The sequence below is a fragment of the Rhipicephalus sanguineus genome, chromosome 2 (genome assembly GCF_013339695.2).
Source record: "Rhipicephalus sanguineus isolate Rsan-2018 chromosome 2, BIME_Rsan_1.4, whole genome shotgun sequence".
Taxonomy (NCBI): Eukaryota; Metazoa; Arthropoda; class Arachnida; order Ixodida; family Ixodidae; genus Rhipicephalus; species Rhipicephalus sanguineus.
The window spans coordinates 111969879-112098559 of NC_051177.1; the positions used below are offsets into that span (position 1 = coordinate 111969879).

The 128681-nt window shown below is 47.9% G+C and overlaps 1 protein-coding gene across 1 annotated transcript; it reads right to left on the reverse strand.

Moving 5' to 3' along the window:
- Positions 1-33421: 33421 nt before the first annotated feature.
- LOC119381804 (vesicular glutamate transporter 1-like) lies at positions 33422-112519 on the reverse strand. Its single transcript, XM_049412902.1, has 12 exons — positions 112407-112519; positions 110612-110726; positions 105892-105979; positions 94685-94762; positions 93649-93782; positions 91631-91762; positions 88093-88222; positions 66152-66250; positions 65385-65515; positions 63163-63263; positions 37442-37580; positions 33422-33529 (listed from the first exon to the last, which is right to left on the reverse strand). Exons 3-12 carry the CDS (start codon positions 105911-105913, stop codon positions 33422-33424), a joined length of 1074 nt encoding a protein of 357 aa, XP_049268859.1. The 5' UTR covers positions 105914-105979; positions 110612-110726; positions 112407-112519.
- Between the last annotated feature and the right edge of the window lie 16162 nt (positions 112520-128681).

The window sequence follows — 128681 nt, forward strand, 5'->3', positions numbered from 1 at the left end:
AAAACACTCGAATCTAGAAAATTTCGGCGCACCCGGTGGCTGCCATGGTTCACGGGCAATAACCTCCTGGCGAGAGGCAAAAGATCACACGGTTCAACTGCCGGCTCATTCATGCGTGATTCAGAGCTGGAAAGTGAATGGTGCGCCATGTGTCCATAATGGCAGAAGAGCCAAGTCGATGGAGGGCAGGCAGCCTGCAGCCGCGGTTCGAGTCTATCCTCGCCAGTGTATTCTTGATGGCGTGTGCTATTTGACAGCCTCCAGACTCGACCAGCACTCGATAGAAGGCGCTCGAACAGTGCAATTGCCTGCCCGCAATTGTAAAGCCCATTGAGCATTCCGCACCAATCACCCCTCTTCTCCGCCTTTTTTTTCTTTTTTCTTTTTTTTTTGCCTGTCGCGTTTTTTTTTTCTTAATGGCTGAGCGCAAGCACTTGAGGTACTGCAAGCATAGGTCGGCAAACTCACTCCTGAGTCGACTCATTCAGACTCAGATAGAGCCGTGAGTCTGAGTCTGAGTGAGTCAGTTTGAGTAATATTTTCGTGAGTCTCAGTCCGAGTGAGTCCAGTTTGAGAAAAATTTCAGTGAGTCTGAGTCTGAGTGGGTCCGAATGAGAAAAATTTTGGTGAGTCGGAGTCCGAGTGAGCTCTAAGGGCAAAATATATTTCATGAGTGAGTCTGAGTGAGCTCCACATTTTTTGCCGGCCTACGACTGCAAGCAAACAAAATGATGACCTGTCCACAGTGAAGGAATTCTGCGGTTGCACTGAGTATGGAAACGAATAAATCGCCGAACTCTACTCGTCTTTTTTCGTTTTGTCATTCTATACTAGAGAGCATATCGCTTCGATCATTTTCTGCGCAAACACGCAACAACCGAACATCAGGTGGACATGGCTTTGCGAGTAAGCGATACTTCGTTGCTATTCGAGCGATTACAGCAGTGTTTAAGTGTTTACCGGATGATAATCTGCCATAACAGCCACATAATCCGCTTTTCCTGCGTAGCATACGATAAATCTTTGAGTTGATCATAATCAAACACTAATAATATGTCTCTCTACTAGTGGGCATTCCTGTAGATGCAGTATTTAATAATGATATCTAGGGTTCAACGTCCCAAAACCACGATATGATTATGAGTGACGCCGTAGTGGAGGGCTCCGGAATGGAGGGCTCCGGGCGCCTCCATCGAAAATGCAGCCGCCGCGGCCGGGATTCGATCCCGCGACCTTCTGGTCAGCAGTCGAACAATAACGTTCAACTAGTAAAGACAGCTGAATAAGTCATGATAAAGTAAGACACTAGCGAGACAGGAACATGATGGAAAATTATGCTGACGGCATAAATGAGTAAATTCGTTCGAGGTAGTCTACGCATTCAGCAAATGCAACAGGAAGTTAGGCAAATTATTAAAACTGACTGATGCAAGAAGAGGGAGACGTTAACTTGAAAATAGCGTTTGCCCGAGCTCAGTGATTGACCATACCAAGGATTTCCACTAATGAACACTCAAAAGGTCATCGAGTGTGAAGTGCGCACAACGCAATATCGCGCTGATAATTAGGCTTCTTCATTTATAGTTTTATCGCTCAGTGACGCTTGAGTAACTTCCACTTCGCTCTCTGAATATAGTCACTTCGATCGCGTTTGTATCCGTGCACTGAGTTACTCAGTCAGCTCCCACTCCATCTATCAAGCATTCAAGCGTTACTGTATAGGCCCGTTAAAGCGTGAGAGTTCCTGCGCGTTCGTTGCCTGCCAGTCCGAGAATTCAATCTCGCCACCCACGCTCGTTGCCGTGACTACGGAGAAAGCGGCGCACCGAATAGCAAACATATATAGGCTCACGGCACTGTTATTCCTTACTGCCGACGTTGTTCAGCGAATATTGAATGATTATCTCGTTCGTCATTTTTCCACTTCGCTTACATTAGCCGCATCGTCGATTTAGTTAGGTCAAATTACGTTAAGCGAGGCTAGCTGTCCAGAATACTGAGGGCTTGCGCCGTATAATGCGCCACGGTTGACGTATTTTCGCTGCGAGGCGGCTGTCCAGCGTATCGGCCCAAGTGGGCAGAGCGTAAATATACGAGGGCTCGTCCTATCTTTTTTTTTTATTTCGTTCTTTTTTTATATATACGAGCGGTATAGTTCGTGGAAATGTTAACGAGAGCGAAGGGCCGCCATAACGTCGCGTTGCTATTGTGTCAGTCACGTGGTATACGTACTCCACACACATTGGGAAGGCCACTTCACAAAGTATATATTCGAAGTAGCGCTCTTCGAGAACTGACGTTGTAGCGATGAAAGTTCTGAACGTATTTGATCAAGAACACTGCCGGATCGCTCGCTGCCAGGTAAAGGCCACTGGTGCGGTGTGCTCGCCTGCTGATACTTTTTTATATATACGCTGGTATTTATAGTTCTGCCATTGTTAATACTCTGAGGCCTCCTCACAGTCATCTCTGGCAGCCCGCTTGAAACAGGTAGGAAGCTCTGTATACAGCAGAGCTGACACCTATAGTTTCTGTTTACACACACGCACATGCACACATGCACGCACACAAATGGGGATGTCATTTCGTTTGGCTCCCATAGGAATGCCGTCACTGTGGCCGGGAATCGAACCTCTGTCCTCGAGCTTAGCTGCGCAACACTTGGACACTGCTAAAATGCCACGGTGGGTGTGTCGTCATCAGTGTCGTCGAGTGCAGTTTTAGGGAATAGCGGTCTTCGGGGTTGAAGTCATTCGGAGTTGACCCATACGTAAATGTTGAGCGTAATTTAACGTTAATTTATGTTGTTTGCCTGAAATAATTATATGGCTTCAGTAGAAGCTGATAATTCCATACCCCGCCACTACAACTCATAAGGCTTAACAAGCAGAGCTCGCCCTGTGCTCTGCGTATTCCGGAATTCGGTTTGATGATCAAGCGCTTCACAGTAAAAAAAAAAAAAAAAAGGAACATTACGTCGCCCGCCGATGTCAATTTTATTAAATGAAGGAACCACCCACAGCACATTTGTGTGAGCCATAAACAGTATTCGTTTCATGTTTCATGGTAACGTAAGCCTTCATCCCGTCGAACGATGTTTACCGTATTGCATTACCATTATTTCGCGGTGCAGGGCGGTGGCACTGCGACCAACACACGAATGAAGTCGGCCAGTACACTGGCAGCAAGATTTTAATGAGCGCATGTTCTTAGCTCTAAATGATGTCTATCGAATTCGCTTACAGAAAAAAACACTTCGTTGATTAAAATGTAAGCTATACGCAGTAAAATGAAAATAACAAAAAAGGTAAAAGGAAGGGAAATGTCAGGACATGAAGGAATATACATATACTTCGCCACTATCATGAACGCAGGAAATGAATGGTGAATATGTCCTTTTAGGTAGGACATATTATTCACCAAAAACGCGCCATGTCTTTAAAGTTTCCGCCGACGGAATTCTCGTCCAACTGAACTTACTACGGCAGTTGCTGAATATGTACAGGTTTACCGGCTACAATGACTTTTCAGAGGTTTTTTTCACGAACCCCACGTTTTATTACAGTTGAAAATGTTCAAACAGCCGTACGGTTTTCCGTACAAAATTTTTTTTGCTAATGTATCGTTAGTTCTTGATTACGTTTTTTTTTTTTCTCGCCACGCTTTTATCACATAAGTTTCCGGCACAGCCGGCATTTATGTTCACCGTAGCCTGTATATAATATAATAATTCCTACGGATGGATGGATACAACTTTATTGATTGTCCGGAAAGGTTTAAAGCGACCCGGGCTTAGGTCTCCCACGGGGGAACGTCAAGGCCTTGCCTCAACGCCGCGTCGCGGGCTTGCTGGACTGCCCACATTTGGATGCCGAGGTCTGAGCTGTGCAGAGCGGCGGCCCACCTCGACAACAGGGTCTCCGGTATCGCTTCATTTTTTTTAGGGGCGAAGCTCCTTAAGGCGGCACCCGTTCGTCCCTCGTAGTCGTAGTCGTAGTCGTAGTAGTCGTAGTGCGTAACCAGTCTTACGCTTTGACCTTCAAGGTGGTGCCGGTGGGAGATTTTTCCTGTGCGTTGTTGAACAATAAAAAATTCGCAGCGTGCGCGTTAACTAAAAGCCGAATTCTTCTGTCTCTCATTCCCCATTAGCAGCCATTGGCATGTTCCAGTAGGAAACGTTAGTAGAAGTAGAAGTGTAAGTGTTAGCTAAAAACCGACTTCTTCTGTCTCTCATTCCCATTAGCAGCCATTGTTTACCTCCAAGGTAGTGCCTGGTGAGATTTCTCCTGTGCGTGATTAAACAATAAAAATTTTGTTCAAAACGCCGTTGATTGATGAAATAAACCAACGAAAGACGCCAGATGATTTGTAAAAGCAAAACGAAAGAACGCCAGATGCTTCTAAAGCAAAACGAAAAGACGCCAGCTGCTTAACGAAAGACGCCAGATGTTTTCTAAAGCAATGGTTTTCTAAACAATGAAAATTCACAGCGTACATGTAAAATTAAAGTGAGCTGCAAGTCGTCATAACTCATCGAAACTTTAGTATAAACGCGCCCGATCTCACGTCGGTGATGATGTACTGCGCAGAATTCACGGAAGATTCACGGTTTACCGATGAACCTCCGCAGCTTCGCCCACTCATCATCATTCACTCCGTGGATATGCTGTAATTTTTTTTAGTCATCATCCAATCATCATAGCTGGCCGCTCCTTGTGATAACGTTGGCGGAGCATCACTCGACCGCAGACTAACCGCGAAAAGGAATAGCATGAACAAATGGAATCTGTACGTTATGCTATACCAGACCGTACTTACTGCATATATAGCGACCAATAAAGACTAAAGATGCCAGAGCAAGAGAGAGATGCATTAGAGCCAGTGACCACTTAATGACGTTAGCTGGCCTTGGGCATTCAGTCCCGATGCGGTGTAGAGGTACAGCTGATTCATCATGTCAGAGAGTGGATGGAGTGCTCAGAGGAACGAAAGAAAGATAATACGATCATCTTCCGTGACAATTACAACTATACGAGGCGCTGCCCGACGCGCTTATCGACCGACAGAGCCAGCCGGTATTCGAGGAAAACGCGATACAATTTTTTTTTGTTTGTACTGACCTATTCTTCGCTTCAATGCTCCGAAGGATTAAGAGAAGCAATGTTTGTAGCTAAGGAAATTGCGCCACAAGCGGAATTCCGGCATCCCGACTAATACGCCGCTATTTCCGCGCTGTCTAGACAGCGAGGACGCTGGCTCAGACAGTCGTCTTTACTCCTTTTTTCATTGCTGTTGATGTTTTTTTGTGTTTTTTTTTTGCATTGGCTTCGATATGGACGCCTTGCAACGTCTACCAGCAACAGTAAATATAAGCTGCATAGTGCCTCTTTAAAACTTTCGCTTTTGTTCTGCACACGCGCGACACAAAAGGCAGACTTATACGCATGAAATACAACCAGAGTATTCCGGAAGCTTTCGCAAGCTTTCGACAGTGTTTCGTGCGTTGTTTACCTGTTTTATGAAGATAACAATCTTGATAATTCTGTTGTTCATGTTATCCTAATCAAAATTATGGTAGTCGCACTAGTGGTGCCAAGCCTGAAGGAAGAGCGCAGCTGGGTGGCCTTCCTTGTTTCTCGTTATTTTTAGATGCGAAGTATCTTATGGCGGGGTTCAATCCGGTGATGGTGTGCGGCGTGACCACCCTTACTGCGCATTCGCATACCCTCTCAACTCCCCCTCTCCCCTCTCCACTTTCCCTCTCCCCTCAACCGCTCCCATCCTCGCTCCACTTTCCGTCTCCCCTTCCCCCTCGCCACTTTACCTCCCCTCTCCCCTCCCCCTTTCCACTCTTCCTCTGAAACGCGGGCTAGACATGCCGAAATTCTCTCCTGCGCTACGCCGCGATGAGCACCAGCGCATGCGCGTCCCCTCCCCCTCTCTCTCCTACGCTGCCCCCCTCTCGCACGTCTGTCGGCCGCGTTCCCCGCTCGCCCTGTGAGAATTAACGGCCAGGCTAGAAGACAAGACGCGCGTAGTGTTCCTCTTCGCGTTCCGCGACGCGATGTCGGTAGCATGCCCAACGAACGCCAACGGAACACGATCGCGCAAGTGCTCCGGCTTCGCATCGCCTCATGGTCCCCTTTAGCGGGAGATGGTGTAATTTTTCTTTATTTTTTCTTTATTTTTTCTCTTTCTTTCTCTCTGTTTCTTGTATCTCTTTTTGTATCTGTTTGCTTGTATGTCTCTCTTTCTATTTCTTTCTTTCTCTCTCGATCTGTTTATTTCTCTTTCTCGCTTTTTCTGTCTTTATTTTTCTTTCTCCCCTTTCTTTCTATCTTTCTCTGCTTCTTTCTCTCTGTGTCTTTGTTTCTCTTTATTTCTTTATTTCTCTGTCTGTCTTGTTCCCTGTTTTTTTCTATCTCTTTTTCGTGTCTCTTCCTTTCCATGTCTTTCTCTCTCTTTCTATGTCTTTTTCTGTGTTTTTGTCTTTTTATGCCTTTATTCATTTTATCTTTCTCTATTTCGCTCTTTCTTTCTATCTTTCTCTCTCTCTCTTTCATGTGTTTCCCGAGCGCCACTTCGCCTAGCATAGTTTTCATTTAACGCTCGCACCTGCTGTACTCAGTAGTGGGGCTTGCCCAATTCCTGTGCCGCATAACCACCTGTGGAGTTTTTGACGACGGAGCACAAGTTACCGACAGCTGAAACACCTTCGCTGTTAAAAAGCCACAGTTTCGCCGCAATGGCGAAGCAATGAATTCGATAGCAAGAAATTGCAATGTCACACGAAGAACGAGAAGAAGCTTGATACTTGCAGCGCGCCGCTGAAGCACAAAGAAGAACGCCCTAAAAGAACGCACAGGCATGCACAGGGCAAGCGTGAACTTACAACTGTCACAGTTGTTACGTCTATGTGCTTGAGCAATGCGCTGCAAGTGAAACTGCAAGGGAAAATATCCACGAGACCCTATCCACCCAGCTATCTTTATCACTGAACTATACAATCGAATGTCTATACATCGAACGCTTTGATAAATAAACGGACGGTATAACCAATGATCGTTTCCGTGTCAGTTATGATTGCGAGCGTTACGGCGCGCTGCGTTTATAACGTGGTGACCTGTATAACAAAATATTCTGAAGATCCCCAGCACTTCACTACAAAGTTGTTTCATGTCACGCGACAGCTGCATTGAAGTAATGGGTTAAACAAATCGCTCCAGGATAGCTCGAAGCAATTTTTCTTTTTTTAAGTCCAAGCCTACTTCTCAGATGAACTTAAGGAAATATTTTCACTCATTAGAGCATTTTGTCATGCTTTCTTTGGCAGAATCACGGTAGTTCATTACTCTTTCGAGCGATATAATCAAGTTCCGTTTAAGAGATATTATTAAGACGACAGATATTGAAAGCGCGCCTTAACAGTGCTACACGGCCAACCGCAATTGTTTTAGAACTGCAGATTTTTCTTTAGTTTCTTCTTCCCAAGAAGCCTGTCAGTTATCTGTTACATGTGTTTAAAGTGCGGAGCACTTTAGGCACCCGGCTTGGCGTCCATCCATGCATCTCATGTCGCGTGATCACGATCAAAAGAGGCCATAAGAAGGCTAGCAATGCTCAAAACCGGGTTAAAATAAACGAACAAGGTCTAAAATAATATAATTAACAGAAATAATCAAAAGTAATCGCCATAATTAACTTAAAACCGCTAAACACACTTCAGAAATAAGCGGCCGACTCCGGTGCCGCGCAAGACGGCGCCACCACCTCGCCTAGAGTTACTGTATATGCTACCTTTAAGTAGCAGAGTTGCGCATATGTCCGGCTAGCAACCACAGTTATGCGGTGAAGTCGCACTCCGTTTTTGCAGGCGACATGCTTACCGTGTCGCCGATTAACCTGTCTGGCGTGTCGAAGACCGGCGATAAAACATTGGCTGTCGATGACTAGTGTTAATTCAGTTCGCTGCAGCGGCGGCGTCCACAAATGCAAAAATTGGCCCCAGCGTCAGCTTCTCCACAACGCATGGTTGCTAGCGGCGCTTGGAAGACAGATGCGCAACTCCGCTACCTAGCCTCACCGAGCGAGCGAATGCCCCTCCCCCTGTGAGGTGGCGCCCTGCGCTTCGCCGGCGCCGCCGGTACTGCGCCGCTACATCTCGTGCGGGAAACAGCCTGACGGAACTCGCTGCAGACGACGCGTATCTCAATTGCCGTAACAAGCACCAAGTCGATAAAGCGCAGGAAAAAAGTAGCGCACATTGCGCACGCCAAGTTTGCAAATGTCCCTAACAAGATCCTAGTCGTGCCTGGGACACGCTACACACTTACCTCAAACATTGACGTCATCGACGCTTTGGTAAACGGAACAGTTGGAACTCCACGAACGGGAATCGATGGGTGCCCGTGCTGCGCACTCCCTCAGGCTTCACAGTTGTGGAGCTGCCATGCGTTTTACAGCGAAAGCTGTTATGAGATCATTTCACCGGCCGTTTTTGGTGCCGTAGTTGTCCGCCGCCGCCGCCGCTGCCGCCGCTGCCGCCGCCGCCGCCGCCGCCGGTGTCCGTAACCAGTATCGCTCGAAATAAGAAAAAAAACTAAATAAGAAAAAAATTCCAGGATGGAACGAGGTTCGAACCTGGGCCCTCTGCGTGGGAGCCCAGTATTCAACCTCTGAGCCATGCCGGTGCTTGAAACTGCTTTGCAAAAAGGTCCTATACAGGCTTCATGTCGGGAAGGAACCACATTAGCATATGCAATATAGCGCGGTAGAAGAGTAAAATAAGCACCAAGCGTCGCACAACGCGAATTCTGTAACCAGGCGTCACACAATGCGAATTGCGCAACGAGTAGGTGGTTGAATGCTTCCAACCCATTACAAAGGACTCTGCCATAATTCTTCGTCGTCATCAGGCACAGCATCAACAAAGTGCGCATAATGCCTTACATGCGTTTAGCAGGTACCTCGGCTCTCCGCAGAATGACGAAAAATGGCACAGTGCCTGCTGCCCTACTTCTCAAACATTACAATGATTTATAGCGTAGTGGGTTCCTCGCAAGTGCACTTGTATTGGTTGCCAAGGAAGCCCATAAGCGCATGATCCATTTCCTCGGGGTCTCAGTAAAATTACAATGATTTAGAGCGTAGTGGGTTCCTCGCAAGTGCACTTGTATTGGTTGCCAAAGAAGCCCATAAGCGCATGATCCATTTCCTCGGTGTCTCACTAAAGTTACAATGATTTATAGCGTAGTGGGTTCCTCGCAAGTGCACTTGTATTGGTTGCCAAGGAAGCCCATAAGAGCATGATCCATTTCCTCGGGCTCTCAGTAAAGTTCTCCCCCCCCCCCGTCTCTCTCCCACGTCAGCGTATGTTCTACAGCGTGACGGGAGCGGGAAAGAGCAACCGGGCGTCACCCAATGCAAATTACATAACTGATGGGCCGTTTAAAGCTTCCAACCCATTACAAAGGGCTGAGCCATAATTCTTCATCGTCATCAGTCGTCGCGTCAACAAAGTGCAAACAATGCCTTACAGACGTGTAGCTGGTGCCTCGCTTCTCCGCAGAATGACAAATAATGCCTTAGTAGGTGCTTCACAACTTCACAAAAATTGTGATTTATGTCGTAGTGGGTACCTTTCTAGTGTACTTCTATTGTAGCCCCAAATGATCTTACAACGTGCTCTAGAAACGCCGCTCTTCCAGCTTTCGCTGTGACTGTGCTGCGGTTTCAGCGCAGGCCTGGCGTTTTTTTTTTAGGGGCGAAGCTCCTTAAGGCGGCACCCGTTCGTCCCTCGTAGTCGTAGTCGTAGTAGTCGTAGTGCGTAACCAGTCTTACGCTTTGACCTCCAAGGTGGTGCCGGTGGGAGATTTTTCCTGTGCGTTGTTGAACAATAAAAAATTCGCAGCGTGCGCGTTAACTAAAAGCCGAATTCTTCTGTCTCTCATTCCCCATTAGCAGCCATTGGCATGTTCCAGTAGGAAACGTTAGTAGAAGTGTAAGTGTTAGCTAAAAGCCGACTTCTTCTGTCTCTCATTCCCATTAGCAGCCATTGTTTACCTCCAAGGTAGTGCCTGGTGAGATTTCTCCTGTGCGTGATTAAACAATAAAAATTTTGTTCAAAACGCCGTTGATTGATGAAATAAACCAACGAAAGACGCCAGATGTTTTGTAAAAGCAAAACGAAAGAACGCCAGATGTTTCTAAAGCAAAACGAAAAGACGCCAGCTGCTTAACGAAAGACGCCAGATGTTTTCTAAAGCAATGGTTTTCTAAACAATGAAAATTCACAGCGTACATGTAAAATTAAAGTGAGCTGCAAGTCGTCATAACTCATCGAACCTTTAGTATAAACGCGCCCGATCTCACGTCGGTGATGATGTACTGGGCAGAATTCACGGAAGATTCACGGTTTACCGATGAACCTTCGCAGCTTCGCCCACTCATCATCATTCACTCCGTGGATATGCTGTGATTTTTTGTACGCTTGTTTTTGTGCACGCCAAATCAAGGCCATGAATTAATAGTACTTTTAAAGCATTTTCCAATCCCACCTTTTTGTCATCACTTCTTATAAGTCGACAAGCTTTCAGCACTGAGTCCAATCTTCCAAAGGCGTTATTTCTTCTCATTCGTGCTTAGCATTGTTTTTATTTTGTGTTCTTTGAATATTTGAGTTGAAGCACATCTGAAATTTCCAAGTTTTCGAACACGCCTACATATTTCGCAATCCCTAACCAACCTCTAGCGCTTGTCTGGTCTTCTTGTTCCTTCTTGTGTTGTTGACTTATTGCGCTCCTTATTCAACGATGAATGCCTAACCAAGCGAAATTAAACGATAGAGTGGCGTCCGCACTTCTTTCAAGAACCTCAAAAGAGGGTACCGCGCTTACCGCCTGTTCAGTTATCAGGGAAATTTCGCAACGAGGCCTCATTTCTGGCGCACGTACAGTTCGACAAAGAAGTTGGCGTTCTGCTTGCGACGTTCGTTCAGAAAAAAAGTTAAAAAGAAAAAACGAATATCTTCGTCGTCTGAGAACATCGCCGTTAGAGAAGCAAGCTTCTGACGAAGACGTGGACTGTGTTACGTAAACCATTTGGAACTACTCTAAGAGTTGGGGCACATAGGGCAAACAAGAGAGATTTCGGTAATGCGTTGGTTTACTCTACTTGGTTTGGGTTCCGTACTAGTTAAGAGCACTCAAAGCAAATACGACTCGTCTCTCACCAGTATGTACACTACAAACGGATCGAACAAAAGCGTCGTATGTTTTATTCGAGGAGAGGTACAAAAACTGCACTATTTTGCGAATTTTGTTATCACTCACTGAGCGTCGGTAAGTGCCAAGTCTTCGGCCAAAGTTGTGTAGACAAATGCATTCAGTATGCATTTGAAAGCGTATACGCTTACACTCGCTGAAGTTCGGCACACGATGTTTGAAAGGACTAATGCACTTTGAATGATCGAGATATAGAGGGGGAACGAGATTTATACAACATAGGCCCGTGTTCACGACTATTTTTTATCATTGCGATAACAATTATATGGACACTTTCGACGGGTTTCTGGCGTAGCCGTCGCCGTCATGTTCCGTATAAAGTCCGAAATCCGTAACATCGGCCCGCGCATCGTATGTTCCCTCCGCGAGTAAAAGCGCGCGAGCGGGGGCGACTAACGCGGATGAAGCCGAGATGAAATGAGTCGGCCGTTTGCGCCGCATGCAATAACATCAACCCGCGCGGGAGGCCTACTTATGTGAGTCTCCTTAAAGATACACGCTAACTCTCCTTTGGGTCTCACTACTCTCCGATGAGGCTATAATGATCTTCAAAGAGAGTTCACGTGTCTCTTTAAAGTGAGTCATATATGTGGCAAGTCAGAACGCACAAAAAAAGAGTCAAAGGACTTTTCTTTTTTTCTTGTAGCGTAGCCCAGAACTGCGTGACATCCTCTGTCTGCGTGATGAAACACTGCTCGGCGCTGCGTGCAGTGCTAGCGCTTCTAAGAATTTTGCGAAATGCTGGCCTTAGTGAGACGTCAAGTTTAATTTAAGAGCGGTTGAATGGATACATACTAAAACAACACTTTCTCTCTCTCTCTCTTTTTCACCACGAGGCTTTATGTCAGATACTCGAATTCCACGCACGCCAAGCCACTGATAAGCCGTCCAACAGAAATTTGCCTTCGAAAAAAAAAATACAGAGAAGCTATTTTGTAGGAGGGTTTGCTGGGTGCGTTAATATTCCATCCTCCATTATTAATGTAAGCAGCCCGAAAGAAACCTAATACGACGCAACGATGACTCAATAGGTGTAACATAGATTTAATATACGCAACCAGAAGCCCCGTACAAAACCTTCCTGGCGTGCCACTTGTCTCAAGAACTTATCTCTATAGTTAGAGGAAAAGGTAAAGAAAGATCGGAAGAGATATTGCGAGAACCGCAGGAAATTGCCTTGCATAGAGTGTTACACCGTGCTATGTTCGTAGCGCCTTTGGTTTTCATTTGCATAGCCTCGAGAAAATATGTGATACGACAGTACAACCAATAAATATCAACAAGCTTATAATCAACACTGTTACCCGCTTTGCACTTCTTCAAAGCGTCGTCAATTAAGGAGAGAAACGGCACGGTGTGCGCTTTCTAGTAATGGGTAGCCGACGCCTGTGCTCATGCATACATAACACGCACTGCGCTTCAGCAACACGGGAGGTAGAGGTTCGTAGCCTGAGCCGCAAACGCGTGCGTCCCGCTGGCCTCTGTCTCGCAGGCGCTGCTCTCGCTCCACCAAAGCACGACATTCGCCCGTCGAAATCGCGTCCTTTCTGCAACGCATATTGCAGCAGTTTTGTTAGTCGGTGCTCTCGCAATTGAAGCAGTCGGCGGCGGAGAAATCCCGTTGGTGCACGTGGAGGATGCACTACTCCGATGAGCCGACGCACGCTAACACGAAGCCAAAGGCAAAGAACGTAACTACGTCAAGGGTGCCTCGGCGACGCCAGCGCGGCCACTCTACCTCTCTGGTATCGAGACGCTTTAACCATGACCTCAGAAGAAGATAAGCATCTCGGAAGGGAGTACCGTTCAAGGACACTTACCGTGTTGTCCCAACGGACATCGGCGCAGCACGTGCAGACACGTGGGCAAACATGGAGCAATGCAAATAGGCGTAAGCGTACGGGCGGTTCATGATGGAGGCTTAGGTTAACTTCCGTCTGCTCTGTGCACACGTATACTTCCGTGACGCAAGTTCCGTTTCCCTTTTGCCTTCATTTCGTTGTAACTTTTATTTTTTTCCCCTACGCTCCTCTGCTTGTCCTTTTCGGAGTAGTGTTACGGAACTCCTTCGAAGGGACGGCCTTGCTTCCTGAGATAAGCAAGTCACAAAGAGCCTACGCTAACGAATTTGCAGAAGCCTCAAGTACTGCAGAAAGAAAAGGGGCGTACAAAAAATAAAAGAAAGAAGAAAAGATTATAGTTGTGAACAAAGCGGGAGAATGCAGCGACGTGTACTGCTCGAGCTTGTGCAAGCGCCGAGATCGGTCGCGCGTGTGGCTTCCGCTTTCGTCTTTCGAGGTCTCATCTCACGACTCGGCAGTGTTTCGTCATATCCACTTCCTCTTTCGATTTGCATATCGCGCCGCGAACAGTGATAGTGGTGGAGCGCTTCGTCACTATCAGCCTATTTACTAATGTCCACTGCACAAGACGAAGGCATATCTCTCATCCAAGCGAGTTCCAGTTATCCCGGTGTTGCGTCAGCCCCGGAATTAAATTTCCTAATTTCATCTAACCCATACGCGCGCGTGCAGAAAATTACGGTTGTAATACGAGCGTTCTACCCATTGCACATTGCTTGCAAAATGCAAAAAGAAAGACGCGAAAAATTTTACTCCCATATTTAACAAAACCATTTCAAATGAACTTATTAATAAAGCTAGCATCACAAAATGCGAAGTCTGTTCTTTCGTGATTAAATTTATAAGGATCTTGAACCATCCCTTGGCTTGGTGAAACACACACACACACACACACACACACACACACACACACACACACACACACACACACACACACACACACACACACACACACACACACACACACACCAGGGGCTTAGCCAAGGGCGGGGGGTGTTGGGGGGGTTCCAACCCCCCAACCCCCGAAAATTTTCAATTTTGCTTGCGTATATATACACGCACACATACAAACGCACATGCGAACATACATAAGGTATGGTTGAACCCCCCCCCCCCGAAAACGTTTCTGGCTACGCCCCTGACACACACACACACGCACGCACACATTCTACGAAAAGCAAACACTGCTGTGAAAGGTTCAGCCAAATTTTGCACTCGTGTGCGCCACGTAGAGGCTCGCGAAGAAGCGGATCGCGATGTTGATCGCATAAACGTTGGACGTAACACATACAGCTACAGGAACTTATTTTCCTTCTTCGCTCGGACAGTCCATATGCACGCACTGCGTATTTCATTATTAGGCCCACGCCGGGCTGGGAATCACTTGAGCATTCATCGTCCGGCGCGGTAGTACAGTGGTTACCGGGCTTGGCTGCTGACCCGAGCGGCGCGGGTACGAACCCGGCTGCGGCGATCGCAATTCGGCGGAGGCGCAATGTGAGAGGCCCGCGTGCCGTGCAATGTTACTTCACATTAAAGAACAAAAGATGGTCCAAATTATACAGACCACCCCACGGCGCCTTTCGTAGCCTGAGTCGCTTTGGGACGTTAAGCCCAGTAAACCAACCAACCAAACAAACAAATATTTATCGCCAACAATACTAACAAAAGTACATAAATTAGGAACGTAATCACCATCAAGTGGGAGACAAGAGGGGGGGGGGGGTCTTACCATATTTGCCCTCGCCCACTAGCTGAGAAAGTTCACGAACACATTAAGATGAGCCGCTCGGTACTACACACAAGCAGTAGTGGTTTGAGGGCAGGAAAGACGCTCATTTCCGCTATAAGTAGGAAAACACGGTGCAGCGTCGTTTGGGGGAGAGGGAAGGAGAGGCCACCTTCTCGATAGATGAGTTCCCAACACACCGAGCGCCAAGCCACTGTGCCCCCGTCTCCTTCAGAAAGAGCGTAGGATGCCCGGCGGCCCTGGGAATCGAACCCAGTGCCTCTCGCATTGGGAGCAGACGCTCTAACCAGTTGACTGCGATACTACGCTGACCCCGGCGCTACGCTACGAACTGCCAACCCTCTTGTACTCTCCCCTTCTGCCTTAATTGATCTGAGTCGTGCTCCTGGTAGGGAAGCAGAAATACCACATTTCCCTCTATGCAACCTGATCTATCTATCTATCTATCTATCTATCTATCTATCTATCTATCTATCTATCTATCTATCTATCTATCTATCTATCTATCTATCTATCTATCTATCTATCTATCTATCTATCTATCTATCTATCTATCTATCTATCTATCTATCTATCTATCTATCTATCTATCTATCTATGTAAGTCATCGCCTTAGAAACATATCAGTCCCATAGAGATCCATTTGTTCAGAGAGTTACTTCACTGCGACTGGCCGCTTGCATTGTATGTTTAGAAAAAAAAATAACTGTGATAAAGCTATAATATGTCCCGTTGAAAGTTGAGCTACGCTGCATTTTCAAACAAATAGTTGATTGCTTCAAATAAAGAAGGGGTGGGACGATTTAGGGTATTGTGTACTCACTCTACTATGGGATAGCAGCGGTAAGCTGTACGTTGTACCAATTCAGACCCGTACAATCAACAATGAGTATTTCGAGCGCAGCGTCTGCGTAATAATGTGAAACCCTGCCGTATTTCGAAAAAAAAAAGAGGTTGACGATTCAGAGTACCGCGTACTCGACTAGGACAGCTGTCCCTGACCATGTCGGTTTAAAGAGTACCAGCATAGAAGCAGTGTGTGTGCTTAAATAAAGAAAAGTTGGCAATTCCTAAAAAGAAGTTTTAGTGTACAAGTTACTTGTCGAACGAACAGTCAAAACGACAACAAGCACACAAATAGAATGTGTACGTTTCACGACTATATACCAACACAATGCATAACCAAGGCCACTAGATAAAAGAAAAAGCCGATAACACAAAACAAAAAAAAGTGCCGCCTGTTGCGTCACGCTGAAACACACGGGCACAAGCGGGAACGCTGTGTTGACAGTTCCGTCCGCGTTAGCGCTAGTAGACGTACAGCCAAGCATATTTAGAACAAAAAAGAGAAAAGAAAAAAAAACAGGGTTGTGACATACGCGAGACGCTGTATCCCGCCATATATGGGAATGCCGAGGAGCCGCTGCGTTTCATGGTGTCTTTGAACGACAATAATGGATGTGAACATCGGGTACGACGAATTTCCGTACGGCATTGAATGGCTTTAAACGTACTTATGATAAAATAAGGTATCGTCGTTTCCGAAGAAAATAGTGCATCCAGACTAGTGTTGATCACATGATCCCAAATAATAACTGCCAAGAGTTCGAGCCTCTTCAGGAAAACCCGCAACACAAGGACACTCTTGCATTCTTTAAATCACCTTCGTGCGACCCGTCTTGTGGCGCCACAGCGGCAATAAGTTCATCGATCTTTCATGGGCCGCACTATTCTTATAATTATCGAGCGGCCGTTGTATAGCACTGCTCGTTAATGAGCCTACGCTTTTGAAAGGCAACGCTAAACCTGAAGAAATCTGTTTGCATACCGAAAATCGGGCTCGTTCACTTGACTAACATTTAGTCCAAAACGGGTCAGATGGAAGTTTGAAGAGATGAGAAAAATCGAGAACACGGGGCGCCCCTTAGAGCCATAGTTTCGACCAGCAAACTTCAACGGCGTACCTTAGAGCGGGTAGGTATGTGCACTCACTATTATGGGATAATCGACTGCTACAAAGACGTATGTGTTTAGAACAAAATGTGAACGAGTCAACATGGGAGGACCATAGAGTTACCGTAAGCCAAATGAAAGTCGAACTCTCAATTATATGCAGCAGTATTCTAGGTCCTGTAGCCTCCGAGTTAACTCAAGTAATCTTCGAGATGTTTCATTGCCCATTCTCATTTATAACTAAAGAACAGTAGGAAAGAAAACATAATTTCAATATTATTTGCTGTAACGCCAGGTGTTTAACTAAGTAGGCCTAACTTTTACAAACTCTAGTCACAAACCCGAACTCGTGTTGAAAATTGTTGTGGCTGTCAGCACGCTTACCCTCAGTGTTGCCCGTCGAAGCGCTCGTATTTGAAGGCTGCCTTCACACGCGCGCCTTGAGCGTGTGCGCACGGCCGTGGTAAATGTACGAGGGCTGAGACCCTCAATGTGCGGCCGACGCCGTCGTTAGCCACGCGACGGAGGCGGGCCTCTTGTGCTCGGAGAGCAAGTCGGAGCTCTTACTGCTTCGCCCTCCCCACCGCCGTAGGAATGTCTCCTCCCCCACCTGCCATCCACGTCTATGTCAACGTTGTGGCCGTACCGCACGTTGACCGCATCCGCATTTTAGGACTATTCGTTCAATCGAATCAACGCAACACCATCACACTAGAACTCCTCAATATCACCGTTACTCAAATGACCCGCCTCATCGCTCGCGTGTCGGCTCGAAAGCAAGGAATGAAAGAAAAAAATCACAGCATATCCACGGAGTGAATGATGATGAGTGGGCGAAGCTGCGGAGGTTCATCGGTAAACCGTGAATCTTCTGTGAATTCTGCCCAGTACATCATCACCGACGTGAGATCGGGCGCGTTTATACTAAAGGTTCGATGAGTTATGACGACTTGCAGCTCACTTTAATTTTACATGTACGCTGTGAATTTTCATTGTTTAGAAAACCATTGCTTTAGAAAACACCTTGCGTCTTTCGTTAAGCAGCTGGCGTCTTTTTCGTTTTGCTTTAGAAACATCTGGCGTTCTTTCGTTTTGTTTTTACAAAACATCTGGCGTCTTTCGTTGGTTTATTTCATCAATCAACGGCGTTTTGAACAAAATTTTTATTGTTTAATCACGCACAGGAGAAATCTCACCAGGCACTACCTTGGAGGTAAACAATGGCTGCTAATGGGAATGAGAGACAGAAGAAGTCGGCTTTTAGCTAACACTTACACTTCTACAGAGACAGAAGAATTCGGCTTTTAGTTAACGCGCACGCTGCGAATTTTTTATTGTTCAACAACGCACAGGAGAAATCTCCCACCGGCACCACCTTGGAGGTCAAAGGGTAAGACTTGTTACTCACTACTACGAGCACGACGAGGGACGAACGGGTGCCGCCTTAAGGAGCTTCGCCCCTAAAAAATCACAGCATATCCACGGAGTGAATGATGATGAGTGGGCGAAGCTGCGGAGGTTCATCGGTAAACCGTGAATCTTCCGTGAATTCTGCCCAGTACATCATCACCGACGTGAGATCGGGCGCGTTTATACTAAAGGTTCGATGAGAGTTATGACGACTTGCAGCTCACTTTAATTTTACATGTACGCTGTGAATTTTCATTGTTTAGAAAACCATTGCTTTAGAAAACATCTGGCGTCTTTCGTTAAGCAGCTGGCGTCTTTTCGTTTTGCTTTAGAAACATCTGGCGTTCTTTCGTTTTGCTTTTACAAAACATCTGGCGTCTTTCGTTGGTTTATTTCATCAATCAACGGCGTTTTGAACAAAATTTTTATTGTTTAATCACGCACAGGAGAAATCTCACCAGGCACTACCTTGGAGGTAAATAATGGCTGCTAATGGGAATGAGAGACAGAAGAAGTCGGCTTTTAGCTAACACTTACACTTCTACTTCTACTAACGTTTCCTGCTGGAACATGCCAATGGCTGCTAATGGGGAATGAGAGACAGAAGAATTCGGCTTTTAGTTAACGCGCACGCTGCGAATTTTTTATTGTTCAACAACGCACAGGAAAAATCTCCCACCGGCACCACCTTGGAGGTCAAGATCTGGTACTAGCGTTACGACTGGTTATGCACTACGACTACGACAACTACGAGGGACGAACGGGTGCCGCCTTAAGGAGCTTCGCCCCTAAAAAGTTCCGTCAACGGGCGTCGAACGAACGGCCGCTCGGTTCGCAACTACAGATGCCGGCCACGCTATCCACCGCGCCACGGTCGCAGACTCTAGAAGCTTTACAAACGCGCCTTTTATATCTACCACTCTCCCGGTCGGCGGGTAGGTGTTGCCCTCTGGGAGCGGTAAATTAAAGGAATTCGTCATTACTGTGGCCTCCGCGATTAGTACCTGCAACGCGTTACACGTCCGTCCCATTCGGCGCGTTCTCAAAAGAAGTTCAATTTTTTCAATGCCTTAACACACGAGGTGGCGATCTTGCCCCAAGCGTCGTAAAAGTGTCGGCCTCGCTCATAGCATCACGCTAATCCAAACCAAAAATACCTCTGCGACGCGCGCCTGCCTCAGCTGGCTGTAACACTGCGTTCCCCGCTTACGCGCTCGCCCCTAGAAAAAATCACAGCATATCCACGGGGTGAATGATGATGAGTGGGGCGAAGCTACGGAGGGAATCATCTGTAAACCGTGAAACTCTTCCGTGAAATGCGCCCAGTACATAATATAAGAGTGTGAAACATCCTGTATATATTAAACATCAAACTTTTATTGTACTGTTGGTTTACGTGGTTCCTTCATTATCACTTGTGATCGGTGAAATGCAAGGAAGAAGTCCGCGACCACATTCCCCGCTCGCCCTGTGCGAATTAAAGGCAAGGCTAGAGGGAAGACAGGACGCGCGTTCCACGACGCGAGGTCGGTAGCATGCCCAACGAAAGCCAACGGAACGCGATCGTGCAAGTGCTCCGGCTTCGCATCGCCTCATGGTTCCATTTAGCGTCCCAAAACCAAACATATTGCTCAAGGTGTGCCTTGCGTTTTTCGTAGAAATAATTTCTTTATCATGTACATTAAGACGAAAAGTTGAAAGCTCACTAGAGTGTATCGCCCGCAAAGTATGTCTTTTAGTGTGATTTAACTCTCGTACGGCAGGGTCCTCGCGCCGTTGCCGGTCCACCTCGCCCGTTGACGATCGGGCGAGGTGGCTACATATAACTACTACTACTACACTTTAAGAAAAACATCTGGCGTTCTTTCGTTCTGCTTTTACAAAACATCTGGCGTCTTTCGTTGGTTTATTTCATCAATCAACGGCGTTTTGAACAAAATTTTTATTGTTTAATCACGCACAGGAGAAATCTCACCAGGCACTAACTTGGAGGTAAACAATGGCTGCTAATGGCAATGAGAGACAGAAGAAGTCGGCTTTTAGCTAACACTTACACTTCTACTTCTACTAACGTTTCCTACTGGAACATGCCAATGGCTGCTAATGGGGAATGAGAGACAGAAGAATTCGGCTTTTAGTTAACGCGCACGCTGCGAATTTTTTATTGTTCAACAACGCACAGGAGAAATCTCCCACCGGCACCACCTTGGAGGTCAAAGCGTAAGACTTGTTACTCACTACTACGACCACGACGATTACGAGGGACGAACGGGTGCCGCAGGAGCTTCGTATTAATTGTTTCTTTGTTGCAGGACCCTTTGCCGCCAGAACCTCAGTTTTTTTTCCAGCAAGTACCCGCGCGAGGGCGGCACGCGGGTTGCGACCATGCCGCCACCGAAGGAACACTTCTTCAACGTTCGTACTCCGCCGGGGACGTCGGTGGACGAAGTAATCGATGCCTTGGAAGGCCTGGTCGGCATTCAGGAAATATACAGTGTCCAGCACCATGGAGGCTTTGACTTTCAAGTCGGCGTCAACTCTGTTGCAGCAGTCCAAATTTTATTAGAAATCGGCGGTCTCCGCCTCGGAACCAGAACAGTCCCACTAGTACCGGTGGCACGACAGGTGGCAAGTGTCACTTGTCTGTACCTGCCCTGTTACGTGCCAGACAACGAGGTCGTCGCAGGCCTGAAGTCTTACGGAACCACGTTGAGAATCGAGGAGGCCCGATACAAAGACCGTCCCAGCATCCGCACAGGAACAAGGTACATTAAAATGGACATGCGACTGGAAAACCCACTTCCGAATTTCGCGCGAGTGGGGGGTCATCGTGCGACTTTCGAGTACCGCGGCGTACGTCGTCTTTGCCGCCGCTGCAACCAGGAGGGCCACTTCAAGGCGCAATGCGACACCCCGCACTGCGCCAGGTGCGGCGTCTTCGGGCACCGCACAGATACCTGCACCGAACCGTGCCGACGCTGTGGCGGCGCTCACGCGAGCGTCGACTGTACCGCGAGGAAGTCGTACAGCATGGCGGCGGCAATGGACGTTGACGAATTCCCGGCACTCGGTACGGCGACCGCTGCAGGCCAAACGCAAAGGCGTATGACTACTCTGCGCCCGGCGAAACGACCGAAGCCAAACGAGGACGGCCCGGAACCGCAAGTTATCCCAGAAAAAACGCTCGCGCAAGCTGCGGCCATTACGGCACCAACGGCACCGGCGCAGCAGCAGGAAGGCAGACAGACAGATGCGCCGACGCTAGCGAGCATGCGCAGCGGCGAGAGGCAGGAGGAGGAAGGCAGCCATGGCCATGCTGAGCCCAACCAAGCTGCCGCCGCCACCGAGGCAGAGAGGGCCGCAGACAGCGGCGAGGGAGAGAAGCGCGGTGTACACGGCGCACTAAGCGCAAGCGGCGACGACGAAGGAGAAGACGACGCCGCCAGCGCAGTCAGTTGGGCCAGCGTTGACGAAACGGCCGCCGAGGAGAGCGGCCACGAGGACGGTCAAGACGTCGGGAAGGAAGACCGCCCCGAGGCGCGCAAAGGGTCACAGGGAGAGCGGAAGCTGAGCCTTAAGGGGAGGACCGGGCCGGCAGCCAGTACCGCTGCGCACAGCCCTTGGTGGAACAAGACAGGAGACGACGACGTGCCGCGCGGCCGGGAGGCCCCGCAGCCCGCAAACGACCAGTCCGTCAGCGGCTCAGTCGAGCAAGAGAAGTCCAGAAAAGCGCCAGGAGAAGGAGACGCGCCGAAACCCACCGAACCGTCCATTTCCAGTCGGAAGCAACCGCGACCCGAGCCGGCGCCGCAACATGGCGGCGCCGCGCAACAGCATAGCCGGGAGGGAGCTCAACATGGCGTCCAACATGGCGAAGCAGGAGGGAAGACAAGCCGAGGAGAGGAGACGGCGGCGGCTGTGTTGGAGGCCCAGAAACCTGCAGGAACACCGTCGTCAGACGAGCTTGAGCCCGGTGAGCTCGTTATCGACGAGAGCGCACCGACATCTCCAGAATCCCCGAAGCGTACTCAGCAGCAACCGTTGTCGATGCCGGCAGGCGTCGGCCGAGGGCGGAACAGCCGGAGCCGAGAGACTGAGGCCGCCCGCGGTGGAACTCTCTTCCAGTCGCTCAGGCCCTCGGGCCCGGGCGCGCACAAGGCTGACGGGGAGCGCCCTCAACGCAGCGTCAAAAAGGTGCGACGTGACTCCGCGGGGCGCCTGCGAAGCCGCACATCGGGCAGTGAGCACGAGGAGGTGACGTCAAAACAGCGTCCAAGCCAGCGGCCGGCGGCCGACGACCTGGACACAGACAGCGACTTCTTCTGATAGGTGGGTGCGTTCCATGTTTTCCCCCAACGCCCTGTGTCTTCAAGGCTGTCCTCGCCAACGAGGCGCCGTAGACTGTCTGAACATCTCCAGCAATATGCCTATGAAACTTTCGAATAATTGTCACGCGGGGTTTTCGCCCCGGCAGAAATGTTAGGTCGCGCAATGTCTGTGAACGTCTCCAGGACGTGCAAGAGGCGAGTGGTAACAAGGTTAAGCGCTGTCAATGCACTATGCATCATAGTCTGTGAACATGTGTCCGCCCCCCCCTTTTTTTTCCTTTTTTTTTAATAGTACTGATGTCTTGTGCGGTTCAGATGCCGAACAAATGTACTGTACCTCATTTTCCGCGCCGTGAGTGTGCCGCTGTTTCACGTCGGTTTAGTGCCGACAAAGTTCTTACCGGGTGACGCGGTGCGCGTGGCATCTTACATCTGTCCTGTCAAGGCGTGCAACGTGTTTATTGCACTTTGGTATTTATTACCATTAGATACGCCATTATTTAGTTATCAAGGAGCATGAAGGGCTTCATGCGCCCACCTTTCCGAGAATGTGTCCTGTGATATGAGTGCACAGCTGAGCAATGCTACCGCAAGCGATCTGTCAGGATTGGCACGGTAGCGTGCCCGCGATACCAAGCAACGTGAAGTCCGCGCCAAATGGGCGCCAGGTTGTTTTTTTTTCTTTTTAATCAGAAACAATTTGTCACACAGGGCATTGCTCAGTCGTGCACAAAGATCAATCAATGGAATTATTCTTGTGTCGCGTGAAAGTGAAAATGTCATGTATCCCACGTGTCATATGCGCCGGAGCGGTCACCCGCCTTTTAGGTGGTGACGATAGGCAGTTGGCCGATTCTGCTGGGCACAAGTTTGTGCATTTCGCAGTGCAAGCTGTATTTGACTGCGCCATAAGGTTAACGTCATGTTAGCAGTGATGGAGTGGACGAGTTCCCGATACCGGGCACGTGTTTTTATTTGTTTGTTTGATTCATCTTGAGGGACTTATGATAGCGATATATTCGCCCGGGAACGACATATATCAAGTTGGGCATACAGCTCGAGAAACCTGGCAAGAGTAGATGGCCACAGTTTTTTTTTTTTTTTTTTCATCTACGGGGATCAAATAGTAGTGAAGTGCAAGCGCAATATGCGCGTTTCTGTCCTTATGTCCACAGTTGGGCTGCCATACAGTGAAGTGGCATACTGCCCAAACATGAGTGTCTGATGCATTATGTCCGGTTTTTACTTTCTGAGAATAGGGTATTCTCGCCAGTATAATGGTATCTCATGCACGACGGCCCCACAAGAAGCGTGACTAGTCTCCCCTACCAGGTGTTTACGGGGGCCTACCGTAAACTGTGAGTGAGATGCTTGTTGCATTTCGTTTGCCTAGGTTCCACTCGTAGTCCAACCAATTCGTGTTCTCGCATCGCTTAGTGAAGAAGCTGTCACTCGGCAATCTTGTTGTGTTTACATGGTTTCTAGAATAGCATAGGCACATAAATTAGGGGCAGCAGGAAAAAAAAACCGCCCCGTCCATTTCTGTTGCTCGATAAATGTAAATGTCTCTAAAAATAGTCACATGGAATGTCCGGGGCTTGCGCACCCCACAGAAACAAAAGTTGGTAGCTAGAACAGCCAGAAAGTTGCAGTGCGACATTTTATGCCTGCAGGAGACGAGCATAGATACCTTAAGCAAAGCCAGGGAACTCGAAAAGCAGTTCTCAGCCCGCGGGTTTTTCTCATTTCCCACACACCTAGCGTGTGGCACAGCCATAATAGTCTTCAATTGGTCTCTCCTTAACGGGGGCCATTTCACCTTCGACCCAGATGGTCGAATGGTAGCGTTCGACTTTGAGTTTCAGGCGGAGCAGTTTAGACTCATTAGCATATACGCGCCGGTAAAAAGTCATGCCATGGCAGGCTTTTACAGGCAACTGAACCCGATGCTCCTGGAAAGGAAGCACTTAATCTTAATAGGGGACTTCAATTGCGTTTTGAATAATTTAAGTGATAGAATAGGCCCGGGTAGAGAAAAAAAAGACAAGTATAGTCTAGAACTAAGGAAAATAGTAGAACAATTCAACCTCGCAGACGCTTATGTACTGCGCCACGGGCAGACCTTCCAGCATACGTGGTCGCGTACCGGTACGCAGGCGCGCCTGGACCGCGCATATGTGACACCGTCACTACACTCAGCAGTCGTGGACTGTCAGGCGGTTGATCCACCCTCGTACGCTCTGGGCATCTCTGACCACAGGCCGGTGGTAGTGACTTTAGAGGTTAAAGACAGGTCGCCATACCGCCATCCGTGGCGAGTCGACAATAGACTCTTTAGTGACGAGACGGCGAGGGCCAGTCTACGCAACCGTCTGTCAGCCTCTATAGGCGGCCATAGTTGGGACGCTCTCAAGCAGGCGTGGCGTGACATCTGTACCGACGAGGGAAAAAAGTTGAAACATCGTTACTCTGGTCTGGTGAGAGCAACGCTTCAGCGCATCCGGATAGTCGAAAGAGGGGAACCTACCTCTCTACTTATGAAGACCTACGCTAATGACTTAAAGTTAAGATTAGCACGACTAAGGACGCTGACGTCCACCACGGCTAGCTCTTACCAGGCCAGACATCTACCCAGTTCTCACCCAGAGGTGCTTAATTATGTCAACAGTACCCGAGTCGGTCGGATGGAAGACCGTGGCAACCTGAGCAAACAGGACATACCTAGGTTTTGTGCACATTTTGAAAGCATGGGGATGAGTGAATTACATCTCGACTTGGATTCGCTCTTAAATCATCCGTTTCTAAGCAATCTCCCACAGCTCTCCCCCGAGGAATATTGCAGTTTAGTTGCCCCCATAACCCTGGAAGAATTAACGATAGCAATGCGTCACCTCCACAGAGGTTCCGCACCGGGAAACGATGGTTTAACTGTTGAATTTTACAGTGCATTCTGGGATGTCATAGGACCCACCCTGTGTGAGGTCTTTAATGTATTCACGAGTAGGCACACGCTGCCACAGTCATTTAAGAGCGGCAGGATCATCCTGCTTCCAAAGACGCAAGAACGTCTCGAGGACCCCCGTAACTGGCGTCCGATTACTTTACCAGGTACAGATTACAAAATATTAACCACCGTTTTAACCCTGCGTCTACAGGGAGTCATGCCCTCGCTTATCACGTCTTGGCAGTCGTGCTCAGTGGTGGGCCGTAATGTCCAGACCCTGAACATGGTCAACAGGGATATCATAGATTACACGAGACAGAGACAAGCGAGGGGATGGCTCACCTCCCTGGACCAGGCACAGGCCTTTGATAGGGTAGAGCATAAGTTTATATTCGCCACCCTGCTGGCATTCGGTTTTCCTAGACAATTTGTATATCTCATAATGGAACTGTACAATGACATAAATAGTGACCTGTCCATAAATAATGAAACCGTAGCCTCTTTTCCAGTGACGAGAGGCGTGAGACAGGGATGTCCCCTTTCCCCCCTGTTGTTCGCGCTGACGATAGAACCCTTCCTGATCCAAGTAGAAAAACACCCAAGTGTCCTTGGGTTGCAGACTCCAGGCAGCGGTACAGTTAAAGTAGCAGCTTACGCAGATGATATAACGATATACCATAGAGACGAGGACAGCCTCGCTACCGTCCTCAAGGTTTTTTCTCTGTACGCTGAGCTCTCCGGAGCAAAACTTAATTTACACAAGTGTAAATCCTTATGTCTTCATAGGTCTCCGTTAACAAGTCTTCACGGCATCGCTGTGGTAGATAGCGTGTGCATTCTAGGGATCAGCTACAGGGCCAGTGGTGCGACCAGCGAGAGCTGGGAGGAGGAGGTGAAGGAGCTAAAACAGCAGATCACCAGGGCCCTAGAGTTTAACTTCCCGTATTATGTACGCCGGTACTTACTCATGGGCGTCTTTACAGGTCGCCTCTGGTTCTTGTCAAATTCATTAGTTATGCCCTATCAGGTCGCACGTAAGGTAAAGTCTCAGTTTATAAAGTTTTTCTGGAACTCAAAGACCCCTATGGTCAAATACGAACAGTTAGGCTTGCCTCGCGAGAGGGGCGGATGGAATATCCCTTCGGCCGTCGTCTTGGCAGACACCTACGCTCTGAAAACGACCCTCAGGGTTTTGCAGTTACCTGAGGAGCACCCCGCCAGGAAACTGGCAACGTACTTCCTAGGAGTCCAGAGCCGTCTGTTTTTACAGACGCAGCCATCGGGGCCGAAGGCGATAAACCCGACGCCCTTCTACGGGCATGTAATCGGAATATACAAGCGCATTGCCCAACTGAACCTGGACACTCCTCTCCTGGAGTGCCGAAATACAGAACTAGCACAGGAGTTATTGGTCAATTCTGGTTGCGAGGCTAAAAACCCCGGGTTCCCGTGGGTCTTGCTGACCCCCAGCTGGCTGCCAGGCAGCATTCAGGATGTGGTGTGGCGTTTCGGGTGGTCCGTCTTGCCTACGGCGGACCGGATGTACAAGTGGCATTACGTTCGTTCGGAGCAGTGCGTGCACTGCAAGAAACACGAAAATAACAAACACGCGTTGATAACGTGCCGCGTTGCCAAGATTTTCTGGTCCCTCGTGGACAAGGCGTACCACCCGTTGGGTATAGAAAGGTTCGTTAAAAGAGACAGGTGCCCCAACGGCGCACTGGCACGACTAGTGTTGGCCGCCGGGATGTTTACACTGTGGGAAAACAGGGGATTAGCAGTCAAGCAGACAAAGGCTCGCCAAAATCAGTGGCCGCTGCTGATGCGAATGTACAATATTGTTTTGGATCACTTGGACACAGAATTTTTCCTCTTGGGCGAGGAAGAATTCTTGAAACGCTGGTCATGTGCATTTGTTAAAATTGTCAACAACAGAGTTACGCTCACTTGTGGCCCCATACAGGGTCTACGAACAACATAAATCCCACTGCCATGTCTTGTGGTGTGATGAGTGCTAAAACATTGACTGTGACAATGTGAAATATTGTGTGTGACTTTATTGTGGAACCTGTGCCGATGTAACCCAGTGTCAAATCGATTGTGGAACCGTACTCTGTGTGGAACCAGTGCCTTGTACTTATAGAGGAAAAATAAAAATTCCCTTTTCGCCCCTAAAAGACCTGCTCCAGCTTATCCACGGCTTCGTCATCTCTCGTATCACGTACGCGCTACCCTACCTTCGCCTACTGGGATGCGAGAGGGACAGAGTCGACCGACTCCTCCGCAAAGTGTACAAGACGGCTCTTGGCCTCGTCCGCACGACTTATACGTCGCATGTCCTCAGCCTTGGCACCCACAACACCGTCGACGAACTCATCGAGGCGCACCGTATAGCATGGATCCAGCGACTTCGCGGCAGCAAGGCCGGCCGCTGGATACTCGCTCGCATCGGCCTCATCGCCTCGCCATCGCGCGCAGACCCGGCCTCAATACCTCCGCCTTTACGTCGACGTTTTAGGGGCGAAGCTCCTTAAGGCGGCACCCGTTCGTCCCTCGTCGTGCTCGTAGTAGTGAGTAACAAGTCTTACCCTTTGACCTCCAAGGTGGTGCCGGTGGGAGATTTCTCCTGTGCGTTGTTGAACAATAAAAAATTCGCAGCGTGCGCGTTAACTAAAAGCCGAATTCTTCTGTCTCTGTAGAAGTGTAAGTGTTAGCTAAAAGCCGACTTCTTCTGTCTCTCATTCCCATTAGCAGCCATTGTTTACCTCCAAGGTAGTGCCTGGTGAGATTTCTCCTGTGCGTGATTAAACAATAAAAATTTTGTTCAAAACGCCGTTGATTGATGAAATAAACCAACGAAAGACGCCAGATGTTTTGTAAAAACAAAACGAAAGAACGCCAGATGTTTCTAAAGCAAAACGAAAAAGACGCCAGCTGCTTAACGAAAGACGCAAGGTGTTTTCTAAAGCAATGGTTTTCTAAACAATGAAAATTCACAGCGTACATGTAAAATTAAAGTGAGCTGCAAGTCGTCATAACTCATCGAACCTTTAGTATAAACGCGCCCGATCTCACGTCGGTGATGATGTACTGGGCAGAATTCACGGAAGATTCACGGTTTACCGATGAACCTCCGCAGCTTCGCCCACTCATCATCATTCACTCCGTGGATATGCTGTGATTTTTTTCATCAAGCCAATGCCGAAAAATATGCTTGCTGAACACCACGACGGCAGATGACGAGCACGAGCCCAAGCTTTACGCGACGCCTACGCCTCGCGGCCCGATGCGGCCGTGGACGCAGCACGCTACCCCTCTCAACCAAGCGCGTACGCACTCAGCGTAATGGCTACTCGCACCCCCTCGACACCAACGCAGTCTTACGAGTAGCCGGCTCCGTCCGTGCCCTCCACCCCGCCGAAGCCGAGGAAGCGGCCATAGCTTTCGCGGTGTCCTCCGGGTTCACCACGATTCTCAGTGACCCGAAAACCGCGATCTCCCATTTCGCTCGCGGTACCGTTCCTCCCGGTACCTTAAAGGCCGAACCATATAGAGCGTTTTTGCCGGCGTTTTCCCGGCGTTTCGTACGCCGGCGTCCCTCGACGTCGACGCTACCGGTGACGGTGGCCGAAACGTCCACCTCTGGACGGCCCAGACATCACGGGCGGCAGCGTCGACGCCGGAAGCAGTTCGATGGACGCAGAACCAATCAGCGTGCGGCTGGCAGCGACTTCCGCTACGTAACGGCGTCATCGCTGCTGCCAAGATGGCTGCCGCCCGCCTCGGATCTAAAGCCCGAACCATATAGAGCGCTTTTGCCGGCGTTTCCTGGCGTTGCGTCCCTCGGCGTCGTCGCATCAACGCCGTCAGAGAGGGCGGCAAACCATATGAAGAGCGTTAGCCGTTAGCTCAGCGTCACACACAGTGTGACCAGAGGGAATGAACCTGACACCTCGTAAAGCAGTGTACAGTTTCCGTCAATGGACCAACAAGATATATTCCTGATTATAGCTTTTATGTCTCATTAGCAGTTCTGTGGTGCAGAAAACGAGTCACAACGCCACCGAAAAGTATTTTTTTTTATTTGGCTTGTAGCGCCAGCTATTGGCATTAAGAGGAAGCACAAACTTGTAATATATGGCCTCTGAGCTTGAAGCTGCCGTACATCTTTGAGGCCACGTATTCGGCCAATACACTCATTCCTGCTAAGCCTACCGATGAACTTGAGTACGGCGTTCGGAAAGACTTCAAAGATATCACGATCGATTTGCTGTCGAAGCTTCTAGGGAACAAGCTAAGTCAAATACAAGCATCAGTTGAGAACTTAAGGGCAACACAGTGCACAGCGACGACTTATTAGATCCGAGGCGGGCGGCAGCCATTTTGGCAGCAGCGACGACGCCGTTACGTAGCGGAAGTCGCTGCCAGCCGCACGCTGATTGGTCCTACGTACACCGAACTGCTTCCGGCGTCGACGCTGCCGCCCGTGATGTCTGGACCGTCCAGAGGTGGACGTTTCGGCCACCGTCACCGGTAGCGTCGACGTCGAGGGACGCCGGCGTACGAAACGCCGGGAAAACGCCGGCAAAAGCGCTCTATATGGTTCGGCCTTAATAAGTCGTCGCCGTGCACTGTGTGGCCCTTAAGTTTTCAACTGATGCTTGTATTTGACTTAGCTTGTTCCCTAGAAGCTTCGACAGCAAAGCGATCGTGATATCTTTGAAGTCTTTCCGAGTACCGTACTCAAGTTCATCGGTAGGCTTAGCAGGAATGAGTGTATTGGCCGAATACGTGGCCTCAAAGATGTACGGCAGCTTCAAGCTCAGAGGCCATATATTACAAGTTTGTGCTTCTTCTTAATGCCAATAGCTGGCGCTACAAGTCAAATAAAAAAAAATACTTTTCGGTGGTGTTGTGTCACTGTGACTCGTTTTCTGCACCACAGAACTGCTAATGAGACATAAAAGCTATAATCAGGAATATATCTTGTTGGTCCATTGACGGAAACTGTACACTGCTTTACGAGGTGTCAGGTTCATTCCCTCTGGTCACACTGTGTGACGCTGAGCTAACGCTCTTCATATGGTTTGCCGCCCTCTCTGACGGCGTTGATGCGACGACGCCGAGGGACGCAACGCCAGGAAACGCCGGCAAAAACGCTCCATATGGTTCAGGCTTCGAACCATATAGAGCGTTTTTGCCGGCGTTTTCCCGGCGTTTCGTACGCCGGCGTCCCTCGACGTCGACGCTACCGGTGACGGTGGCCGAAACGTCCACCTCTGGACGGTCCAGACATCACGGGCGGCAGCGTCGACGCCGGAAGCAGTTCGATGGATGCAGGACCAATCAGCGTGCGGCTGGCAGCGACTTCCGCTACGTAACGACGTCGTCGATGCTGCCAAAATTGCTGCCGCCCGCCTTGGATCTAATAAGTCGTCGCCGTGCACTGTGTGGCTCTTAAGTTCTCAACTGATGCTTGTATTTGACTTAGCTTGTTCCCTAGAAGCTTCGACAGCAAAGTGCTCGTGATATCTTTGAACTCTTTCCGAGAGCCGTACTCAAGTTCATCGGTAGGCTTAGCAGGAATGAGTGTATTGGCCGAATACGTGGCCTCAAAGATGTGCAGCCGCTTCAAGCTCAGAGGCCATATATTACGAGTTTGTGGTTCTTCTTAATGCCAATAGCTGGCGCTACAAGTCAAATAAAAAAAAATTTCGGTGGCACTGTGACTCGTTTTTTTTTTGCACCACAGAACTGCAAATGAGACATAAAAGCTATAATCAGGAGTATATCTTGTTGGTCCATTGACAGAAACTGTACACTGCTTTACGAGGTGTCAGGTTCATTCCCTCTGGTCACGCTGTGCGACGCTGAGTTAACGCTCTTCATATGGTTTGCCGCCCTCTCTGACGGCGTTGATGCGACGACGCCGAGGGACGCAACGTCAGAAAACGCTGGCAAATACGCTGTATGTGGTTCGGCCGGTTTCTTCAGTCCCCCGCCCACTTCGAAGACGAGGATCCACCTGCCACATCTCTCATCTGGGTCCCGGCGCACGCGGGTATCCCGGGAAACGAGGCCGCCCACCGGCAAGCTCGAGAATTCGTCAACCGAGTGGTGGGCCGCGCCACGGACCTCGAGGACCTCGGCGAGCCCCTGACCTCCTATCACGAAATAGCCCAGCACTATCGCCTCGGGCGTCGAACGAAACCCCCGCCGCATCCCAAACTCACGAAACCTCAAGAGATCGCGTGGCGTCGCCTCCAAACGAATTCCTTCCCGTGCCCACAGGTGTAAGCACACATTTATCCCGATCTGTTCAGTACACTGCTCGCAGTGTGGCTCCGTCGCCTCCCTCTCCCACATATTATGTGACTGCAGCGAGGATCCACCCCCGCCTGATCTCCTGGCCACTCCCTCTCCCGAGGCGTGGGAACGTGTACTTCGCAGTACGAGCCTCGAAGTACAGCTCCGGGCCATACAACGAGCCTAGGAGGTGGCGGCGAGGCACGGCCTGACCGCCATCCCTCTGTGAAAATATTTTCACTTCAATAAAGTTGCTTCTCTCTCTCTCTCTCTCTCTCCTACGCACGAAGCACACTACACACATCCTGTCACGAGTGTGCATTTTAGGCGCAATCACGCTGTGATAGAGTAGAAGAGCGAAACAGAAACTGAGCGATCGCCGGAGAAGACGACAAAGAGCGCACGTAATGGTCGCGGGAAGCGCCTGGCGGCTTATGCTCTTAAAAGGGTCATGAATCACTTTTCCAAGTAATGATATAATGACCTCAGTATCGGAGCTTACTGCCTCCCGAATCGATTGCCGCAAAAATTTCTCGAATCCGTCAAGAATCGGCGGAGTTACGGGGGTTTGGCGCACGCTGCCAGCGCTTTCTCTCTTTTTTCGTGCCGACGAGCGCACTGAAAGCTAGACAGGGAGGGATGGCACGGGGGAAAGACGTTACGTCAGCGCGCGTCATGAAACGCGATCGCTCTCCCGCTGTGATTCGCTTGCGCCAGTGCGGCTACCGTGTACTGAGGAGTGCGGCGCCGGCAAGTGGCGGCACTCCGCGGCAAGGAGCGCATCTGATCCGAATGCCGCTCTCGATTTACGTCGGATGTCGGCCAATAAGCATGCTATGTCTCTTGCGACGTCAACGTGCAGACGCCCCGCCCACCGACGAGAGTAAGAACCGGGCTCTGTTTGAAAAGAGGGCGCCTGAGGAAACGGCAACTTCGCGCTCCGCTTGTGGCCTTTACGCGGCGCGCACGACTGCAATATTTGGCAGAGCAGTTCATAGCCGTGTCACCTTTCCGCAGGATGTGTTTTTTCAACAAGCCCAAGGGGTGCTTCATGACCCCTTTAAGGCCAAAGGCTTATATGCCTCATAAAACGCGAAAATTGACCGGCGTCCCGCGTCAGCGGCGTCAACACGAGTGATGCAGAAAATCATCACCATGTGATGACGTCACCATATGGCGGCTTCATGACGTCACCGATCGTCAAAATTTGTGACGTTATAGTGACGTCACTGGACGTCACAACACGGGATGTCACATGGCAATGTCATCATGTGACAGCAACGCTTGGTTAAAGGGGGGCCGGTCGCTGAGCCAGTGCAAGACCAGGTGAGGTGCCTCCGAGGTTCAAGGCACTAAAAGCAAGCAAGCGTTCGAGGGTAGGCGGCTCTCGGCTGGACGTCCGGTCTGGGGAGCTAGGTGGCGTCCTCTTGGCGCTGTACGGTTCCTGTACTCCTGCTGGGTGATTGGCCCAGGGACCAGACGACGTGCCGCTGTTCCGGCGGCCGTTCATAGCAGCTGATCCAGTCTCAGTGTGCAGTGAGCTCGGAGGAAGAAGTATAGGCCGTGGGCCGTTGTTCTTGTCGCCGTTACAGGTCGCTGACCCGACTCCAGTGTGCTGCCGGAACGAGCGTAGTAGCTGAAGCTACTCTATTGCTGAGCAACCAGGCTGGTCCGTACTGCTGCTGCTGCTGCTGCTGCAACAGAAAGCCGTGCTATGGCGTGGGCCGACACACGTTGACGACTTCAATGAGCCAGACAACGCGTCGTCTCAGAGATATCGGCGTCGGCGTCCCAACGGTCCCAACGGACGACAAGCCGAGCGAAACACGGCGAGGGACATTCTCATTCTTAGAGACGTTTAATGCAGCTAATATTTCATTAAGGGCTGCATATCTTATGTGTAAATATAATTGTTTGTGCGAGTGCAATCGTGGCTCGATTGTGTTCCTTGGCGAGCGGTCTTGGGCTCTCACTACAACACTTTCGTTCCATCACACACACGCGGTCAAATCATCGGCGAAAACAGATTCGATATGGGAACCTATAGATTTAAGAGCGCAGCTGTTTAATGTGATGTGAGGGTGGGGAAGAGAGTAAGGAGGAGGTGAGAGAGTAAAGCATAGCACGGAGAGAATGAGGAAGAGAGAAAGAAAAGGAAAAAGGACAGAAAGAGAGGTGGAGAGAGATATAAAGAGAGAGGAAGATATAGAAAAAAAGGAAGCGATAAATAGAGAGGGAGAAAGAAATAAGGGCAATGAGCAGAAAGACGGAAAGAGTGAGAAAGACAAAGAAATACATAAAGAGAGAAAGAAAAAAATTGAAATAGAGACAATAGAGGCATAGAATAAACAGAGATGAAAGAAAAAGAAAGAAAGAGATGAAAAAATAGAAAAATAAAGAGAAACAAAGAAGGCCGCCCGGCTCTGCACTCCCTTCAGGCTTGGAACCACTAGTGCGAAGCATGACGTAATAACTAGTCATGTGACAAAAATCAAGTTACATATAGTCACGTGGCTGAAATCACGTAACGTGCAGTCACGTGATTGTATACAAACCACGTAACACTCACGTGACTAAAATCACGCGACATGACGTAACTAGCCACGTGACTAGAATCATGTAAGATCATGTACCTAGTCGCGTGACTGAAAATGACGTAACATCACGCAATATCTAGTCACGCCACTAAAAATCCTGTAACATTTTGTCACGCGACTAAAAATCGCGCAACATCGCGTAATAGCTAGTCATGTGGCATGTTCCCACCATAAACCACGTGACATGATCCCACTAAAAACCGTGTAACAATTAGTCACGTGACACGTCTAGCCAAGTCTAGGCATGCTTAGTACTACTAGCAAAAAGTTAGCCTCTCAGAAAAAACTTGGCAATACTGGCAAAGCTTAGCTATGTCGAACATTAGCTCCGCTGATGGTTCCAGCCTTGAACCTGCGCATTTATTTCTCTATATGAACGCTTTACTTGCAGATACTCTTTCAGAGTTGAGCCGTGCGAGAAGATTTTCATAAACAGCGCTGTCGAAGACCACCAGACGAAATGGGGCACACGCGTTTCTTTGTGTCTGATTTCGGCTTAGGCCTCAGGACTGCGTGCAGGAGGAACTGTGCTGGTAGTCTGCATAACAGTGACAAGACGGTCGAGTTGGAGCTCATCGATACTAGCAGCGTGCAATAAGACAAAAACGCAGAAAAGAAATGCTTGGGACAAAAACCTCGAAGTCTACCTGAAAAGCCCAAGCCCTTTAAGGCGACTGCGGTTACCCCAGACGACTGTGTGTGCTCTGTGCTTTCGAATTTTTTCTCGCCCACTAGACAACCAAGCAGAGCCATCTCTGCTATGTTTCTACAAGTGTGGAGTCTTAAAGAAGATTCTTTTTTAAACGAAAATTATTGAACCCTGGCCACAACCACCGATGGAACGGAAGGTCATTCGTGCTATACTGAAGATTTTTGAGGGACGCAGTCCTCAGCAAATGATTATAGCTCTGCTGTGCATGTGTATACAGCGCAGAATCTCCCTCTTCTTCTTTCTATTTCCCGCATTCGTAACATCGGCTTAGGGAAGCACACCGGACGCTCGTCTGGTTGACATCTCCACCTTATCCCTTCTTGCGTTTTCCTTCTTCTCCACCTCTCTCTGGAAAGTCTAAACGTGCTCCTTCAGCGTTATAGATCCTGCATTATGCAGAGCAACTTATTCGACGACGAGCTAATTGCATTGCTGCATTTTAACGCCGTGAGTGCGAGGAAATGTACATAAAAATACATAATGTATTATGTGGAACGCTTTCTGGAACGCTTCAAATTACCGACACGATGTTTGTAGACATTCGTGTATTCTCACGATTTCCACGGTGTAGCGATGTGACCGTAGCGTTAGTTCTCTCTATAACAGTGTTTGCAATAAACTCTGTGACCATCGCTATATCGAAAACCCCACAGGGTTTTCTAGTAGAGGAAACTAAGGAACTGACATTGTTCCTCTGCCTTTGGAACGACGGTTAGTAAGAAACATCTTAAAGGGGCCCTGCAACACCTTTCTTAGTTATATTGGAATAGTCTCATTATTGACGTATGGCTCTTCACGAGTCATATGCCGCAAATATTTTTCGAATCCGTCAGGTATAAGTGGTGTTACCAAATTATAGAGATCACGTTCCGCAGCTTTCTCCCTCAACTCAACGCCGCGAGCGCGCGGAAAGCTGCGCGGGGCATGAAGGGAGGGAGGGCGGAGGTGCGAGGAGGCGCCGAAGAGTTGTTTTCTTCATTTTTTTCTCTCTGGCGTCTCGGCGCAACCACGTGGTCTGTGGCGCCACTTCCGGTCGGCTCGCGCGGTCGTCGTCGAGCGGCGGAGCTCATCGCACCGTATCGCGCGTGCTTGAAAACTGCCAGTCGGTTTGGTAATGTTGGGTGTGCACCTCGAACTGCCGTAGTGTTTTCATCGCTCTGCCAACCATGGACGCAAACTTGCGTGCGCGTTTGGAACGAATGACAGCTGAGATGAGTTTCGACCCACACTCCGATACACCGCCTCGTCGCACTGCTCGCGCTTGAATCGTATTGAACACGGCAAAGCTGCGTGCACCCTTCTCCCAGTGGCGGTACTTCGATGCTGTTTGCTCTTCGAATGCGGGCGCACAGCGAGTGCGATCTGACAACAAGGAACTAAAGACTAGAAGAAAGGATCGTGGGGCATCGGGCCGGCGCGGACCCATCCCCCGGCTGTCTGCAGCTACCGTGAAAATGCGAGTCTGCTTGGTTGCTGTGTCGCGGTTTCTCGGGAACCTGAGACTACGGGGAGGATACGCCGAGGTACGGCTCGATGACATACTGAACAGACAGCGAACGGGACTCTCGCCATACAGCGAACACAGGTATCCTAAGCTAGCCGGCGCCAGCATTGTTATCGGAGAAATGCTGCACCGCTGCCTCGGTCGGTCGTGAGAACGTGCCGACGATGCAGTTTCCAGCTGACGAGGCAGAACTCGAACGGCTGCCACTATCAACGGCAACCGGCGATGGTCAAAAGCACAGAAATATTCACGATTTCGGCACTGCACATGGTGAAGAAAACGCAACCACGCAACTACGAGCAGACGAGCTGTCGGTGAGACCGGAAGTGCTAATATTAATGTTTGTTCGGTGTTTTAACGGCATAACACAATATAAACATACATATTATCTACTAATTGAACTCAAAATTAACAACGAAGGTAATAATGAGGGTGTTATCGTGACTATAACATCAGCCAATGGTGGAACTGCCGACAATCGCGTCATATATTGCGGACTAATACATCATTTGTCGAGAGAAGAGGGAGCGACTTTCAGCTGATTTTGAGAATTTATTGTTAATTCCAGGCCGCTCGCTTCGCTATAATATTTGGCTCGCGTGTTCTCGGGAGCGTCGACTACCGATTGACAGCGCTTTTTGACCCTGCTCAAAAAGTGTTGCAGGGCCCCTTTAAGCTAACTACTACATTTTTCACTCTTGGTGTGCCTTTGTTGGCCTGAATTTCGAGGCGATCGTAGTGTAATTTACGTTGCGAACCCAACTGCTACGTCTACGCCACACCGCGGACGCACCAGCTCCAATTCCTCGGTCGTCACCCTTTCGTTCCCCTCTGACTTTCTCACAGCTAGCCTCAGCAGCGACGCTCCTTTCCGGTCCTCCTCACTCTCTACCCGGCAGCGGCTTGCGACTGAGAGAGAGAAGCCCGCGGCGCTGCACGAAAAAAGGGCCGACCTCTTGGGACCGCGCTGCGCGCACTTCCCTGGAATGATGACCAAATAAACTCCGTTATTTGTCCTGAACGCATTGCAATCCGGCTACCACGGACATAGAATTGAAACTGCCCGCATGCCTAATCGCTGCACCAATTGCTGCATCTATGATACGATAGGTTGTCAAACATTACCCGTCTCCAATGTCCGAAAGGCTGTTTGAAGCCAGACGGTTGGAGTTTAGGCAACTCTAAAGGATCGAAGTATGGTTTTCGCACTCTTGGCTCGTGGGTGGCAGCCTCCACGATCCAAGAGGAAAAAAAAGAGTGAATTTACTCGTTTTTATAACCACTATTTTTGGTGATTACTGACTTGTCGCGCATACGACTCTCTTTAAAGATACACGTTAACTCGCAGATATTTATACTCTCTTCGGAATGCTGCGGGAAGTGCGACTTTCAAGAGAGCTATTTATTCGACAAGTCAGGAGTAGGAACAGGTGCTCCTTTTTTTTTTCCTTGGAGTGAAGTGTGTCCCTACAGTTTCGCCAACTTCACGAGCAGTCCTGACTCTATAGTACACCCAGAAAGTATACCGTGAGGTATACTTTCTGGCCTTGCGGTGGAGCGGAAATCGGCATGGTACCTTATGTCTTTCCCCGGCAGCTGACTCGGTGAAGCGCCGACGCAAGCGGTCCTACATAGTTTGCCTTCAGGACACCATGCAGCCGCGGTTTAGAGTCATGACACACCTTCTAGACTCCTAGCAATTTTCTACGCAGCCTTCCACGTCGCCGGTTCACCAGCACGCCGGTTTCTATCAAATGATAATCCTCAGTTTCCATAACAACATTAATTTTGGGGGTTTTACGTCCCAAAATCACGATTCCGGAAATTCTCACCACCACCTATAGGGCTCTTTAACGCACACCTAAATCTAAGTGCGCGAAACTCTAGTATTCCGCCGCAATCGAAATGCAGCGGCCGGGATTCGATCCCGTGACCTTCGTGGTCAGCACTGGAGCACCATAACCACTAGACCACGGTGGCGGCTTCCTTAGTGCCCCTCACCAGTCTCTGGAAATACAAAAAGTGAGCGCAATATTCTCTCCTGGCGTTTCTCATCGCTCTGGCGCACTTCGTGACGCAGAACAGTGATTCCCGTGACGTCTATATAGTACATCCTCTCGATTGGTCCATACACGCGAAATATCAGGTGTGAATTGTCTCCTGCACTGCTTTGCCATACAGCCGCCCATCCGTTCTTCCTTGCCTCGCATGACTATCGTGCGCGATCAACCGATTTCACTTCGTTTTCTGTGTTTCCGACTGCGCAAGCGGAGATAACAGCGTGTAGCCGACAAGCGCGAAATCTAGGGCCAACGCTTAGTGCTGAAATGGTACACGTCCGTTTAAGAAATAAGTGGCGAGGGGGAGATATGGCGTGTAGGAAGGGTAGCGAAGGTGAGTAGGAAACCACTCCCCCGTCTTTGAGCGCGGTTTGGCGAGAGTACCAGGGTACCTTTAAACTCGCGGAAATGTGCACAGCGCGTATACTATAGATATGCAGAAGACAGTGCTTATCTCTGAGGTGGCCGCTGCAGTCGCTGGTGTATGGATGGGCACACTATAACGTGTTTTCCTTTCGTTTTTTTATCTCTTTTCTTTAATTTCCAGGGTTCTCTCTGTCTCTCTCTCCCTCTTTTCCAAAAAAAAGCGCCAGAAAGAATATTACACCATCTCCCACTCAAGGGAACCATGAGGGGATGCGAAGGAGCATTGGGGGCGCGCACCAAGTTTCCGTTACGTTCACTCGGCGTTTCCGTTAGTGTGTGGTTTGTATTTAGTGTTTGTCTTATCATTACGTTGTGTTTGTGCGCTGCTTTCCGTTAGCGTCAACTGAACGAGTGGCGCCGACGTTGACGTTACAACTCATCTGAACGGGAGCGAAGCGAGAATGACGGAAGCAGACCGAGCGCACGCGCTTATATACACATGAAATGGGGGATGGAGAGGAGAGAGTGGGTTACAGGCTGTATTTGGCTGCGGCGCGGCTGCATCGCATGGGAGGAGAGGCTGCGCCGCGGCTACAGCGCGGCGGAGGAGAGTGGGAGATAGAGTAGGCGCATGCGCAGTGGAGTGCGGACGCCACCACCGCCACCGGACACAGCCCTGAGCAAAAGATGCTTCGCATCTAAAACACGTAGCCTGCTGCTAGCACCAACAAATCTCTAAAGCATAATTCGGGGAATCCATTTGGAGTGATAAGCTGAAATAATTCAGTGTACATGGGTAGTGAGATGTAGCGTGAACAACTTAATTCCATCGCGACAAAGGGGACGCATTCCGCGCAAGGTTATTCGTTCGCAGTTAATTCCTAATGATGAGCAGTGGGAGACCTTGATGCTCAGCACTGATCCAGAGGAACAGCTCTGGGCAATCCAACGGGCCGAGGACGCCGCCAGGGCCCGAGGGCTGCTGGCTGACGCCTAGGCGTGGGACACGCGCCACCGAGGCCTCCGGATTCTTACAATAAAGGTTCCATTCTCCTCCTCCTCTGTGTCATCTTCCTGGCGACATGCTTAGTTAAGGGCAGCCCGCGTGTTTGAAGAACCGTAGTTCACGCATAAAACGCTACCACCTTTTGAAAATAGGAGCGGCACTATTCGACGTCGGCGCTAACACGAGGGACGCAAAACATCATCATCACGTGATGATCTCACCATATGACGTCATAATTGCGTCACAGAGCGCCGATTATTGGTCACGTTCCAAGAACAGTAGGGGGCTTTCGTCTCGTCGTCCTGACAAACCGTACGAGCAACACGAAAATCAAACACGGCCGCAAGGACCTGAGGGTGCGGTTTTTGTTTTTGTTCTTCTTGCAGGGCCCTCCGTACACCGCCGTCGTTTGCACTGCCCGCGTAAACAACGCAGCTAGAGAGCCATTACAGAAACAAAATACGCAACTCAAGGAGGCAGAAAAAATGAAACAAGTAACAAGGCCGAGGGGAACGTTTCGAACGGGTTGCCCTTTTAGCCTTCGGTCCTGCGTGATGGCGCTGTCCTTTGGGAGAGAGCCAGAGCGTTCGCTTAAAAACCTTCGAGCGAGGGAAAGGTCATACGTCGCTGCTGGTATAAACGTATGTTCGGGCAAGGAGCCGGCGGCACGCGACCTCTCGAGCCGCCTTCCCTGGCTTCAGCTCTCACCGCGGCTTGATAAGACCCAGTGCTCTTCGAATGCGTGTCAGTTCCGAAATGCCGAATGCCACGTTATTACCACGTAATGTGCATATATGTACCGAGCTTTCTGTGACTATATTTGTATGTGTGTGCAAACGTGCTGAACATCAATTGTACGTGTTACCTCCGCGTCATTTCATGTGTTTGTTTATGTCCATGTTACCGAATTATGTTTTGTCCTTCTCGTGAACGTATTTCTAGCAAGAAAACGTCATGTTAAATTGTTATTGATGTTAACCGTCTGCGATACAACAAATATTTCTAAACACACTCTTTTGGACTTTTTTTTTTTGGAAGTCACACACATTTATGCTCGGGACGGCTCACTGTTCTCCCATAGTAGAGGAGATATAGTACTCTAGTTCGTCAACCATTTATCCAAACATTTTCGCTTCCTTGAGAGGCATGATGCTTTTGTTAACACGCTTATTCTTGCTGGGCCTTGGTAGTTCAGAGTGTATTATTATTGCAGTCTGCCTAAGATTGCGTCTAGCGCTTGTATAAGCTATACTGAATGAATTCATTAGCGTTCAGTGCATAAGCGCCTCTAGTGCTTGCGTCTATTAATTGGTTCAATGAACGTTCCCTTGCATCCACAAGATGTGGATAATAATGAAGTTTCAAACAGCTGTCCCACAATGGAGCGCATAGAACTCCCAAGCGTCTACCACGCGGCAATGACTTGCATCGCACCCACTTTCAATCTCTGTTCTCTCTCGCTCTTTCTCTCTCTCTCTCTCTTTCTCTCTCTCTCTCTCTCTCTCTCTCTCTCTCTCTATATATATATATATATATATATATATATATATATATATATATATATATATATATATATATATATATATAGTGAAGAGTGAGAGCGGCACTGGCGCTCGGCGGCTTCCGCGAGAGTTCGGGGGGGGAGGAAGAGAAAGACGAGGGGGAATAGAACAGCTTGGCCCAGGAACGGGTGTTGTCTCTATCTCGTCCTTTACAATGGCGCAGCCGACAGGACTCCACAGGTGCTCCACAGGCTCTACGAGGCGGGGTTCCGCTTGAACCGCGACAAGTGTCAGTTCGGTCTGTCTAAGATAGCCTACCTTGGACATAATATTTCTCCTGACGGTATACAGCCACTCCCGGAGCGCATCGCGGCAGTGTCGGACTATCCCACACCAACCAGCTTGAAGCAGGTTCAATCATTTATGGGCATGGCGTCGTACTTGCGGAGGTTTATACCCCACTTCGCTTCGGATTGCAGCTCCCCTGAGCGATCTCCTCAAGAAGGGCGTCCAATTTTAATGGGGCGATGCGCAAGACACCGCTTTTCGTACGATAAAGCAGAAGCTCACTGTCTGTCCAGTACTGAGTCACTTTAATGATGACTGGACCACTGAAGTCCACACCGATGCTAGCCAAGTCGGTCTAGGGGCAGTGCTCGTTCAACGCGATTTAGACGGCGTCGAGCACATCGTCGCTTATGCCAGCCGGAAGCTATCCGATACCGAGCGCCACTATCACTCCAATGAGCTGGAATGTCTGGCGGTGGTGTGGAGCGTGGACGACAAATTTCGGCACTATCTGTTTGGACGCAGGTTCACCGTGGTAACAGATAATGCTGCTTTAACATGGATGTTTTCCAAGCAGCAGCTCAAGCACAAATTTGCCCGGTGGATTATTACGCTCCAAGAGTACGATTTTGACGTGCGTCATCGCGCTGGGGTCTTGAACAATATCGCCGATGCCTTGTCACGCAACCCTCTCACCCGTGTGGACGGAAGTAGGCAGAATCACATCTACTTCGCTCAAGCAAACATGCCCAAAGCCCAACAAGAGGACAAGGAATTGGCCCCAATCATTGCGTCTGTAACGGGTACAAAAACAAACCCGATGTTTGTAATACGCAATGGTGTGCTCTGCCGTCGTCAGTGGCACAAAGACCTCTCGGAACAACGCTACCTTCTGGCCGTTCCGAAATGTTTGCGTACCGAAATACTACGGGCCATTCATGACGACCCCGAAGGAGGGCACATCGGGCAACGAGCCACGCTCCGCAAGCTACAAGAACGCTTCTGGTGGCCGAAAATGCAAAGCAATGTGCGCTCTTACGTCGCCAGTTGCGAAGCGTGTCAACAGTTTAAGCGACTGCCAGGGTGCCAGCCAGGACTGTTGACACCTGTTGAGGTACCCGATCAGATATTTCACACGGTAGGCATCGACTACATAGGGCCGCTCCCCATCACATCTGCTGGAAACCGCTGTATTCTTGCGGCTGTGGATTATCTTTCCAAATACGTGGAAGTGGCAGCCGTACCATCCCTTGCCGCTGACCATCTAGTCGGTTTCCTGAAACGAAGGTTTGAATGGAGGCATGGCTTGCCAAAGAAGTTGATATCTGATCGCGCAACAACATTCCGTAGCCGGCAACTACAAAAGTACCTCTCTAAGGCGGGGGTGCAGACATCGACTGGCTCGACGCCGTACGAAATCGTATATAGGAAGCTGCCACAACTGAAAGCTGTCCTCAAGCTAGACGCTCCTGTTAGCATCACACGCCATGACAGCCGTACGGACGCCTGCCAGAAGATCAGAGCTGCGGCGAGGAAAAGAGCCACACAAGACCAAGAGAAACAAAAGTGCAATTATTACCGCCGCCGGCGACCTGCCCCGACGTACAACATCGGAGACGAGGTGTGGGTTCAAAGGGGCGCCAGCTGTGTGGGCAAGAAGCTACTCGCGAAGTTCGAGGGGCCCTTCACAATCACCGAACGCCTGGGAGAGAACACGTGGCGCGCGTTAGAACCGCGGATCCAAACTTTGCAGTCGACCGGCGGAAGAGAAATAACTTCGCAGTGCACGTGTCGCGTTTCAAGAAAAGATTGCCGCCGTTTGGACTGAACTGTTGTTTCTTTTTTGTTTGCCAGGTCCGCAGCGTGGCCGAGTGTGAAGAGCAAGAGCGGCACTGGGGCTCGGCGGCTTCCGCGAGAGTTCGGGGGGGGGGGGGGGGGGAGAGGAAGAGAAAGACGAGAGGAGAATAGAACAGCTTGGCCCAGGCACGGGCGTTGTCTCTATCTCGTCCTTTACAATATATATATATATATATTATATATATATATATATATATATATATATATATATATATATATATATATATATATATATATATATATATATTCACACTTATAAATAGTGTCTGTCACAGGCAGTACATTCATTCTGACGAAGGCTGGCCCACCAGCCGAAACGTTAATAAAACTACATTTCGTACGTGAGTCCTTCTTCTCACTCATCTATCTATCTATATATATATATATATATATATATATATATATATATATATATATATATATATATATATATATATATATATATATATATATATATATATATATATATATATATATTGTCCACTTTACTACCCTATAGGAGGGGAAGGGAATTAGGAATAAATAGTCGCATGGTTGAGACAGCGACGACACAAGTTGGTAATGCCAGCTGTTCTCATCGCGGTGCTACTTCGAGGTAGATGCCTGCGCGCCCAACTTACAAGTAAGGCCCATCTATAGTAACAAAACAAAAAAAAATCGCCGACCATTACGACACTCTCTGATGCAAAATTAGAGCGCAGTGGGGTTCGGGCGTCAGCGTCGAGGAGCCTGTGTTCGAGCAGTCCGTTCAGCAAAGCGGATGACGTGGCACATCCGCCGGTTCCGTCAAAACTGCGCCAACGAGCAAAGTTCCGCCTACTGCGCCTTGGAAAGACTGAACGGGCGAAAGTCTAAGGAGGCCACACTTGCATGAGTGCAAAAAGGATCGGAAATATGTACGTACCCTGACCGGAAGTTACAGCACCGCGAGCTCCCGCGCTAGAGTGCACTGCCTGCGTTCCGCACGCTTCGCTCGCTCTCTTTCATCATCCCGTGTGCCAATCGGTCGCTCGTGGCAGAAGCCATAGCAAGTAATCTTTTGAATTGACATATTGAGTGGCTTCAGCGCGAAACGAACAAGGACAGAGGCAAAGAAGGGACACAAACACCCTTCTTTGCCTCTGTCCTCGTTCGTTTCGCACTGAACCACTCAACAGGTTTAACCACATCCAACTCGCCGTAATGTCGGTTCTTTTGAATTCACATCGACCTCGCATTGCTTAGACGCATTTACAGGTGACATTCTATTAGCCTATGGGCCGTATAGGCATTGTACGAAGTTATACACATATTAAGAATAATAAAGTGAGCTTCGCTCAATGATAACGTGATTGGGAAGCCTATACGAAGAGGCCTACCTATATGGTTTTTCGTGGTTGTCGCTGATACGTAGTTCAACTATTGCCGTAGATTCTATGACTCCAACTGTGGCGTGTGCGGTTAATTGCAAGGTTCAGCTTGAAAACACTGCTGTCATTTAAAGGCAGAGTGATTACTAGAGGCTGGATTTTTAGGCATTAAAAAAGCTCCTTTTAGGCGCCATAAATAAGCAGGCAAAACAACGTTTTAGGCTTCCAAAATCGTAAATATAGGCACAATAAATTACGACATAAATGCAAATAATTACAAACGAAGACGTGCGCGACCTCTGTCTACGACAAAAAAACAAAAATGTTGTTGCTTAAAAGGGCAATAAGGCGCCAACCATAGCCGTGCAATTATGCTTTGTTTCGCACGGTTCCCAGAACACGGTCTCTCCCGTGTTATGCAAGGTGAATCAAGTGTCCACTGTCGAATAAACGCACTTCTGGGTGTCTTTTCGGCATGACTGAGAAGTGCAGAGCAGGATCAGATATCCAGATCGCTAAAAGACCAGAGAGAGGCATTTCTCCTAATGGCCGAGTCGAATCGCATATAGCCCCTGCCAGTGAACCACTGGCGTAGCCAGGGGGGTGGGGGTCTTCAGGGGTTCAAGCCCCCCCCCCCCCCCGAAGCATTTCAGTTTTGCATGTGTATATATGCACGCACACATACAAAGGCACGCACGTATGGTTGAACCCCCCAACCCCTCGGAATAGCATTTGTGCCTACGCTACTGCAGTGAACACCTTACTTCCCCTCGGAACCCATAGATTCCGACGGCCACAACGGCACGTCACATTTGGCGCCCAACGGCTCGGGCTGAGCTAAGAAGACGTTCATATTTTCTATGTGGGGACGTCGCTCTCTACGTGCTCCTTTGGCTGAAGTAAATTACAAACAAAACAAAAGCCGCGTGCACATTCCATTTCTCTTTTTTTTTTTTTTCCCCTCTTCACTCTCATTTCTACTGACGACTCTCCCCTGGTCGCCGGCGTGTCCCACTTCACTGCTGCTAGCGGCTGTTTGTGGGAGTTGGTTGAACTAGAGGACTACCAACTCCATAGTTCCGAACAGTCAGTGTTGCGCGGTAGCATGAATAACGGTCTCAAGCTGCACCCAGGAGCGAAACTTGACGCTAAATAGTGCTCATATGAGCGCCAATTTCGAAAATTGGCATTTATAGGCATTTTTAAGCATTTAGGCGCAAACGCCAAAAATAGGCATTTATAGGCGCTATAAAAACACTATAAAAGCACTTAGCCTCTAATTCATGCTCATATATGAAAGTGGCGCGATAGGAGCGCAAGGAACGGAATAGGCATTTGCCTAAAATCCTGTCTCTAGTGATGACCGCCCCCGATTTATTATCGATGCAGAGATAGTGGCGCGGGAACCACACGCATGCGTCATTAAACCGTCTGTCACTCTTTCGGACGAAGAGCTTCGATTCCTGTATCTGAATGGCATGCGTAGCGAGTTATTCTCAATAGGCTCGTGCATTTGCTGTCGATTTTATTTTCTTTATTTATTTTTCTCACTAATTTGCGTATTACGTGTCTTTTCCATATTTCACTTTCAGTTATTCCTAAGTAGCCTAGAAAATGCGTGATGCAATATATCGAACAACGACGACAACAACAACGCTCTACAACAACATTTTTTCGCTAGTAAACATGTCCTATTAACAGCCACAGCGCACATAGGCATGGGCACTAGGGGGCGGGGGGTAGCACCCCTCCCACCCTAGTCATCTGAGCGGGCGCCAAGTCTGCCCCAAAGCTTTACTCAGTCGTACGTGTACCGTCATTGTTTAAAGCGCAATGTTATGGCCATGCAGGTTGTTGACGATATTGACGGCCGAGAGCCCCTGTTGTTGCATTCCAAGATCTGTTTACTTCTCATTTTCACCCCCGGAAAGTCGGGGACCAAAGGCAGGCCGCTGTGGGACGGACGTCATCGCATCATTTGCTTTTTTTTTTGCATCCACTGCGAACTGTGAAGCTTGTTTGATATTGAACTCGACCACCGGGGTAGTGGGGGAGAGGGGACGCAGCAGTGAGACTTCGCCCCCCCCCCTCACCCCCTAATGGGGGACCCTGCACGCACCTATGAGAGCGCGAATGTTTAAACGAGCTGCACTTAATAAAAGTGAACTTCCATATCGGATACGCGCTGCGCACTTTAGGGTGCAGGCGAGACGAGAAGAGTTGACGAACGCACCGCCGCGTCTTCCATTTCTCATTCGACATTCGAGTTCTACTCCGAGGGATGGCCTTCGGCTCAAAACTTTTTCGAAAAAGCTGTCCCCGCGGTAATCAACCAACACCCCCCCCCCCCCCCCCCCTCTCGGACCAGTTCGCCGCGCAGAATCCATCGCAATTGAGCTAATTGCTCGCGCAGGCTCATTAGCGCGCAAGAAACGCAGCCCGGAGGGCTGTCTGCTTCGTATATGCGCGCATACGATAAGACGATATTGATGGTGCGCAGTGCGCGTCACGTCCTCGCGGCGCCTCACCGCTTCCCAGCTTTTTTTTTCTTTTTTTTTAATACGTGGCCAACGCATCGTTGCTTCCACGCCCATCCCCCGTTCGTAAACAGACGCCATCTCTCTGATACCTTCGATACTTTCTCCTTCGATCCGTATACCATCTATCTATACGGTGTGAGGACTTTCGCGTAGGCGTCGCATCGTCGCTGGGCTGACGACGATGAGAGTTCCGAATCCAATTCCTTGACGACTTCGACCGGGACCGCGAGTCATCAATGCTCTTCGTTGGCTGCTGCGCGTGGCCCAATGGCGACGGCCGCAATATGTCTCCTCCTGCCTTCATTTCTCGTCGCTATACGCCACCAACGCCAGACACACGTAGAGGCTATATACAGGGAACGACCACCATTCGCTGCTCTATAGTCGCGAGCCTTATTTCCCAAGGCCACGAAGGCCAGTAAACGGAGGAGACTGAGTGGGGAGCAGGGCGAAATGGATCATGGGAGTAAACAGGACAAAATTCGTCGAATATGTTTGTATCGATATCGGGGCGTTCTTGTTTTGCTCGCGTAAAGCCTGCGGGTGTTTGCGTCGATGGTCAAAAGACCGGAGGTTCGTAAACATACCGTCACGGCTTTCCTCCAACAATAACGCGCGTAGAAAATGAGAAAAACCGAATATAAATGAGTGCACGCTCAGTCCTATTCCTATATACTGTTCGTGGTCGCCTTCCACATTCGTCAATAACGTCAATATACAGGTCAATGACGCCGGCAGCAAAAAAGACAAAAAAGCACGACTGAAACAGGGAAGGGACAAAACGTTTCCCACAGTCTTAGGTTTACAGTGCAGACGAAAATAACGACGACGCAAAAGGCAGAGACAACAGCAGACTACGAACTGAAAGTTTTTTGTTAACGCGTACACGTATGTGTTCGCTTAGAGCTGTAAACATCCCTTCCAGACGAGTCGGTTTCATTCAACGTAGGCTAGATAACGCATCATTACCGCTGTAGTAAACGGAGCCGGTTCTCGTTACATTTTTAGAAACCTAATATTAATCGCTTCCCGAAACTGCGCAACATATTTCTGATGACGCGGTTCCGTTGAAATATCAGACAATCTAAATAATTCCTCACAATGGTAGCTTAAAATACAATACGCCGACCATCAAGTGTAACTTACTGCTATTGTCAGGTATTATTTTATTATTCAGGAATCACCTCGCCTGAGTACACGTGAATAAACTGATATTATTGCGTGTCAATTATAGTTTGGACATTTCTAGCGCATATTTTAATTCTTTAGAAAGTTACAGATCATTTACTGACTATAGATGCCTTGAAAACTTGAGGAATGCGCCCATAGATGAAGAACTGAAACATTTAAGAACAAGGCTTGTATGCGCGAAAATTATCATGGTGAGATGCATTATTTTATTTTATTACTTTCTATTGCTTCTTGGTCTCCTTCTTCTTGAATGAAGTAGAAGGCGGTTGATTGTTCTCTAGAGATGCGCCCTTCCTATTGGGCGAACAGGTGCGCCAATCAGCGCGCGCTTCCTTCTTCAGGTGTGCATCAGCTGCGCGGCTCGTGCCTGAAGTGGGCGGGGCTTCTTACTCATTTGCGCATGTTTTTTTTTTTTTTTTTTGCTTCATGTGCAGAGGACACAGGAAGCCCTAATTGACCTTGCGTGACCTTGTGGTGAGCTTCACACACACACACACACGCACACACAAAAAAAAGAGCTTCGCCCTAAAAGACAATCTTTCACGCATGTCAGTGCCATCATCATCGTTTCGTTGCACTGCTCTAAATACTGACTGTTTGATACACGCAACGTAGCATCCTTGTCTGAAACAGACATGTCACCAACGCTGCTCCACCGAGAATGCGAGAAGACATCGCGAGAAGACACGCGGCCAGCAGAGGACCATCTCCTGCGGTTGCGACCATCGGTCTCAATGACAGGCGTTCCTGTTGTAGAGTTTACTTAAGAGCCAATAAACTGTCAGGATAATTAATGAAAATTAATTGAATGAGTCCAGATGGTTTTCTTGTGAGCAGGTTAGAGAGCCTTCATGTGCGCGACTCCATGCTCCACAGGCACGGAAGCGTTCACACGAAGGCTCCCTAGAGCAGGTGGGATCGTTGCGGCGCCTGGCGGAGCAGATCTCAACCACGCGCTTCGTGCTACGTGGCCTCCGAGATCCATTTAGGCAGTGCGACGAAGCACGAAGTTGACCCAAGGGCACATGTATACGCCGAGGTGCTAGTGCCACTGCGAGACACCTTAGTCAAGAGTTAGGGCCGCCTCCAAACTATTTTGGTCGCGAATGCGAGCAGATAGCCAGCGTCGCGTTTCTTTCACGTCTCATTTGTGACTGCGTTCACTCGGCCCGAGGACTCGGGACCGAGCAAGCGCAGCGCACTCGATGATGATGATAACATACGGTGACGACGACGATATCAATAGACAAACGTATGATGGTAGTGATGATGATATACAGATGAGGAGGATGTGCATAATAAACACGTACGCTATGTATCTATGAAACGGCGCGTAATCAAGCGGGACCTCAGAGTGACACATTTATGACGCCGAAGTCGTACTAAGGTAAGCCGTAACAATTCTTATAGGAAAAAAAAAATAAATAAGACTTTTAGAATTATGGATGTATTACACGATCCACTTGTGTCGCGGATCCCAATACAGATGATCCATGAAGGAGAATCAAAAAGAAGGAAATTGGGGGTATCTACGGACAATCTTCTTACCGTGTACAGCGCGACTCTCGTTGGGTACGTCTCGAATAACACTCCACGGATCACGCTCCCTGCTAAAACACCGCCGAAATCCTCTATTCGAAGGAGACGTGTGATCTTTGGAGCTAAGAAAGGGAAAAGAAATGGCCAGAATAGCGCGATGACTACGGTTTTCGTTTCTTCGCCGGTAAATATCCAGTTTCGGTTCCATTTCCATTCCCGGTATTGCGATCGCAAACCATCGCCTCTTATATTTTAAGGCGCAGAGCACTCAGGGATATTGACGTTCGGCCTCCATACTGCCGTGACGCCCATGCCGCAAAGTGAGAATGACGAAACGTTAATACATATGCGCGTTACTTTCTGTTTTGCCCCCTCGTGTTTTCGTGATACGAGGAGTATAGGAGATAAAAAGCGCGAACAGTTGGGAGGTAATGTAAGTGGTTTCTTCTAAGCATTTAACATAATCTTTTTTTTTTTTTCAGCTTTCTTCTGTCCTCGTCCTACTTCTTATAAAGTATTGATCTCTCCTCTCCCATTACATTTCATTGTAGGATGTAGGGGGGGAATGATTTACCGGGAAAAACTACTCTCTTACATTAAGAGTTCTGTTTGTCTTTATAAATTGTACGCAACTTAAAAGCCTGCCCATACCATTTTCGCGAGGGCTCTTCGCGTTACATCTTAATGCTGACGCGCATAGAGACAGCATTCGGAGTACTCAAACCATCGCACCACTAATCTCTAGGGAGCACGCATTTACAGGAAGGGCAAAAATTTTTACGCGATCACTCGAAAGCGGCCGAGTTTTTGGTGACTAATACCATATATAAGGTTGCTATCCTTATTTACACGACAGGTTTTTCCCCCGTCGATGTGTGCGAAATCAACCGCCGCTGTAGCTTAATGCGTAGGTGTAGCGCTAATAAGCTCGAGGCCGTGGGTTCGATTCCTGGCCGCGACGGCCGCGTTTTGATGGGCGCGAAATGCAAATAACATCCGTGTGCCCAGATTTAGGTTCATGTTAAAGGACCCCAGGTGGTCAAAATTAAGCCGGACTGCCCCATTACGTCGTATCTCATAATCATGTCGTGGTTTCGGCACGTCAAATTTCACCATTTATAATTATTATCATGTCTGTAGTTAACGGGCATACAACCTTCAGCTGTGTCTGCCTCTCTTTCTCTCTCTCTCTATCATGATATATATATATATATATATATATATATATATATATATATATATATATATATATATATATATATTTATGTGTGTGTGTGTGTGTGTGTGTGTGTGTGTGTGTGTGTGTGTGTGTGTGTGTGTGTGTGTGTGTGTGTGTGTGTGTGTGTGTGTGTGTGTGTAGCTATGTGGTACTAATATGTATACACTAATAGCGTAGCGCGCTATTAGTACGTAGCTGAAAATAACGCGGTCAGATGTCGCTTAAACACGGATACATCTGCCTCATTGATCATTTCATAATTAGGTGAGTACTTCTCGAGCTACAAAACTTATTATAATTAAATAAATCTCACTAACAAAAAGATTACTGGCAGCTACTCCATGAGCATGGGAACAATATGTACTGGACTCTCCTCGTGTAACACGGTTCCTCTTATGATACTCAAAATCTGGGTGTTCGATGGCTGGGACAGCCGTATAAAGCAGCCGTATACGTCTAAAAACGGAACGTCCTCCAACCGCGCGTTCGTCGCGATATGTCGCAACTGACGTGTACTGAACGTCGGGTCACAACGTTCGAGCGATGTCCGGGCCAATGCTCCAGCGGCGTGCATCGCAATAATGCGGGCGGATTCGGTTACGACACCCGCGCGCGCACTGCACTGCAACCGCTTGCAACACTCGTGGAGTGAAAATATACGACCATGTATAATACATAAAACCGAGCGCGTTGCGGTTGTCGCGACGTGCCTGCAGCGGAGCACGCGCACAGCTGTACCATCCTTGCAAGGACCACTTTGACAGAAGCGAGGCCTGCGTATAGGCCCTTCTTATTCGAATGGCCGGAGAAACGGAATCCCAGCGCGTCTTGAAATCTGCCCCCGGCTCATTGCATCACTCTTGTCCTTGAACTGAAGAGCGGGGAACTCGCGCGAGGCTCGTCAATTAGTGAAATGAGACTTCACTAATAGGCTGCGCTGGCAGCGCTCGCGTGTCGGTGTTACATTCTAAGAAAGAAAAGAGTCATTTGACTCTTTTCTTGTGAATACCGAGTTGTCACGTATACGACTCGCTTTAAGGAGACGCGGGAACTCTCTTTGGAGATCACTATACTCTCTTCGCAGAGTCGTGGGGCTCAAAAGAGAGTTAACGCTTATCCTTAAAGAGAGTTATATACGTGGCGTGTCAGGACTCACCGAAATTAGTCACACATACTCTTCTTTTCTTTCTTTTTTTCTTAGGCTGCATGATTTGAACGGAATCTCGCTAATAATGTCGCGAAACAAGAAAATAAAAAAAGTAACCCCGAAGAACACTCCCGCGTCGCCTCGTTTATCCTTTATTTTTATTCCTTCGAATCTCTCCAGATAAAAAAAAGAAAAAAGAAAGCCTTTGTAGAAACCATTAATTGCAAATCATTGAACTCTAGGTTGACAAATCGGTTATGAACCCCCCCCCCCCCCCCAGTAGATAAGCGTATATACAAACGAGAGTAGTCAGTAGACACGAACATGGACGTTCTGTGAGTGCGCAGGCGCTCAAAGCTTGTTCTCTTTTTTTGGGAACCCGAGACTCTTTAAAAACAAAATTCTGTTGAAAGAGTAACGGAATTCTTTTTTTTGTTTTTTTTGACTGGCGAAGGTGGGAAAGATGGAACAGAAAAATACAGAAGCATCCACTGCGGCAAATATATGTACTTGGGGAGTGCAGTCATGAGCAATATGAGAAGTGACGCGGAAATTACCCCTTAAAGGTCATAGCGGCTAAACGCAGTCGACAAGCGCAAGAGTGTTCGCCACACTGAACGCTCAAACGGAAAGGTATGTCTTGCAGTTCGATGCATCAGATTCATATCGGTATACTTCAGGAGTGCACTTGCTAGACGCTTTCGTTTGCGGTTTATGTGTGCCTGACTGTGTCCTTGTTTGTCAAGCGCGTCCAAAAATACAGTATTATATCGGTACAACACAAGTAATCGTTCATTGAACACGAACTCTCACCTTGCTCACAAATGACCCGCCCCCTTAGCCACTGCCAATCCGCTCGAAGTGCATGCCGGCCCAGCATCTGACATTCTTTGTGATAAGGCATGAGACATTGGCGCTGCGTAATCTAGGTGTTATTGCTGCAGACAACTATTACATGTGCCCGGCTACGACACACTCAAGGAGCGCCCAGTGTGATTCCCCCATATAGGTTTAAACTCGCTAGGGGTATTTAGCACGTGACGTCAGTGAGAAAGAAGCCAAAGAAACATACACGTAGTGTTAAACGCGCAGGACCGCTTTTCCGGAAGTAACAGCTAACATTAGCTTTCCCTTCCGGTCGTGCTTGCCGAAAAGCCGATATTGACAAGGACGATCGTCTTGAAGACAAGGTTTTATCTGGTGACGTCATAGGGCCTCGGCGCACGTAGCGTCCGGCTATAACTATCTTTCGCATACGTAAATTAAAGAGCAGCACTTCCGCTCTAGCGGAGCGTCACTGCGTGTCGCGAACGGCATCAGAATGTCTTAACAACAGAAGAAGCGATAATTAGTCGCAGACTGATTAACGCTACGGCGCAATTAGATCCAATATTGCCACGTGCGTTTCTTATTATCACTTTTGCTGTATTCGGTTTTCGCCCACAAAGACTGTCAGCAACGCTCAGCGCAAACCGCCCCTCATTGTTCGAGCAGCTTCGCGATTTTAAATGCGAAGCATTTCTTAGCGAACTTCTGCGACTTTGACCGTATCTATCTATCTATCTATCTATCTATCTATCTATCTATCTATCTAGCCGCCTACGACTTTGTGCTCTCCTGGTCGCTTGGTTAATCGAATGTGCACCAAAATTGGTATGGCGTAACATGACTGTATGACGAACATAAATGACAAGTCATAACATGAAAATCATGACACGAATGTCATGTACAGCATGATTTACATGCTACGCTCATGGTGCGCTGGCGGCCGTTTCGCTAGCTTGATATACACCAAAATTGGTATCTTGTGACGTGACTTTGTGACGAACATAAATAACACGAGTTAACATGAAAATCATGACACGCATGTCATGTACAGCATGACTTACGTGCCACGCTCATGGTGTGCTGGCGGCCGTTTCGCTAGCTTTATATACACCAAAATTGGTATCTTGCGACGTGACTGTGTGACGAACATAAATAACACGAGTTATCATGAAAATCATGACACGCATGTCATGTACAGCATGACTTACGTGCCACGCTCATGGGGCGCTGGCGGCCGTTTCGCTAGGTTGATATGCACCGAAATTGGTATCTTGCGACGTCACCGTGTGAAGAACATCAATAACACGAGTTATCATGAAAATCATGACACGCATGTCATGTACAGCATGACTTACGTGCCACGCTCGTGGGGCGCTGGCGGCCGTTTCGCTTGCTTGATATACACCAATATTGGTCTCTTACGACGTGACCGTGTGACGAACATAAATAACATGAGTTATCATGAAAATCATGACACGCATGTCATGTACAGCGTGACTTACGTGCCATGCTCATGGTGCGCTGGCGGCCGTTTCGCTAGCTTGATATACACAAATATTGGTCTCTCACGACGTGACCGTGTGACGAACATAAATAACACGAGTTATCATGAAAATCATGACACGCATGTCATGTACAGCATGACTTACGTTCCACGCTCACGGGGCGCTGGCAGCCGTTTCGCTAGATTGATACACACCAAAATTGGTATCTTGCGACGTGACCGCGTGACGAACATAAATAACACGAGTTATCATGAAAATCATGACACGCATGTCATGTACAGCATGACTTACGTGCCACGCTCATGGTGCGCTGGCGGCCGTTTCGCTAGCTTGATATACACCAATATTGGTCTCTTACGACGTGACCGTGTGACGAGCATAAATAACACGAGTTATCATGAAAATCATGACACGCATGTCATGTACAGCATGACTTATGTGCCACGCTCATGGCGCGCTGGTGGCTGTTTCGCTAGCTTGATCTATCCCGGAATTGGTCTTGCGCGACGTGACTGTGTGACGAACATAAATAATAGGAGTTAACATGAAAACCATGACACGCATTTTCCTCAATGACATACAAGACGATGTATGCAGCTCTTTGCTGGCTGCTTCGCATTACATCGATTCCCACAATGCGTGGGATCTGCCGGCTTTTGTAGGTCGTTTTGTTAAGATTGCGCGCAAGACGCGAACACTCCAGCTTATTCTAGAGCATGCGCGACAACCAGCGATAACGCTGGAATATTCGACGGCACATGCATAAATCCCGACGCGCTTCACCGCTTGTCAGTTTTATCGACGGCCGACGCCCTGTTCGCCGCTATCAGTGTACAGCGTGTATTGCTGTAGTTTGAGTTTCCATTTCCCGGCCACAAGTTCGGCCAAATGAACACTTTCATCTTGAACACGCCGGCTGCTGTCTTCATCGACGTCACGACCACGCGACAATATTGTCGAGCTCCAACAACACTCCATGGCTTGCGGCAGGGACATAGCCAGACACTTCTTTCTTCTTTTTCTTTTTTTTTTTTGGGGGGGGGGGGGGGGATGCGATCCTCTTTTATGCATGTTCGTGCTTGTGTTTGTATAATGTTAATAATTTCTGGGTTTTTTTACGTTCCAAAAACCACAATATGATTATGAGAGACGCCGTAGTGCAGGTCTCCGGAAATTTCGACCACCTGGGGTTCTTTAACGTGCACCTAAACCTAAGCACACGGGCCTCTTGCATTCTTCCCCACCATCGAAAATGCGGCCGCCGCAGCCGGGATTTCGACCCCGCAACCTGCGGATCAGCAGTCAAGCAGCGTACCCACTAGACCACCATGGCGGGTTTTGTGTTTGTATGTGTGCGCGTATATGTACACATACAAAATGTAAAAATTTCGGTGGGCGGGGGGGGGGGGGGGCAAGGGTTTGAAACTCTAACATCACTCCCCCTGGCTTCGCCTCTGCCCTGAGCGATCAGCCCGCCACGTGGCTTTTTTTCCGAAACGTAAAGGTCGCTATAGCGTACGAAAAGAAAAGCGACCGAAAAAAAAAATCCACGAGAATAAAATGAATAGACAGTGCTTAAAAAAAGGTTATGACTGATAATGTAGCCAAGAGAATAATACAAATAACGCAACAAATATCGTTCAATCGTGCAACATCTCATCATCTACAATGCCCTTATGTAAGAACTTATACATACGTAAAGCAAGCCCGTCGACTTTTCCTTCGTTCGCGTAAACATTGGTTGCCAGGCCATTTTCTTTTTATATATACAGCCATTGCGAAGACGTGACATTCATTCATTTATCGGATGTTTCACTGACGTTATTTGAATAATGCACTGAAACAGTGAAGGAAAATGCGTCCAATTTTGTTTTAAACCCAGTTTCTTTCTCTAAAGTAGCCAGCCTGTTCACTTGCACCTTGCGCGCTGCACATATAGACCTGTTTTACATAAACGCCATTAGTGCTTGAGTGTTATTCCGGGCCTTCAGTACATTGATCCAGCTCGAAGTAAACGTATATGTGTGCATTATTATGAAACGAGGCGGAATTCAATTTGTCTTCATTTCTATCCCGTATCACTCACAACGGGCTGATATTAAAGGATTCGCTATTATACTGCCGGTAATGCGAGTCCGGTATATATCGCCGCCTGGACGGCCAACTGACCCGACCGTCTCCAGCGTGCGTATTTGAATACCAACTTCCCTTACAAAGAATGTCAAACACGGGGGCTGCCGAAGCCTATGAGACAGTCGCGTCGTCAAGAGCAACGGAGATTGACATTACTTTACTAAAGTCGCCTTCAAACCAAACAGTAAAAGGTTTCATTCACCGCAAACACGTAACCGAAATTTTAACTCACGAGCTCGTCGCTAACCAAACTAACGCCTCCTTGCGCTCCATGCCACCGAGAACAGTATTAAGATAAAAAAACTGTCGCCCCTCTTTATAAATCAGTTTCGCAAGCAAGCGCAAAATGGACGCACTGCGGGTGACAGTTGTATTAGCGCACTCCCCAACCTCGTCTCACGCCTGTCTCTGTATAGCCCGTAAACGTTCAAATAAAAACCGTTGGTTTCAAACTTCAGTTCATAAAAAAGAAAAAAAAAACCCTCCATCTTTTCACGACGAAATGTCGTGACCCGCCAAATGCGCCGCTTTACACTTACAACCGAACAATGAAGACAAAGCTGGAAAGAACTGAATTACGCACTTCCAGTTTTATATGTAGGGCGTGAGACCTCGCTTATGAACCACCACACATTCGTCGTAAATTTCTCACTTACGTTATTTCGCCGAGAACGTCGACGACGCCGGGCCGCTTGGGGAAAGACGCGCCGTCTGGCTGTTATACGACCTCGGCTGTCTTGTGGTGAGCGCCGTAGACTTTACACACACAGGCCACGAATGAACACGCCGGCAAGAAAAGAATATATACGTATACAAGCGAAGTATTATGGCAGGAAAGACGGATCGACGCAGGCGGCTGAGGTCGCGGTGAATCGTCTACTGCTGAGTCTTCGAAGAACAGTCCACGAAGTATTGCTTCCAGAGTACGTAGTGGGCTGGGCGCAACCACGCGCACAGCACACTTACAACAGTATAGCAGCCGCCCAGCTGTGTAGAAACAACAAACAGCCACCGCCACCAGAGATCAACACCACGTCCATCAGCAACAGTAACTAAGGCAGACGAACAGAAGTAGCTTTCAGGCGTTGTTGGGGTCCTCCTCTTCTTTATTCTTTCGTTCCCGTCGTTATGGCCACTTCCCGAGACACAAAGACAGCGGCACCACACGCGCGAGCATCATACATCCTCTTCCTTCTTTCCCTCTCCCCCTACCTCTCTCTCTCACACCGTTTCTTCTTCTAATCGCCGACACGGCTTCTCCCCGGGACGGTCCGGACCGAGTTATAAGATCGCCGGAGAAGAAGAGCCCCAACACCCTCAGCTCCAATCTCGACGCTATCGCCGTTCACTAGCTCTCCGTATATATGTGCGGGGCGATAGAAACACACACACGAACGCACGTACGCACCAGCAGCCAACATTCACGAGCGGCGCGGCAATCCGACGGAGCAGAGACAGAGTCGGGTAAGGGAGCCGCGGCGTTAACAGCGCCCGGGTTTCTTACCGATAGGCCGGGCTAAAGAAGGAATAAAAAGATACGCCCGCTGCTCCCTCGGCGAGCAACTAGCGGCGCTCGTATATATAATATACGGGGCTTCGTGACTTTCGCTATATACCAACGCTTGCCTTAACCTTGCTTTTTATTCCTTACCTCCTTTTCTGTACTCCTTTTCTGTCCTTACTTTTCTGTCCTCCACGACACGCAATCCCGTCGACCCGAAAAAGAGAGACGAGGAAAGAACGAGAAAGGGGTAACCAAAAAAAAATACAAGACAAGACAAGAAGGGAAGGGGGAGGGGGAGGGGGAAACGAGACAGGAGTGATGGCCCTATTTTTCATCTCGCAGCAGTTGCTTCTTTCTCGGTGACGTCGTCGACGCCGCGCACAGCAACGAGTCACGTACGCAAAGGCGACGACGACGACTCTTGGGGTCTTCAACGCATTACTCCCCCGGTGAAAGCTCTCATCTCCCTCTAGACGTATTACGCGAACGCACGCTGGCGGCGCGTTATGAGAATGACGCTATATATAAGACAGATAACGCTTCCGACGTGGCGGTCATACCCGCTGACAAGGAAAATAAGGGATTCCTTTTTTTTCTCTCAACCCGCTTTCATACTGCAGCCCTAAACTCCCGTATGCGCTAGGGATATGCACCGTGATGCGTCCATTTGCACGCCGAGGCGGTGGGACGCAAGAATAACAAGGCGAACTCAGCGCGTTCCCAATAACAACCTCTAGTGGTGGCTGCTTCAAGCGCTGGCCTTTACGTGCGCATACGAGCGCCCTCTGGGGCGTGTTTATTTTTTATGTTCATCTAATTTGCATGTCGCCGTCCCTCCCTAAAAAGCTTCTTTGGCACACTGCATCTTCTCTTCGCTGTACATTTCTTGGACTGTTTTATTATTATTGTTGTTTTTTACGCCTCCACACGGAGTGTACCGAGCGGTGGACAACGTTGCGCGACGAGAGAGGCGGGAGGGAGAAAGGTCGATGAGTGCGTCCTTTGCAACCAGCCAAGGTTCAATGTCGCGTTTTAAACGCGTGCTCTTTGGGTTTGTCGTGCGTGGGACCCAATGCGGTGCCTCAAATGAAGAGCTGCACGCCATGCGACGGAGCGCGTCTTTCCGAGCCTGCGCGTCGTGGCGGGCGATTGTGCCCCGAGAGTGAGAGGACGAGCTAGTTGAGCGAGTGAAGACAGAGAGTGACCGAGTGAGCGCGCGCGCAATAATGATGATAATGAGCGAGGTGAGTTCGACAGAGAGAAATGGGTGAACGAAAGATCCGAGTGAGTGAGTGAGTGAGTGAGTGAGTGAGTGAGTGAGTGAGTGAGTGAGTGAGTGAGTGAGTGAGTGAGTGAGTGAGTGAGTGAGTGAGTGAGTGAGTGAGTGAGTGAGTGAGTGATGAGTGAGTGAGTGAGTGAGGGTGAGTGAGTGAGTGACCTACTGGAGAAGCCGTGAGTATTTTTCTGTTACTGCAATTAGTCGAAAGAAGGGAAAGAATCGAAGGTGCATCACTTGGGCGCTCGGTTCTTGCCTCACCTTCGACATTTCGCTGTCCTGCAACACCAGCCTCTGTACTGCACCTAAAGAAAAACAGAAAGCTTTCGCTCGCTTTGGAGCGCGGCCAACTACATTTTCTCGGGCAGTATACAGGCGTCCGCTGTCAGTTGATGCCGAAATCAGAGCTCGACCGTATCGCGATGTCAAGGCCGAAGCGGTTCCCGTGATGAACCGTATGCGCGTCTCTGATTGTCCACTCGCACAAGCGACCGCAGATATATTGCTGTCGTTGCACCCAGAAAACAGCAGCGGTGGCGGCATCGTGGTAGCGGCACACCGCAAGCGCCAGCACGCGCCCATCCACTGTCTTGTGTACACTTCAGTGATGTCCGCTGTTTTATTTTTGTTGGTTTTTTGTTCGTCTATTCCTTTCTATGGGATACAGTTCCAGTCATAAACATATAGCGTGCGTGTTTGAGCATGCAGAGAATGGCCTGTGTCGGGGCCATTGGGATGGCGCAATGCGTATAGATAGGCCTACCAGAGCACTCGGGGACACGCCATGCCATGTGGACAGTGGCGCCCGCATCGTTAATGTCAGTAATTCCTTGCGTTCGCTTTCATCTCTCCTTTTTTTTTTCTCCGCATACTCAGCTGAAGAAAAGTGAACTATGCAAACAGAGAGCGGGGATAGACGTACTCGAAGCAGCTTTCTATAGATCGCGCCGGGCCGCACAGTTGGCGCCTGCGTTTGCTAATGACCCTGCGCCCGACCCGCACGCCACGACTACTCTAGCAGGCTTCTGGAGAAGTGATCTGCAACACAGCACTCGTGGCGCGGACGGCGCCTTGTGAAATATAGACAGGGAAATCCAAAAGAACGCGTGAAAAATAAATTGGGGTCGTTGGATTTGCAGCTAGGGCGCGCGCACCGCATTCGATATATTATATACTCGATAGATCGCTGAATGCACTTTCACTGTCAAGGACGAAGTTATTTCTTGACCGTCGTGTTGTAGACATATGCAGCGTGGCTTGACACATGAGGCACCAGATGAAGCTGGTCGAGATGAAAAAATAAATAAATAACGGTGCATGGACTACACACAGAAACGACGCGGTCGAGTTCGGCCTGTCTTCTTGTATATCAAGCGAACCCTGGTTACAGCGGGCGCAATGCACGGCGATGCATAGCGACCGCTTCGCCAGGTCACGCGAATTTCGCATTGCACGAGTACCAAGGACCCAGGAGATCTCGCCAGTGCAGTGTACGTGCCCGGCGATTGTCGGAGAACGAGAGATGCGTTATGATACTGTGCCTGCGTTGTAGACTTATTCTTAGGAGAACCAAAAGACACGGCACGCAGAGAGCTAGCTTGCGGCGGAAATCAATGACTGAACGGCGCAGTTTCTTTCTGCGCGGTAAGACAGAATCCGCGCGAATGAAGCAACGTAGAAGTTTCCGGGATTCCCGATCCATATATTGATCGCTGGCAAAACAAAAAGCACTAGAAAATGTATTCATTTTTAGCCACCCAAGAAAGATGTAGAGGCAAGCTGCCGATCGTGACAATACAAAGATATGGCGCCGTTGCTCGCTGATTCCGCATGGACGAGTACGCCTCGACAGCATTGCCGACACACACACAACACACACACACACACACACCACGGTGTGTGTGTGTGTGTGTGTGTATGTGTGTGTGTGTGTGTGTGTGTGTGTGATAACAAACTGCGACCAATTTTCTTCGCTGGTGCGAACTTGCATAATGACAAAATTAATACCAAGGACCAAGCTTACATTTCTATTTTCCTGCTGTGTGTGTGAGAGAGAGAGAGGAAATCTTTATTGTAAGTCAATGCTGGAGTCAAGGGCGGCAAGGGCAGGAGACTAGCCTCACCGGAGCCCTCACTTTACTCAGGCAGTGGCCAGACCTTGAAGCCTCCGCCTGATTAGCAGCCCGTAGCCAAGGGGGGGGGGGGGGTGATTTTACGTTACATGGTGTTGTACCGAAAATAAATAATGAAAATAGGCGTTCTTCTCAAATAGTCAAGGTTTTCAGCAAGTGCCCCCCCCCCCCCCCCCCCCCCAAAAAAATTCCTAGCTACGGGCCTGCTGATTAGTATAAGTCTTTGGCCAGACAGCCTATTACAGAGTGCGAAATTCAGTCCACGGATGCATGCAGTTCAAGTTAAACAACCTGTGTTAAAATATCATGCAAGAACTTAACAACATCACAAGAGGAATCAGTACAGAACTTATTTATCTAGTCGACACTATGCTTTCTACGTAATAATATACAACTGCTTGCATTTTATATATGACAATATAAATACGTCACTCAAAGTAAATTATTGCACTTTTAAACTGAACCACAGGCCTGCCCCCTAACCAACCTCCCATTTAACCTCTTCGTCCGGTCCCCCGTATAGTGGGCGAACGCATTTATCGGGCGAGGAAGCAGGCAAGTGAAGTAAGTGGTGCACGTCTTCCCTGGGGAGAACACCGCTGTTGCTGTAAATGAACTGTCGAGACCAAGTGCTTGCCGATGTACTTCGTATTTCTTAGTGGGGAATCTGTAAGCTTTTTTCACCAGTATACAGTCGTAGTCGCGTTCATTCACGTTATGCCAACAGCCCGCATATACCAGAAGTGCTCAAGCACTCCGGAGATCCATGGAATTATCGCTGAGCCATCCAGTATTTGCAATGCACCAGCACCGACATCAGTTCGATTAAGGAACAACTCCGGGGTGGTGTCCACTGGCAACGGATGAAGCCTGCAGCGCCCTGAACGAGCAACGCGTTCGCCTCCACGCGTATAGTTCCTCGTCATATAATCACACTGTTTCCTCAATGTCCCTCTGTGAGCAGTGAGCCTGAGCACACCGACGTCGCGCGCAGCAGCCCTTCTTCTGAACATTGCACGCATCTTCGCACTGGTCGCAGACGTTCCGCTCTCTTGCTCAGGGCTCTGTTCACCTGCCCGTGCCAGGGCTGCAGTCTGCGCGGCCGTACAACAGGTACAGCAGGGCGGCCACCACTTGTGCCACCGGAATGAAGACGTGCGCCAGTCGGTGGCCCTACGAGAGAAGCCACCGACTTCAGAAGAAGAAGAAGAAGGCCTCAGCGTCGTTGGCTTTATTATAAACATCCATAGGCAATGCCGAAACACGAAACCGCTTGTAAGTTATACCCCGGCAACTACACACGCACCGATAACTGCACGTTTGGAAACTTAAGTACATCGGCTTTCCGTTTCGTGATCGTTACGTACGAACTGCAGTGTCCTCGATGCTGGATGCTGCCTCCATCCCCATTATCGGCAGCACGATTTATTGAACTTTTAAAGAGCCTTGTTTTAGTATTACACTAGGGGGGGGGGAGCATACATAAGAAAAAGGAACGTAGAAACAGTCATCACGAATTAAGTAAAGACAAAAACATTAACAAGGGTACAGCGAGTGGAATTCGCTGATATACAATCACAAAATGCTGTTACAACCAATACACTAAAATTGAAGAAAAGGTGGGAGAAATAAAATAAATCAAAACATTCATCGGCAAGAAGCTCCAAGTCGAGTCAGCGAGAGGGGTGGGCCGGGCTTGTCCGGTATTTTGTCTTGAAACGATGGAATCACTGCGGCGAACGACGCTCAGTTAAGAGAAGGCACATGTAAAGACGCCTCGTTTGTATATTTTAATAATGGTTGGGGGTTATCGTCCCAAAACTAATATGATTATTACAGGCGCCGTAGTGGAAGGCTCTGGAAATTTCGACCACCTGGGGTTCTTTAACGTGCGCCTACATCCAAGTAACACGGGCCTCAAGCCATTTTCGCCTCCATCGAAAATGCGGCCGCCGCGGCCGGGATTCGATACCGCAACCTGCGGGGCAGCAGTCGAGCACCTTAACCACTAGACCACAGCAGTGGGTCGCGCTTGTGTATTCTTTATGCGCCTTCTCTTGTCCGTGTGCCTTGTTTAACAATCAGGCCACTGGGATCTTTGCGCCGTTTCATGGATCTGTCGATTCAACAAAGCGAATTAAACTCGTTGACGAGATCCGAGCAAGCACGTAAACAAGATTTTAAAATTATGCCACAAACTCATAGGTATATACAGTGCGGAGTTTCTCATAGCGGTTTTGGACGTTATCTTTGCAAGGAAAACATGGATAACATGGAAAATCACGGCACCTAATAACGCATTTACCTCAGCGTTATTGCAGCATGAGAAAACATAGCTGTAGTGGCTTAGTGGCGCTACCAAGTACGAGGTTGCGGGTTCGATCCGGCAAAAACGTTCGTGTGCTTAGACATAGGCACACGTTAACGAATCTCATGCGGTTAAAATTATTCCGGAGTCTCCCTCTATGTATGCGTGCGATGTGCCTCGTAATCACATCGCGATTTGGACACGCGAAATCATAGAATTTAAAAACATTTGTGCCGAATTAATTCATTCTTCCCCCCCCCCCCCCCCCACTCGAATGAAACTGCCGGACTGACCTTATTAAAGTTTATTCATTCATTCAGCTACGCGCTAGTGGCGCCAAGCCGAAGGAAGAGCGCACCCGGTGGCTTTCCTTCTTTCTCGTTATTTTTCTTTCTTTCTTTCTTCTTTCTTTCTTCTTTTTTCTTTCTTTCTTTCTTTTCTTTCTCTCTTGTTCCTTTTGTAGCCCTTCTTTTGTGTCTGTTCCTTTTCTGTCTTTTTATTTTTCTTTCTCTCTCTTCCCTTTCTGTCTCTTCCTGTCTCTGCTTCTTTCTCTCTTATTCTTTTCTTTCTTTTTATTTCGCTCTTTCTTTCTTTTTCCCTCATGTTCTCCGCTTTTTTCTATCTATTTTTTGTGCCTGTTCCTTTCTTTTTCTTTCCCTCTCTTTCTATCTTTTTATGTCTTTGTTTCGTTTGTTTTTCTCTATTTTCTCTCATTCTTTCTGTCACTTTCTTTCTATCTCTTTCTCTCTCTCTCACACACACGTTTCAGGAGCTCCACTTCGCCGAGCAGAGTCTTTGTTTAACGCTCGCATATGCTGTACTCGATAGTGCGGCTTGCCCAATTCCTGTGCCGCATACCCACCTGTGGAGTTTTTGACGACGGAACACAAGTTACCGATAGCTTAAACAGATTCCCTGTTAAAAAAAAAAAAAAGATTGTGCGTTTCATGAAGCATGGACTACAAACCCATCGAAAGCGTGCTCACCGTGAGGGAAGATGCATCGGCGATGACGAACACGCTGATGCCGCCCAGCACAACCTCGAGCGTGGTGGCCGAAAGCGCTTTGAGTACGGGCGCGTGCTGGGGCGCCAGGTCCACGTGACTCGTCTCGATCCCTGCGGAGATCGACGCAGACCATTGTGCGAAGAGAAGCGAATACAACCGCCCCAGAGGCAGATACTTATTGAGTTAGCAAAAAAGGATGGGAGGTTACATAGCTTAAACCTCAGTGTACCTCGTATTACACTAGGCTGCGATTCGCGGCCGAAGCCGTATCGTGCGAGTGGATTATAGTATGCAGCTCCGATCTGCAATGTAGCTTTGAAGCAACTTCGCAGCAACTCGCGCGAAGGAGAAGTCTTTTTCCTCTAGTTCTTCGGGTGCCTCGATTATCTATAAAGTGCGGAGCACTTTAGGGGCCCGGGCTGTCGTATGCTGTCGTATGCTGTCGTCGCTTGGCGTAACGCAGGTAAAACCACGTATAAAAATAGAAAAAAAGAGCAAGCAAGCCACAAATAGAAATAGAGAGAAAGAAAAGGAAAAAAATAGGAAGAAAAATAGAAATGAATACAAATAAAGAGAAAAAAAGTCAGAAAATCTGGAAAGGAGAAAAAGAAAGAAATATAGGAGGAAAGAAAAAGAAAACCGAAGAGAAACAAAGCAGGCTGCCCTGCTCCGCACTTTATTCAGGCTTGACACCATAAGTGCGAGACTGCCTTTTTTTTTTTTTCTAATGTGAAAAGCTATCTTACCTACGAAGAAGACTCCCAGGGCTGTCATGGCTATGTGTTCTATCCAATGGTTTTCCTTCAACCCTTGTAGCATCGTTGCGCAGGCGTGGATAATCAATCCTGGAAACCGTAAGTATAAAATGGTCAATTAGAACGCTCAGAGGAATACGGATCGCGGATTTCGCTCGGTAGGCACCGAGCCTCAAAGCACAAAGGATTTCAACCTATAGATTTTAAGGCAGTGTTGCCGTAGCAATCTCCAAGTGTCGTATGCGTGATTCACGAAAAGCGTATCGCCAGTGTTTGCTCCCTTTTTTTTACGTAAAATTAAAGAATATCTTGGCAGTAAGAAGCTAATAAAACGTACTCGGCCCGATGAAATTGAGACCTTTCGCGGCCTGTTGTGCGTTAAAAAACGTAGACAAGAGCACAGAGACAAGGGCAGTGTGTGTCTCTGCGCTCTTGTTTAAGCTTTTAACGCGCAACATTGTGCGAGTAATGACAAACCAACAAGCCCAAGTAGATACCCTTCTAGAGACCTTTCTATTGATCATGATCCAAAACTTGTCTATAAAATGCCTCTTGTCAATTTATCACTACTTGATGTTGAATCATTATCCAAAATTTGACGAAAACAATTTTGTCAACTTGTATCACAGTTGCAAGTTATTGCGAATGTTTGTGAGCATTATTGATGGTTAATTTATAACTGCATATGTTTTTAACCATGTGTTAACCTGTTAGACTGCAGGTTCAAAGTGAACGTGTTCATGATTAAAAACTTCGCATTTACTTTTCTCGTCTCCCTATTATAGCTATGCTTCATATTTTAGCAGGCATTGTTACACAGAGTGTTAGAGTAGTCATTCAAAACAGCGAGCTTTCGACGTTCGTAGCGCTCCAGTGGCTGCTCACGTGTGTCTAATTTCTGCGGTTCTAGGAGTATCGATCTAGGGCTCCGAAGCAAAGAGTTCGTTACTGGGGCGAATGTCCCGGGGCACCCAGTCTCCGAGAAACTGTTTTTGTTTTTTTCATTACTAATGCATTAACTTGCCTCTCGCGCTACAGGACTTTCGGATCCAATTTCCTCCGACGAGACTCTGTTGTTGCGCCGTTATCGATTTCAAGGCTTAACGATACGCGATGCCTATTGTGGAAACCCTTTTACCCGACGGCACCCAGCAGAGCTGGAATCGAATCGATGTTGTCGGTGCGACAGTTCAAGTCTTCGTCATCCTCACGCGATTATCTTTGGCGTTAGTGTAGAACTTATGAGAGACTTTGGACATTGGAACTATAGATCTTTCCTCTTTGACAACTTCAGAATTTCGCTTCTTTATCAACTGGCTAATGATTTCAAGGAACATTTCTAGCGATGAAAGATCACCACGTTCAAATTTAGGCCACGGACGAAGCGTTATCATGTAGCCATTGGTTTAATGCATGAATTGATCAAGCAAGCAGATTTGTAATCACGACGACGGAGGCCATCGGCACACCTTTTATATGTTTTTACTGTTACTGCAGCAAACACCAGCTTAAACTGCCGCAGTCACATTGTTTAGTTCAGAAGTGGTAGTTCCTATTTCAAAAGTGCAGTTTTTCTTTGCGGTATTCGTCCCTATTCCTGACCAATTTCCCAGAATATAAAGTAACTTCCAGTGTTCCCTGCCGAGACCACGTTTTGACTGAGGCATGGCACAGAAAGCGATGAGGTTCGTGAAAATCTATGGCCACCTGAGGGTTCTTTAATGGGCTTCTAAAGTGTATAAAACCGTTTCAACACAAAAGTGTTCTATGCCGTGGTCCACCAAGACTTCGCTGACGTATTTCCGCCACGGAAATACGTCATTCAAATAGAGATGACAAAGAAAGACTAGAAGAAAAAGTTTCATTGATTTGGATGACCTGGGAGTCGAACCCGCAATCTCTCTGCCCACGATGATAGTTGCCGGGCACTCTACCCACTGCGCGACCGGCACACGGGCTTACAGACTCACAAACGCGCCTTACTCTCTCACCCCTTCTTCCTCTCATAGCGCTCTCGATTTGCAAGGGCGGTGTCGCCATCTAGAAGCAGTGAAATACTGCATCATGATACTAACGAGCACCGACACGGAGCGTTTCCGTAGCGTCAGCGCAGCGGAGGCTGGTTCCCTGATTTTTCACATTGTTGCAATAGTTTCAATAAATGTGTACCAACTGGCCCAACCTTGTTCGCTCTACCAGTCCTGCGACTTTTAACACAAAAGTGCATAATGTCATGGTCCACCAAGATTTCACTGTCATCTCTGTCACGGAAATGACGTCAGTAAAAAATGCCCGCGAACAGGTCACAATTTTTCTTTCGTGGTTCGTGCACACTGCACAGAGAGTCACAAACGAGCGTGTTATAAAGCGTGCGCGCGGCCGCTTTCAAACACCTGCGAGACAGAACGGCGCGAGTCGCGCGCCCAAGAAGCGCGAACGACGAAAAAACAAGCATCAAAAGACGCCGGCGCGCCGCATCCTCCTCACCCAATCGAGCCAGGCGCAGACGACGCGATCAAACGCCCGGCAAATCCTGGATGGTTCTAGAAGGAAGGGGGGACGCATACCCGAGCGATGCCGCCGCGATTCGAACCTACGAGAAAGCTCTCGTCCTTTCTCTAGCTTCAGCTGTATTGCACGCCGAATAACTCTCCCGACGCTTCTAGAAACCGGGGGAGAAGGGATAAAAGCGTGCGACGACGACCGAGAAGTCAGTGCAGACAGGAGGCAGTCAGCGAAGGAGTGAGCGAGTCAGTCGGCCCGGATGGTGAAGTTATGCTACGTGTGGCTCCGTTAGCCAAAGAAGACGTGTTTATGATGGTGTCCGGTCAGTCGATCGTCGATCTGGAAGAATCCGATGACGACATCGTGTGAGCCGTGACTATTCACGACGACGGTTGAGCTACGACGATCAACGCTGGAGCTGGCGTGAGTGCTTCCTTGAAGAGAAGCATTCGATTACCGTCCAAGTATTGTGGACTGGATACGCCATTGTATATTCAGGACTTTAACGGTGATTGAATAGTTGTAATGCATGCGATTGCATTTGTAGCGTGTGATCTGTTTGTTTAGCTCCCGTTGTGTAAACACCATCTGAGTTATATTGTGAAGCCGAGTGTGCACGTGTTTGTATTATTTGTATTGCCTTAACTGAGAATATATTTCGTTTTCGTTTGTGTTATCGACTCTCGGCTCTGACTCGGTCTTTGGGCCACAACCGGCGTTCGCTGGCGCACCAAAGGACCAACTCTAAATTGTCCGCGCTTTCGTGGTGCGTTTTCGGAGGGCCTTGACGCCAGCCCTTAGAATCCGCCCGGCGATTGCCAACCCGATTAACGGGACAAGTGACAATTATTCTGGCGTCCGCGACACAGGACCTTTTTGATGCACAGTGTGTCCAAAGTAGGGAGAAAGAGCCTTGGGACGTTGATAGTGCTTTCGTGACGGTTTTTGAGTGTTGCACCGCGTTCTCGCTAACCTGTGTGCTGAGAGTGTTTTGGTATTCGAAGTTAGGCAGAGGTATTGTGCACGCGGCTAGGTTTTGTTGACGGGCATCATGGATCTCGAGAAGTTAGTTGCCCTTGGTGAGAAGATGGGTTTGTCTGGGGCCGAACTACGAAAGTGGGTCAGCCAAAAGGACAAAGAAGAAAGAGAAAGAGTTAAGGAAGAAAAAGCAGCAGAGCTTGAAAGAGAGAGGTTGACGGTTGAGAGAGCTAATAAAGAAAGAGAAGCAGAGCTTGAAAGAGAGAGGTTGGCGGCTGAGAGGGCCATCAAAGAGAGAGAAGCAGAACTAGAGAGGCTAGCAGCTGAGAGGGAGAAAGAAGAAAGAGAGGCGCAGGTGGCTGAGAGAGAAAGGCAACGGCAGCACGAATTGGAACTCGAACGGCTCCGTTTGCAGCAGCGCATAGAGACAGGGAAGATCATAGCTTCCGATTGAACCCAAGCAAACTGCTTGTGGCGTTTGATGAGAGGAAAGATGACCTTATGCATACCTGCACAGGTTTGAGACGATAGCTAGAAGCCAAAATCGGCCGGAGCAGCAATGGGCAACAGCTTTGAGCACCTGTTTGAGTGGCGAAGCGCTCAGTGTGTACGGTAGGCTGACACCTACCGATGCAGCTAATTACGGAAGAGTAAAAGCTGCTTTGCTGAAGCGATTTAGATTCACCGTGGAAGGCTTCCGAGATCGGTTCCGTACGGGAAAGCCAGCTGATGGCGAGACGGCAACGCAGTATGCCGCGCGGCTCAGCCATTATTTTTACAGGTGGATCGAACTTTCAGAGACGGCACAGGAGTACGGTGAGCTTAGAGAGCTTTTAATCAGAGAGCAATTTCTCACCAGTTGCCACCCGAGCCTGTCGCTGTATCTGAAAGAGAGGAAAGCTAAATCGCTTGAGGACATGCTTGAGTTGGCCGATCAGTTCTTAGAAGCGCAAGGTGGCACGAATTTGGCCAAAGTAAAAAAGGAGGTTCACGAGGAGTCGAAGAAATCGGCACTTGAAGAAAACAAGCGTGCACCGGAGAGTGTTCCGCGATGTTTTCTGTGTAACCGCGTGGGTCATCGCGCTAACAGTTGCCGGACCAACTTATCACGCCCCAGTGTGACGAAGTGTTTTAAATGTGGTCAGACTGGCCACAAAGCAGACGCATGTCGAATCGATGCGAGTAAAGCCCATCAAGCAGCTTGTGCGTATGCCCCGCCAAAAGAGGAAGCAGAGGCGATCAATGATGAATTGGCCGAGCTGAAAAGCGGGAAGAAGATGCATTTCATTGGTGCTGCGGTGACAACAGACACAACGAAAGGAATGCCGACAAGTAAGGGGAAAGTTGGTGGAAAGGAAGTCACGGTACTAAGAGAGAGTGGATTCACTACTGTGATCGTACGAAAGAAATTGGTCCGAGAGATCGAGTTCACAGGCAATACCCAACCGGTTCGCCTGCTTGATAGTTCTATTCGAATGCTTCCTGAAGCCAAGATTGAGGTTGAGACACCATACTTCAGCGGGGGAGTTACTGTCCTGTGCATGGATAACCCCCTGGTCGACCTAATCGTGGGAAACATCGACGGAGCGCGAGGGCCATACGATCCTGAACGTTTGGGAGAAGCCCCGAAGATGGAGCCCTCGTCAGTTCAGGAACCACGACAGAAAGGAACCGCGGAAGAGAACCCCAGGAAAGATGTCGCCCGAGCTCATATGGAAGTCGAGGTGTCACGGAATGTCAATGAGGGGGCACCAACGGTCGCTGTACCGCCTGTGAAGACGCGCCGAGCAGGTGACATTGCAACTGAGCGGCCACCATCATCTGCGGCTCAAAAGATGACGAAGGTGGTCGTCCGAGCAAAACACCACGGCGCGCAGAAGTTGGCGAAGCACCGCGAACGTTCTAACGAACGCGACCACGCCTTGCCGGTGTCGAATGTGTCGACGGCAGCAGAGACGCCCCCTCCGGCACCGTCAAATGGAACGGCTCGCAAGAAAAAGAAGAGAAACAAAAAAGAGAGCGAGCGAGCACCGAAAGAAGGGGCGCAAGCGCGGCACGATTTAAACAGTACAGGGTGTTGGAGTTGAAAGTGTTTGAAGTGTTTTGAGTTTGAATGAGTTGTGTTATTATATCCTGCGGGAAGTGTGTATGGCTAGTGAGCCGAAGTGTCGTTTGCTTAACATTATGTGTACAGAACTATTGACATAACTGTATAAGCATTGTAAATGAGGAGCTTTGTTTTGTGCGTCGCATTGTTTATATGAAATGTATGTTGGTGTGTTATAATTATGTACTTATGTTATCTTTCATATGTCGTGGCATTGAGATGCCCTGTGAATTGTATCGAGAGTTCTATTGTGAATGTGACGCGCATTTTGTGTGGACTGAGTTATGGACTCTGTATGTGGGACATTTTTGGATGTGTATATGCGCGCTCGTTTGTGTTGTTTGAATATTATGTGATAATATTCTTGAAGTGGGGGGCAGTGTCACGAACGAGCGTGTTATAAAGCGTGCGCGCGGCCGCTTTCAAACACCTGCGAGACAGAACGGCGCGAGTCGCGCGCCCAAGAAGCGCGAACGACGAAAAAACAAGCATCAAAAGACGCCGGCGCGCCGCATCCTCCTCACCCAATCGAGCCAGGCGCAGACGACGCGATCAAACGCCCGGCAAATCCTGGATGGTTCTAGAAGGAAGGGGGGACGCATCCCCGAGCGATGCCGCCGCGATTCGAACCTACGAGAAAGCTCTCGCCCTTTCTCTAGCCTCAGCTGTACTGCACGCCGAAGAACTCTCCCGACGCTTCTAGAAACCGGGGGAGAAGGGATAAAAGCGTGCGACGACGACCGAGAAGTCAGTGCAGACAGGAGGCAGTCAGCGAAGGAGTGAGCGAGTCAGTCGGCCCGGGTGGTGAAGTTATGCTACGTGTGGCTCCGTTAGCCAAAGAAGACGTGTTTATGATGGTGTCCGGTCAGTCGATCGTCGATCTGGAAGAATCCGATGACGACATCGTGTGAGCCGTGACTATTCACGACGACGGTTGAGCTACGACGATCAACGCTGGAGCTGGCGTGAGTGTTTCCTTGAAGAGAAGCATTCGATTACCGTCCAAGTATTGTGGACTGGGTACGCCATTGTATATTCAGGACTTTAACGGTCATTGAATAGTTGTAATGCATGCGATTGCATTTGTAGCATGTGATCTGTTAGCCCCCGTTGTGTAAACACCATCTGAGTTATATTGTGAAGTTGTAACTGGTACCAGCCGAGGGTGCATGTGTTTGTATTATTTGTATTGCCTTAACTGAGAATATATTTCGTTTTCGTTTGTGTTATCGACTCTCGGCTCTGACTCGGTCTTTGGGCCACAACCGGCGTTCGCTGGCGCACCAAAGGACCAACTCTAAATTGTCCGCGCTTTCGTGGTGCGTTTTCGGAGGGCCTTGACGCCAGCCCTTAGAATCCGCCCGGCGATTGCCAACCCGATTAACGGGACAAGTGACAGAGAGCTAACAGCTCCAGGCGACGAGACGAGGTGCGTCTCATGCACTGTCTCGCGTCGTTCAGACTCGAACGTCCGCACTGAGTCGGCGTGTTTCGCAAGGAAGCTGTTAGTGCTGGTCTCTACGGTCTGGCTGACGTTATCGAGATGCCCGGGCGCTCACAGATGGATGCAAATCCAAAGCCGACATATCCCACCATTCACATCCATAAAACTTCGTGCCACCTTTCCGTCTGACAGAGAGAGAGAAAGGTGAAGGAAAGAAAGGGAGGTTGACCATCCCGTACGTGGGCAAGGGCAAAGGAAGTGTGAAAGAATGAAAGAGGAGAAGAGTCTATGACGACCCTACAGTCATTGAGACTGGGTGCTGAAGAAACTCTATGGACTGACCCTTGTAGAAACCGCAGGTGCGTACCCGAAAGTCACTTGGCCTACTGGAGGTGTTATAACGGACGTAAGGCATGATCGTGTCGGAACTGTTCAATTTTTACTTTAGTTTTTAAGTTTGACGAATTCTCGGTCTTCCCCGCCCGCGGCTAGGGCATGGTCACGTGACAATGGCGCTTTTTGATGCTGTGTTCTGGAGGGAACGAGGCGTCATAGGCCAACCTGACGCGGAAGAGAAACTGCGCTGTTACTGAAACAGACGCTCTGCGCCACGTTTCAGCTTCTCTCACGCATTTCGCCAACCGTTGCCAGGGCCTGGTCGCCTGACACCTGCGCTTTCTAAGTGCGTAGCATTTTAGGGGCCCGACTTGTCAACCACTGTCTCATGTCGCATGGTCATGCAGTGGTCCATACAGTCCTAAAACAAGGCTAACAATGCTCAAAACCAATGCAAAGTAAACTAGCAAGGTCTAAATTGTATAAACTACAGAAATAACTAAGAATTATATGCAATATTTTACCTAAAATCGCGAAAAACGCTTCTGAAACATCCGGCTGATGCGCGCGCGGCGCCAGAGAGGGCGCCGCCTCCTTGGCAAGCGCGCGATTGCCAAGGCAAAATTGCTGGGTTGAACATGCTACGCACTTCCTCAGGTGTCACGGTAGTTGAGCTCCATTAAGCGCAGGGTTTAGCACTACGCTAAGACCTACACAACAACGACATTGGCGCAAGATTTAGCGCGGGATTTAGAACGTACACCAGGGCCTACACAAAAACGACATTAGCGCAGGATTTAGCGCGGGATTTAGAACTACGCCAGGGCCTACACAAAAACGACATTAGCGCAGAATATAGCGCGGGATTTAGAACTACGCCAGGGCCTACACAAAAACGACATAAGCGCAGGATTTAGCGCGGGATTTAGAACTACACCAGGGCCTACACAAAAACGACATTAGCGCAGAATATAGCGCGGGATTTAGAACTACGCCAGGGCCTACACAAAAACGACGTTAGCGCAGAATATAGCGCGGGATTTAGAACTACGCCAGGGCCCACACAAAAACGACATTAGCGCAGGATTTAGCGCGGGATTTAGAACTACACCAGGGCCTACACAAAAACGACATTAGCGCAGAATATAGCGCGGGATTTAGAACTACGCCAGGGCCTACACAAAAACGACATTAGCGCAGGATTTAGCGCGGGATTTAGAACTACACCAGGGCCTATACAAAAAAACCCGCATTTCCCCGAAGGGGAGTATGAGGAAGTGCGAAGCACGGGGTGATGTTATGAGGGGGCGCGCGCGACTAAACTGCAGAGCCGAGCGAAGGAGACGGCAGCGAGAGAGCACGCGCCAGCCGACCCACGGAGGTCTGGCCGTTTTTAAGTGCCAAGCACTTTTACTGATGATGATCTGTCTTCCGGACTCGTTCCAAAGAACCCGCAACGCGTTCAACTTGTTGGCGGCGTTGCGCACGCCCGAGATGGGGCTCAGGTTGTTGTCGAACCACAGTCGATCGCACACCGCGCAGCTATATCCGAAGCTGCGGTCCACGAAGTCTCGCTTGAAGCGCGCGTCCGGCCGATCGAATTTGAGGTCCCGCGCTCGCTCACGCATCGCGCGTCCCCGCGCCAGATCGGCTTCGGGGGGCTCGGCTCGCTTCGCACGCTTTCGTTCGGCGTCTCGCCGCCGGCCTTCATCACCACAGGCAATGCGCGGGGCGCGCGCAGCCACGGAGCGGAGGGCGGAGCGCGCGCAGTCACGTGGGGCGTGACGTCGCTGCGCCGTTGCTACAGACGCTCCTCTCCGCTCCTCGCGCCGTTGCTATGGGACGGCGGATTCAGGGTCGCTTATAAAGTGCATTCGCACTTAAAAAAAGCCGGCAGATCCCACGCATTGTGGGAATCAATGTAATGCGAAGCAGCCAGCAAAGAGCTGCATACATCGTCTCGTATGTCATTGAGGAAAATGCGTGTCATGGATTTCATGTTAACTCCTATTATTTATGTTCGTCACACAGTAACGTCACGCAATACCAACTTCGGGGTCGATCAAGCTAGAGAAACGGCCGCCATGGAGCGTCCCATGAGCGTGGCACGCAAGTCATGCTGTACATGACATACGTGTCATGACTTTCATGTTAACTCGTGTTATTTATGTTCCTCACACGGTCACGTCGCAAGATACCAATTTTGGTGTATATCAAGCTAGCGAAACGGCCGCCAGCACCTCACGAGCGTGGCACGTAAGTCATGCTGTACATGATACGCGTGTCATGATTTTCATGTTAACTCGTGTTTTTATGTTCCTCACACAGTCACGTCGCGCAAAACCAATTTCGGGGTAGAGCAAGCTAGCGAAATGGCCGCCAGCGCTCCATGAGCGTGGCACGTAAGTCATGCTGTGCATGACATGCGAGTCATGATTCTCATGTTAACTCGTGTTTTTATGTTCGTCACACAGTCACCTCACAAGATACCAATTTTGGTGTATGTAAATCTAGCCAAACCGCCGCCAGCGCCCCATGAGCGTGGCACGTAAGTCATGCTGTACATGACATGCGTGTCATGATTTTCATGTTAACTCGTGTTATTTATGTTCATTACACAGTCACGTCACAAGATACCAATTTCAGGATAGGTCAAGCTAGCGAAGCCGCCGCCAGCGCCCCATGAGCGTGGCACGTAAGTCATGCTGTGCATGACATGCGAGTCATGATTCTCATGTTAACTCGTGTTTTTATGTTCGTCACACAGTCACGTCACAAGATACCAATTTTGGTGTACATAAAGCTAGCGAAACCGCCGCCAGCGCCCCATGAGCGTGGCACGTAAGTCATGCTGTACATGACATGCGTGTCATGATTTTCATGTTAACTCGTGTTATTTGTGTTCGTTACACAGTCACGTCGCGCAATACCAATTTCAGAGTAGATCAAGCTAGCGAAGCCGCCGCCAGCACCCCATGAGCGTGGCACGTAAGTCATGCTGTGCATGACATGCGAGTCATGATTCTCATGTTAACTCGTGTTTTCATGTTCGTCACACAGTCACGTCACAAGATACCAATTTTGGTGTATATAAATCTAGCCAAACCGCCGCCAGCGCCCCATGAGCGTGGCACGTAAGTCATGCTGTACATGACATGCGTGTCATGATTTTCATGTCAACTCGTGTTATTTATGTTCATTACACAGTCACGTCACAAGATACCAATTTCAGGGTAGGTCAAGCTAGCGAAGCCGCCGCCAGCGCCCCATGAGCGTGGCATGTAAGTCATGCTGTGCATGACATGCGAGTCATGATTCTCATGTTAACTCGTGTTTTTATGTTCGTCACACAGTCACGTCACAAGATACCAATTTTGGTGTATATAAATCTAGCGAAACCGCCGCCAGCGCCCCATGAGCGTGGCACGTAAGTCATGCTGTACATGACATGCGTGTCATGATTTTCATGTTAACTCGTGTTATTTGTGTTCGTTACACAGTCACGTCGCGCAATACCAATTTCAGGGTAGATCAAGCTAGCGAAGCCGCCGCCAGCGCCCCATGAGCGTGGCACGTAAGTCATGCTGTACATGACATGCGTGTCATGATTTTCATGTTATCTCGTGTTTTTATGTTCGTCACACAGTCGCGTCACAAGATACCAATTTCAGGGTAGGTCAAGCTAGCGAAGCCGCCGCCAGCGCCCCATGAGCGTGGCACGTAAGTCATGCTGTGCATGACATGCGAGTCATGATTCTCATGTTAACTCGTGTTTTTATGTTCGTCACACAGTCACGTCACAAGATACCAATTTTGGTGTATATAAATCTAGCCAAACCGCCGCCAGCGCCCCATGAGCGTGGCACGTAAGTCATGCTGTACATGACATGCGTGTCATGATTTTCATGTTAACTCGTGTTATTTATGTTCATTACACAGTCACGTCACAAGATACCAATTTCAGGGTAGGTCAAGCTAGCGAAGCCGCCGCCAGCGCCCCATGAGCGTGGCACGTAAGTCATGCTGTGCATGACATGCGAGTCATGATTCTCATGTTAACTCGTGTTTTTATGTTCTTCACACAGTCACGTCACAAGATACCAATTTTGGTGTATATAAATCTAGCTAAACCGCCGCCAGCGCCCCATGAGCGTGGCACGTAAGTCATGCTGTGCATGACATGCGAGTCATGATTCTCATGTTAACTCGTGTTTTTATGTTCGTCACACAGTCACGTCACAAGATACCAGTTTTGGTGTATATAAATCTAGCCAAACCGCCGCCATCTCTCTATGAGCATGGCACGTAAGTCATGCTGTACATGACACGCGTGTCATGTTTTCATGTTAACTCGTGTTATTTATGTTCATTACACAGTCACGTCACAAGATACCAATTTTGGTGCATATCAAGCTAGCGAAACTGCCGCCAGCGCTCCATGAGCATGGCACGTAAGTCATGCTGTACATGACATGCGTGGCATGATTTTTATGTTAACTCAAGTTTTTATGTTCGTCATACAGTCACGTCGCGCAATACCAATATCGGGGTAGATCAAGCTAGCGAAACTGCCGCCAGCGCCCCATGAGCGTGCCACGTAAGTCATGCTGTACATGACATGCGTGTCATGATTTTCATGTTATCTCTTGTTATTTATGTTCGTTACACGGTCACGTCGCAAGATACCAATTTTGGTGTATATAAAGCTAGCGAAACGGCCGCCAGCGCACCATGAGCGTGGCACGTAAGTCATGCTGTGCATGACATGCGTGTCATGATTTTCATGTTATGACTTGTCATTTATGTTCGTCATACAGTCATGTTACGCCATGCCAATTTTGGTGCACATTCGATGAACCATGCGACCAGGAGAGCACAAAGTCGTAGGCGGCTAGATAGATAGATAGATAGATAGATAGATAGATAGATAGATAGATAGATAGATAGATAGATAGATAGATAGATAGATAGATAGATAGATAGATAGATAGATAGATAGATAGATAGATAGATAGATACGCTCAAAGTCGCAGAAGTTCGCTAAGAAATGCTTCGCATTTAAAAGTCACTGTTTCGCCGCAAGGGCGAAGCAATGAATGCGATAGCAAGAAACTAATGCTATACGAAGTGAGGCTCGCCAGTGGATACTCTCAGTTTGAACAGCGCTCCTGTTGCAAAGGCGGCCGAAGCAGCGAAGGAAACTAGCGTGCTTCAAGTGTCGAGCTGTGACACTTGATAGTTCGCGCTCATCTTCTGTTTGTTCGTTTAGCGGCGTCCCTTGAGCTCGAGTGACTTTCGTACGCACCGTAACATGAGCGCGGACATCACGGTGAAAGCTCGAAACATTCCTCTTCCCCTCACCACGAGAAAACTGCGCGAGCAGACAGCGGAAGAGCAAGGTTCTCTCTGCGCAAATATAAGAAGAAGCAAGCGAGCGAGCTCGCCGACGACTTTTAAATCCGCCAGTCGCGCTCCTCGCGCCATCTCGCTGGTAATGAAGAAACGCCTATAAGCGCCTGCCGTCTCTGAGTCCTGCCAACGGTAAAGGGTGTGTATATAACGCTCGCCATTAGCTACCCGAAGGATCTGCGTTTTCTGGCGTAGTGGTTAGCGCCGCGCGCTGCGGAACGACAGGTCGCTGGTTCGATTCCGCGCTTCGCAAGCATTTTTCTGAATTATCTTTCTTTGGGACTTTGATATATATATATATATATATATATATATACATACTTATACATATACGGTGAATGACGGCGACGGCAAAATCCAGCCGAGACTGTCCATATTGCTATCGCAATAAAATATTAGCTGAGTATTTACCGAGAGATTTCGTACTACACCACGGCGTACACAAAAACGAAATTAGCGCAGGATTTAACATGGGATTTGGAACTATGTATACACCAAGACATACACAAGAACTATATTACTCACAGAATTAGCCCTGGATTAGAGCAATATTAGCGCTGCAATAAGCGCTGAATTTAGTGAGGTTTTTTTTCTTTACTCACGCGAACGCCGCAAAGACTAAGTTGACTCGCAGCTGCTGGGCTCACGTGATACCTTCTGTACTTGACACGACTTTGAAATATAGAGATCTAAGGTTTTCGCCTAAAAAATGTAGAGCTTTCCGCATAATTAGAATACAGGATCTGCTGCAGCGCAAAAGCAATGCCGCTCGACAAACAGAAAAGTTTTCAGTGGCACGAGTACCGGGTGAAGCGCGAGACAGACGGTACGATTTTCCATGCGATGTGCCGGCCGACGCGGCGAAGGGGGAGAGGGAATAGTGGCTGTCCGATGCTATGAAAGGTCACCATTCCGGTTTCGCCACCGCCGTGTCGGACGTCGCATCGCATGGAAAATCGTACCGTCTGTCTCGCCCTTGACAGTCTTGTTTCTCTTCCAAGTATTTCCGGTCGAGCACTTCCAGTTTTCAGAATATACAAAAAATGGTTTCTTAAAAATAGAAATCGATGGTTCTGTTTCAAGCTGAGGGTTATAATTGTATATATGTGGTATCGGAGCATATCTTGACTTAATATGAGGGCCAACTGACTGTCAGGACAATGAAAGAAGATTAATTGGTTGAGTTCATTGAAATATTGCTAGCAGCTGGAATCGTTGCGGCACCAGGCGAAGCAGGTCCCAACCACGCGCTTCCTTCTACGTGGCCTCTTAGGTGTCCCTCCGCAAACTGGTACGAAATTGATGGTTCTGGTTGGAAGTTATATTTTAAGGCGAAAGCCGTCGACGCCTCATGAAACGAGAAAAGCGGCCGTCGGCGTCAACGCGAACGATGCCAAACGTCACGTGTTATGGCGTCATCGTGACGTCAAATAAGATGACGTCGCACGATGACGTCATCGCACAAAATCATCGCGTGGTCAAAGGTGTGCGGATCCCGGAGGGAGTGCAAAACCAGGTAAGGTGCACAAAGCTTTCGGAGGGTGCAGGGTTGGGGGCAAGGATCAATACGTCGACTGAGAAGAAGATGGCTCACAGTTAATCACAAGTTTACCAACACAATCAGTGCCACTCTCAGTATATGGCATTAGCGTCGCTTTACATTTTTTTATAGAGCGGCCATGACAGAAGACAGGATGTCCCCACCAGAATGTGGCAGTCTGTATCGTACCGTCACGTGGCTCTCCGCAGCGCGTTGCCAAAGCCGCTCAACCGCGAGAGGCATTAGTATAAAGGACATGCGATGCAAGCTATTTTCTTTGTAATCGCGGCATGTGGGAATAGGAAGCTTTATATTTTGAATCAGTATTCAGACAAAATCAGTTCTATAGCGCAGAGCAACTACGAGGGTTATCAAACAATGCAGTGTAGGCAAAAAGACTCGTCACTCAATATGCGCAGCAATGAAGTATGCTGGGGTTCGTGCATGAATTCGCTTAAACACGACTCGGAGGCCGAAGCCATCTTTTCCTTGTCAGCAAATGTACTGATACCCTCCCCCCCTTGATAGCTTTCTGCTCCTAACGTGGTTGTGCACGGCCTCCATGATCGGTGCGATGGCGAGCTTCCTGCACCTCACCTGGTTTTGCACTGCCTCCGTGATCGGCCTACCTTTGACCAAGCAACGATGTTTGTGATGACATCATGATAACGTCACGAATTTCTGCGATCTATGACGTCATCACGTGATGAATTTCCGCATCACTCGTGCTGGCGCCGCTAATGCCGACGGTTAAATTTCACGTTTGATGAGGCATCTAAGGCTCTAGCCTTAATAACGTCTTTTAGCTTTGGCATTTCTAGCAGTGCCGTACTGAGTTTTAAGAAAGACCCCACCCCCTCCTCCCCTTATGCAATCTCCCCATTTTTTCCACCTCCTTGTGAGGTATGATGACTTAGTTACCGTGCTTCTTGTTGTATAGTGAATTTGTAGAGCAGAAAGTGTTACTGCAGCTTGTGTAACATTGCGTCTAGCTTTTGTATAAGTCATATTGACGCTAGTTATAAGTATTCAGTCTATAAGCGCCTCTATAGCGCTGCTTGTATTGGTCCAATAAACTTTCCTTTGTAGCTCTTCAGCGTAGCAGTACACTGTAGTAGGCTACAACCTAAGAATGAATATAAGCTCCGCCCACAGAATCTTGGTGCGCCCGCTCTCAACCTCTGTAAGAAAGACGTGCGCGTGTTTTGCCTGCTAATGTAAACACTACGCATATTTAGAATTAAAATTGAGGCGCCATTCGATTCTGTGAAGATTGGATGAGCAGTGCAGCTGTTTAGCACACGACACAGAGGCTACACAAAAAATCGAACCATAGCCGATCACATCGGTGCTGGGCAGTATCGAAGATACATGTATCTTAGACACTATCTTAGATACTCGTTGGATATCATGTATCTGTACCGCGATACGTCTCGCGCGACGTGTATCAGTATCTGTATTTCCGCTACAAGGGGTACTGACACGAAAATTGTCATTTTAACTTGTGGTGTAGTAGCGCAAATTCGCGCTATTCGACACTCGCGAAACAAGACACTCGCGAAGCGAGTGTCGTGTTTCTTCTTGTCCTCTTCTGTGCGAGTGTCGTGTTTCTTCTTGTCCTCTTTGTCCCCGTCGAATTTGCGCTACTACACCATATGTTAAAATGATATCTCACCAACTAGCCCAGCTCTCAACCCTACTGAACGAAAATTGTCAGTTGTCGTTTTCTTGCGTCAAATGAAAGGCAAAGCCCTCAAGAGCCTAGAAAATGTACTGCTAAGCGTGAGTGCACCCTGAAAAAGTAATTACAGTATGTATTTAAAAGCTACTTTCGGTTCCTACTGCACCCTGACGTCACAACACGGTGAGCTTCTCGACACGTGCTCGCGCAAGATATCGCGACGTTTCCACGGCCGCTCCGCGCCGTGGCTCTGTTGGTGATGCACAAGCCATTTTGAGTATTTTGGTGACGCGCGAGTGGCCATTTTGGAAGTTTCGGTACCTGACGTCATCACAACCAGCCAGACTGCTGCGTGAAGTCACCAGAATTAGTACTGTGGCCTGACGTCAAGCTAGTGTTGATGTCTGTAGCTGCGCCATGGGAAAATTGACTTTAATATCAAAATAAAATATCAGCATTTTCTGAGCTTCACAATTGCCCAGAGCCGTCTCTGCATACAGGAGATTAGCATGGCAGAGTAAACTCGCCTTCGAAAAATGGTGTCAGTACCCCTTTAAGATACACAATAGATTATTGCCACGCCGGCTTCTTGTTTTAATTTGATGTATTCGGGTATGACCCACAAGGACGGCTAGCAACGCTAGACGCAGACTGTGCCGCAGCATTTGAGAAGCTTCGCGATTGTAGTAGATCGTTTTGTTAAGATTGCGCGCAGGACGCGAATAGTCTAGATTATTCCAGAGATTGCGCGACCGCCAATGATAAGACTGGAAAGTTCGATGCGTGATATATAAAAGACGGCGCGTCCCAGCCATGATCAGTTATTCGACGGCCGACGCTCTGTTCGCCGCTATCAGTGTACAATGTGTATTGCTGTAGTTTGACTTTCAGTTTCCCGTCCACAAGTTCGACCAAATAAAGAGTTTCATCTTGGACACGCCGACTGCTGCCTTCGTCAACGTCACAACCCCGTGACATTATTCAATGTGTCGAAGTCCTTCATCAACGTGTATCGAAGTCCTTCATCAAACGGTGACGTTTTAACATTCTTGCACACGTACCTATGTCGCTACGCCATTGGAAACAGACTGATACTAGTAGGCGACTTTAATATCCCAGATATCAACCGGCACACGTTGCAACATCACTCCGCCTCGTTTGATAAACTTTTTGACATTATGATAACCGTGAATATCTATCATATCGTGGCACAACATACTCGTGTACAAGGTAGTTCTGCAAACATATTTGACCTGCTGTTCTTGACCAATCATTTTCCTCCAGATAAAGGCGACGTTAAACTGCCTAGACGGTATATCAGACCACCGCGTAGTAACCGGTTCGATCCCAGTTCAAGGCCTTATAACACCTTCCAAATCCCTTGTCACTTCTCTTGATTTTAAGAATACCGATGATTCCAGCATAGTCGCTCAACTTTCCTGTGACTATTGTTCTTTTAAACAGCTTGCTAATAAATCTGTATTAGACATTGATTTGCTAAGGCAGAGATTCAAAGCCATTATATTCTTCTGTATCCGAAGTTACATCCCTAGTAAAATCCTAGTAAAAATTCTAGAAAATCCCAAGTTACATCCCTACAAAAAGGCACAACCATTGGATAAACCGTGAAATCATACACGCCAAAACGCAAAGTAAAATGACTCAGAAAATTGTTAAAAAAAGACCTAACTGCGAAACTCGCCTATCCTTCACTTCAGCAATCACCTTTATGAAAGCGAAAATAAAGGCTGCAAAATCATTCTCTCTTTCTAATACGCTCACTAATTTTCTAAAAAATTCACCATAAAAATTTTGGAATTATCTTAACCCTAAAAGCCAGAATGAGGATGCTATGTCGCAAGAAGAAAGTGAAGAAAAATCACAGCATATCCACGGAGTGAATGATGATGAGTGGGCGAAGCTGCGGAGGTTCATCGGTAAACCATGAATCTTCCATGAATTCTGCCCAGTACATCATCACCGACGTGAGATCGGGTGCGTTTATACTAAAAGTTCGATGAGTTATGACGACTTGCAGCTCACTTTAATTTTACATGTACGCTGTGAATTTTCATTGTTTAGAAAACCATTGCTTTAGAAAACATCTGGCGTCTTTCGTTAAGCAGCTGGCGTCTTTTCGTTTTGCTTTAGAAACATCTGGCGTTCTTTCGTTTTGCTTTTACAAAACATCTGGCGTCTTTCGTTGGTTTATTTCATCAATCAACGGCGTTTTGAACAAAACTTTTATTGTTTAATCACGCACAGGAGAAATCTCACCAGGCACTACCTTCGAGGTAAACAATGGCTGCTAATGGGAATGAGAGACAGAAGAAGTCGGCTTTTAGCTAACACTTACACTTCTACTTCTACTAACGTTTCCTACTGGAACATGCCAGTGGCTGCTAATGGGGAATGAGGGACAGAAGAATTCGGCTTTTAGTTAACGCGCACGCTGCGAATTTTTTATTGTTCAACAACGCACAGGAAAAATCTCCCACCGGCACCACCTTGGAGGTCAAAGCGTAAGACTGGTTACGCACTACGACTACTACTACGACTACGAGGGACGAACGGGTGCCGCCTTAAGGAGCTTCGCCCCGAAAAGCAACCTTAATGAATAACATATTTTAAGTCAATGTTCACTAATGACGATACGATTCCACGCCATATTCACTCACACAGTTCAGACAGCACAGATTCTATCTCCTTAAACGAGGCAGGAATCTTTAATTTATTGTTAAAATTTGACTGCAAAAAGAAAGCCGGACCTGATGACATACCTAACGAATTCTTAAGGCGGTATGCTGAGTGGATGGCACAGTATTTGTTCCTAATACTTAACAAATCATTAACCACATATTCTCTCCAAATCGAATGGGAAATGGCTAAAGTGATACCAATTCACAGAGGTAACAAAACTGATGCTTCAATTTCTGTCCTATTTCACTAACTAGTACAACATGTAAATGGCTTGAACGCATCATCCTCAAACGCATTACTACCTATGACGAATAAAACCACATATATTAATATTCTGTCACCATTCCAGCATGGTTTCCGCAAAGGTCTTTGTACAGCAACTCAATTAACCGAATTAGTACACAAATATCACAAGTCATTGACAATCAAAAACAGATAGATCACACAAATATCACAAGCCATTGACAATCAAAAACAGATAGATCACATACTATTTGACTTCTATAAAGCATTTGATCGGGTGTCACGCAAAAAACTAGCCATAAAAATCGAAGCAGTATTAGGTAATAGACCAATTAGTGACTGGATCAGTGCTTGTTTATCAAACACAGTTCGTCGAAATTAATCTCCAAAAATCTAAAATAACCCAAGTTACGTCAGCCGTGCCTCAGGGAAGTGTCTTGGCTCCAGTTTTATTCCTCATTTTCATAAATGATCTACCTGCATCTATCAAGACTAACATAAGGCTTTTTGCCGATGATTGCATAGTTATAAAGAAATCAATTGTCCTAATGACCACCTAACCTTTGAAAACGATCTAAAATCAGTATCTCAATGGTGTATGGTGTGGCAGATGACATTAATTATAGTTAAATCAGCTTTACTTAGAATAACCAGGAAGCCCCGCCTCGGTGGTCTAGTGGTTATGGCGCTCGACTGCTGACCCGAAGGTCGCGGGATCGAATCCCGGCCGCGGCGGCTGCATTTTCGATGGAGGCGAAAATGTTTGAGGCCCGTGTACTTAGATTTAGGTGCACGTTAAAGAACCCCAGGTGGTCAAAATTTCCGCAGCCCTCCACTACGGCGTCTCTCATAATCATAGCGTGGTTTTGGGACGTTAAACCCCAGATATTATTATTAGAATAACCAGGAAAAACATATTATCCGACTTTTCCTACGCTATCGGGCATACCCAACTAACTACAGTTGAGGAACGCAGGTATCTTCGACTAATCATATCAGATGACCTGAGATGGGAGGCACACGTAAATCACGTAACGTCATCTGCATTAAAAAGACAATTTTTTTCTGAAAAGTCGTCTCTATTCAGCCCCGCATCCAACAAAGCTACTTGCCTACAACACATTTGTTAGACCAGTACTTGAGTACGCTAACGTCGTAACAAATAAATTAATCAATAAACTAGAAAACGCGCAAAGAAAAGCAGTCTGGTTTATTTTTCATTAAATACCGTACATCTTATTCCCCCTCCGAATGAATGCAACAAGCAGGAATACTAACCCTTCGTAACCGTGCTGAACTGGCTCGCCAGAAAATGTTGTTTCAACTTTTTCACAGTAAGCTTCGCATTAATAGCACCAAATACCTATCTTACCCAGAAACCAGACCCTCACGTCATAAGCACCCCCAATCGCTTCAGGAATACCGGTTCAAAACTGACTCTTTTAAATTTTCCTTTTTTTCACAAGCCATTAGGGTATGGAACAGTCTGCCTACATTTATAACTACTTTTAACAATGAAGATAGCTTCCTGTCAGCTTTTGAAAACTACCTAAGTGTTTCCCAAATATTAAGTGTTTGTTTAGTTCTAACCTTACCATTTTGTTTTTTGTAATGACATTTAATTACATCCTGTAACGACCTATTGATTCATTACACGTGTATTTTGTGTAAACACTTCTTTACTTATTATTGTTGTTTTTTCATGACGCGTTCCATGTAACTCCTGTATTAATGCAATCTTTATACAATCTTCATACATACCATATCTGTTTGTTAACTGTTATTACGTGCAACCTTCCTGTAATTATTCCATATATTATTTGTGTAATCTACAACCAACTTACTCTAATGTACAACCAACCATCTTTATGTATGTATGCCCTTCCTGCTAAAATCTCCGTTGGGATTAGCAGTATGTCTGAAATAAATAAATAAATAAATAAATAAATAAATAAATAAATAAATAAATAAATAAATAAATACAAGATACTGCGACCGCAACATCCCCGTGCGAAACAATAAACGTTGGCTAAACTCAGCTTCTCAAGCTGATACTGCGGTCACTAGCCACCTGAATAAAACTAAACAAATTGACGTTCGGTGATCTTTCCGCCAGAGTCTGGCGAGGTCAGGTGATGAGGTCTGCGCTTCCCTACTGGTGGAGCAGAGTCACATGGTGGCGCTTGCGCCGTCTCTTCAAAAACAAGCGGACGAACGTCTAGAATGGTTTGCAAGTGGGCTAGTTGGTGATCGTGCATGTTGAGTTGTTGCAGTAAAAATTAGACGCACGGACGAAGGAACAAAACACGAAGAGACTGCTGCTCATAGTCACTATAACCTCACAGTGACGTCGTAATTACACCATGATGATGTCACAGATTCTGGTGATACGTGACGTTACGGTGACGTCATCACGGAATCATGATTTTTTTGCATCACTCGTGTTGATGTCGCTAACGGTCAATTTTCGCGTTCGACGAGGCATCTATGGCTTTCGCCTTAATAATTGTTAAAAGATTACAAGTTAGTGAGTATGTCGCTAACGAACGCCTTATGCCATGAAAATTCAATGCACTTTTATGTCCTCCACACGTATACAGGATGCGTTACAAAAAAATGTCTCTACCAGCGTTGTTGCTGCTGTACACCTGACCGGTGATCCGGTATTGCGGATACGGTTATGTGTTCACGGACAAGGTAGTACTCCTTGTCCAGTTGGTACTTCCGGTCTTAAGACGTGCCTATCGCTGACGGCTTCCAGTTATAGCTTACTCACTTTCGTTCTGCATTTAACTTACTTCCAGTCTAAACTACTGCTGGTTAAAGGTGAACCAAAGGAAGGTCACCGGATACAAGTTTTTTTTTTTTTTTTTCGATGAGAAATTATCACATGCGCCAAAGAGAAAATAGGTCGTATATGCCCAAGAAGACATGCGTGCACTATAATCAGTCGTCTTCACGCGCGCTCCTGTTTTCGTGTTGCGCCTACCTCCTGAACAGGTGAGCCTCCTGGTACCAGTGGTGGTGAGCCAGCCCTTGTCACGCAGCAGGTCGCTCACCACGCCGCTTGTCACCACGGCCGCTGCCAGCGCCAGCACCGAAGACAGGGCAGGAAAGCTCTGCGAAGCAAGCAGAGTGTCAGCAGCACAATACAACAAGGCAGTAATACAGAAGGTTATGACAGGACTGTAACCATAGGTCGTCAAACTCACTCATGAGTCGACTCACTCAGACTCATATCGAGACGTGGGTCTGAGTCTGAGTGACTCCGAGGGAATTAAATTTTGGTGAGTGTGAGTCCGAATGAGTCCGGCTGAGAAAAATTATAGTGAGTCCGAGTGAGCCCTAAGGGCAAGATATGTTTCGTGAGTGAGTCTGAGTGAGCTCCATAATTTTTTGCCGGCCTATGACTGTAATACAGCCCCGACATAAAGTTCCTTTACAAAATTGATGTTTTTCCCGAAACGCGAAACCCTAACAGCGGTGACAACTTTTTAGGCAACAACATCCACGAAGTGAGGTAATACGCACTTCTATCCGCACCTTGTCAACTCCAGTAAAGACCCGCGTTATAATTAGGTTAACTAGCATGACGTCAAGCGTTCAGACATGAACATATTTCGCTCGAGGGCCTCGAGCACTGACTGTCACAATGATAAGCATTAATGATAATTTCTGTCTTCACAGGATAGCGCGCACTTACTACCTGTGAAAATGAATACCTACCAACTCGCCCATTTTTCTGCTTTGTTGTGTGTAACTTCTGGCGTTTTACGTGCCAGAACCATGACATTGTGTTTTGGCACGTGGTGGTGGGGCACGCCGTCGTGGGGGAACCTTGATTAATTTTGACCACCTGGGGTTCCTTAACTTGCAGCGAAATCTAAGTGCACTGGCGTCCTTGTATCTTGACGCCATTGAAATGCGGCCTCCGCGGCCGGCATTTGAACCCGCGTCCTCGAACTGAGCAGGCTCAGCAGCGCGACAGATTATAACCTGCTAAGCTATACCATGGTGGGTGCTGCCACAATACTAGCGCGATGAAGACCGCCCGCGAAACCTTCGTAATTGCTCTCGCTTCACCGCATCTCGGAAAACTTTTGGTTACGCGTCGTCTGACGCTATAGGTGCGCTGGAAAAACAGTGCGCATAAAGTCATCAATCTTCCCTGCTTGTTTTTAGCATTTGCGCCAACCACACACTACCTCTAACGTGCAGGCGCTTGGACAGACATTCGGACAGACATTCGCAGCAACCGCCGGGCTAGGGGTGCACGCACGCTATTTCCTCCTCTAGATCACGCGACCTCCAAAACTGAGCGCGTGGGATGACTGCGAGCATTAAGCCACCATCCTTCTTCGGATAACCGTGCGCATTCTCCCTCACACCCGCAACGTAAGATACCGCACGCCGGGAAAGATGTGATCTTTATGCGGAACATCACGGCAACGGCGAAATTTCTCCTGTAGTTTCCATATATTATTGCTGAAGCAATGAAAACTACCTGAGAAACTCTGGCGCCAGCGTTTTCGGAAGCGGCAACTGCGGCGGTTTAGCCGGCATGGGAGTGGTAGTAATAGCCCATACATTTTCTTAAGGTTCATCTTTGCGACATCGAACTGCTTTGTGACTTTGCAAGCTGATCACCTTCAAAACATAATTTTGAGCTATAAGTGCAACAGTTCACAACGATTCGTGCACGCGTGCAGAGACATTGCTTGGCTCTGCTTTGAAAAACATGAAAAACGTGGTTGCTTGAATACTGCGAAAGATAAAGGGTAAAAAGAAAGCTACACGAACTCCGACAGTTATCGTTTCGTCCACTTTACTTTCTTCACATTTACATCCTAATCAGTGCAAATAACATCCCCTATACTTTCCTTGGCTTTCTTGTCTGTTAGGTATAATAAATGTTGAGTCTAGCAAAGAAAAACGAGCCCTTCAAATTCCCCTTCTTTCGTTCAAGGACTCCTAAAGCCGCGAGCACTGAGAGAAGAAAAATCGACGCACTATAGACGTCATCCTCGCAGTGTCGCTGGACGATCGCCGCGCTAGGGTTTCCTCTAGTGACATCTGTGGAGAGGAGAGAAGAAATAATAGAGCAGGGAGGTTAACCCGTATGGGACAACCGGTTTGCTACCCTACACATGGGGACAGGGTGGGGGAGATTAAAGATGGAGAGGAAAGAGAGAGAGAAAGATAGAAAGATAGCACATCACACTGCACACACAGAATCAGTCGGTCACTCTTGCGTGGTACGCGACATTTCAGTCACAGCTGAGGTTTTTAAGAGAGACGAACTTGGACATCTGTGGAAAGCTCTGTATACCTTATGAGCGTAACTGCTAAACAGAACACTGCATGAAGCTGAGAGGTTCGATCATCTCGACGCTGACGGACGAGTCGTGGTAATTGCTCCGTACACAACAACGCAGCGACGTCAGAGCCGCATACTCAAAGCAAGGCTCCAGTAAACAACTCGAGCGTGTGTGCTCAGATCCCCACCATCAAAGAGCGAAAAAGCGCTACCAAATTCTGGCTTGTTGACGCGATCCCCGCGTGCAAGTTGTTAGCGTTTTTTTTTTTGTTTGTTTCTTTACTTCACATGGCCGCTCGTATATATAAAGACGTGAACTGCGCTGACATCCCAGAGGAACGTCTTTCGACGTTTGCCGTTATGCCGCTCTAATGGCACGGAGTGCGAAATAGAGAAAGAAAATAAAAGAAGCTAAAAAATTATTCCCGCAGAATCCGGTCGCCTGTGCCCGAGGCTTATGGCCAGTGTTTGCCATGGCTTTCTCTCAAGTTGCTGGCGTTTCCTGACGGGAGCAAAACAAGCCGACAGCGCCCATCACCGTTAGCTCTCTCACTCTCTATGACTTCTGCACGTCAATCACTCGTTAGGCGCTAACGCGTAGTCGAGTTCCTGATAACGATAGACGCGCGTGGCGTGACGCCTGAAGCTAACGCTGGCTTGATTTATCGAGAGTGCCGCGTGTTCTGGGCTCTCTGCCGCCGAAGCGGTGCTTTCTCGGCGGCAGCCTACGCGCACATTCTTTCAGAGGAGACTCAACGACGATACAGAAAAGATGGATTAATTTTCCCAGCGGCTGTGAAATGCAAACATGGAAGGCTTGTACAATTATGTCTTATGTTCGGATGTCTTATTCAAGACATGTTATATAAAGATAGTTTCGCAACAGCGTTTTGTCTCTGAAAACTGATTCCCTTTAGTAAATGAGCAATCTGAAAGTTGTTTGTTTGTTTGTTTGTTTGTTTGTTTGTTTGTTTGTTTGTTTGTTTGTTTGTTTGTTTGTTTGTTTGTTTGTTTGTTTGTTTGTTTGTTTGTTTGTTTGTTTGTTTGTTTGTTTGTTTGTTTGTTTGTTTGTTTGTTTGTTTGTTTGTTTGTTTGTTTGTAGAGCATCATACTCGCTAACGAACCGTTATACGAACTCACGGGTTCAGCCAGTCGTTAGGATGGATAGGGTGCGTCTCTTATACCACTACACTGCGCCGAAGACACTCACGGTAACGCCTCCCAGGTACATGAGGTAGTTGTATTTGCCCAGCCGTTGCTCCGCCATGCCGGCCGCCACGCACAGGCACGCCAGATGGACGGGAGTGCTGCGAAGAATCTGGTGCCAGGGGACGCGGTGCACCTGCAAGCATAGCGGAGAACGTGCAGTAAGCGATTCGCAACGGGCTCCGTGCACTGGCCAGAGGGCGCTGTCGATAGCCTACACTTGTCACCCCAGTTTTGCCGATGTCGGCCGATAGGGCTGCAAAGAAAAGTGCCGCGAGATTAAGAAAGACACTAAAATACGTTTCGTGGTTCATTGCTCACCGCACGAAGCGCATGCGCACTTGGAAACTTCCAGATAACGGACACCCTTGACGTCACGGCTAACGTTCATCGCATCTGCCCAATATTGCTGTTTTCTCTCACTACGCTATGCGTTCTGGCGCTTCTGTCGCAGGAGGAAGTTCGAGCGCACGATGCCCACGCCAAAATCTATGTTTCATGTTTATGTTTTATGTTTCGGTATAGACAGTCGAGGAAGACAGCGAGATAGATGGAGTGACGAAATCAAGGGGTTCGCTGGGAAAAAAATGGAATCGGCTCGCACAGCATGGAATAAACTGCAGATCATTGGGAGATGCCTTCGTTCGGCAGTTGACTAAGACAGGCTGAAAATTATTAGGACGATGGTGATGATGATGATACTCGGAAATTCCGGCATACTTTCTCGATTCCTCAGTGTACGTGTACATCTGCAGTTATGCATTGCCTGTCCCACTCTATGGCCGACATATATAGCGGAACACCTGCGGAAACTTTTCGCCATTCATTTATGTATCGCGCAGCTAACCTAACGTACATTATAAAGCAACCATGAAGAAATAAAATAACCATAGATAAGAAGGCACTACATCAAGCAGCCAGCATTTGCAAGCAAGCGTTTCGTCGAAACATGTCAATTCCTTAGAAATATGTCAAATTGCATGATCTCTGAGACTCAGCAGCGCATTGGCAGACAGTGTTTGGTTGGCGGTAGTTTTTCTTTTTTTTTTATCGGTGCGCACTTGTTCGGCTGCATTGCCGGATCTATAGTTGTATCTCATGCCTGGGACGAGAGCAACAGCATCGCGAAGCACGTCCGCCATTTTATGCAGCCACACTGTACACGTAGCCCTGCTTGCAGAGCTGGCGCGCTCAAAATCTAAAAACACGTCGCGCGTGCTCTGACGTAGACAATCACGTGTTGGACAATGCTCCCAGAATCCTTTCCATCCTCCGCTGTAGCGTCCGACTAATTAGATAGTAATCAGCGGTTGCCACGGTGACATCGAGCGCCCACAACCACCTCAGTCCCGTCTGACGATTTATCTCTTATTACTCTGCCACATTTTATTGCGATAGCAATTATATGGACAGTCTCAGCTGATTTTTGCCGTCGGTGGCCGCCGTCATTCACCGTATATATATATATATATATATATATAAAAGCCACAAAGAAAAATAGTTCAGAAAAACTTTCCGGCGTGGACTCGAACGTGCAACCTCTCGCTTGCCAGCGCGCGGCGTTAGACGTTAGGCCACGAACAGCAACGTCTTTTTAAAAGAATCGCATTCGTAACAGGCCTCGAACGCGAAACCGTCGCACGTGGAGGATACGCTAACACACGATCCGTTCCAATAAAGCGAAAGTGTTGTCGCGCTCTGCCGGAATAATTGGCGCAGTAGCATAATTGCGAGCGATTTGCCTCATGTAGTTACAAGTAGGTGATTGCGAGTATGGCAAGCGATATTTACGCCCAGATTGCGAGCTTCAGAGAGACTGTTTTTTGCGGAGGCACATCTACACAAAGTGGAGAGAAAAGAAGGGAAGGGAACCCGTGTTGTTAGATTATGTGGCGCTTGATTGTCTACGCACAGTACACCACTCGGCGCCACCGTAATGTATTAGAAGTGAGTGACTTTTTTTTTACTTTTTTTTTACAGCTCGTGTAAACAGATGCCTCACGGAACCGTCTGTTTCCTTACTTGTGAGTCCGACAGTGTCCGGCCATTTCCCTCGGTGATGCGAAGCCGCTCGTCCTCAGTCACCGACTCATTGTTATAGGGATCGTCGAAAAACAGCAGGTACCAGAGGCCGAACCAGGCGAGACCCAACGTGACTGCCGAAGAGAGGCGAGTGCGTCACCTTTAGTCACTCGTGCATTTAAGGTAAAGGCAACTGACGGAAGCGCACGTCAGCATCAAGTACAGTGTTACTTCCCAATGGTCACTATAAATAACAGTGAATGCCTTTATATATCGTAAAACTAAAGGAACAAGAGAAAAGGTCACAGTTTCGCCGCAAGCGCGACGCAATGAATGCGATAGCAACAAATTGGAATGTTATACGAAGTAAGGCTGGCACCTAACTCCTTTAGGATCCGATCTCGCGTAACTTCAGGAAACGCTAGCGTAAGCGAATACGGTCGCTCCAGGAAGCGAAGCGGTTTTCGTGCTGTCTGTCGCCTCAACGCGAAGTGATAGCACAGCACATACAAGGGTAGGAGCCGTCTACTAATGTCTGTCGAGATAGCGCGTGCGACCGCGCCCATTTGATCAATGTTAGCAGTCGCTGCCCGAGCGACAATTCGAAAATATTGATGTTCGAATACGCCTAAAACATTCAAATGACTTGAATTTTTAGGAAAGAGCAATTTTCCTTTGTTTTATTTTGTTTCTGAAAAGTTACGTGCAGTTTCCTTCATACGCTACGACATTCAAGTTGGCCAATTAATTCTCCAGGCTTATACATTATAGGTGGTCTTCCTAAGAGCGTGCAAAGTGTTAACATTTTGTATATAATTAATGCTTGTTCATTTTTACATCCCGCGCAGTTTAGAACGTATTGCTTAGCGCTATAATTGGTGTGTTTTGATGAACTTTGATACAGTAATTTTATGTACGTAATTTTGGGTTAAGCGTATTGCTCGTCCTGTTGAGTTTTGTTGTTGCTATGGCTTGTCAGCCTCGAATAAATAAATGTCAGATTGCTTCAGATATGCATAACTGACCTTTCACTTACCGTTTGCGTATATCACAGGTGACGTCACGAATTCGAATTCGACCGCTTCAAACATGCACCGGCCTCCAAGCAGGGTAGCTTGCATGTAAAAGAGAAACAGATGCTCGATATACCAGCATCTCGTGTAAACCAAATTGTTTCTGCGCAGTTACTTCTCCGGTCAAACAACTGTGGTGTTTGACACAATCAGTCACTGTTCTCGCCACTTTAGTCAACACCAATAATTCGATGCGATATCGCCGCGTTCCAGGTCCATCATTGTAGGTAAGGCGAAACCTTACGAAGGATAAATGCGGAAAGGACAAACCACAAGCCCTTAGTAAAGTTTGTCATTAGTAATATTTCGCGCTACACAGATGGATCATTACAAACTAGCATGGTCAAATTGTTAGGTTACGCCCCTAGAAAACTCTGTGCTTGCTATTTTTCCTCTCATCAGTGCTGTGCCAACGTGGAAGTAACCGGCACGCAGGATTAAAGAAAGTGAAGGTAAACAATATATATAATATGGTGATCATTGTTGTAAGATAATGATAAGATACGCCCCAAGGCATGTGAACTATTGTTAAAGTGTACGTCCATGCCTCATAGGACATATAGTGTACGAGAACTCTCCTTCGTAGGGGAGTGATGGGAATACGAGTATAACACCCCTCTCGTAAAGGAGTTGCCAGTACTCCGTTATCTCCAGCATGTAAGGAATACTCTCGTAAGGGCCAATTAAAGATCTTCCGTTCTTGAACCGCTCTAAAGAACTGAATAACTCTGTAGTTATACGCGCTAAATTCTGACTATATGGCACGCTGTATAATAGGAGACTTTGGATTCAATTTGACCACTTGGTTTTCCGTTTCTATAACGCGTACCTAGTCATCGAAACGCGAGGGCTTTTGCGTTCGCGCGCGTCTTCGGGGCGCTGGCTGTTGCGCCCGAAATCAAACCCGCATCTTCGAGCTCAACAGCGCAACGTACGTCGTATAGCCGTGCACTGAGATACACCGGCGAGCTCAAGGGTGCTATAGCTTGTTTTGTAAGTACGGGAGCTCTATCTTATCTCTCCATTAAAAGTCTCTCCTCACATACTTACCCACCACGTCAGTATATAGTGGTTGTGGAATTCGACTGCAGACCCGCAGGTCGCGAGATCGAATCCCGGCCACGGCTGCATTTTCGATGGAGGCGAAAATGCTTGATGAGGCCCGTGTGCTTTAGATCTAGGTGCACGTTAAAGAACCCCGGGTGGCCGAAATTTCCGGAGTCCTCCACTACGGCGTCCCTCATAATCATATCGCGGTTTTGAGACGCTAAACCCCAAGTTATTAGGTGTCACATATTACGCGAAGCCATGCAGTTGACTGGACGGTTCACGTTCACCGTCACGGCCGTCAGTGACGCTGGCCAACGCCCCCTGGGCTCACGTGCAGTCAGCGTAAAAAGTCTAGGGACCACGAGACGCAAGAAAGAGTGGAATATTCCCGCTACTTCGGCAGGCAGCCTTTAATTTAACATTTCCAGCGTGTTCTGAAACGCGCAAACGACATGTACCGTGCAGTTCAACCGAATACAGTCACAAATTTCTCGGAAATTTAAAGTTTTTCTTAGACCTAGTGGTCTCTAAACTTTTGACGCCCACTGTACACATGTGTGTACACCTCAAAAATTTCACGGAATGGCTGTTACGCTCTGTTAAATCGGTTGCTTCCGAGAGGGTGAAGTACAAAGCTCCTAGGCTACTTGATATCCATTACGAAAAATCATTTAACTAGTTGATTGATTAATAATAGAACGGCCACCGTGGTAGCTAAATAGCAAAGCGTCACACGCGTAATTCGAAAAAAAAAATGCGGGTTCGGCTCGCACCTGCGGGAAATCGCTTTTTTTTCCCCACTTTCATTACCGTTTTCGACATCATTGGTACATTTCAACTGAAAATGAGCATCATTTCCGCTACAGTTTAGTTGTTTGTATAACGTGGCTGGGAAATAGGGACCACTCCGTTTCCCTCCTTCTTATCTCTGAAATTAATTGTAATGCTTTGTACATATCACGTCCCGCACTCTTCAACATTGCTTTATTCGTGCATCCGGTGCCTCTACTAGGGCATTTCGAGACGTCCTCATCAAACCGCGCTGTTCTTTCCAGTAATGGCGTGTAGCATCTCAAATAAACGGGTAAAAACTCGTACCGCTAGCATGCGGGAAGTTTGGGGGAGGCTAGCCATTTCGGCGAGGTCCCGAGGCCTCATTAGGTGAGTTGGTAATGTTCGAAACAGATGCTGCTTTCCCGATTGGAATTCCTGCACCACTTTTCTTTCTGGTGGAAACAAGTGCGAAAGAGCGAGAGAGAGAGAGAGAGACAGAGAGAGAGGGAAAGCAAGAACGTTGCCAGACGCATCGACAACGAGTGTTAGTGCTTTCACGTGTTCATAGAGCAGTCCTTCCCGATAGTCATTTACCGGCGTCGCTAAAGCTCGAAGCGCAGCACGACTATAGCCAGGAACAGCCATATGTTTTTGAGGCACAGCCGAAGACATAGCGCTCGCACCAAAGCATCTGTTGTCCTCAATGAAGTAAAGATGTTGACTGAATTCGTTGGTGGTCTAGTTGGTTCATAATGGGTCTCTCCAGAGCGCAAATCAGGTACGGGACACACAAGAATGCCTGTGCTGTGTGTGTTCTATGTCCCGTTGCTAATTAGCGCTCTGTTGTTTACCAAAATAAAGCTCTCTGAAAAAAAAGGTCAACTTTTTTTTTCGTCGTTCCTTTTTCATTTTTACGCATCTGCCATTCGAGATATGCCAACTTTCAGTCAGTTCTACTTAACGAGCCGATAGCGTGCTGCATGTTCGTGACATGGAATCCACCTTCTTCACGGTGCCGCAGATCATGCCCCCTAGCCCTAGCGGAAAGGGCGAGAAACGTTTTGGTATGGTCTCCGTAGGCCTCTCTTACCTCTCTATCTCGGAGGCTTTCGTTCGGGCTATCCCGGTTGTCTCGGATCGCTACGCGAAGCTCATCCCCCCCCCCCCCTCCCAAGCCCTACCAATACCGCAGAAGGCAGCACAAGAAAATGAAAAGGGCGAATTGTCGGGCGCGTGCCGTTAAAGCGAGGAATAGGCACGCGAGCTAGACGACGATTATTGCTGCTTGGCATGAACCAGTTGAAAAATACGGCATGAAAATTGTAGGACACCTTGTCAATTCCAATGTGTGTCCGGCGAAAGCCTGTGGCCATTCGACTTACTATGCCATGGTATCGGGGGAATCCACATTCTTGGGGCGCTTCTCAGAACCGCTTGCCGTGGAATCATCACCGGGATGCTTGGGAGCCATCCGACTAACTCGACTGCTGCAACGAGACGTCTGACGAAGGAGCGTTGCCGCGCGCGCCGCTGTGCCATCACGTGATTACTGAGATAGTGCGAGGGGCACGGACGGACGCCGCGCTGCGCTACAGTTGCGCAACGCGCGTTGGAAGGAGTCGCGAGTATGAGACATTAAAGACGGACGCCGCGAGTATGAGACATTAAAGGCATTAAAGACATAACGCGATAACATTCTGATATTTTGGGACACGGCATGCTGCTACTACCCCTGTCGTCTGTCGCGAGGATCTGGTGGGGCTGCTGTGTCAATAGGTTTGCTGTAGTGCGTTTTGTAAAAACGGTTCAACGATTTCGAGTTAGAGATGGGTCGCTCAGGAGCGAGCCGGATCTTTTGAGCGGCTCTTTCTAGAGAGCGAGTGATCCGCACCTCAGTAAACGTATGGTGGCTAGAAGGGGCAGTGTGACGGTCGCCATATGCGCGCCGTGGGAGAGAGGCGCACAAAACTCGATGACATTTTTTACGCCGCTAGGGGCGCGGCCGTCGTCGGGAGCGCGCAGGCGGCGCGGGAACTTCGCCGCTACAGCCACGTGTATTTGGCACAGCGCGCAAACTTCCACACCTGCAACTGTGTGTGTGACTTGGACGGGCACCATGTGAATGATTCCGGATAGCGACACACTATTACCATGCCAGGAAAAGCAGGTACGTGTTTCGTGCCCGGTCGTAAAAGTGGGTACAAGTCTCGTCCGCCAAGGGTGTCGTCGTTTGGAGCTCCCAAGGATGCATTGACATTGAAACGGGAGCACTGGGCCCGTAATATAAAACGGGGCGATAAGGAACTAACCAACGACTGCGCCGATTGTGAACGTCACTTCGAGGCAACGTTTATATAGAGGACTTATCGTCATGTTATTTATGGTGAGGTGGTTGAAATTCCACGCGATCGGCCGCTGCTAGCAGAGGACGCCGTTCCTACAATCTTCCCGGATGCGCCAAAATACCTCACAAAGAAAACGCCGACTAGAAGGAAGGAAAGAAACCTCTGTGAACAAGGTGAGCCCCTGACTAAAAAAAAGAACTACTGTAAAGCAGCAGGCGCCGGAAGAAAGTGAACAAGTAACAGAATAGCACAACATGCTGCAGAATCGGAGTTTACCGAAGCTGTACATACTGACAAGATAGAAGTGGAGCCGCAGAGTACGGAATATGTGTGCCACAACACGAACTTCCTCACACAAGCTGGAACAAACTATCGTTTTCCACTGAACCGGGGACCGTCACTTTCGGCCTTTGCGAGTTAGAGGATGCCGAGTTGGATCCCCTAATGCTGCCGAAATTGGTGAAGTTTGAAGAGGCCGTTGAGCAAGTAGGAACAGTCAGTTCCGTTTTTCTTAGGGGCAAACTGCACCTAAAACGCAATGTTTCCTCACCAGATGAGGCGCAGTTGGCGCTGAACAGCGCACATTCTCTTGTTTTATGTGCTGACTGTGGTATGAAACCAAACACAGTCGAAAAATATGAGTATTTTGCCGGCTTGTACTTTTCTCCTAAGTACATCCGTACGTGCGAAAGTAAGGGCCCTTGCCTGCACTGCAAGTACCTACGAAACAGGGGCGTAGCCAGAAATTTTTTTCGGGGGGGGGGGGGGGGGTTTCAACCATACTTTATGTATGTTTGTGCGTGTGTTTGTATTTGTGCGTGTATATATAGGCCAGCCAAATCGAAAAATTTCGGGGGAGGTTTCAACCCCCTCCCCCCCTTCCCCCTGGCTACGCCCCTGCTACGAAAGCTCTTGCAAAATTAGCAATCACGACGGAAGCAGTTAAACGCTTTGCAATGCATGCATGCCAACACTCACCGCCGTCTGACACATACCGTCTGGTAGCTGTGCAACGAAAGCTGCTGAACGTACAGAGGGAACTCCACATGATGAAGTCTGCCAATGAGCGAATTGGAGATCAGGCATTAAATGAACGCAGAACTGTGCGCCCTAAGGCTCGGCCTAACGGTGCCGACGTGGACGCGGCCCGCCTCGGTCTCAAAAGACCGGGCTTCAGGACTCTCAATAAAGTTTTGTGAATGAATGCATTAAATGAACGCATTAAAAAGTTGCCTCAGAAACAACAGATGACAATTATAGCATGCTTCAGTGCAGCTAAAAGAAAATCGACATGTGGCATGCTGCATGAGAATTGGATCCTAGAGTGTGTGGTGCTTCGCGTGAGCAGTCTGAAGCTCTATGAGCACCTTCGGAAGCAGAAAATTCTCGTCCTGCCAAGCCGAACTTGTCTACAGTGTTATGTGCGTAATTTCAAGAGTGGCTTCGGAATTGATGACACCGTGTAGTGCGAAGACTGAAACACCCCTCTTCGAAACATTCAACTTTTGTTTTTCTTTATTGAGTGCGGGGCGTAACTAGGGAACAACAAGAATAAAATAAGTTGAGAAGCACCTCGCATCCGCGACGAACGTCTAACACGAATTTACATAACACGAGCGACTGTCAACACCCTTCCGCCGTGCGTATCGCATATCTCGCGCAGAGACTGGCAGCTCAATAAAATTGCTCAAGTTGCATCATACATGGGAAGTTTAGCGTGCAACAAATGCATGCTCGCATAAACGAACAAATGCGCAGAAAATAAAATAAAGTTATATACTTAAACTTAGCCCTCAGCCACGCTGTACCAACACCGCTGCACGCGCTCCCGACGCGCGCAGCGCCACCTAGACCTGCCGCCATGTTTCATTGCGCGTATGTGCACCTTCTGGCCTCTGCCCGTCACACTGCCCCTTCTAGCCACCATAGTAAACGTTAGCAACGGTTCTTTGGGAGAGGGGAAAGCCGCTTCTGACTCGCTCAGTGAGCTGTGCTGAACCAACGCCGCCAGGTGTTGGTTGAACCGTTCCGTCCGTTCAAGTTTACGTTCCTTGAGAAGGGTACGATGGAACTTCCGCTAAGTGCGACTTTCGCGCCATCTATTGGCAGTGCAAGAAATCGGAATTGAATCGCCATCTAAGCCATCTAAGCATACGCGTTAAAATCTGCTCTCCCTCTCTCTCCTCCCAATTCTCTTCAACCTAGGGATGCAGAACTATTGATGGTACTATCGATACTATCGCTAGCGGAGTCACTATCGAACTATCGATGGGAAGAAATAGTAAGCACTATCGTTAGTACAAAAATAGTAAGTACTATCGATAGTACAAAATCAAAAGCGCGAACTCTTTGCAGCATAAACTTGGTTCCCCGCGCGTGTGGTACAGGAGCAGGCTGAAGGGCAAGAAATTTGGCATGCTTGTGTTCTTCGCCAGAGTGCTTCGCTGACACATGATGATAAAGTCAAACTATTCAGCTGTTGTGGAAAGGAAGCCGTTACATGTGGTGGAACGGCGCGGCTACAAATTTATATTACATTTTATGACTTAAAAATAAAAAAACATATATATCTAGAACTACGTTTGTTAATTGTAAGGTGTAACGGGTTGCTTTTGAATATGAATTTATTGATGGACACATTCCGCCAATTTTCACTGCGGATATAATTTATTTCTCTCGCCAAAAGTTGATCATAAATTAACGAAGCTAATAATACGCTATCGCAATTATTTTGGCAATATGGCCAGCCAGCAACAGCATCATGATTCGCGCCACAATAGATGGTTTGTCACGTGTTGTGAAGGTGAAGAATACTGCAGGAAGACTGGGAAATACGAAGCTCTTTATTTGGGCGAACTTGTGCCCAGAAGATCAAAACTCAAAATACAAGCGATACACGCTGCGCACTGATAACGGCGAGAACAGTCGCCGGCCGTCGAGTAATCTGATAATCGGTGGAACGCTTCGTCTTTTGTATATCAGTCATCGAACCTTCCAGCGTTATCACTGGTGCTCGCGTAATCTCTCGAATAAACTTGGCTATTCGTGTCTGGTGCGTAAACTTATTAGCAAAATGATCTCAAACAATCGCGAAGCTTCTCAAACATTGCGGCACGATCTGCGTCAAAACGTTGCGAACAGTCTTTGTTGGTGAAACCCGAATACATCAAAACAAAGCAAAAAACACGCGTGGCAGTAATATCGCCAGCAATATTACCGATCGTACTGCAGAATGGACTATCGATAGTTTGTCGATAGTAGTACTATCGATAGTTTGTTTACACTATCAGTAGTTTCAAAAATACTATCGATGCTATCGATAGTCAATTTACCGATAGTTCTGCATCACTACTTGAAGTTCAGCCCCTCTTCGGCGGGACGCGCGCTTTCGGCCGTCCTGCTGGCGCCGGCGGCTTCGTGGCCGTCTTTGTTCGTCCGTTTCGTGGTGCTCGCTCGCTGTATGCTTGTGTGCCGCGATGTTTTACGACTCGCGCTGTTCGTGCATAGCGCTTTGTGGCTCGAATATACTTTCAGAACAGGTCTCGGAATATGGTGCCAGCCCACAAATGAACGACAGGTGAGCATGCCCTTTGCGTCGCGGTTTTCATTGTGTCACCTTGAATTCACGTTCATACCGATTAGTTGTTTTCTGCTGTAAGGAAAGAGTTATTGTGTTCAAAAAATGACTGATTTGAAAGGGACACGATGCTAGAGTGTAACTATGCTACGTCGTTGTACGAACAAGCATCCGACATAAAGCACATGCGACGTTTCAGGTTTACAACTGTAATAATATCTGGGGTTTAAAGGGGTCATGAAGCACCCCTTGGGCTGATTGAAAAAACACATCCTGCGGAAAGCTGACACGGCTATGAACTGCTCTGCCAAATATTACAGTCGTGCGCGCCGCGTAATGGCCACAAGCGGAGCGCGAAGTTGCCGTTTCCCCAGGCACCCTCTTTTCAAACAGAGGCCGGTTCTCACTCTCGTCGGTGGGCGGGGCGTCTGTCCGCTGTACGTCGCAAGAGACATAGCATGCTTATTGGCCGATAGCCGACGTAAATCGAGAGCGGCGTTCGGATCAGATGCGCTTCTTGCCGCGGGGTGCCGCCACTTGCCGGCGCCGCACTCATCAGTACACGGTAGCCGCACTCGCGCAAGCGAATCACAGCGGGAGAGCGATCGCGTTTCATGACGGGCGCTGGCGTAACTTCTTTCCCCCATGCCATCCCTCCCTGTCTAGCTTCCAGTGCGCTCGCCGGCACGAGAAAAGAGAGAAAGCGCTGGGAGCGTGCGCCAAACCCCCGTAACTCCGCTGATTCTTGACGGATTCGAGAAATTTTTGCGGCAATCGATTCGGGAGGCAGTACACTCCGATACTGAGGCCATTAGATCATTACTTGGAAAAGTGGTTCATGACCCCTTTAAACGTCCCAAAACCACTACATTATTATGAGAGACTCCTTAGTGGAGGGCTCCGGAAATTCCGACCACCTGGGGTTCTTTAACGTGCACCTAAATCTAAGTACATGGGCCTCAAACATTTTGCCTCCATCTAAAATGCAGCCGCCGCGGCCGGGATTCGATCCCGCGCCCTTCGGGTCAGCACTCGAGCGCCATAACCACTACACCACCGTGGCGGGGCGGTTTACAACTGTCATAGAACCTCTTGCACCTCTAGCATAAATGTATGCCTTGCATTTGAGACTTTCTCACCTCTTAGGTGATTTGGTTCGTTACAGTGAGCTGAGCCATTCCGAGCGCTGACCTCAGTGAACCGCTCCGCCGATATGTACTCTACTGCGGAATACTGTTACGTTACTTCACGGATTTGACTTACATGGGTATTTTATCATACAGACCCATGTTCGTGTCGCTGGTTTTCGGACTAAAACTTGAGCTTCCGGCCAAATTTCGGCAGAAATTCCTATGCCAGTACTCAGCCAAACATAATATTTTTAGTACGAACGACGAACTTTTAATTTCCAACGTGCATAGTGCTTACGGTAACACCAAAAAGTATCTACGGTTAGAACGGAAACCGTCTAGCGCGACTCTTTTGCACAAGTGGATGGCAGGCGCAGCTCAGTTTTGGGGGCAGAGTTCTAACAAAAAAAAAAATCGCAGCATATCCACGGAGTGAATGATGATGAGTGGGCGAAGCTGCGGAGGTTCATCGGTAAACCGTGAATCTTCCGTGAATTCTGCCCAGTACATCATCACCGACGTGAGATCGGGCGCGTTTATACTAAAGGTTTGTTTAGTTATGACGACTTGCAGCTCACTTTAATTTTACATGTACGCTGTGAATTTTCATTGTTTAGAAAACCATTGCTTTAGAAAACATCTGGCGTCTTTCTTTACGCAGCTGGCGTCTTTTCGTTTTGCTTTAGAAACATCTGGCGTTCTTTCGTTTTGCTTTTACAAAACATCTGGCGTCTTTCGTTGGTTTATTTCATAAATCAACGGCGTTTTGAACAAAATTTTTATTGTTTAATCACGCACAGGAGAAATCTCACCAGGCACTACCTTGGAGGTAAAGAATGGCTGCTAATGGGAATGAGAGACAGAAGAAGTCGGCTTTTAGCTAACGCTGCGAATTTTTTATTGTTCAACAACGCACAGGAAAAATCTCCCACCGGCACCACCTTGGAGGTCAAAGCGTAGGACTGGTTACGCACTACGACTACTACGACTACGACTGCGACTACGACTACGAGGGACGAACGGGTGCCGCCTTAAGGTAGGGTGCCTTGTTGCGCGTTTTGTCCCACACATCGAGGCACTCTACCTTAAGGAGCTTCGCCCCTAAAAGTCACAGTTTCGCCGCAACGGCGAAGCAATGATTGCGATAGCAATAAATTGGAATGTAATGCGAAGAACGGAAAGCAGCTCGAAATTGCCAGCGCGTCACTCGAGCCCAAAGGACGGACGAAAAGAGCGCACACAGGACAAGCCCGAACTGTCATGCGTCACAGCTCGACACTGGAAGCGCACTGCTCAAACATAAAGCAGGACGCACGAAACGAACGAACAGGTACACACAGGACGAGCGCGAACTCTCCCAGTTACTTATTTTTGTTTGAACAGCGCGCTCCTCTCGCGGCCGCGGCAGCGAGCGAAGTGACCTTCGTACGCTCTGCGACTTCAGCGCGGAGAAAGCACAAGACATACAACCCTCCGCTGCCCCCCCCCCCCCCGCCAGCCGCCCCCTTCTTTCCTCGAGATAAGCGCACGAAGGCGACCATGCCATGTAGGGCGAAGAGCAACGGCGTTCGCAGGAATGGGGCGACGACCTGTAAAGCGCGCCACGCGTGCACATCGTGCCATCTATGTGGTATCTAAGAAAGCATGCTGATGTAAGTGGTGTATATAAATAGCTCGCCGTTAGCAGGGTGAAAGACGGTGCAGTTGGTGGCCTAACCGTCTAACGCCACGCGCTGGAAAGCGGTGCGGTCGCCCGTTCGATTCCGCGCGTCGGAAAGCTTTTCTGAATTATTTTTCTTTGTGGCTTTGATTATATATATGTCTATATATATATATATATATATATATATATATATATATATATATATATATATATATATAGACATATACATATACGGTGCATGACGGCGGCGACGGCAAAAATCAGCCGAGACTTTGCATATAATTGCTATCGCAATAAAATACGTGACACAAGTCACTTCTGTTTTGACGACAGAAAATGTCAGTTGCACAAGAGAACAGTCTGTCGCCGCATCGGGAAATTTCCAATCACAGAGAAATCTTGTAAAAACGGCAAGTTAATTTCTGTTGTCATTTTCAACTGGGGAAAAGGGCCCCGAAAAGGTGAAACAGTTTTGTAGCATGTGGGCGCTGCGTCGACAGAAAGTGTCTTCGTTGTCATACGTGCCTGTACTTTTTCGTATTGTACATTACTGCGCATAGAACTATGCAAACGTACGGGTTTCGCTTGTGGGAACGATGTGCATCTGCATATAGCCACCTTATGAACATACTGGATGTGAGGACGGCGAACATCGTCGTTCGTTCGTCGACGGGAGTCCAATCAGCCAGCACACCATACAGGGATGTCACCAGGAACCCCTGGTATAGGAGAAAGAAAGAAAAAAAAAACGTGTCAGCCGATGACCATATGTATACCTAGAAACTGGGTTTTCGGAGTTGAGCTAGGCAACTTTTTATATACAAAAGAAAGGGCCGAGAGTGTTCCCCGTTTTCCCTACAGCTCCTCTTCATCTCCTTTTCCTTTGCGTGCTTTTAGGAAAAGGAGCTTTCAAAGCAGATATTTTTGACATGAAAGTGTTTTATGCGGGGTCCACTAAGACTTTCATGACGTATTTCCGTCACGGTAATACGTCAGCAAAATGAATGCCATCAAATGGAAAAGAAAGAAATCTATAAGAAATAGTTTCGCTGATAGGAGTCGAACCCAAGACCTCTCGGTGCGCGACGTTATCTGCCGGGCGTTTAGCCCACTGAGCTACCGCCATACCCATATCGGAGGCTACATGAACGCGCCTTTATCTTTCACACTTTTCTCTCGGTGCTCTTGGATGGATGGCGTCCCCTTTATAACGGGGCGGTGACATGTGTGCCACCAGGCACGAAAAAAAAAAAAAGAAACGCGCTGTTGCTGCGACTGTCCCACTCGGCACGTTTCCAATAAAGTGTAATTTGGTCAGCGCTTTAACACACCGCGAGGTGATGGCCAAGTCTTCCTCATAGCATCGATCCATAAAAATCACAGCATATCCACGGAGTGAATGATGATGAGTGGGGCGAAGCTGCGGAGGTTCATCGGTAAACCGTGAATCTTCCGTGAATTCTGCCCAGTACATCATCACCGACGTGAGATCGGGCGCGTTTATACTAAATGTTCGATGAGTTATGACGACTTGCAGCTCACTTTAATTTTACATGTACGCTGTGAATTTTCATTGTTTAGAAAACCATTGCTTTAGAAAACATCTGGCGTCTTTCGTTAAGCAGCTGGCGTCTTTTCGTTTTGCTTTAGAAACATCTGGCGTTCTTTCGTTTTGCTTTTACAAAACATCTGGCGTCTTTCGTTGGTTTATTTCATCAATCAACGGCGTTTTGAACAAAATTTTTATTGTTTAATCACGCACAGGAGAAATCTCACCAGGCACTACCTTGGAGGTAAAGAAGGCTGCTAATGGGAATGAGAGACAGAAGAAGTCGGCTTTTAGCTAACGCTGCGAATTTTTTATTGTTCAACAACGCACAGGAAAAAATCTCCCACCGGCACCACCTTGGAGGTCAAAGCGTAAGACTGGTTACGCACTACGACTACTACGACTACGACTACGACTACAAGGGACGAAAGGGTTCGCCTCTAAAAAAATAGCTCTCCGGCGCTCGCCTGGCTGTCGCGCCGCATTCCCCGCTCGCCCATGTGAGAATTAACGGCCAGGCTAGGGGGAAGACACAACGCGCGTAGCGTTTCTCTTCGCGTTTCACGACGCTTTGAAGGAGTGCATATGGAGCATCAGTGTTTACTGTGCTTGTTGATGCCATATTTGCGCGGGATTCGCCCATGTGCCGTGTCCACGTATATTTGAAGAACTTCAGCTACTGCAAGGGCTGAATCATAATAATGGGCATTAGTCGTCGGTATGGGAGATGTGCCACTAGGCGTCAACGTGAGTGCGTCCACATCAAGCGGTGCTATATCTGCCAAACAACAGTAGACATTGTGCAAGCTCTCTATACCAATGCACTATAAACAATAAACTACTTCTGTGACGACGCGTTTTGCTTTCGTGTTCTACCAATTCCTATGATAGAGGCAGGGGCGTAGCCAGAAAGTTTTTTCGGAGGGGGGGGGGGGTCAACCATACTTTATGCATGTTCGTGCGTGCGTTTGTATGTGCGCGTGTATATATACGGAAGCAAAACTGAAAAATTTGGGGGGGGGGGGGGTTGGGGTGTTCAACCCCCCCCCCCCCTCCCTGGCTACACCCCTGGATAGAGAGATCAGCCATCATTTTTTCTTATCACAAACGAGGAGACGAATGATATGACTCGACGACCGCCGCGCAAGCGCATTTGAATGACAACTGACAAGACGACTGCAACTCATTGAAGCTTGTTGAAAACACGTCATACGCGATTACTGATATACGCTATGCGTCGTGTGCGTCTACTCGAATCAACAGTCCCAACCCCAGCCATTTGTGGAGTTATACAAATTTTTGTTTATTTCAATAATAACTGGGACTTCACGTCCCAACACCACGATATGAATATGAGAGACGCCGTAGTGAGGGCTCCGGAAATTTCGACCATCTGGTGTTCTTTAAATTGCACATGACATCGTACGGTGGACGGGCCTCTAGCATTTCGCCTCCATCGAAATGCGACCGCCGCGGGCAGGATCGAACCCGCGACCTTTGGGTCAGCAGCCGAGCACCATAACTACTGCTGCACCCCGGCGAAGGTTCTTTTTCGTATCACTACTACGAGCACAACGAATACGATGCTGTTGCAGAAAACTTTCTAGGCGAGGACTCTCAAATTCGGCACGGAGGACTAATTTCAGGAAATTATCTAACAAAAAATTTGTTAGTTAACCTTCATTGCAGCTATAGCGAATCTTGTTTATTCAAAACGTTTTAGTAAAACGTCTGTTTTGACTAAGCCAATGGCCCTTTCAAGTTACTGCGAGCATTTCACGCGATTTGTACACAAGGGTTTATTTAACTCAGCACCAGTATAGCGCACATCAACACCGTAGTTTTTTTTTTCTTCGTAGATAATGGGCGTAGGGTAGTTTGGCATCGTGTTTACTGCCCGCTACTTGTCTCTTAGGCAAACAGCTTTACTGGTTTAGAACAAACTACCTAGCAAACGACAAACCATGACGGCGATATAAATCGGCTTTATTCACATCAGACCATTCTGCTCAACGGAATGATTAGGCAACAATGGCCTTTTAAATGCTCGCTGTACTAGCATTAAGACATCTTCTTGAAAAGAGCTGCATTGTTGGCCGCTGTTAAGGCTTTAATGTTCTTTATATCTTAACGACACTGCGTATTGTCGATTATGTTATGTCGACTGCTACACTGCTCTGAACAGTGATAACGCAACCGCATGATTTGGCGGATTCTTGTTACGTGGCTGTATTAAGCGCATATATATATATATATATATATATATATATATAATATATATATATATATATATATATATATATATATATATATATATATATTATAGATATATATATATATATTATATATATATATTGTCGAGAAAAGATGATTCTGGGTCCGGGTAATATACGCAGTGAAACAGACACGCGTACGAAGCGATTTAGTGACGTTTCGGCCGCGGGGGTAGCCGGCGTTTAATTTTTGCGCCAACGTTTTTTTATATCATACCAACAGAAAAAAAAAAAAACAAGCAATCAAGACAATCACGGTGATAGTGCCCAACGTACGAACTCGTTTCCAGCATTACGGAATTGAAATCCCAGCTAAACCACGGTGGTATGGCCCTTCTTCTTTATCACCTTAACTGCCACACTTCAACTATACCTCGAGGCATCCGATAGAAGCCTATATCAGTCGCAGCTCTCGTACTCGCATGTTTTCACTGGACAGGCTTGACATTTCACTTTCTATCACATTTAACAATACAGTAACGCCAAATGTAAAACCTGAGGAAGGGTAAATATCTTAAAACTTTGTTCTGTTCTAGGACTCCTGTGATGGAGAGCTTTCATGTGAAAGCTGCTTGCGGCCATGTGTCGAGCTTGTCTTGGGAATAAATGGATTTGAAACGCGGCCAAGATAGCGGCATGCGAGGGTAGGACGGTCTCTTTCTTGTCTTTCTTTTTTTTTTCCCTCGCACGTAAGTTTAACCTCGGGACAGGCACGTGTACAGCTGAGTTAGGCCCCGCTCAACTTTTTTTTTCTTCAATGCAGCACACCCTGAATCAATCGTGTAAAGTGTTGCCCTTCGGGCTCATATATAAACAAACATTTCCACGGAGTGAATGATGATGAGTGGGCGAAGCTGCGGAGGTTCATCGGTAACCGTGAAATCTTCCGTGAATTCTGCCCAGTACATACATCACACGACGTGAGATAGGGCGCGTTTTATACTAAAGGTTCGATGAGTTATGACGACTTGCAGCTCACTTTAATTTTACATGTACGCTGTGAATTTTTCATTGTTTAGAAAACCATTGCTTTAGAAAACATCTTGGCGTCTTTCGTTAAGCAGCTGGCGTCTTTTCCTCTTGCTTTAGAAACATCTGGCGTTCTTCCGTTTTGCTTTACAAAACATCTGGCGTCTTTCGTTGGGTTTATTTCATTCAATCAACAGCGTTTTTGAACAAATTGTTATGATGAATCCGCACAGGAGAAATCTCACCAGCACTACCTTGGAGGTAAGAATGGCTGTCTAGTGGAATGGAGAGACAGAAGAATCGGCTTTTAGCTACCGCTGCGAATTTTTTATTGTTCAACAACGCACAGGAAAACTCCCACGCACCACCTTGGAGGTCAAAGCGTAAGACTGGTTACGGATACGACTACGACTACGAGGGACGAACGGGTGCCGCCTTAAGGAGCTTCGCCCCTAATATAGAATGCTGGCAACATATAGCGGTGGTAGCGATGTCAGGTAAAACAGACACAACTTTAAAATGCTTGCAGTAAAATGAAAGACCTGCTCAAGATGACCGACCTCGGCTGCTCCGTTGAGGAACTGCGCTCCTGCCAGTCCGTGGATGCCGAGGTGGATGGCCAGAGGGGCCACTTCGAGCAGCACCGACAGCGTCAGCAGGGAGGCGCCGAACACCCTGCGGACAAGCCATCGTCGTCATTCTGAACAGCAATGTGCCACTTTGGGTCGGTTCGCACATACTTGGGCACATAAGCAAAACTTTGGAATGGGTCAAAAGAGAAAATATACAGCGCTCGGGTCTTTCGTCTCTCGTTCAAAGGCGCTGTTTCTTCGCCCATTTGTGAACACTGTGGACATCCATTTGTGAACTTGTGAACATCCATAGGCCACCGTAACCTTTTATGATGATAAACCATACGAATGCGAGCTCGGTCTGTGGATAGCGCACTTGATAGTTCAGTAATGACTGTTCAGTAAGCATATTTTGCGCTTGTATAAAATAAGCGTGAGCAGGAAGTACACTTCGACTGGCGCGTACACAATAACCGCAAGCGTTTACAACCTCTGTTGAGCTTTTATGAGCATGGTAACGCACAAATAACATACCGCATTACCATCGAAGACATAATCACCGAGTAAATGAACGCACATGGAATGCTGTTTTAGAGTTTAAAAAAATCACAGCATATCCACGGGGTGAATGATGATGAGTGGGGCGAAGCTACGGAGGGAATCATCTGTAAACCGTGAAACTCTTCCGTGAAATGCGCCCAGTACATAATATAAAGAGTGTGAAACATCGTGTATATATTAAACATCAAACTTTTATTGTACTGTTGGTTTACGTGGTCCCTTCATTATCACTTGTGATCGGTGAAATGCAAGGAAGAAGTCCGCTCCCGAGCGAAAGAGCACCAAGAGCGACCGCATTCCCCGCTCGCCCTGTGCGAATTAAAGGCAAGGCTAGAGGGAAGACAGGACGCGCGTTCCACGACGCGAGGTCGGTAGCATGCCCAACGAAAGCCAACGGAACGCGATCGTGCAAGTGATGCAAGTGCTCCGACTTCGCATCGCCTCGTGGTTCCATTTAGCGTCCCAAAACCAAACATATTGCTCAAGGTGTGCCTTGCGTTTTTCGTAGAAATAATTTCTTTATCATGTACATTAAGACGAAAAGTTGAAAGCTCACTAGAGTGTATCGCCCGCAAAGTATGTCTTTTAGTGTGATTTAACTCTCGTACGGCAGGGTCCTCGCGCCGTTGCCGGTCCACCTCGCCCGTTGACGATCGGGCGAGGTGGACTACTACTACTACTACACTCTAAGAAAAACATCTCGCGTTCTTTCGTTCTGCTTTTACAAACAATTGGCGTCTTCGTTGGTTTATTTCATCAATCAACGGCGTTTTGAACAAAATTTTTAATTGTTTATCACGCACAGGAGAAATCTCACCAGGCACTACCTTGGAGGTAAACACTGGCTGCTAATGGCAATGAGAGACAGAAGAAGTCGGCTTTTAGCTAACACTTACACTTCTACTTCTACTAACGTTTCCTACTGGAACATGCCAATGGCTGCTAATAGGGAATGAGAGACAGAAGAATTCGGCTTTTAGTTAACGCGCACGCTGCGAATTTTTTTTTTTTTTTGTTCAACAACGCACAGGAGAAATCTCCCACCGGCACCACCTTGGAGGTCAAAGCGTAAGACTTGTTACTCACTACTACGAGCACGCGACTACGAGGGGACGAACGGGTGCCGCCTTAAGGAGCTTCGCCTCTAAAATACATCGGACTTGTGCGACCAAGCAGCTCTTTGAGCACACCGACAAACAAGATGAGTGCACCGAACACGCACCTGTTGGCGCCGTATCCGACGCTGACCAGCGATGCCGGCAGCAAGGAGAGCAGGAGGCCCACCAGGTGGGAGTAGACGAACGGTTCCTTCTGCTCGTACGGGAAGTAGTCCTTCCACTGCAACAAGTGCACGAGCCCGCTCATCACTATAGTGTCCAGTTAAGTGCAATTTTATAATGGCGATGGTGTCGTCGTCCCCCACCCTTTCTCCCCAATGTTTAGCGGGCCAATATCGGCGTTTAGTATACCGAACTTCAAGCACTCTTCTGGTGGGCGGCCTCACTGCTGAGGAGTGAGGAGGGGGCTTAGTGCCTAAAGAATTTGGACAGTGCGATTGGTAAATGTTCTGGTTGAGAATTTTATTACCTGTTGGGGAAATGCGTCCTTTGGTATAATTGCGAATAGCTGGTTTAGAATTGCCGATAATGTAAGTTTTTGCAGTGTTCGCTATGGCCAAGGCGATGGCCACCTCCTCTGGGTTAGTGGTTTTGATTGAACCACCCGACATGGTTTGCGCTGCGCAGTTGATCATGTCTGCATCACGGGGCGGACAGAGGCAGCCGCCAGGGAACAGGGACTCCGGCTCCACTAACCGCCGTGGCGACCCGCAACTGAAGAAACCATGAGCCATTGATTTCAAATGAAAGCTTTGTCCTCCTCATACACTCTGCTTTTAAATGCGAAGCATTTCTTAGCGAACTTCTGCGACTTTGACCGTATCTATCTATCTATCTATCTATCTATCTATCTATCTATCTATCTATCTATCTATCTATCTATCTATCTATCTATCTATCTATCTATCTATCTATCTATCTATCTATCTATCTATCTATCTATCTAGCCGCCTACGACTTCGTGCTCTCCTGGTCGCTTGGTTAATCGAATGTGCACCCAAATTGGTATGGCGTAACATGACTGTATGACGAACATAAATGACAAGTCATAACATGAAAATCATGACACGATTGTCATGTACAGCATGATTTACATGCTACGCCCATGGTGCGCTGGCAGCTGTTTCGCTAGCTTGATATACACCAATAATGGTCTCTTCCGACGTGACCGTGTGACGAACATAAATAACACGAGTTATCATGAAAATCATGACACGCATGTCATGTACAGCATGACTTACGTGCCACGCTCATGGGGCGCTGGCGGCCGTTTCGCTAGATTGATATGCACCGAAATTGGTATCTTGCGACGTGACCGTGTGACGAGCATAAATAACACGAGTTATCATGAAAATCATGACACGCATGTCATGTACAGCATGACTTACGTGCCACGCTCATGGTGCGCTGGCAGCCGTTTCGCTAGCTTGATATCACCAATATTGGTCTCTTCGACGTGACCGTGTGACGAACATAAATAACACGAGTTATCATGAAAATCATGACACGCATGTCATGTACAGCATGACTTACGTGCCACGCCATGGTGCGCTGGCGGCCGTTTCGCTAGCTTGATATACACCAAAATTGGTATCTTGCGACGTGACCGTGTGACGAACATAAATAACACGAGTTATCATAAAAATCATGACACGCATGTCATGTACAGCATGACTTACGTGCCACGCTCATGGTGCGCTGGCGGCCGTTTCGCTAGCTTGATATACACCAAAATTGGTATCTTGCGACGTGACTGTGTGACGAACATAAATAACACGAGTTAACATGAAAGTCATGACACGCATGTCATGTACAGCATGACTTACGTGCCACGCTCATGGTGCCCTGGCGGCCGTTTCTCTAGGTTGATCGACCCCCAAGTTGGTATTGCGCGACGTTACTGTGTGACGAACATAAATAATAGGAGTTAACATGAAAACCACGACACGCATTTTCCTCAATGACATACAAGACGATGTATGCAGCTCTTTGCTGGCTGCTTCGCATTACATCGATTCCCACAATGCTTGGGATCTGCCGGCTTTTTAGATGCGAAGCATCTCTTGCTCGAGGGTATGTCCCTCCGCGTTGGCCTGGTAGTCCGCACTCTACGCATGCGCAACTCTCCTCCTTGTCTCTCTCCAACAGCTGCGCGTTACTCTCTACACTTCTCTACCAGCACCTGCTTGCGCTTCTCCTGCGTTCTCGCTTCTGCTCTCGCGGCGCATGCGCTACTCTCCTCCTCTAGTCTCCTCTCCTTCAAGTGGTAGAGCGCTGCGCGCGTTCAGTCCAGCGCTTGATTCGGTTGACTCCTCTGAAATGCGGGCTCGACATGCCGAAATTCTCTCTGCGCAGCGCCGTGATGAGCGCCAGCGCATGTGCGTCCCCTCCCCCTCTCTCTCTCCTCTTCTACGCTGCTCCTCTCTCGCGCGCCTGTCGACCGCGTTCCCCGCTCGCCCTGTGTGAATTAACGGCCAGGCTAGAGGGAAGACACGACGCGCGTAGGGTTCCTCTTCGCGTTCCACGACGCGAGGTCGGTAGCATGCCTGAGGTCGGTAGCATGCCCAACGAACGCCAACGGAACGCGATCGTGCATGTGCTCCGGCTTCGCATCGCCTCATGGTCCCCTTTAGCGGGAGATGGTGTAACTTTTTTTCTAATCTGAAAGGTATCCAAGACCATGAGAAGGGAGTTGTTCGGCTTTTCTTATGATGCTGCAGCTACCTCTTGCTAACTGTACCACTGACATTTCCCGGGGTGAGTACGTGTGTGTAGAGGGCAAAAAGGGGGGGGGGTCACTGCACTCCAAATAAAACGCAGGCGTTTGTTTGTCATTGTTTAAAGGGGCCCTGCAACACCTTTCTTAGTTATATTGGAATAGTCTCATTATTGACGTATGACTCTTCACGAGTCATATGCCGCAAAAATTTTTCGAATCCGTCAAGTCTAAGTGGTGTTACCAAATTATAGAGATCACGTTCCGCAGCTTTCTCCCTCAACTCAACGCCGCGAGCGCGCGGAAAGCTAGGCAGCGAGTCGAGGGATGCAGCGCAGAGGAGCGAGGCTCCGCCCAAGAGCGCCGGCTGAGTTTTTTTCTTCATTTTTTTTCTCTCTGACGTCTGGGCGCAACCACGTGGTCTGTGCCGCTACTTCCGGTCGGCTTGCGTCGTTCTCGTCGTGTGGAGCCGATCGCACTGTGTATCGCGCGTGCTTGAAAACTGCGCGTCGATTTGGTAATGTTGGGTGTGCACCTCGAACGCCGTAGTGTTTTCATCGCTCTGCCAACCATGGAAGCAAACCTGCGCGCTCGTTTGGAACGAATGACAGCTGAGATCGGTTTCGGCCCATACTCCGATACACCGCCTCGTAAGACGGCACTGGCAGACGACCCCGAAGCGCCGCCATTACCGGACGCCAGCATTGTTATCGGAGACACGCTGCGCCCGTGCCTCGGTCGGTCGTGAGAACGTGCCGACGATGCAGTTCTCAGCTGACGAGGCAACACTCGAACGGCTGCCACTCTCAACGGCAACCGGCGATGGTCAAAAGCACAGAAATATTCACGTTTTCGGCACTGCGCATGGCGAAGAAAACGGAACCACGCAACTACGAGCAGACGAGCTGTCGGTGAGACCGGAAGTGCTAATATTAATGTTTGTTCGGTGTTTTTAACGCGATAACAGAATATAAACATACATATTATCTACTTATTGAACTCAAAATTAACAACGAAAGTAATAATGAGGGTGTTATCGTGATTATAACATCAGCCAATGGTGGAACTGCCGACAATCGCGTCATATTTTGCGGACTAATACATCATTTGTCGAGAGAAGAGGGAGCAATTTTCAGCTGACTTTGAGAATTTATTGTAAATTCCAGGCCGTGCGGATCGCTGTAATATTTGGCTCGCGTGTTCTCGGGAGCCTCGACTACCGATCGGCAGCGCTTTTTGAGCATGCTCGAAAAGTGTTGCAGGGCCCCTTTAAGAAAACGGCGCAGTAGAGAAGACGAAAAGGCTTTCAATAACTTGTGCCCTGTCGAAAAAATTATCATCATCATGAACCGGCACGTGCTCTCTTCATTATCTTTACAGTGAAGCTGCTTAAGCTATCGGCAACTTGTGCTCCGTAGTTCAAAACTCCTCAGGTGGGTATGTGCCACAGGAATTGGGCAAGCCCCACTACCGTGTACAGCAGGTGCGAGTGTCAGACGAACACGTGAAAAAGAGAGAGAGAAAGAAAGAGTTAGAAAAAAGAGAAATGAAGATAGAAAGGAGGAAGCGATAGAAATAAAGAGAAAGAGAAAAATTTAGATAAATAAAGGGAATAAAGACATAAAAAGATAGAAAGACAGAGAAAGACACAGGAAGAGAGAAAAGGAGACAGCAAGACGGAAAGAGAAAGAAATAGAGAACAAAAAGGCACGCACAATTCCGGAATTTTCTTTTTATGGAACGCATTGAACTTCGGATGCACATTGACAATAATTTCCTAACAATTTTCAATAAACTTATTCTTGGTGCCTATTCAAAGTTCTCACTGACAACGCTCTAATTATGCGGCATTCGTAAAAGACGCTTGTTCCGAACCATTTTTATTGCAAAGAGTGCAATTCGACCATGTGCTTTGAACTTTATACTGACGCATTACTTATGAGCTTCCCTTTGACTTCAACAAGTATAAACCGCTTTGTCCCTTGTTTAGTTCCTAGAGGACAAGGGTAAATTTACGAATGAGTATTATATTATTCTCTAAGAGAGCCAAATCTACTTTAAACAGAATGTACAGTGTCGACAACACCTAAGGTGAACAGCTCATTGGTATTCAAGCCGGTAAAACTAGAACACTTGTTCTATTCCTAGGAAAAGTGTTCGTGTCGATAAGCACCAACAATAATTTTCCGAATTATTTACGAAACATCAGCTTCTATGAGGTCTCGAATACTAATGAGGTGCTCACCTTAGATGTGGACGACCCCGTACAAAATTGCAATTCTTTGCTACTGTTTGTTATTGGTCGAGCCTGATTCAATTCAGTTATTGTTGTCAGTATGCTCATGTCATCGAGCTATCTCAAAGCCTTATGGCAATTAAAATGTAGGTTTCCTATTATAGCCGACACTCAGGGGCAAATGTCATATACGGCACTTATAGATATCGGTAATACCTCGATATAACGAATGTAAATATAACGAATTATCGTTTATAACGAAGTAAATAAGGAATGATCGCGCCACTGACGCACTGTTGCGAATATACGTTTACAACGAATACGCGGGTATAACGAGGCCGTTCTTGTGTCAAATGCAACTTCGTTATAACGAGGTAACGCTATAGTATTTCGCGATTTCTGATTCGAACATTTCATTTCGGCTTGCCGCGGATCCACGAAAAAGTATAAATGGCGGCGCATGATAGGCGATGCTGTGAGATAATATTGACCTCACAAATTATGGGTCCTCATTACTGTCCTTAGTTTACTGAGGAAAGCCACCTATAATTCCGTTAGCCGTTGATGTTATGAATAGCCCATGGTGGGAGTATGAGTTTTCTGTACGTACACTTTCGTCCCTTGACAGGGTCCGTCGTAAAAAAGCATCAAAATTAAAGCACCGTACTGCGCTCTCGAAAATGCTCCTTTTTTGCCCTAATGACGTTATGATAATTTTTTCGTATCACACGAGCTCCCTTCAGAGGGTTTTCTCGAGCGCGTACTTGGGAAGCTCTACGCACGTTGCTGGCTTTAATTAGTATAATTAGGCTAATTAGTACAACCTCTCCTGTTTCTTGGATGGACGTACATGTCCTCAACTTGATTTCCATCATCGTCCATTTCGACCCACCACATTTGAACAAAAACATGATAATAAGGTAATAAGATAGTGTGAAACGGACTGTATAGGCCGCTGTGTTGATGTTCTTCTTCGTCTTCTCTCTCTCTCTCTCTCTATTTGTCAGGAGGTGCTTGAGGAGCACGCCCATGGGATAAGCGGATCTGGCTAACTTTTATTAAGATAGGTCCAGCATCTTAATCATTTTTCTTTATTCCAAGCTCATTTTTTAAGAGTACGTTGTAATTGGTAGCCGGTCCAATTTAATTAGAAATGTTTGTTTAAAATGAAAAGAACTGTGTATCGAGTACCTAGCACATGGCTTTAAGCACAACTAAATGCGTTTCTCGAGGAAAAAGCTAGACTCACCGAACTCCTGTATTCTGAGCCGTATCAGTTTACTGCGTGTCCAGGAAGCAAAGTACGTTCGTGAACACTTTACCGTGAGATGCACGCGTCAGAAAAACCGCAAATGAATGCATCAGAACCCTTGCTTTTCTTGCTCGCGCTTTCCGCGCGTGTCCTAAAAGCGTGAAAAATTTTGTCTATACGTCATACGTACATAGGTGGGCAAAATAAATGGAGCTCACTCAGACTCACTCAGACTCACTCAGACTCACTCAGACTCACCAAAAGATTCCTGAAGCAGACTCACGCGGACTCAAAATCAACAAAAGTTTCTTCACGCGGACTCACTCGGACTAGGACCCGCCAAAACTTATCTCAACAGGACTCACTCGGACTCAGATTCACTAAAATTTTCCTCAACCAGATTCGCTGGGACTCAGATTCACCAAAATTTTCCTCACGCGGACTCGCTCGGACTCAGACTCGCCAAAATATAATAATAATAATAATAATAATGAATTTATTCCCACCAATACAGTGTTGATGGAGGGGGTGAGAAAAAAAAGCGACTAGCCGCTTGACTAAGTTCCCACCTCCCAGTTACATCAGGCAGGGGTAGTGGTGGCGACAGAACACATAGAATGTAGGGATAACTGGCCCTATAGTTATACAAAATATAGTGATATACATAAACTTAGCCAGACTCACTCGGACTCTCCGCTCAAACTGAGTCGGAGGGAGTCGACTCATGAGTGAGTTTGCCGACCTATATGCATACGTACGTCCTATTCTCGAGTACGCGTGCGCACTGTGGGATCCTGATCAACGACACATGATAGATTCGCTGGAGCGCGTCCAAAATCGAGCAGCCTGGTTCATCGTTGATGACTATCGCCGCACAAGTATATATAGCGTCACCGCCATGAATGCACATCATTAGTGACATTATTGTTTGCGTTTCTGACATTTTTTTAATTATCATGGTGTTACATAAATTGTCTATTGTATGTGCACCGCGTCATTTATGTTCTGATGGCACTGTGAGGACGCTGTTCAACGTGTTACTTTTGCAATCGTCCGGGTGTTCTTTGCGTTACTGTGAGGAACTTGCTAGATATGTGATTGCAAACCCTCCCTGTTCTATTCTCGACCCATTCGAGAACCAGGGAGTAGCTGATGCCTTATTTGTGCGCCAACATCTCCTTATATCATATGGACGGATGGATGGATGGATGCAAAATTTTACTCATATATCAACTTCATATATTCATGTATTTGTATAATATCAATAAAAATTTTAATGCAGCGTAAATAAAAGCCTAGCCAAAATGGAAAATAATAGAAAATGAGGTCTCCGGTGCATATGATGGCTAGATAAACGTCTCGAGGAGCTTAAAGCGCCTAAAGGTTGCATTAATTTTGATTTCACTGGAATTCCTGTAATTATGGTGTCATAAGGAGTCGTCATCGACTCGATGCTACTTAACAACAGCAATAAGTAGACGCATTAAGAACTTCGCTATAGAACAAAAGTATAAACAAAATGACATCAATAATTCATCGACACAGTGTCTAGCATATGTCGCACAAGGTTCATGCGAAACAGCTTAATCGGAGTTAGCGTAATGTTATTGCACCCTATCGATAAGTACACATAAAGATTTATATCCCCCCTTCTAGACAATTTAACGAGCAAAAGAACATCGCATTGAGTGCCGGCCACGAATATACTTGAAATCGACCAATTCATTACATGTGCGGAGTATCAAGAAACTTCTCGCCTTCCTACGGGCAATTTTATCGGGCTACTTGGTAATGATCCATCATTGTAGGTATAGCGCAAAGCTTTACTAAGGACCGATTTACACCGCGACTAAAAAAAGAACAAACCACAATTAAGCGCCGCAAGCGACTCTTTATTGTTCTGCTTATGGTTTGTCCTTCTTGTATCCTTCCTTAATAAAGTTTCGCTCTATCTACAGTGATGGCTCTCTCTTAGGTAATGGATTCCTCGTCATTTTCTTTCCTTCACTGGGATCAGTCTAGAGTTATTTATTTCCTTAATTTTTCATGTTCTTTTTCTCTCGTTTTATACAGGCTACGGCACGGTTTGTCGCTAAGCACACCTACTACGTCTTACGGAAATACCAGCATGACACCACCACCGATGCGGACATCTCAACTCTTTCGATGGCAATACTCCGGTGCATCCCGCGACACGCGCAGCTGATGAGGAGAGAAAAAAAAAGTGTCTCAAACCTTGACACAGTATGCCGTGTAGCTGACGGTCTGCCAGAGGACCACTTGAACGCCGATAATCGCGAGGGCCATCATCAAATATCGCTTTGGCACGGCGACGCAGCTGCACTTCTCGTTCATGGCTTTTTGCTTTTAACGCGTGTGTGACACACGTCCGTCAACGCCACACACGAGCACCAGCGGGCCCCGTCGACACTCGGCTTCCCATCTGCGTATACCAGCGGCGCGAACACGCGGAGAGTCCCCGCTAAGTATAATTCATTCTTCGTGGCATTGCTGTGCCCTATTTGAGTGCCGCCCTCATCTCAACCATCTAGTTCTCACGACAGGCTCGCGCTTCTGGCCCATGCAGTTCGTCATCATGGTCGCGGGTCCTTTGTTCGCCTTCTTTCGGCAGTGCTGCGCCACCGAGATGCAGTGTGAGCATCTCAGCTTCTATAGCTAGCATACATTCGTTTCGCAATGTTGACGTCTCTATTCCGGTGTGCACATGCGTGGACCCACGTCTGCACGTGAGGTGGAAGTATGTGTCCCTGTACGTATATGAGGTGCAGAGGGTAGCACGACGTCTCCGTTCGTGCCACGCATCAGCGCCTGCACGCCCTCATGACTTTGACGAAAACCGGGGCTCTTTCACGAAGCTCGTCTTGTTCTTCACTGCATGCGTCGCCCCCGTCTTTGCCCGCGCGTCTGCAGCCCGTCACGCTTCGCGAAGTAGGGAATGTTCAGCGGAGCCAATAATGCCGTCGGTATAATATCTGGGTGACACGCTCCTCGCTGCGCCAGACATAGGCTGAGACGTCGCTTCCGCGTAATATTGCAGTTGCCACTCGGTGCTGTTGATCGATTCCGAGCAGTAATTTTCTTTCATCAACAAACCTTCTTACCGCGTCCGGCACGCTGCCACACGTTTCGACTGCTTTGGCACGGCCGCTACATAAAATGTGGCTTTGGCATCTGCCATTGCCCATTGATTTTCGCTAGTGACACTCGCAAGAACCCCACTTTGCAGCAAGTTTCGAGACATATTGGGGGGGGAAAAAAGGATCCGTAATGTTCAGCGTAGGATTCGATAACGATTAATAGAGTATCCATTGACCAATCACATCCCGCCGCGCTCCTTTACTGGCCTAAACAGATTCGCACGACTGGCACGCTTTTAACCAGAACTTAAAATACATATGTGGCAAAAGAGCGATTACTTCCTTTTTTTTTTTTTTTTACTTTGGGCAAAGCGTTCCCGAAGCTTGGAGGACATGCCCTACTTTAGCCACCAAATAAGTCCCTGCCATTTCTTTTTCCTTCTCTCGCAAACACATTGTTTCCTTCAATAGTGAATGACATCCTGATAGTTCGCTGAAACAGCCACTTTTTTTTAGGCAGGGCTGTATGTACCAAAGGAAATGGATATGGGAAGGGTATGTAGCGAGAAGGAAATATAACTGCTAGCTGGTCACTGCTATTCCGAGAGAAGGCAAGCGCGTGAGGGGGAGGCTGAAAGTTAGGTTGCCAGATGAGAAGTTTCTACTAAAAACTGCGCAAAATAAACAGGGACAAGTGAGACACACGCACTGCGCTTGTGCGTGTGCCTCACTTGTCCCTGTTTATTTTGCGCAGTTTTTAGTAGTAATGGAGTACCAGCTCTCCCAACGCTCGGTCCTTTTGATGAGAAGTTTGCGGGGATAGCGTGGCCTCAGCAAGCGCAGGACCGAGTTAATTCGAGATACATGGGAGAGGTCGTTCCCCTGCAGTGGACGTGTCAGGTTGAGGATGACGACGATAATGATGAATGACCACTTTAAGTTTTCAACTGGTTGAGAAACACGTGATTTCCGTCCCCTAAACCGGTGAATTATAGTGTTTGAGGCCTCTGTGCCAAGAGTTCGCAGGATGCTCGAACAGCCACTCCACCGATGTTACAAACCTAAAACACACATAAAAAAAGACACTGCTGCTTGACCCGCGTGAAGAATTTCGTTGTGATTGCTGTGAAGAAACGGGACTTTCGAAAGGGGCATGGGGAGGTGGCGCAGAGTTTTGCCGCTTGTTTCTCTTCTACCATTCTGTCCCGTTTCTAACACTGTTCCTAGCAACTCCGACTTGGCAGTATTTATAGATGGCTTCCATTGACGTCACCAGAGTCCTTCGAAACACTCTGACGTCACTGAAACCACCGTGTTGGAGCACCAGCTCATCACGTGCAGGTTCTTTGTTATTCACGCTCAGGGGCGTACCTGCCACGTCGTTATCCCATTGAAGCAGCTTAACCGCAACTTGTTTGTCATCAAAACCGCCATCGGGGGAGTGCAAGTACGTTCAGTGCGTCCATGACGTCACGTGCAAGCTATCTATAGTGAACCTTTCCACTCAATTCTTGTCACTGTTATCATCGACCGTTTCTGGCTGATTGATCCCATAGATAACACGTTCGGAGATAGAGGGAGGTTCACTGCGAAAGGCAAATTTTTCATTTGCTACTCTGCAAGTGTTGGAATAAAAATTCGGCAGATCCCACGCGTTGTGGGAATCGGTTTCATGCGAAGCAGTCAGTACTTCTATGCTGTACTTTATGCCTTTTAGCCAAGCGTTACGAGGTGGATCGGCATGCTTTTGTAAGTGTAGCAGTTGTGTGCACATCGGGCTTACCGGGCACGTCGACAGCACTGGCGTTTAAAGGGTAATTTATGGTGCGACGTAACGTCAGCCCTCACGTTAGAGTACATACGTCAGTATTATCGAAACTTAGTGCACTTTATTGTGCAATCATGTGAATATCACGTAACTTTCGTAAATGTATTCCACCGGGGTCGAGCAAGGCCCAAGATAGCTTGCTGAATAACAGGAATACAAATGTAATGTTTATTAGACTGCTATAAAAGCAGCGCCAACGCTGGAATCACATACGTTAATCTGATATGACGCCTGTATCGTAGGAGTACATGTGTAGTGTTTATTGCTTTCTTGTAAAATGAGATAGCCAACGCCACAAACACAATTGACGTTGCACCGATATTGCGCTCGCTTAAGCAGTTTTTCCAAATTAGTTTAGAGACCTGGCGTGGCTCTGTGGTAGAATGCCTGATTGCCACGCAGCATGCTTGGGTTCGATACCTGCTCGGTTCCTAATTCTTATTCTTTCCATTCGTCGGGTCAACGCTGCCGATGTCGGTTTTTCTTAACGCTCTCTCATTTAAATTACGAATGTCTGTTCTTGCAGTTCCTGGGTGAATATAAACTGTCAGTCACGTGTGGCGCATACCGGTACACCACGACCCGTGGTAAACGGGTATGTGCTACACGTGCCTGGAGGAAAGGGTTTGACGACGTACGCGACAGGATATTCATGTCATGACCTGACAGTCATATTGGTCAAATCCTCTTACCCTCCCGTGCCAATTTTGGTCTACAACAAGTTAAGGAGGTGATCATGAGAGCACCCAGATGTAGGCGGCTAGATAGATAGATAGATACGTAGATAGAAGCGCTCAAAGTATCAAGGGTTCGCTAAGAAATGCTTCGCATTTGAAATTGAGAAAGACAGATTGAAAGAGCGATGACAGGCGTGCGAAAAAAATGTAGAGGAGATGCAGAACGGGGAGATTGTAGTGCGTTTGTGATGGCGTCGTGCCCTTGCTCAGCGAGGTGGTTGTTCGTGAGGTCCGCGATGCACGGCGGAAATCAAACGTGAGCATGGCATCCGCGACGCTGACTGAAAAAGAGAAAGTAAGTGTATTAATGTGTGCGTAGATAAGCAAGCTATAGTGCCTAGAATATATTCTAGACACATGTAGACTATTGTCAATTCACCTGAGCGCACGCATTGGTGCAGGCCCATATTCATCCGTCTTTGAGGAGGAATTGCCGCTGCCTTCTAAAGCTGTACCCGACTATTGCCCCTTCAAACTAAAGTCCCTAGATTTTTCCCTGTTCTTTCTTAAGTACCGACAACCATTGAAGCGCCGGCGACGAATCTCATTGGCTAACGCTCGTTTTCGGTAGCCATGTTCTTCCTAACTCTTTTCCAGCACCTGGTGAAACGCGTCCCCCATTCACTAATGACAGGGGGTTGACGAGAGGAGAAAGGCGCGTCGCGGTGGCATATTGTCCGCTGAAAGATGCGTGGCTAATGTACTTAGACGCACATGGCTTTGTAAATCTTCCAAGTTAGGAAGAAAATGGCGTCGGACGCCAGCTGCGCGTGAGAGAGGGACGTGAAAGGAGGCAGTTGGTAAAAAGGAAAAATCTAGGGACTTTACTTCAAACAGCTGTGTGGCGGTGGGGAAGGGGGGGGGGGGTAGATCATGCGGGCACGTATTCTTTCCTCCTTAACCCTACAACGGCTTCTGTATTGGCAGAAAGCAACATCAAAGGCCACCGTGGAAGAACATCAAATGCTGACTGAACGCGTATCCTGGTTTGTGCTCCCGCAAAAGCATACGCACACAGGGACAAGCGTTGCCCACTGGCACAGCCGGAAATTTTTTTTCGTGGGAGGGCTGTTCAACCACACTTTATGTATGTTCGTGCGTGTGTTTGTCTATCTGCATGTAAACGCACGCAAAATTTTAAAAAATGCCGGGGGGGGGGGGGGGGGGGGAGGGAGGGGGTACATTCCCTGGCTACGCCTTGCAGTACGTACCGGAAAATCTGAAATGAATACTAAAGTGGAACAATAAATTAGTTTAGCCTGATAAATTGCACTCTGAAAACTCTAGTGTCGTTAATTTCACCATCACAGGTTTGTTAATAGATGAGAAAATCAGTCAAACATTTCACTTTTAAATTTCCCGCCGAATCTCTGTTGGTGACGTCACGTATATCATAATGTTTTTCTTTTTTTTTTGAATTTCGGCCACATTGTCAAGTCTCTGACTCCCCCAGAAGACAAGGTAATCTTTACCGATTAGGAACTACATATACATAGGCTACATATATTCTAGGCACTATACATAGGCTTTAGCAGATGCTTTCAAATTCTATGACGTCATGGCGACTGGTGCCGGAACTAAATTCCCTCTATCTTCGCGTCAAATGTTCTATAAGAAATTATGGTTTACCACGGATGGTCTTAGCACACTTTACCTTAGCGGCTGGGACTTTAGTGGCTGAACGATCGCACTATAGCCAGACTCTTTTTAAGGTCGCACTTACGTTATGACCTCAGGGATGTGGTGGAATGTTCAGCCAAGGAGGTTCTATAGAACCTCTGGAGTGGCAGTCCCGGCCGCCGCCAACGGGAGCAAGTGAAGCCGCCGGCGGCCATGTAGCTAGAGGAAAAACGCGGCGCGACCGCCATAGACGGCAATGGAATACGCGCGGCGCGCGCGTTGGTTTGCAGTCCCACTAATCAAAAAATGAGATGGAAACTGCTTTAAACCCACGAACAGTTGCCTCTTCTCGTTTATGAAACAAATTATGTCACACTATTATGTCAGCTGCAGACTAATCTGTTGTCGAAGGGGTGCTTCGTATATCGAGCGCGCTGTAATTACATATGTGTTACTAGGAACTGGGTTTTTGTGTTGTAACGGCGTCAGTGTTCAAGGGGTAACCACAAGCTAACGTGGAACGCACTTATTCTCTTTACATAAGCACACATCAATCACGCGAACATTTGGCCAGAAGGAGGATTCGCAAGCATTAAAGGGACCCTGAAACGGTTTTTTAAAGTTTTGTCAGCGTTTAGGCAGGAGCATCCCCAAATCATTCGCACCTGAAATTATGCGATGCACTGTGTACCAAGGCCGCTACGGAATTTATATCTATACCCTCCTCCTCACCACTGCCTTGCACCCTCAACTCACAGACACCCTCACATCGCCGGCGATCGCAGCGCTCTCATGAGCGCACTCGACGGCTTGAGCTTCGCGACGGGTTGCGCGTAATCTCGGAGGCCCAACAATGACGAAGCTCGCGGAGTGGTTGATATCTGTGCCGACAGGTGCCGCCACACTACCAGCAGATCTTATTTTATTCTCCTGTACGGCGACAATTTGCAACAGCATACGGACAAACAAAAATAATTCGAGAACGATCACCGATAAGCGTAAACTCGGGCAATGTGGTTGTGTCTTCAGGGGTGAAGTTACAGCCACAAAAACGTGGATCGTGGCGTTGAACAAATAGCGAGAGCGCGACGCTCATTGCAGCGACGAGCTGAAGGGATTCCGCTCGCCAGATGCCTCACGAACATTGCACGATGTCGCAGCTTTACAAGTCACCAATTGCTAGAAATTGCTAGATACGTGGTACACAACAAGGCTGGGGCAATTAATTATGTCCAAGAAAAGAAACCTCAAGATAAACACTCTCGCTCAGCTCACGTCAACACGGAGTACGTTGTAACACAGGCAGACGACGCTCGCTGCCCACAGGAGGTTCAGTGACGTGTACTGGACATATCCAATCAGATCAGCCGCCTGCGTGACGTCGCGCTTCCAATACGACACGCGCTGGAAGTGGGCGGTTTGAAAACGCGTTTGGCTGAGCCGCTGTGATCGGTGGCGATTCGCAGCTTTAAAGCTTTGTAATAAATTACACAGTTTTCGCACAGAGCTGTAATCGGTCTGTAAATGATCCTTAGGACTTGTTCTACTGGCTCAATGTGTTCGTACATAATCGTCAAAACCGTTTCAGGGTCCCTTTAACCTACGTGGGCGACGTGTGCCATCACGGCAAGCGCAGCGCGCACAGCCTCGAAACGAGGTAGCTCTCGCCCTCTCAGACTAGACGCATAAAAAACTAAAGCAGCCGCGTCCTTCGGTGTTTCGATTTCGGTTTGGTCGGATTTCAAAAGAGTTACATCTTGCTTTTGCCGCAATTTTTTCTTTTCGTAACTATTTGTGTTGAAGCTACGTCAAGGAGGTAGAAACTAACAGGCTTTTGTAGATGCGCTGGGAAAGCAGGAAAAATTGTAGGTACAAATTGTAGGTGCCAGGCCGTCTGCCCCGTTCTGTCGAAGCAGCATTCTGCGAAGTGAATAGAGCAGAGGTGGTTGGTTGGTTGTTCCTTGGCAACCTGGCGCAACCCACCGCGGGGTATCGGCCATGAAACGGGCGGCACCTTATTTTAGAGATAAAATTGTTTTACATGGAGCAGAGGTGGTCAGAGCTGGTCGAGCTGGTAACCGTCCTTAGCTCTCTAACCACTTCTTCGACCGGCACGTTCCCAGGTAGAACGCTGCGCGCAGTCTTTTGGAAACATGTAACACGGATAATCACGTCATGGAATGTTGCGTTTGCCAATTCCTCGATAAACATCCATCAAATTCGATATCCATGCACCGGATAAATATGCATGCACGCCGTCAGTCTTGACTTGCAAGAAAACACCAGAAAGCTCGGAATTCTAAGGGCGTTCTGACTTCCTACTCGTACCAATATTGCTCGGTACGTCCAGCTAGACTGCACCCACTTCGTGTATACACTTAAAAATCACGTACAACGTCGTGTCAGCGAACATTTAAAGCGTAAAATTTTCTTCGCTACAACTGCACGCATGTATTACATGTATGCGCACCTTTCAAATTGTTTCCAGTTTAACAGCATGCACGAAAAACAGACAATCGTCAGCGAACTAAGTGAGGACACTTACACGTGAAAAGTGATCCCAGGCGTCTTCTTATTGCGATTTGTGCAGCCATAAGCGACGCACGAAGTCGCCATGGCCTCGTAAAATGTTTAACTGCTTTACAAAGCATGCCACCGTCCCCAAAGACAACTGCGACGACGGGGCAACGGAGCGCACTCCGTCGTCTGCTTCCGAGTTTTTCCTTTTGCAATATGGCGGCGACCGGCTTCACTTACGGGGGCGCCACCTCCACTCCAGAAGAAATAGTATATAACCTCCTTGTGTTCAGCCCGCGACCAAATCTCGGAGGCAGTGCTGATTACTGTGTTGCGCGCGCGTTCTATCATGCGATAAACTTTTCTGGCTATTTA

What these genes read in the sequence shown, in the direction of transcription:
- LOC119381804 (XM_049412902.1), bottom strand. Translation starts at nt 105,913, where the DNA reads ATGTTCGCCGTCCTCACATCCA. An exon ending in GTTCGCCGTCCTCACATCCA is followed by an intron (nt 94,763 to 105,891) that starts GTATGTTCATAA and finishes TTTACATGCAAG; the next exon opens with CTACCCTGCTTGGAGGCCGG. An exon ending in ACCTGTGATATACGCAAACG is followed by an intron (nt 93,783 to 94,684) that starts GTAAGTGAAAGG and finishes TCTCTTCGGCAG; the next exon opens with TCACGTTGGGTCTCGCCTGG.